Here is a 144,179-nt window from a genome sequence, read left to right on the forward strand (position 1 = left end):
CAGTGGAAACATTTCCTTTCAGATAGTAAATAAAGTCATGTGCAAAATACATGTGGAATGGTTTATGTATTTCTTGGCTCACCACGTACCTGCCAGTAACAGGAAAACTTCCAGTGATCCTTGCCTCTTCCTGCTGATCACTGGCTGATTAGCAGGAGGAGATAGTCTCAGGGGAAGTGTTCACATGGGAAGAGGCAGGCAGCAAAATGGAAGGGTATGTGAAAACAGTTTCTACCAGTGAGTTTATTTCTAGCATGATCCTGAAGGAAGTGGCATTGTACCATGGCTAAAAACTGGTCCAAAGTATGGTGTTTGGGCTGATTTTTAAAGAATCAGCCCTGGCATGACATCATCACTTTCAGGGTAACACTGGAAATTATGTCATCAGTAGAGCCCGTGGGCATATGCTCAAAGTACCTGCATACCCTAACTCCTTCATCCCCAGTTGCTGGGGGGCAGGGGGGCAGGCAAACCTATTTCAAATGTTGCCGCATTTTTCCATGGCAGCAATCTTTTTTTTATTTATTTATTTATTTATTTATTGCAATATATCAAAATCTTTTTTGAAAGTGGTTAACTGATTGGTCGATTTATTTCTCTCTTGTTACCTTGCCTTGCTATATAGCGATAAACTTCAGCACCTTTTAAAAAGTGTAAAAATAGGTGGGAAAATTAAAAGATGGTACCTTCAGAACTGTTACAGATATTACACACAGTGATCTGACATGATTCAGACCTGCACCAGAAGAAATGAGATTTTTAAAAAAGGTTCAACCCATCATTAAAAATGGTACAACGATGCCTGCCATTTAAAATGTCTGAAATGGAAGGGGGGAAATTCAACATCAGAAGTGAAACTGGCTTACAGAAGCAGTCAGTATCCTATGTATCCTACACCAGTGATCTTTGACCTTTGCAGACTCGGGGCCCATGGTTAGCCACCAGATGGAAACACTGGCCCCACCAAGCCCCAAAGCTCATGACAAGAAGTACCGTGACATCACAGTCACATGATAAGAAGAGGCCCAGGTTCAGAGACAACTTCACCACTGGACAAAAGCTCTCCCTTGCTTTCTCTCACCCTCATCTGGCCTGCCCTCTCATTCCCCACCAGTCATCCATTTCTTTCCTTCCAGCCTGTGAAAGATCACCTTCAGGAGAGGAAACTCCACATTACCAGCAGATACCTGGAGCATTGGAGGCCTAAGAATCAGAGGTGGCTGGTGGCTGGGATATTATCAGGGGCAGGGAGAGAAAGAGAAGGCAAAGAGCTTTTGCAGGGAGAGGGGTTTCTGACATTCCCTGGGCTAAAAAAACAATTTTTTCCACCACTGCGTGACCTTGCATCATCATCCTGCTCCTCCTCTCAGGGCGAGTGACAAGCCAAGCAAGAAGGACAGACAGACCCCTTGCTCTCTACTAAGGTTATCAACCTATTCTAACAGTGCCATCCTAAACAGAGTTTCAACTTAGAAGCATGTCACTTTGTTTACAATGGCACTAGAAGCAGTTTTCAGTCTTAAGATGGCACCCTAAAATGTTGATGTATGAATTTTACTTTTGCTATGTGATCACTGATAGATCTCGGATATGGCAGTAGAGGTGTACTATCTGACTTGGCTACTTCATCACAATGTCTGTTGTCGGTTTTCCCACAGGAGAAACCTTTGCATGAAATGTGCCACACAAATTATCTCACCGCACTCATACAGGGAAAAAAATAAGCTTTTTTTTTTTGCATGTAAATAAGTAAGTAGTTTGGTAATGACTGCAATCATAACATTCATGCAAGTTGTCAATCTGACACGGCATTAAGGTCAGGGAATCCCAAGCAATCTGTAGGATGCAAAAAGAGCTTTGATAAGACTGACAAAATTTGTCAGGGTGATTCTTCAGTTAGAATGGAGTTTCACTGACAGAATTGTTACTTCCACATCATGAGTTGTATCCAACCAGCTTCTTCACACAATCTTACCAAGTTCTCTTTATTATTAAAGCTCCTGCTGTTTTTGTCCATGTGTCCCATGATCCCTAGCATAGGTTTTGGGGATGGTCAAAGAAGATCCGCTTCCCTTTTTCACTAGGGTTGCCTACTCCAGCTTGGGATCTTCCTGAAGATTTGGGGTTGGAAACTGGGGAGGACAGGGTTGGGGTAAGGAGAGAGCTCAGTGAGAATATGATTCCTTAAATCTGCCCTCCCAAAGCTGCCATTTCCTCCAGGGAAACTGATCTCTATATTCTGAAGATCCCTGGAGAACTTCAGGTTATACCTGCAGGTTGGTAATATCCCCTGTGGAAATGCTGACTAGATCCAAACCAATATGTTTTGGATCAACATGCAAATGTTGTTACTGATGGATCGTCACAAATACATTTGATAATTGAATTCCATAGTACAATGGCATGGTGTAGGTTTCTTTCCTCCCTTTCTTCTAACCTCAAAATAGATTGTTAGACAGTTTTATCTGGCAGAGATTGGCAAGTAACCACATGTGGTCCCAGAATTAATTTTTTTCTGGTTCTTGAGATTCGCCACCCAATTTTAATTAAGGACATTTCCACATGTCATTAAAGGGACAACCCATTCATCAAATGCTGGTGGCTTTTTTCCTTCACTCCACACATCTCCAATTTCAAAGTGGTAGCAAGATGTTTGGCTTCCATTTTTTCAGTGCCTTTTCAAGGATGAAGGAAAGTGCAGGAAATTGTGTTCTTAGAAAAGGCGCCAAAAAACTGGAAGCCAAACAGCCTGCTACTGTTTTGAAATTGGAGACGTGTGGAGTGAAGGAGAAAAGCTGCCAGTGTTTGGTGAGTGGGCTGTTCCTTTAAGGATGTGTGGAAATGGCCTTAGCTGAGGCAAAGTATGTTTTATGAGTTTCTTTGTGTGGAAGGCTAATAAAATAGCCTTAAACTTTGATCATGAGAAACTGGTCAAGAGCCTCTTAACCCAGAAAGTACATATGCAGATAAAGGTGAGAAGGTGGAAAAAGAGAAGAGCAAATATGTTCTGCAAGCCTTTCTTAGGGGCTGTTCTTACTGTGGGATAAAAGGTAGAGGCATGGAAAGTAGAGCCATTTGTTTTGAGAAAAATAAAGTCTTTATCTGTATCAGTAAATTAGGTAAATCAATAAACAAGTTAAATCATACATACAAGTAGCTAGCTAGTAAATAACAAAGTAATGAGGCTATACAGTAGCAAGGCTGTGCGTCTGCATCTGCATCAGCGTCTCACTCCTGCTTGCTGGTAATCAACCCTTTTATGGTTTCCAAACATGATTGACTCTAAGCCAAGGTTATACTTCCAGGTTAGGTCTCACGAGATCAAAACAAATGTGTTAACCCATTAATGACTGGAATTTGGATTTTACCAACTCCCAACACTTACTAGTCCTTAGAACTGCACACTGAAACTGTGAAGCAAATGGAAGATAGCTTATGGTGTAGTTCCATGCAACCACACTGTCAGAATGATTTTCATATATAGTCAATTCCTTATACATTCTATGTAAGCCACAGAGGACTTTAAGAACTGTATTCTTTTTTTGCTTGAGGACATGCTTCTGGCTGCATGATGTCACTATGGGCCAAGCTACACATGACGAAAGACACTTGCCTGGCAAGTGGATTGAGTGGAGGGCAAGTGAACAGGGAGAAATACACTTGCCATTCAAGTGTCATTTGTCACTTGTAGCTTGGCCCTATGTTAATCTGACCTCTGTCTCCCAAACAGCTGTTTGTAAGCTTGCAATTGCTCTTAAATAAAAGAGTGTTTCTAGCAGACTTAATCCAAACACCATGCCCAAGCCTAATTCCCTCCACAATTGATAGGGCAAATTAAACTATTGAAATTGTGAGAACCAGAGGTATACTCTCCGTCGCTCTACCTCATACTACTTCATAGAATATAAAAACTAGAACACGTTTAAACGGCTGTGAAAATCAATCACAAGTGCATACAATTTTGCAACTAAAAGAGGGATGGGTCTACTATCTTTTAACAAAAGTGGCTATGTCTCCATATGATCTATATTTTGGAGCAAAGGATTGCTAACTTCAGAAATATAGCAGCATCCAAAAGTCCCATGATATAGTGTCCACACTACCTATAACACAGTCACATACTCTTCTCAGAATATGGTATCTTACAATACCTCACTTGCAGAACTCTAGATGGTAAAACATTTAGGCTTGCCGACATAAAGGCAAGCCTATACCAAGGAACAGTCAAATCTGAGCAATAGTCAGGAAGCTGACCAGATGGAAGAATACCAACAAACTGATTAGAGCAAACATGTTGTGCTGTACAAATTGTGCTGTTATAGTCATACCTAAATAAATGGATCTTCATCATGCTCATGGCTTCGTGTTCGGTGATTGAATGGAGGGAGCCCAAGGAAAGATTAAGGAGCTGAAGTCATTGCTCTACAAGTTTATCCCAAAAGGAAACAAAAGAATTCTCTCTTATTAAGCCAAGGCAGCCCTCTTGGATGCCAGAGTACATAATTTTAACTTCATCCAAGCCCGAACTTCAAGAGATGATTGTCCCATTTCGGCTCGGAGGGCCACCCCTGCTACACAATTCAGAATTCCAGAGATGTAATATAGGAATGTAAGGAGAATTTAATCAAATGACTCCCCTATTTTATCAATCTAAATATCCACCCCCATATAAACTTTGTGTGGAACTATGGGCCAAGCTACACATGACGAATGACACTTGAACGGCAAGTGTATTTCTCCTTGTTCACTTGCCCTCCACTCAATCCACTTGCCGTTCAAGTGTCATTCGTCATGTGTAGCTTGGCCCTATATTGAGCCCCAGATGAATAAGAGAAGTAGCAGATAATATTTGTTGCTGCTGTAGCCAATCTTTTAACATGAGCAGCTTGCACTGACCAAGTTAATCTTTGATGAAATCAAACCCCTAGGTATTTAAAATAGGGGACCTCCTCGATATTATTACCATAAATTTGCCATTTATGTTGTGCATGAGATTTTTTTACCAAAGACAATGACCTTGGTTTTTTGATAGTCGACTATCAGGCTTTCTTCTAGACAATAAGAGACAAATGCCTTTATTAGAGAGGACAGTCCTGAAGTTGTTCTCGATAGGAGAACTGCATCATCAGCGAAAAGTAAAATAGGAACTTTCACATTAGCAATAGATGGAGAATAGCAATCCTGAGTGGAAACAGCAGAACTCACATCATCAATACACAAATTAAACAATAAAGGGGTCTGCTGTAAGGAGATTTCATCGGAAAGTTGACCATCTAACCCATATTGGACTTGTGCTGTGGAGTTAGAATACAGAATATCAATCAAGGCAAAAGCCTCTTATCAACAGCTGTTGATTTAAGCTTATGACACAATCTGGCATGGGGTCACTATCAAAAGCCACCTTCAAATCTATAAAGGTAACAGGAAGAATCCCCCTGCCCTTGGTTGTATACGTGTTGATTAAGAACTGCAGTGTCAAAAGATGATCTTCTGTACCAGAACTAAAGGTATTTTGTACTGTAACGTTACCCCCCCCCCAAATTTTGTATATAATATCCCTTGCTATATTATAGCATGCATATTCCCTCTGTGAAGCCCTCACAGCTAGATGATGCTGTAATTATCGTGGATCAAGATAACTCATGACTGAGTCAGTATTTGTGTGTGAGAGAAAGACAGACGGAGAGAAAATGTTCTTCCAGCCCTCAAACTTTTGCCTGGAGAATAAATTTTCCCTGAGAATACAGAAGTTGGCCATCCTTGGTTTCTTTTTTTAATTAGCATTGCTCTGAAAAAGCCAGGAGAACAGTATTTCTATGACGGGTGTATTGATTTTCCACAGCGTCTCAGTCCTTTTTCATGTAGCCATAAAACTGTAGAAGGAAAAGGCAATGGTACATATACAAATACATTAATTATTACCCTGGTAAAAACCACTGTGTGATAAGAATTGGGAAAGGAAGCAAAGTTCAAACCTCACAGAACAAAACTTTATTGAAACTGAAGGCTACCAAGCTTTTACCTACAGTATTTTTAATATTCTTTACGATTGTCTTTAAAATCCAGAATTTGGATACTGTGAAATTTACAGCCCATTTTTCTTTTGTGGTGCTCAGGGCTGAATACAACATCTTCCCATTCTCTATTTTATTTTCACACCAACCCTGTGAGGTTAGCTTGGTTGAATGAGAATAACTGGGACATGGTTGCCCAGCAAGCTTCATAGCCAACTGGAGTCTTGAACCTGCATCTCTCCAAACTCAGTCCATAACCCTAATCACTATGCATTACTTTTGAGCTTCCTTCAGTGGCTTATTACTTCATGGGCCCTAATGGAAGCAGCTGAAAAACTTTCCTGCCTGGTGATGATTCATATCACAGGGGACACATTTCAATGTCCCTTAACCATTTTATTTGCTAGCGAGGTGCCCACTCTGTGATGGGATAGGGTATAAAAATGGAGCCATTGGCTGTGAATTAACTTTTTCTTATGTAGAGGTTCTTGGCTTCAGTGTTTCTCATCTGTACAATCAATAAATTGTTTCATAGTATGCCTTCTAAATGATAAATGTGTAGTTCCTTAACAATATACTACATAGATGTATGTTACTTCTAACATTTAAACTAGGGCTACCAGTCTCAAGGCAGGATGTGCAGTTCTCTTGTAATTACAATTGATCTCCAGATTACAGAGATCAATTCCTCTGGAGGATCAGTTCACCTGCAGCTTTGGAGGATGGACTCTATGGCATCATATCCGTATTGAGCTCCTACTTCAAACTCTTTGCTCTCCAGGTACTTCCCACAAATCTCCAGGAATGTATTGAATCAGAGCTGACAACTATCAAACATGCAAATTTGTGGGCTCTTACCTGATTAATTTTATGCCCTTTCAGAGTCTCTCTACACAAGACATCTTACATGGGGATGCTCAAGTAACATACTTTCTGTGTGGTCTTATATTCAAGTGTGTTCTTTCTAGTGGTGCATGTATATTCATAATGGGAGAACAAGTATAAGAATTTTCACTTGAGCGTCCCCGTGTAAGATGTCTTATGTAGAAAGACTCTCAGTTTTGGCTTTGTACTTTTGGTACCATAGGAATCTGGATAGTAGGAAGTTTCAGGCAGGTAGCCGTGTTAGTCTATATTTGAACTGCAGGATTTGAGTCCCATGGCATCTCAGACACCAACAAACTATCTGATATCTTCAAATATCTGAAGAAGGGAACTTTGACTCTTGGCTTACACTCTGAAAATCTTGTTGTTACTGGATTAAAATCCTGGATAGTAGGAAGTTTATCTTTTTTGATCTGTTCAGCTTCAGTGATTGACCCCATTGGCATCTACCCTTTGATCCCTCTGTTCCCGCTCTTGGGTGGGGAAAAGAATCTTTCTCTTTACCACCCTTAGAGCCTGAGGCTTGGTTTATATTTGAAGGAGAATGAGGTGGCAGAATGCAGTGGTGGTAAAATGGAATTCTAGAATGTAGTGGTGGTAAAATGGAATTCTAATTTGGAATGCTCCTTCCTATGAAAAACTCCATGCAAGTAGAAAACTAGCACAAGCCAAATGTTTCTTCTCTCTCTCCTTGCTTTCTCAGCTCTAAATAATAATGAAATACAGTAGGGTGAATAAGAAAAATAATAGTAATGATTATGTATTTTTAAAATGAAAACTAGTCAAAATTGATTTTGTTTGTGTGCCTATGTATGAGGAGTGCAGGGATGGTGGGGTGTGTGAGAGGTCTATTTTAGCACTACACAAAAACTTGGTGTCTACTTTGGCCTGAAACATGCCTACAAATGGTCTTTGGATCTCAGCCTGTGCTCATATCTATAAAATGGATGATTTGTACAGTCCAGGATTGTCCAATGAGTAATTTTGCAATTTTTAAAAATGCATTTTGAGAAACAACTCTAGTATGCCATCTGCTTGTATACTGTTAATTAACCTTGCCTTGGGTATTTAGTTTGGAGTCTAAAACTAAAAAAGATTTATCGACTTTGAGAGTTTTTATTCCGTGCCTTAAATACAGGTATAACATTGACGATATAGTTGATTCTGCCAGTGATATATTGATTTTAACTGGATTTGTTACTGGCGGCTTTCATAATTTCATTGGTACATCTAAAGTTTAATTCTGCAAAGTCCCTTGCTGGTTCCCTATCAGAAGCAGCTTTTACATTTGCTGTTCTTTTCAGTGTAACTTTTTCTGCTTTCCTTTGTTATAATTGTAAAACACATCATGATTAATATGTGTTAGCAAAGAGGATGATCAAAAGATTCTATAATTGCTGAGATCCAAATAGCCATGCCAAGGAGTAGCTGTGGGTTTTTTAAAATTAAACACCCAGATTGCACTAGGAATATATCTCCCCCTTCTCAAAAAAGAAGCGAGATACCACTCCAACCATAGGTTTAAATTTATTCAGTGCAAACTTACACTGGAGGAGCCAAGACAAGTTTGAGGAGGAAAAAAATCTCTCTCAAAACTTCTTCACTTGCTAAATATCTGATTTTCCTACAATTCATTTGGAGAGACCTAAGTTGCTATTTTTGGAGAATATCAAGATCTTATATTCATTGTAATTTATTTGCAAGTCCCCGTGTAGGCAATAATTTGAAAAACATTCCAATAGTCTCTTCAGGCCAGTCTTCATTCAGGATTTAAGGACTGAATCATCAGCACAGAGCAACAATGGCAATTCCTTTGATGCCAGTCTGGGGGCATGAAACTCTGGAGATGAAGGGCACAACATTCAGCCATTTAGGCTGAAAAGAAGTGGGGCAAGCAAACAACCTTGCTTAACCCCCTCTCAAAGCTGAAGCTTTCTGAAAGTTGCCCCTCTCCATCACAGTGAACCTGAACTGTGGTATTAGTATACAATGTCTGGATTAAACAGGGCCAGTTTGTCCCATAGCTTCGTCCTACTCACTGAGTCAAGAGTGCCCTTGAGGTTCATAAAGGCAACATACCATTTTCCCCCTGGGGAGGCTGTATTCTTTTCTGCTAAATCAGCAAGAATTAAGAATTGATCAGTGGTGGAAAATACTGTCCTAAAGCCAATTTGTTCCCAACCTAAGTTGTTGGTCTCGATTCTTGATAGTAATCGTTGATGTAAAAGGGAAAAGTATAATTTCCCAACCGATGACAGGAGGCTAAATGGGTGATAATAAGCAGGATCAAATCTGTCACCTTTTTAAATCCTAATTTATCTGATGGGGATAATTTCCAGGTAAGCGTGCCATAAGGAATGTAGCCGTAAGCGTGAGAAGCATCATTTATTTGTTTAGAAAATGTCTGTGTTGCTTTTTCAGAAAACATCCTCAAGGTAGCTTCTTGAGGGTGAATACAAGGCCTACATCTACCCACCCTCCTGGAATTTCCCAGGGTGTTTTGGATATCCTCTTCTTGTTGCTTCTTCTGACCCTTTCTATAGCCATTCTCAAACTGCTTTCCTCAAAATGTATTTTACAAATCATTTAAGGACATACAGCCTCAGAAGTGAGCACTGAGCTTCCTTGAAGGCTAACAGATTTATTATATTAATCTTATAACATTCTACATGAGTCCACTTTATAAGATGAAGTACATCCTCAATTAGCAGATACCTCGTTCTGGGTGAATCCCTTTCACTTGAGCATGAAATTTGCTGTCATTAGAGGAAATAATTGTAAGCACAGAGAGACAAAGAAAAACACTAGAATACAGTGGGGCAGAAGTCAATGAAATGTTAGAGGTTTAGGCTGTGACATTTCTCTCCAAAGCCAAAGGTATGCAAGATTATTTATTTAGATTATTTGTTTACTGACTCTAGGATGTGCTGGAAACTACATTTGCCCCCCCCCCCAGTCGGAATGAAGAGGCAGACACAAGTGTTGGGAATTAAAGGGCCGTTTAATTAAATTATAACAACATATCTGTCAGCATGGCCAGGGTCTAACTAACAGTATAGGTTGGGCCCTGCGGTCACTCCAGGACCTCTGCCTCGACCTGTATAGGTAAACCCCCGACAGCCCTGGGTGTGAGCCATCCAGCCCTAGCTGGCCTGGCTAAGTGGTTCACCCCCTTAAAGCTCCCCCACCCAGCCATACAGCTGCAGGGGGGACCAGCTTGTCCAGGGATTCCCCACCAGGGGGTCTGACCTCACAACTGGGCCATACAGCAGCCAGCCACTCCTGACAGACCTCAATCCACATCAATGGGGATATGCCAAGGGAGGGGGTCACCAGCCCACTCATTTTCCCCAACTCCCACCTGCCACTGCTAAGGCCAAGCCTCTGCTTAGGCCGTAGCGCCCCACAGGAGGCATAAAGCCACCCAAACCCTTGCCTTGCCTCCTCCTCCTCAATATGCACAGGACACTTTAGTTGATTATGGACCAGGTGAGGTGTAGGGGCAGGAAGGAGGGAAGGAAACTCTTCCTTCTTCTTGGCTGATTGGCCAAACCACATTTGGGCAGCAGGTAATTCGAGTCAGGCTTGGGAACTTCAGAAACCCTGTTGCACTTGCAATGACTTTATTTGGAAAGCCATGCAATTCTGCGCTTGCCCCCCCCCCCCAAGCTTGTGCTAATTTATTCTAAGGCAAGCTGCAGGAGAGGGCAGCTCCTCTACCACTGTGCCATTTCTCCCAGCACAAATGGTGGAATTCATAATATATATTTGCTCTCCCATTCTCTGTCTTGGTGCTCCCAAACACCAGCTTTGTAAGAGTGCCTTCCTGGAAGTGCAAGAAAGGTATCTGCCTCTCCCCTGCCATTCTAGCTATGACAAAATATTTTCTCCAGTACATTTAAACTTAATCCTTGTGTTGTCTGTTTACACTCACCTCTCCCCCCACCCCTTCCATGAGAACACACCTCAGTCACAATTCAAGGGGTGTTACATCATCAGCTTCTCTCACAGAATGTCCTTCAGGAATGGTTCCCATGGTGATGAGAAGTTGGTTCACACAGCCTCTGTGGACAAAAGCCTCTAGCTGACTGTAACAGCAGTTGTGAGCACTGGCAATTGCTAAGGCCGTGGGGAGAGTGCAATTCACTCATCTTCCTCAGCAAGACCTGCAATGCTGAGCAGAGAGGGCCATTCTATCATGATGGCTCTTGGTTGACCTTTGATCTCAACATGATGGACACCTGTTGAATTTGGGGTGTGATAGGTCTCACCTGGGGAAAACACAGTGCTTTTTGAGCTGTTTTCATAATCCCTTTGTTGTCATTAAGAAGTCTTTTTGTTTTGTCTGTTAATTTTCTGATGAGAGTCAAGGTTAGAAATGTCTGGTTGCCATGGAATTTCTGATAAGGCTGTGAAAGAAAAAAAACTGTATTTTTTGAGGAGATTTGAGCAGGAGAAAGAGAGAGCTGTGGATTGTTGGGAGGGGGGAAGATTAGAGTTCTTACTTTTCTTTTTGTATGAATGTGCTCATAATTTTTGTGAATAAATTTCTTAATCCTCCCTGGGACCCTATATATATATATATATATATATAATATATATATATATATATATTCATTCTTGACTGAATGGTCCCTTTCTTACTGTATGTAGCCAAGATAATTGGGCTTCCTTTGCCCTTCTTTCTGGTGACCTGCACTCCCCCCTCCTCAGAAAGAGGACTATGTTTCTGAAAACAGAAGTTGCAAAGACTTCTTTGTTCCTTCTCTCAGCTGCTGAGAGAAGCCAGGCCTTGCTGAGGGCAAATATAGAGGAGAGAAAAAGTTGTGGCACCATCAGCTCTAAAAACGCCTCAGAGAGTTAAAATGGGTCTCTCTAGCCATCAGCAGCAGCCATAAAGGGGACGTTCTCATCCAATGGCAGAGATTACTAAAAGCACCTAAGGGAGAAGGCTATCTATTATATATATTGGGCTACAGCTATTTCCGTTTTATTTGGTCATGTCTGTACAGAGAAATATTAAGTATCACAAGTTCCTGTTCCTTATGTGTTATCCAAATGGGGTTGCTCCTAATTAGTATTTATGTGATTATTAACAATTTTTTTGCTGTGGATTTCCATATAAGGTTGATAAATCTTGTTTTGTTTGTTTTCCGTAATGGATAATTTAATAGCCAACTCCTGCTGGCGCCAGTAATGAAATACATCATACTGATTAAACCATAGCATGTTGGAAGAAATAAAAGATGATTAAAGTATTAAAGTAAAAAGGGGAAAGTATTATAGGGATAAATCCATTAAGAGCCATCAGTAGATGCAAAATAAATAAAGAATGAAGACCCTGTCAGAGTAGAAAACAAATAGCCAGCATCCATCAGCAAAGATATCAGGTAAATCTCTAACAGATGAGGTAAATAGCAGAAATGTAAACTTCCAACTGCTGTATCCCAGATTTTCTCCCAATCATATTTTAATTAAATCAGAGAATCACAATCATGAACCATCTTCAGGGAATTTTTGGCAGCAACACAGATGATACAGTAGCTATTAACTAGAACTGGTATGTTATGGAAGCCAACTTGGTTGTCTTGTAAATTAAAAAGAAAGCAGTTTGGATGAAGAGAGGTCATCCTGGCTCTCACCATCTGTCACAGCTATCATCACCTGCTCTGAATGTGATATCAATTCCCCCTCCTCACCCCGGTAGAAATTTAATCTTAACTGCAAAGGTTTGGAGTTTATAGAAAGGGAGGAGATCTATTTGGTTCCACATACCAGAGAGAGCTCCAAGACTTGTCAGCTACATGCCCACTACTATAGCCAGAAACTAAATGGTTGGCCTCTTTTTCATTTTTGTTGTTGTTGATGAAGTGGGATTCTCTGGTTCCTTTCCATGCCTTCTAATCATGTCAAGAGCCTGGAGTCATGTGGAAGGAGGCTACTTTCTGGTTCCATTCTACACCAAACTTACTTCCATTTCTAGGAAAGATGACTGACATGGGAGGAAAAAAGCCACAGTATGGATCCTTTTTTTGATCACCCATTTTCTGACATTGTTGTACAGCACTAGAAGGAACTGCACACAGCTTCCAGGTACAATTAACAGCCAGGAATAATAATTAAAAAAATCATGTAAAGTATTAACAGAAACTATGGTTGTTGTGGGTTTTCTGGGCTGTATTGCCGTGGTCTTGGCATTGAGACACTGAGAGATCTCTGTCTTTTGGTGCTACACCTCTGAAGATGCCAGCCACAGCTGCTGGCGAAACGTCAGGAACTACAATGCCAAGACCACGGCAATACAGCCCGGAAAACCCACAACAACCATCGTTCTCTGCCCGTGAAAGCCTTCGACAATACATATTAACAGAAACTCTCTTCTTTATTCAATTTCTTCTGGAAATCCATTTCTTTTACTCTTTTTTTAGGAACTGGGAATCTGTTTCAAACCAATTCCTTTTTGGATTTCTCTTTTCTTAAAGAGAATTTAAAAAGAGGAGGGGCAAAAGGGAAGGGGCTGCAAAATTTCAGAATATTACTCTGCTGACGCTCAGAGGCAGTCAAAGTCTTGCCAAATATTCCTGTCTTCCTGCTAGAGCACAATCTGTGGTATGTAACATCAAACTACTCTACAAGGACTGAATTTATAAAAGGGTGTAACATAAATCTACAACAAGAAATTAAAGAGAAAATCCTCCTTTGAAAGAGAAAAGGAGAACAAGAGGAATCGATGGCTACATCTAAAACAGTGAATTTTGGAAAAATTAAATTCCCCTCCCCATAACAATGCTAATTTTACGTTTTTTATTATTGCAGCTAATATGGGATACAGCTCTTCAGGTCAATAGATCACAGGCCCAATTTGCTTTGGCAACTGAGAACTGTGGCAAAAATTACATTCCTGCCAAATTACCTTTATACACCAGAACTTCTCAAACTCCATAGAGCATTTACTCTGACCTATTTCAATATGCTACCGTCTGCCCTCCTTGAAGGGGATACCCATGTATACCATGCTCCCAGCGTCTCTGCTCCAGTCAATCTGGTATGGCTGAAACAATCAAACTTGTCCTGTTACATTATTCACTAGATGAGGCCATTTGGAAAATTAACATCACCCAAATTAAATCCAAATATACAGGTATACTCAATTACTTTTATACTTCCCTTCTTCTTGTTGACCACTTTATCTACCCTTAAGGGAGCAAGATTCTGCGACTGGCATGTTCAAGGAAGCAGTTGGTCTAGTCAGGAGTCATTTAGTAGAAAAAGAGCTGCAGGAACTCATTAGAATAACTCATTAGCACAACTCATTAGCATATGCCATGCCCCTTGACATCACCGGAAGTGTATCATTAGCAAGATTGATTTGATCGGGCCCGAAATGGCCGAGATTCAGTTGCTGCCAGATGGGGGAATGTTCCCCCACCTGGCAGTGGCCCAATCAGGGCTGTTTTGGCCCCAATCCAGACCAAAATGGGCCCAAAATGGCCCCTGATCCCTGCCATTTTGGCCCCGATCCTGGCAGAAATGGGCCCAAAATGGCAATTTGGGGCACTTTTGGGCCCGGATCCGGGCTGAAACGGCTGGGATTGGGTCAGTGCTGTGCAGGGGAGGGATCCCCCACCCAAAATGGCCAAAAGTCAGGTGGGTGGGGCCACCTGACAGTGACCTTTGGGGCAACTGCCGGAACTGCATTGCTGTGTGTTCCCCCTCCAAATGAGCCCTGGGTCTAGTATTTTAATAATCTTATCATTACCATTATGATTCTTGCATGAACACTTTATTTTATGTATTATTTATATATATTATGTACTTCTGACTTTGGGTAATATTTAGCTGATCGTGGATCGTAATAAACTATGAGAGTGGTGGTTTTTATTATTGACACTCCACAAAAAGAGAGAAATGAACCAGTTCAATCAGTTCAGAAAGATCAATAAGTTCAGAAATATTATGATGACTTATAATATGGCATCTAAGAATGCCTAACATACTTTAGAAATGGACCCCTGGATAAATGCACCTGGTCTTGATAGTCTGAGGGAGGACTTCTGTAATGTGGCAAGAGTTTGAAAAGCTATGTTCTAGTTCTTTCAGTGGGGTTTTGTTAAACCGAAGCATCTGTGTTCTTCTAGGATTCAGAAGCAAATGCTATTTTCTGCCATTTCACTTTATGGTGATTAAGTAAGTGGGGGAGATCTTCAACAACTTCACCTTATATATACAAACTCTTAGTTGACAAGGAATTTAACTAAAACATACCCTCCACTATTGCCAGTGGCTAGCATTGCCTTGGCAATGAGGGGATGGAGCTTCAAAAATCTGTGGCACACAACACTGTAACATCAATTCCAGTGTTGGACCCAGAAGTAACATCATGGTTTTGTCACCTCTTTAGGAATTTATCTGATCTCTTTTTTTTAAAGTTTTTTATTTTTCAATATCTAACATACAAAACTACAATAACAGTAACTACAAAAGACTACAATAGCACAAGGGAAGGAAAAGAAGGGAGAAAAAAGAGAAGGGGAAGGGAGGGTGGGAAAAAAGGGAAGGTAGCCTACAAACACTAAACGCTACACTTCAATGCTTTCCCTTCATACTACCATAATAAGAAAATAGCTTAATAAAGTAGTGACGGAGTGGTTGATCATACAAATTACAAATTACAGTTCAAGTTAAATCTTTTTCCCTCTCCTGGGCCTCGGACGCAGTCAGGAATTTATCTGATCTCTATAGTTTTGATTTCACAACATCATACAATGCCAATTTTTCACTCCATGGTGCAGCAGTGGAAGCATAGACCTCGAAGGCTGGAGATGGCCAACCTGGCAGCACTCCTACCACTAGTATAAATGAATACCTTTAAAAACTGAACATTCTGAGGGGAATCTATTGACTTGTGAAAGATAATTTCAGTGACTGGAAAGTGAGGGGGTCAGTTTAAAGTACTACTGGCATTCCATTATGCTACATGTAGATGTCCCCTAGTCCCTTATACATCCGCTGCTAGAAAGTTGCTGTGGTGCTCAATTTAGGAATCATTTTTAAGATGGAGATTTTTTCCTGACTGTTGTTTCTGTTTCCTGTCATGCAGCATTATGAATATATAAAGCTACTTTATACCAAGTGAGATAAGTAGGGTTTTCTCAGCATCTGCTCTTGAGAACCTTCAAGATGCCACTGGACTCAGGGCCTTCTGCCTTCAAATTATGGGCTATGTTCCTGTGGTTTTATTGTATCAATGCTGCATTCATCGTTTTGTTTATGTAGCTCACTTGGAAAATGAATTAATACTTGCAAACACATGGCTAAGATATTGTGGACATGCAGAAGGTGTAGTTCCCACATCTATATTTGTGAGAATGGATGTGGTTTGGCATGATAGCCTGCATTATGAGAACAAATATAGTTTCATTCTAATGACTAAAATATTATAACATTGTTCATAGGCTCTCACACACACACACTTACTACAGCCTCCATGCCACATGGCTTTCACCCATGCAGGTCCCATTATCACCAGCACAGTCGAAGAGTATCCACCTTTTCCATTTCTACCAGCAGAAAGGCTGGGGGGATCCAGCTGTATGTTTTCTATAGGGCAAGGAAAAGGCTCTATGGAAAATGAGAGGTTAGATTCCGAGAGGCAAACAACTGAACTTTCCATAGGCTCTACAAGCAACATGTTCCATTGCTTCTTAACTTCTACCTTACACATTTTGCTAGAACATCACACAATGGATTCAGTGACCACCAGCCATCAATATCCAAAGAAACAATTCTAACTCGCCATATTTTTTGCTTATCTGCATTAATAATAGAAAAGCTTTTAGCGGGCAGAGTCAAGCATTCAATAGACTCTGTAAGTAGCATACCCTTCTGTACTTGTCTGCCATGGTTCTGGAGATAGAAAACATTATCCTATTGCTTTGCGGGCATATTTTGGCACAATCTAAAGCATGGTACACAAACAGGTATGTGTAATTAATAACATGGGCCATTAAGGTGAAACAAGGCTATGATTACGCCAACAATATAAAATATTACCACTAAGTGTAATCGGAATAGCACATCTCGGGTTTTTTAGCTTTTAGACAGTAATCTATATGCATTTTTAATGAGAAATTGTTCTTTAATATATTCATGTCTCTGTGCGCTACTGATGATGGGCTACTTGCTCTATAAACTGATTGCGGCACTTGCAGAAATTGCACATAAAATTCTGTTTTCATATTCTGAGGTTTAATGATCTGTCAGTTTGAGATTTTCGAAGTTGAATGGCAGTGGAATAGCAATTGGGAATTTATGAATAAATAATTCCATAGTAATGAAGAGATCTGTGTGGGTCAGGCCGCCTTTACTGATGCTGTGCTGTTGCTGAAAAGCTTTTTTATGCTCCAGTGGTACTCAAGACATCTACCTGATAAAAATTCAGAAGGCAGCAATGGCAATGCGTCAAATTAAACATCTTAACTGTGTATCTCATTTAAATGTAATAAGGCAGTATTATATGTGCCTTAAAGTTTCGACGGTTCATTCATATTCCATTTCTTGAAGACGCATCTTGTTTGTGAGTCTGTGTCTACCTAATTTTCAGTAGTCTCTGAGCTATCAGTGAAACCTCAGTTTCTCGGAGCCAAATTATGACTTGCCGTGCTAACAATTGAATAATATATCAAGGCAAGATAAAACACTGTGACTTTTCTGGGGATTGACAACCCTCTGAAATTTGGTTTTCAGGTCAGATTATTGATGAAGGCTTTTTCGCACACCTTAGAAAAAGCATACTTGAGTTTTCCATCAAGAATAGCTCAAGGGTCAGCACTGTTGAACAGCTTGTCAGGTACATGAAGCCCCAACCAGGACCACCAACAACTCAATTTGAAATAGTCATGTCCTACCTAGTTATTATCATCCAGGAGTCTCATCTATTTTTTTCCCCAATGGTGTTGATTTCTGTGTAGTTAAACTTGTACTTGTATTAGGTAAAGAGAAAACAACAGAAATATCAAGAGAAAGTAATATCAGTGTTTTTAAGAATTTGTTTCAAGTGTGGAAGCATCCACTTGGGAATAAAAATACAATGAGAAACACTCCCCCCCATAAAGTTTCCAATCTGATTAAGATTAGTGAGAAGTTGAAAGATTGCACACAATTTTGATTTTTTTGTTTGGCCCTAATTAGAGGTGGGCACGAACTGAAACACGATCCAAAGTTCATCATGAACCAGGCTGGTTTTTTGGTCCGCGAACCAGCGGTTCATCAGTGGGCATTTCTGACAAACTGCAATGAACTGCGACAATTATTAGACCAGTTCGTTAGGTTTGTTTTTTGGTCCATCACTGCAGACAGCCTGGCACCGATCAATCAGTTTCCTAGGCATGGGGCTTTCTGCATGCCTTCTGCTGCCCTGGAAGTGATGTATTCACAAACCAAATGAACTAGTTCATGAACCAGGCAATTTCATGCCAGTTTGTGGTTCATGGTATGCGACGAACCACAAACCACAACAAACTACCATTTTCCCAGTTTGTGCCCATCTCTAGTCCTAATGCAAGGTATTATGTGGTTCTTTTCTTTTTTGCTTTTGACTGATATGACAACTATCTATTTTGAAAATATCTGGATTAAGCTGAAAATGAGAGTCATTCTTCAACTGGAAGGTAAAAAACCTGGGTAAAGACCCTACTTATTTGTTTTTCTCCCAACAAAAAGTTAATAGTACTCAGTTTCATTTTCCATTGACTCTTCACCTTGTACATCAACTAAAATTAATCCAAAATATTGTTAATTAATGTTGATATTTGTAAAATACTTTCCAACACAATGGGAAATGAAGTGGTTTATATCATTTCCCATTCCATTTAAATGCTTATAACAACAACCCTATGAGGTAGGTCAGGCTGAGAGAGAATGGCTGGCAGAAGGTCACACAGCAACCTTCCATGACAGAGTGGGGATTCAAACCTGGGTGGCCCAAACCCTAGTCTGACACTCTACTACATCAATGCCAGCTTTCTGATATAATAATACTTCCTTCAGATCATGGCCTGAAATGTGATTTTTCCCAAACATACTTTTATTGTTTACATTTTTAGCATCCAGGCCAATGAAGAGTTCTGGCAAACTTGACAGATTCATAAAACAAAGATTTTTAGTTTTTCATAATGAAGTTTAAAGTGACAGAAGAAGAGTCTTGTAACAGCTTAAAAACTAACAGATTTATTGTAGCATAAGCTTTCATGGTCTTGTGCCTGACAGATACATGAAGTGAATTCTCAGTCTGCCAGATTTTTATATACAGAGACAGACAAGGGGGGGAAATGGGAATAATGAGCTAAAAGCTCTAGTTTACAATATTTGTGTGCCAACTCTGGAAGTTTACTGATAAGCACAGTGATCCTTCGCAATAGTGTAATGGGTGAAGACACAGATGTTAAGCAATTTAACACATATACAGACTAAGAACATTGTTGGACATGTTAAGATTCTGACTAATATTATCAATAGGAGTGTACAATTCAGGTTCAGTATTCCCTTAAAAATACCAAATTTTATCTGATTTGGTAAAATTCGGTATTACCCAATTTAAATGGGAATACTGAATCAGATTCGGTATTACCAATCTCAAATTTACCGAATTAATTGGTTTAATTCTGGAAGTGTCACTAATCATGTTTGGGCTGTTCCTTTGCTGTTCCTTTGCAAAGGAACACTCTAAAACAAATTACAAGTTCTGAAACTTCAAACAAATATCAACAGCTTTGAAACAGAACAAAGAACAAGATCATACAGGTAGTCATAGCCCAATCTTGCAGAGTTTCAGCTGTAACCACTAGGAAATGCTGTCATCTGAGGATACTCCACACAGATATTTATAGTTTTCAAGCTCCAAACAGATATTAACATCTGTGACACTGAGAGATCTCTGTCTTTTGGTGCTACACCTCTGAAGATGCCAGCCACAGCTGCTGGCGAAACGTCAGGAACTACAATGCCAAGACCACGACAATACAGCCCGGAAAACCCACAACAACCATCGTTCTCTGGCCGTGAAAGCCTTCGACAATACATAGATATTAACATCTTTGAAGCAGAACAAGAACTAAGAATATACAGTTTACAACTCTGATTTTTCAAAGTGGACTGGAAGGATTGGATGCTTGATGAATATTTAGGATTATTTATGAAGGTTTATTAGCTGTATATTTATTGTAGTATTATTGTAGAATATTTATCACATTTGAGCACTTGTACCTTTGTAAGAATTAAAAGTATAAAAATTTACAAAATATATTTAACATATAACCTTCGAGGTTTGTAATTTGTTTTGGAGTGTTCTATACTCAGAGGACCCCTCTTATCTGGCCTTTGCAAAGGAACAGCAACAAAATACTGTTTCTTGGCTTTTTTAACCAGATGGGAGGGGGGAGTGAGGCAGAGGTAGGAGGGAAGGAGGGGAGACTGAATGACCAATTCTTGTAGGAGCTCTTTTCTGGCCAATGGAATTCTCTAGAAGTAGAGTGCCTTTTTTAAACTGCCCTACAAGGAGTTAAATTAGGAAGCTTTCCCCAGTCAGTCTTCATTTTGCTCTGACCTGGAGATTGAGAGACACTATCTGCTTGCTGCTCCATATCAAGGCTGCCAACACCTCGGGGGGCTGGTGATCTGTTTCTATTATGACAGAAATCCATATGAGACAACTGTCTTGGAGACAATGGTGCCACTGGCAATCAGTGCCTGTGGCATTATACTTCTTTGAAACCCCTTCTTTCTGTGGTTGCCAACCCTCCTGAAGACCACCACGAATTACAGCTGATATCCAAATGACAAGTTTTAACATTCTCAAAGAAATGGGGCTTTTGATATTGGCCTACGTGGAATTATACTCCACTTAAGTACCACCTTACAATTCTTACCAACCTGCCTGGAGATCTCCCAGAATTACAAATAACCTCCAAAGGAGAGATTTTAACAATCTCAGTGACAGCAGAGACTTTGGAGAGTAGCCTCTTTGTCACTATATGCCGCAGAGGCCCCTGCACATTAACTACAAATTTCAGGCCAATGTCACTGTGAAATAATGACTGTAAATTTTTTACAATGATTTTAGCTGGATGACTTAAAATAATTATTCAGGACATTAGTCACAAAGATAAAAGTGGACTTTTGCCTAAAACACAGCTGAGTGATAATGTTAGAACAGTATTGGATATCCTGGAGTATTTGGAAAAACATAGCAAGAAGCAAACTGCATTGATCTCTTTAGATGCAGAGAAGGCTTTTGACAATATAAATTGGAATCTAATGTTCAGAGTCATGGAGGATATGGATTGTGGAGAAAATTTTATAAAGTGGGTAAAAATTTATACATCTCAGGCAGCACAAAAAATTGTAAACGGTCAGTTGACCATACCATGCGGAATACAAAGAGGTACAAGACAAGGGTGCCCACTGTCATCACCATTTATACTTGTTCTTGAACAGAAATATAAAACAAGAAGAAGGAATCCAAGGAATAAAGGTTAAAAAAGAGACTTATAAATTAAGAGCCTTTGCTGATGATTTGATATTGACTTTGGAGGATACTAATTAAGGGAATCAAAAGGTTGATGGTCAAATTGAAAGAAGACTAAAATGGTAACCAAAAATATGATGATCCAAGATCGAAATTGGAAAACAAAACAGGTTTTGAAATTGAGAAAAAAGTAAAATACTTAGGTTTCATCTTAACAAATATGAATTGTACTAGCAACAAAGCCTGTTGTGGGAAAAAATATAATGGGCTCTAGAAAGGGGAGGGCAGGCAGGCAGGCATTCTCTCCTTCTCTATTTCTGATCCCAGCTGGATGAAGATGGGGAGGCAGGCATGGCCACCTCCTCTGCACTTTATCCCAGCCGAGTGAGGGGGGTGGGCAATGCCTCTGCGCCTGATCCCAGCCGGGTGAATGGGGGGTGGGCATTGCCTCCTGCTCTGCACCTGATCCTGGCTTGGTGAGGGGGCAGGCCTTACCAGCTGCTCTGCACCTGGTATTGGCAGGTTGAATGGGGGGGCAGACATTGCCTCCTGTTCCAACCTGATCCCTGCTGGGTGAAGGGGAGGGTATTGTCACCTTTTCCTCACCTGATCCTGGGTGATCCAGGCCAGGTGAAGAGGGTGGGCATTGCCACCTGCTCCAGTCCTGATCCCTGCCAGGTGAAGTTGTGGGCAGACATTTTCACCTGCTCCTTGCCTGATCCAGGCCGGGTGAAGGGAGGCAGTCAATGCCACTTCCTCCACTTCTGATCCCAGCTGGGTGAAGGGGGGCAGACATCATCTCATGCTCTATGGCTGATCCTGGCTGGGTGAAGGGGGCGAGCATTGCCACCTACTTTACTCCTCTTACCAGTTGAGTGAAGGCACAGGGTGAGTATACCACCTGCTCCTCACCTGATCCCAAGTATAAGATAAGTGGACAACCACCCAGGGAAATAGAAAATTATTACTATGTATTAAGGCAAAAAGCTCAAAGGTTTATACAATGGGTGCCACCTGCTCTGCTCCTGATCCTACCAGGATGACAGTGTGGTGCATGGATTGCCAACTGCTCTGCTCCTGATTTCGGCTGGGTGAAGGGGGGAGAGGGCATGCCACCTGCTTTGCTCCTGATCCGAGCTGGGTGAAGAGTGGATGGGCATTTCCACCTGCTCTGCTCCTGATCCCAGCTTCATGATGGCAGGCGGTGGGCATTGCCACCTACCCACTGCTGATCCCAGCTAGGTGAAGGCGGAGGGCCGGTATTGCCCCCTGCTCTGTGCCTGATCCCAGCTGGGTAAAGGGTGGGTGGGCATTGCCACCTGCTCTGTGCCTGATTCCAGCTGGGTGAAGGGAGCCAAGCATTACCACCTATTCCCTTCATGATCCCAGCTTGGTGAATGTGGGGGGGGGGCAAGCATTGCCACCTGCTCCCTTCCTGATCCCAGTTGGGTGAAGAGCAGGTGAGCACTGCCATCTCCTGATCCCAGCTGGGTGAAGGTGGGGGCGGGCATGGCCACCTGCTCCATTTCTATTCCCCACTGGAAGAAGGTGAGGGATGGGCATAGCCATCAGCTTTGCTCTTGATCCCAGCTAGGTGAATGTGGGGGTTGGGCATTGCCACCTGCTCTGTTTCTGATTCCAGCTGGATGAAGCCGGAGACAAGCAAAGCCCCCCTCTGCTCCTGATTCCAGCTGGATGAAGGCAGGTGATGGGCATTACCACCTACTTCACTCCTGATCCCAGCTGATTGAAAGCAAAGGTCTGGCATTGTCACCTGTTCCATTCCTGATCCCAGCTGAGTGAAGGTGCAGGCAGACATTTCCACCTGCTTCGCTCCTGATTCCAGATGGCTGAAGGTGGCGGGGCATTGCCACCTGCTCCACCCTTGATCCCAGCTGGGTGAAGGGGGGCAGGCATTGTCCCCTGCTCCATGCCTGATCCCAGCCTGGGCTTCCTTCCATGGTGTGCTCTCTGGAGGTCTGACTGCCTCATCTGAGCTTCCCTCTACAGCAGTGCCTTCTGCAGGCGCACCAGTGTAGGAAGTGATTTGTCTTGAAAATGCTTAACTTTTTATGTAGTAGGATGTTGAATCAAAATAATAGACTTGGAACAAAATTAAAAGAGATTTAGCAAGATGGGAGAAATCCAACTGTCACTCTTGAGAAGAATAGCTATGATTAAAATGAATGTTTTACCCCGAATGTTATTTCTGTTTCTGACAATTCCTGTATTGACAATTGAGGTAACATTGAAACAATAACAGAAATATATATCTAGATTTATATGGCAAGTTAAAAAAAAGGGATTAAATTTAAATTTCTGAAGGATGCTAATGAAAGAGGAGGATTGGGCTTGCCTGATTTGAAATCGTATTTTGCTGCAAGTTGTTTTGTTTGTTGAAAAACAGAAGATTACTGTATTTAAAGGGGCATGCCTTAAGATTTGGATGTCATGGCTATTTGTGGTGTAATAAAGTCTATGTTAATGCAGTATTCAATAACCATTATGTTGGGCATGCTTTGTTGAGGATTTGGAACAAATATGAACCTAGATTTTGTCCAAAAATACATATGTGGCTTTCGCCACAAGAAGCATATTTTAGAAGAGAGATGGTAAGCCCCTTGAGTTGGTTAACTTATTGAGATACGTTAATATTCTCACAGAGTGATGTTAAAATAAAATCAAGAGAGGATTGTTTAACAGGGATATATTTGTTAATGGTTTACTTATATGTATATGGTGGGAAAGTTTAAAGTAGATAAGAGGCAATATGGGCTGTTTCCACACGTCTTACCTGCCTGCGGAACATCACATGAAAGACCTGGAAGACAGTGTCCTCTCACGTGGGAAGATGCTGTCTTCCAGGTCTTTCACACAATGTTCCACAGGCAGGTAAGACATGTGGAAACGGCCATGATTTGGATCAGTTTAAGACCAAATTTGAAACAGAATTTTGTACAGGTGATGAACATGTTATCACTAAAATGTATAAACTCATGTTGAAATTTGAGACAGAGGAAGAACAAGTCAAAGAATGCATAATTAAACAGGCTAAAAATTTTGGTTATGATATATTATTGGAACAATGGAAAAATATGTAGTTAAAAGGATTGAAATTTAAATTAAGTTCCAGTCTGAAGGAGAATTTCAATAAAATGATGTATCGATGGTATATGACTCTTGAGAAATTGGCTAGAATGTATAATATGCTGGAAATGTGTTCAATATGAAGGATCATTTTTTCATATGTTGTAGACTTGTAAGAAAGCAAAAACCTTTTGGACACAAATGTATTTATCAATCTAGAAGATTTTAAAGATTAAAGTTCAATTGAAATCAGATAACTTTTCATTGGGAATGATGGATATTCAGTTGGAAAATGTGTCTGAATGTTGTTCTTATATACGATTGCAGCAGCAAGACTACTATATGCACAAAATTGGAAGAGTTCGACACTACCTACAATGGAGGAATGGGTGACAAAATTTGCAATGGGTGCTGAAATTTACAACGATGGCAAAACTTACTTCACTGACTAGAAAAAGGTCAACAAGTTCATGTGTAGATGAATGGAAACCCTTAATAGATTTTTAAACATAAAATAGATAACAATGTTTTGATAATTTGTGGATTTATGGACTAAGAAATTTGGATGTTAGAAAAAAGAACTTTTTATCTTTATTTAGAGTAAGTGTAAATTTGAAAATATTAGTTGCAGAGAAAATCGGAAGCTTTTTAGTTCTTGCACTTTGGCTTATCTTTTTATGTTGTTTCTCTGTATTATTTTATGTTTTGTTCTGTATGTTGGTTAGTTGTTTGTATTTATTTAAGTTTTTTTGTAGTTTTTTAAGGTTTCATCTTTTTATTATATAAAACTCTTCATAAAGCCCATTTGCAGGGAGGGCAGAAAAGAAGTAAAATGAAATAAAATAATAAAAATTTAAAAAAATAAGATGCAAATCTATTCAATTATGAATCCAACAACATCAAAAGGTGGAGCTGCAGCGGATATGTATTAGAGTAACCATATGTCAAGAGCTAGATTAGCACTGTGATTAATGAGCCTGAATAGGACTGGCGACATCTGAGATCCAAAATCCTCAATGTGCCATGAAGTTTGTAAGATGATTTTACAGTGTGCACTGTTTCTCAACCAGGATTGTTGTGAAGAAAAAACGGAGAATACACCATCCTGAGTTTCTTGGAAGGGCACCTGATAGAATACATAATTGTGCCAAACGTATGGGAATCCAGTTAAGGCTTTCTACCATTGTTTCCAGGGGTCATTTTCTCTATCCTGTTAAATTTTTATCTTGCTTTCTAACCTTTGGGTCTGTGAGCATACCTTCAGTGAGAAGAAATGTTGTTGTTTCTGTAACAGAAACTATAATGCTTTCCTAACAACTCAAATTGCTACATAAAAAAGGTTTTGTATTGTTGATGCTGCCATTAATTTCTTTTTTCACAGTCTGCATAATAAAGGAAGTCTATTCATAACTTGACTCATTCTAGTCTAAGTCTCCCAGTTTTAATTAAATAAAGTATGTTCACTTAATTACTTGCTAAATTTTGTGAGTTTATAAATGTTATTTAAATATCTTTGGTGACTACTACAGCAAACATTTAGAGAAAAGGATAATATTCTCAGATATTTGTGAAAGCTTGGACATTTCATTGTATTTTTCAAGCAATGCTCTGATTTCATTACATGACTGGAACCAACACTACTTTCATTTTAGGTTTAACCTTTATGATTCCATCCACACTAAATAGGAGGGATATTATTTGCAAATGTATTCATCAAGATCCAACCCAATTTTTCTACATAGGAGAGGACTACTGGATGAAAGATCTAAGACCTCTCCTAAATCTTTATTATGTTTAAAATGTATTAGGGGCATGACACAAATAAATTTGCCTATTCACTTGTTAAACAATTTGTGTTTGTGAGTGTTTAAACAAAACTGGGAAGTGTGAGTGAGGGCAGCTAATCCTACCACCATTCCCTATAGTACTACATTCCTCAATGATATTTCAACAACCAGTCAGGATCCAATACAGAAAGTCAGACAGACTAGAAAAAAAATGGTGAAAGGATGAAATGAAAAAAGAAAATATGAAGGAAGGGCAGTGTCCCTTGCCTTTGCACCCCATTTTTGTCACCTACCCACTGCCCAAACCAAAACCTTACCGTACTCACATCTGAGGGTCCTGGGAAAGGAAGAAAAAGCTCACATTGGCTGAGTCCGCACACGTTGGATAATGCACTTTCAATGCACTTTATCAACCGTTTGAGGTGGATTTTTTGTTCCGCACACGAAAAAATCCATTCCAAATGATCTATAAAGAGGATTGGAAGTGCATTATCCAACGTGTGCGGAATCACCCAAAGTGTTTCTTACCTCAAAGGGGAACATTAGTTCCTAGAGAATGGGAAAGCCTTAAATTTGAAAGAAAGGGTCCTTTGGGTGAAAGATACAATCCCTGAGGATTTCATCCCCGCTGGGAGAGAAGGATGAGTTACAACTTAAAGTGTGTTTCCAATTGAAACCTATAGGAAAGTCAGACTGACTCACTAACGTGTGAAAGAATCCATCTTAAGTTTTAAAAATAAAGCCCCAGTTTTTAATTAAATATTTCTAACCTCTCTTTCTCCCCAATGGAGACCCAAAGCAGTATACAACATCATACTCCAGTCCTCAATTTTATCCTCATAACATTAACAACCACCTGTGAGGTCTGTCACCCTATGAAAACTTGGCCAAACAGAAGGAAGTGGGTCTGAGGGCCAAGCTACACATGACGAATGACACTTGAACGGCAAGTGTATTTCTCCCTGTTCACTTGCCCTCCACTCAATCCACTTGCTGTTCAAGTGTCATTTGTCATGTGTAGCTTGCCCCTAAGATTCAATTTCCTCTCTCAGCTTAACTGACTTGATCATTCTAAACTTGTCTTTCCCTTCCTAGGATGTAATTTAAGATTTAAATGTCCCACACTCATATAAACCTATGTTATTCAAGAGCAGATTTATCCTGCCATAGCAATGAGCATGTTCAGCAATCCCCATGGTTTCATAAGATTTTGATGGGCATTACTCACATATTTGCCTCCTTTTTGTTAGGTTGCTGGGTATATGAGTTTTCAAATATGTAGTGTCTTTTATGGCACATTAATGTGCTACGCTATGCCTTTCAGATCTTTGCAGCACTAGGTTTGCAGCTAAATCTAACTTTCATTCTCATCTTTTTCAGGGGTCACCATCTATCCCGTGACTCAAAGGCAACTTGAAGCTGTCATTGACTTACTTTTTTCTGCTTCCCTTTCCTGCCTGATTTTTCCTTAGCAGGACCGGGGAATGGGAGAGCAAGTCATGCTCTTTAGATATATTAGTGTTTTTCATTGCCTTTGCTCTTTGACCCTTCAGCTCTACTCCTAAGAACGTGAGATCTTTCCTTCGATTCCTCTGAGCACAGGCATTTGCCAGATTTTTCTCTTCCAAAAGATGGTATTCCTAGTCCCAAGGCCGATTACTGATATTGAAAACAAGCACCAGGGCTGCCCCTTGGCTCTATGTAAGCATATCTCAGAATTAAACGAGACTGTGACCTCATTTTTTGTGACAAAGCCACTGATTGCAAAACCTAAGCCTACCACAAAGGGCCCATATCCAGAAAGAAGAAGATCCGTTTTTTTGCCATATTCCCTTTTCCCCCACCTACACATGGAGAGACCTGCATGTGGCCAGTGTTGTATGAAGGTGAGGAACTTGCTGAGGCCCTAATGGTCAGAATTCTTCTCAGTCATCTCAGTTCCTTTATATGCATTGGCCAGAACACCAGCAGATAGGGATAGACTTATTTCTGAGCAATCAGAATATAAACCAAATGTTTTTATTCATATCATTATTAATTAAAGGACTAGAGACAGACTGTAAAAGGGAATTAAACCTGAAAATCCAGAGAAGGAAACTGGGATAACCTGGATGGGCCCCCCGACCCACGGCTACAGCTTAGGCATTGCATGCAGAATTTCCTCAGTGCAAACACCGAACCAATTGTGACATTTCATTTTGCCTTTATCTTTCTGAAAATGTCTCTAATCCTCCTAATGCTGCGTGTTATTCTCCTGTTCTCAAGCAGAACTCCATTACTGTCAATGACTATTAGCCTCTTCCTACGTTTCATACCTGCTCTCAATGTTATTATCCATTGTTCCTTTTCCCTTGGAGTATTCAATAACGTATCCTTCGGCCCATGTTATATAAATACAAATTAGAATTCAGAACATAGTTTCCCATTAACATCATAAACATCCCCTCTCCTTTCTGTCTTTTATAGCAGACTCAAGATTGACATTTACTGTGTCATAGGAGGCACTGGGAAGGGTGCTGCTAGCCAAAGACCTGAGGTAAATCCACCTCATTTTATTTCCCTCTTGTTAGCATCTGTCATAATGCCTTCATTTCATTTTTAAAACTTTTTCATTAGTCCCATCCCATTAAAAAAACTTTTCTGTGGCTGGATTCTTCTGGTACTGAAAGATTATGCTGTCTGAGGAATTCCAGGAACACTTAGAGTTCTCTGGCAGATTTGAGATTCCAGTAGGGCAAAACCATTCTGAAGGTCAAATGGAGGGAATGTTGTGGATGGTTCTGTTATGATCTGTATTGACTCAGAAGTTGTACCAGGTCAAAGGAGGCCTGCATCGCTACTCTGAGGCCCTGGAAGATTAATCTGTTTATATTCAGTCTTTCTTCCAATGTGGACACAAAGCAACATACAAGATTGTTATCCCTCCTCCACTTTATACATACAACAATAGAGTTTCCAGACTCATGCCCATGAATCCTGGAAGCTTTGGGTGGTTGGGGGTTGGAGCCTGGGGAAGGGGAGTGTTGCAGATGCTGTGACACAGACAATTTGCTTGCCCAGGTTGAACACCTGATAAACTTGCACAACAACAACCTTGTGAAATAAGTTCAGTTGAGAGAGAATGACTAGCCATAAGGTGAATTGCTGCCCCGTAATAAACCTGTTGTACTCCAGTGAAGACCAGTGTTGCAGAGGCAGGCAATGGCAAACCACCTCTGATAGTTTCTTGTCATGAAAATTCCACTAGGGGTTGCCATAAATCAACTCTGATTTGAGAGCACCACACACACACACACCATGCCCACAATGTGTTAGGGTTACCAACCTAAAGCTGGGACACAATTACAAATTTCCAGACTACAGAGAAAAGTTCCCTGAAGGAAGTTGCAGATTTAGAAGGAGGCCTGCCTCCATGTCACTAAATCCTGGTGGTATACTCTCCTCTTTCCAAACTCTGCCATCCCTAGGTACTGCTCCCAAATCTTTAGGAATTTCCCCAGCTGCAGTTGGCAACCCTACAGTGTGTATAAGTATTCTCCCTAGAGCATTTTCACCAGAGCATGTGTTTCCCCGTGCATATAGTACCCCTGTCTACAGTCATCTTGTGGGGTCTGTGGGGCTCTTTATGCTGGTTCTTCCAAACCTCTCTGTAAAGTCAGTGTAAGAACTACACTGAACGTTCATTTTTCACAATGGTAAATAGGACCAGTTCTTCCTTAGATTAAAAGGTAAAATCAGTTATGAGTAGACATGGGCACGAACAGTATTGCCACCCCATTCAGAAAAGAGACGGACATCAAGTTGGATCTAAGGGCCACTTTATTAACTTTATACAGGCAAACAAGCCAAACAGCGGCAAGGACCTAAAGCGGTACAGGTCAAGCCACGGTGTCCCACCCTGGACCACCGCCTTGACCTGTCTGGGCGAGCCCCGAAGCCCCAGGTGGGACCCATCCAGTGGATGGGGCGGACCCAGCTGGCCAGGCAAATTTGGTCACCCCCCCTTTAAGCTCCTGACACCTCAGCCGTATAGCAGTGAGGGAAAGGACTCGCAGGCTGGGGTTCCCGAAGGCAGCCTGCCTGTGGTCCTGGCAGCCGTCACAGCAGTACCAGCCCTTTAGGCAGGCCCCTCTTTCCACATAGGGAAGCACCAAGGGTGCTCACCATCCCGCACCCTACTCCTACAAACCAGCCAACGTCAGGACCAAGCCTCTGCTTAGGCCCTGGTGCCCCACTGATGGCCTAAGGCCAACTGAAGTCCTTGCCGCAGATCATCAAGAAAAATCTGTCTGAGACAAGTGCACCCCATCACCCCTGTAGAGGTCGGGGAATTCGGCCCTGATCCTGGGGTGAGGCAAATAAACGCCTAACCCCACCCCTAAACCCTTTTGGATAGCCCTATTGGCCTTCATCCTGGCCCGCTCAATGGCCTGGCGATCTTCAGCCTCCTTCCAGACTCGCCAAGGGACCATAGCTGACCAAATGATCAGCACCCCCGGCCAACGCGCCGCAATAAGGCGCATATCAGATAGCGCCTGGGAAGATAATGCCTTACCCTGCATCAATCCCAAATCGTTTCCCCCTAAATGTATAACAAGGATGTGGGGTGGCATGTCACACCCGACTCCAAACAACAATGGCAACAGGCCCGGCCACCGAAGGCCTCGCCGGCCCCACCATTCAACCGTAGCCCGGTCGCTAAGCCCGAGCTGGGACCCAACCGGCGTCCTGCGCGCTTGATGGGCAGCCCAGAAGACAAAACTGTGCCCACAAATCAAGATGCGTTGCCGTCCGACCCGTGACGCAGGACCTAAGAAAAACCACAATTAGTGACATTCAAACATGCTTCAGTGGACGCACATATGAGCGGTATGCCGCAGACCGCCACCTACCAACCTTTTGGATAGCCTGACCTGAATACCCCACGGCAGCGGCCGTTGAAGCTGCTCCAATTCGAAAGGAATGAGTTCCAAAACTCACACCTTGCAGCCCCAGCGTCGCCAGAGCTCGCTTAGTCACTGCCCAGAACTGGTAGCGAGTTAAGGGGAAGCCATCCAGGTGCCGAAAAAGGCACCCCTGCCCACTACCCCTCACTTGCCAATACCTCTTCAATGCACGGACTGGGCACAGCTCCACCTCAGAGCAAGAGCCCAACCGAATGCAAGCCCCTTTACGCATCTGGTCTGTCTTGGACCAGCGTATCGTCAGAGAAACCGTATCCCCCTCAAAAGCTAGGTCACTTGCCATAAGAGCACGGCCAGAGTTATCCTTACAGGATGAAACCACCAGCTCCCCAACCCGGAGGGCCCCCAAAAAGGCAGTCAATGCAGCTGTGTGAAAGAGCCTCGCCTCATAGCCTGATGTACAAACCGTTTTCCATACCGCACTAACGCCCTTAAGTACAGACAGGGAAATGGGTTGATGCGGATCCTTATGGACCGCGCCCTCCCTGGACCAACCCTCGAGCATCTTCCGGACCTGGAAATCACCCGTGGCCTCAGGAAATCCCCGAGCTTTGCTAACAAAGGCCAGGGCAGCCAGTTGCCCCTTAATGGACTTCACTGCCAGCCCCCGAACCTTCTGGTGGACACAGAACTGAAGAATGTGCTCAACCGGAATGGGCCAGGTGTTCCCAATCCCAGCTTCCCGTCTGAACCCCTCCAACTGGCCTACCGCTCTCCAATACGCCCTCCGTGTACTGGGTGCAATGGCTAGCTGGATGGCGCGGCACGCCTCGACCTCCCAAGCAGCCAAAGCTCTGGAGGCATCGCTGCTGGACGAGAATCCGCCTCCGGGGCAAGCTGCCAGAAACGCTCCATCTGTTGGCGAGACAAAGCGTCCGCCACGCCGTTGCACACGCCAGGAACGTGTCTAGCCTTGAACAATATATTGCGCCGCAGGCACAATAATGTAAATGCCCTCACCAATCACATAACCCTAGGGGACTTAGAGGTCAAGGAGTTGTCGACGTGAACCACAGCCAAATTGTCACACCAAAAGTGGACAGTGTGGTTCGCCAGCTCCTCACCCCATAGATGGACTGCTACCAGAATGGGAAAAAACTCTAAAAAGGTCAAGTCCTTAACCACGTCTGATGCCAGCCAATCTGCAGGCCACTGCTCAGCACACCAATGCCTCCGGAAATAAACTTCAAAGCCAGTGGAACCCGAGGCGTCAGACGTAACTTGCAACTCAGCCTCAAGCAACAAGTCATCCCGCCAAAAGGTAATACCATTAAAGTCATTCAAAAATTCCGTCCACACCTCTAAGTCAGCATGCATGCCACCCGTCACTCGCAACCTGTGATGGGGTGCACGCAGGCGAGCCATGGCATCACAGAAGCGACGCAAAAACGGCCTCCCAGGCGCAACAGCTTTGCGCGCAAAATTAAGGTGCCCCACGAGCTGTTGCAGCTCAACCAAGGAAGCCTTGTGCTTACCCTTGAAGTCCCGCAGACGGGCCCTAAGGTCCTCGACTTTATCCAAAGGCAATCGCAAAGATTGAACAGTGTCCAACTCAATACCCAAGAAGGTGAGAACCGTAGAGGGGCCTTCTGTCTTCTCGTGAGCCAATGGAACCCCCAGCTCATCTGCCAGCTCCATCTCAAAACCCAGTGGGTGGACCGGGAGAAGACGAAATGCAGACTTAATATCGCATTTCGCCAGCTCCGCGCCCACCCCACACCTGCGCACTACCTGCACAGCCTGATCAAAAGAGGTGTACCGGACAGAGCATAAATGCTCTGGGATGGCATTGTTAACTGAACCCCCTTTAGGATAGGAAAGGTGATGGATGAGGCGGTACTCGCCTACCACCTTCTTTGGGACCACCCCCAAAGGAGACACCCTAAAATTGGGGGTTGGAGGAATCGCAAACGGCCCCAAAACTCTGCCCTCTGCACACTCTTTTCGGATTTTATGCCTGACTATATCCTCCCTGCCTTGAACTGAACACAAATTCTCGGCCATAAACGGGGCCCTAGAACCCTGAACGGGGATTCTGAAACCATCCCTGAAACCTTCCAACAAATAAACTGCATCCTCCTTAAGAGGATAAGAACATAACAGGCGTTCAAGGACCCTCAGCTTTACCGGGCTGGGGCCCTTTTCCAGGAGGCTGCTGGCCGCTGGAACCACCACCTCCCTGCTTTCTGCCTCCCCACCCTTGTCGGGCTTTACCGCACGCATTATAAGGATGCTGGCCCGCACAAGATGGGCATTCATGCCGGAATCGGCAAGGTTTTCTAGGGCAGGTTCCTTTATACGCATACTCCCAGCAGAGCAGCCGGGGTTGAACCTGCTGCCCCACCCCGCCGTGGGTATTGGCTGATTGGGCGTTGCGAGAAACTACATGGCCACTGTCCGAACGATCCCCTAAGTTAGGCTTAGCAGGGGACATCACCGACAACCACAGCTGTTGGTGAATGCGGTCCCACGGTAGGCTGGGGTTCATAGCTGCCCGCATACGGAACTCCTCATCGTACTGCATCTATGCAGCACCCGAGAAGCCCGTATAACCTTTCAAAATGATGTCGAGGTACTGAAACAGAGACGCAGCCCGACTGGGCTGTGCCCTGGCAATTACCCCGGCGTAAATCAAGAAGCCAGGCAGCCAATTGTTCCAGGTCCTATCGACCCGTCTCCTTTTCAAACGTTCCTTGTCTCTATCATCCATCTCATCCTTATCCTTCTTCTCTAACTCACGGTAGAGAAGGGAAAAGACGTCCACATACTCCCCACGAAGAATTTTATCCCTCGTGGCCTGCGCCAGATGGTCACCTAACGGAAGGGCTGTATCACCAAAAGGCAGAGCATGAAAAGGAACCTGGCCATAGTTCAGTGCCGGATAAGGATAACAGCCCCAAGGGCTGGCCGAAAAGCCTGGCCAACCAAAAGGAGGACCCCCCCAAACCTGAAGGGGAACCGCCTGCTGTTGCTGAGCACCTGGTGGAATGCCCTGATTGAAAGTGGGCTGCACCCCACCCGCAAGAGCGGCCGCAGTATTGGAGGGGGCATCCTGCACACCACTAATCAACCCGCTGGCGGTGCCTTGCGCCCACGGGCCCCAAGGCCACGGGTAAGTGTAGTGTGGTGCATGATCCTTACCAGTTGCCTCCACTGGGTCCACGGCCACTGCAACAGGTGGTAACTCCTCAGGCGAGTCCACCACTTCTGCCACTGGTTCCTGGACATCAGACACCGTCGCTGCGTGGCCACTGCTAGCTCCAGCTGCCGGGGATCCAGTAGCGCCCTCCAAAGCAGATAAACGACGCAAAATATCACGATTAGTTGCGTCCCTAGCTGCACGCCGCACAGGCCGAACTGCACGCACCCCTTGCTGTGCAGAGACCTTGTCCCCTTTGGACTGCTCGAAAGCCTCCAGGCGCCTTAAAATATCCTGCTGGTCTCCCAAGGAGTCATCCTCATCAGAAGATGAAAAAGCTGGGGGAGGGGGCTGCTTAGACGGTGCCCTCCTAGCAGGCTGCTTCCCTTTGGAAGTCCCCTTACCTTTCTTGGGAGCCATACTCAAGGCTTACCCACTCGTATAATACCACAGCACCCAATACCAACTTCCCCCAGGCCTTAAGGCCGGGTCCAGCCCCCAACCCACCAAGCAAGGCTAACCCTGCTTAGCTTCCAAGATCTGATGGGACGGGTAAGTCGCCTATAAGGCAACAGGGAACCAAGATGTCCTTGCTCCGGTTCCACTAACTACTAGGCAGGGCTGCCCTAGCCACGCGTTAATCCAAAGGAAGAGCCCACCCACTAAGGGCAAGCAATGAGAATCCAACCCCTCAGAGTAGCCTAATGTGCCCAGGCCAATGCCTCATATGTATTAACCGCCCTTCCCACTAGGCCGCACTGCCCTTGATATGCAGTAGTAGCCAAAATGGCCGACCCAACAGGGCCGCACACAAAATGGCCGCCGACCACTATGCAATGCGAAAATGGCGGCCGGCACACAGAGGGCTATCCAATAGGTCCGCCCTCCGACGCACCTTTAACGAGAACAACTCCCTTGCAGGGGAGCCGAACTATGGCGTCCTCCCCCAAAGCCCAGGCTGCGCAGCCGAAAAAAGGGAAACCCCCAAGGGCGCGCTGATACCCCTACGCCCCGATAAAGTCACCCCAATCCCACCAGCCTGCCCGCCTCCGTGGCACCCGGCAAGGCAAGGGATGAGGCTGCCCAGCCGTGCCGCGCCTCCGTCGGCCGGCGCACTCCCGGGCCGCCAAACGGCCCACCAAACCTCCCAAGCCGTCCCGGAGCCCCTCAGCCTTGGCTTGCTTCGGCTTGGGTGCACTCGTCCGTGTGCACCCAGCCAATGGAAAGGAAGGCCGCGCAGCCACGCCGCGCCTCCACCGGCCGGCGCACTCCCGGCTGCAGACCGACCTTCGCGCCTCCCGACGCTGCTCCGAGGCCGATCCGCTGCGCCTCGCCTCAAACGCTCTCCTGCACACAGGCACTTTTTTAACTCCTCAAACTAGCTGCCAGCAGACACTGCTGTTTTTGCCAGGACAGGGACCTTTAAACTATCAGCTGGCATGCGGCAGGGGGGAATCCCCCCTGCCTCCTGCCAGCTGATAGTTTAAAGGGATCTTTAAAGGGCCAAGTAAGTAGGTTTGAGGAGAGGGGGGTTAAGTGGGGGGGGGTTGGGGTTGGTGGGTTCTGGCCCCCATGAACAACAAACATGTCCGGGAACAGTTCATGTTCATCGTTCGTTGTTCGTGGATGTCACCGAACGATGAACGGGGTGTTTGGGGTTTTTTTTCCATTCGTGCCCATGTCTAGTTATGAGTTTGGTTCTCTTTAAACAGGTATTAATGGCTGATTATGAGAAGGATATTAACACTTGGAAGGTCAACCATGAAGGAACTAGAAAAAGATCCTTAAGTTTAAGGAAGTGTTGCTGAAGACCAAGATCAAGATTATTCATATGGTATCCTCATTATTAGGAACAGATGTGAACGTTGGGCAATGAAGAAAGCTGACAAGAAGAAAATGTATTCATGGTGGAGGAGAATTTTATGGATACCATGGATCTCAAAAAAGACAGATCATATAAATAAGTGGGTTCAAGCCTGAATTCTCAAAGGAGCTAAAATTATGTGTCTATCAGACTTTGGTCACATCCTGAGAAGACAACACTGGAAAAGACAATAATGCTAGGAAAAGCTGAAGGCAGTAGGAAAAGACTAAGACCCAACATGAGATGGATTGACTCAATAAAGGAAACATGGTCTACAGTTTGCAAGACCTGAGTAAGGCTTTCAATGATAGGACATTTTGGAGGTGGTTAATTCACAGGATCTCTGTAAGTCAGAACCGACCTGACGACGCATAACACACACATGAATTGCACCCAAATATAAATTGGAATTCACATTTGAATTCACAAGCTAGTGAAAGCAATGTATTGCATGTAGATGGCATCCATAAATAGATGCACTTTCCAAAGTACATGCGGTTCCTCATGCAGCAATGACGTGCAGACTGACATTTGTTCACATACACGAGTTAGGTGCATAGATTTCTTCTCTGGATTGGGATGACAGTAAATATTCACACTGTTGCACCGTTCCCTTCCAATAAAAAAATTCTTCTTCAGTTTGTCATGTTAAATAAAATACTTTTCAAATTCAAAGCATAGTTTGAATATTTGGGTAATCACTGCTCTCTGTCACGGCTCCACTTGTTTTTATCTTCAACTGCTCTCCTCAAAGTTGTGAATAGCATTAATTGAGAATGTTGGCATAATTTCATATTATAGTTATTCATGAATACTCTTAATTTTTCATCTCCACAGAATGTAGAAGTAAAAGGATGTGAATAACAATAATTGATATTTGGCATCCATTCACTGAACAATTATTTTCATCATTCAGCCAACTCTACTGATAACTACTCAATGCAGAGGAAACAGAGAACATAAGAAATTTATTTTGCTACTGACAGTACTTTGTGGAAAACTGCATGCAGCAGGAGTGGGATTTCAGAAAGTTCGGGAAAGCAAAGTAAATTCAGAAGGGCTAAACTTACAGCAACCGCTATCCTACCCAGCATAGCATAAAACTGGGTTAAATCCTCTGGATTTGTTCCACTAATTGGTAACACTTTGCTCAGGGTGCAAAGTACCTTCCCCAAATCCTCTCATTTAAGAACCTTTTGTGTCTACAGAAGGCACCTTTTACTGGAGGACACAGCTATCATTAATAGAACAAATCCAGAGGATTTGTAAATCAGAGGGAAAGGAAAAACAGATGGGATTGTGCCCTGGAATGGCATTGGTGAGCCCATTTTGTTGAAATTATGAGTTGGATCTGGAAAACTGGAATAGCTTTTGCAGCTGGGTGAATGTTCCATATTTTGTATGTTGTGGCAATAAAACTGCCACACTGTAGTACAGAGAAACAGGGACCACCAGACAGAATTTTTTTTTGGATATGCAGCCTCATGAGAAAGAAATGCATAGTTAAGTACTCTTCCAATGAACATTCAGTTACACATACAAAGGCATGGGAAAGGAAGAGAAGGAACACATCCCTACATTGCTGAGACAATCCCTGCCTTACCATCGTTCCCTGTAATTGATGTTTCAGTGCCCATTCTTGCAGTACAAAGTGGGTAGACAAGGGAGGTCACTTGGATCCTTAGCTATGGTGCACTGCCTTTTGAAGGCAGTTTTATTACCCATCCTTTTGACATAGCGCAGTAAAATGAGGAAAACATCCCTGCATTGCTATAGGAATAGAGAAAAACATCTCTTTGCCATCCTGTACTATCAGGGTGGCCAATGGAACTATTGTTCCAGCACAGCAAAGAAAGACAACAATAGGAATACACAAATGGTGACAAAACTGCTGAGTTCATCCTCAGTGATGATGCCACATGAGAAAAACTAACCAATTGTATAGCATTACGAAGTTTCTCATTAAGGGATCCCTGACTGATTAGGAGCATGCACTAAGGGTTAAAGGAAATGGTGCTAGATAAATGGTGGTTGTGTACAGTCATGCTTTTGGGGAGAAATTTTAAAATCACACACAAAAAAAACATTTACCTCCAAAATTGTTGCCCGTGATAATTTAGCACAACCTTCTTCTTTAGGGTTGGGTCATGCTTTCTAGAACTTCTTGCTTTGAATTTCAGTCTTCCCTTGGGGTTAAATATATTTAGGGTAGGAGTTTGACACTCTCCTAATTGGGGAAATGCTCCTATGACATGTGGCCAGAGAGCCAGAGACTGGAAAAATCAGTAGGGCACAGCAGAAACATGAACTAGTCCAGGTCAGAGGCCAGAATCCATGAGGCTGAGCAGGAGCGTAGCCAGGATCAGGCAAGGAGTTCAGATCCAAGGACTAGACCAGAAACAGGGAACCAGATCAGAAGCAGAAAGTCAAGTACAGGGAACAGGGTCACAATGACATTATCTCTTCTCTTACTATATAACTGAGGGCCAAGCTACACATGACGAATGATACTTGAACAGCAAGTGTATTTCTCCCTGTTCACTTGCCCTCCACTAAATCCACTTGCCGTTCAAGTGTCATTCGTCATGTGTAGCTTGGCCCTGAGTAAGCGTATTTCAGACAACTCACTTTATACCCTGGTGTACCACCAGAGAGCGCTGACATGGAAGGAAGCCTAGGCAAGGCATCATGTCACTCCAGAAAACATGCCACAGTGGGAAGCCCAGGCCAGTTGGTATTAGCAGCGGAGCAGATGGCAATGCATGCCCACCCCATCTTAACCCAGCTGATATTAGGAACGGAGCAGGTGGCAATGCCCATCACCTAACTTAACCCAGCTAGTATTAGGAGTGGAGCAGGTAGCAATGCCCACGTCTCTTCAGCCAGCTGGGATCAGGAGCAGAGCAGCTGGCAATGTCTGCCCCCTGCCTTAACCCAGCCGGTATTAGGAGCGGAGCAGACGGCAATGCCCATCCTCCACCTTAACCCAGTTGGTATTAGGACTGGAGCAGGTGGCAATTCCCTCCCCTAGCTTAACCCAGTTGGTATTAGTGGTGGAGTAGGTGGCAATGCCAACCCTACACCTTAACCCAGCTGGTTTAAGGAGCAGAGCAGGTGGCAGTGCTCACCCCCCACCTTAACCCAGCTGGTATTATGAGCAGAGTAGGTGGCAATGCCCTCCCCCTGCCTTAATTCAGCTGGTATTAGGAGCGGAACAGATGGCATTGCCCACCCCCCACCTTAACCCACCTGGTATTAGGAGCGGAGCAGATGGCAATACCCATCCTCCACCTTAACCCAGCTGGTATTAGGAGTGGAGCAGGTGGCAATGTCATCCCCTGGCTTAACCCAGTTGGTATTAGTGGTGGAGTAGGTGGCAATGCCAACCCTGCACCTTAACCCAGCTGGTTTAAGGAGCAGAGCAGGTGGCAATGCTCACTCCCCATAAGGTGGAATTTTGCCAATATGTTTTGAAACTGATGACCCCATGTTTAAATTAAGCCATCAAGACCGTACCTGCCAGATAAGGCTTATGTATATATGTGCTGTCTGGTCGCAACAGATTTATCTTGACCCGAGCAAGAGGCTTTCAAGGCAAGTGAGAATCAGAGGTGGTTTGCCATTGCCTTCCTCTGCAGAGTCCTCTATGATGGTCTCCCATGCCAGTACCGACTCTGCTTAGCTTCCAATATCTGATGAGTTTGGGTTATACCATGCCATTCAAATACTCAAATAAGGCTTGCCTGAGAACACAATCCATGACATCTAATGTTGTTCTATATAAAATCCTAGAAATGCTAAGGGATAATCTCTCTTTCTCTCTCAGCCCTTTTAATATATGCAGGAGTAATTAATGATTGCAGGTTCTCTTTTTCAAAGAACTTTGAAATCCCATTATTTTCCTGCATTTGCATTAAAACTTGTTATTTGATGAATCTGCAGTGTTGGAGAAAAATAGATTTAGACTTGTTAGATTCTTTTTTAATCACAGCAGGACAAGTTAGAATATGAGCCAGTTAAGTAGGCCAGATGATGAGATACACACACACACACACACACACACACACACAGGGAGAGACAGACAGACAGAGACAGAGAGATCATCATGTTTAAAGAGAAATGGTTCATCATGATTTTTTTTTTGGTAAATGAAATTTTTTGGCGATATCTTATTTTGACTGAAAATGAACTTTTCCAAACCTTTCTATTTGGGATGCAAATTGTGTAGGTTTCTGTATGTGTTTATATATGAGCAGAACTCATAATGCCTACCTAAGGGAGATACCATTTCATGCCAATTGTCAGTGAGCCATAATATGTCCTTAAAAGCTGTTTATCCTAAAGCAGGCTACATCGGCTGTCCCACAGGAATTCATTATCTGCTTGCTGTGTATACAGGCACAATCTATATAATTATTTAATTGTATCACTACAAAAAGTAATGAATTAAATGGATTCATCAGAAGGTGCCAAAAAAGGATTGAAACTGATAAGATGAATATAGAAATAAAGACAGCATATGTTTCTCCTGCAATGCTTCAAGTGATACTGATTGTGGGATTGGAAAAAAAGACTGAGAGATTTAAAAGGCAAATGTGTCATAATAGGCCAGAATTCCTATTCATTTGTCTAAGTGGACTGATGTTATTTTGTATGGAGCAATTTGATTTTGATTTATCCTCTCCCTTCCCAATGACTTAGGATGGGTACACAGTCCCCAGTCCCTACATTAAACTGATTAAACTGGGGATCTGCTGGAGGACTTTTCTGCCTCTACCTCCAGATTATGAAACTCCGTTATTTGGAGATGAGCCTGGTACTGTCCTTTCAGGACTTCTTAATTTAATTATTTGCCTTTTTTCCTGCAAGGTTTTGATGTTTATTGATGCTCATTCCTCTGTATGGTTACATGATTGTATGTTATTTTGTCTTGATTTTATAATGGAATGGTTTGTGTTTGAAGGAGAAATGTCAAGAATTTAGTTATGGACATTGGGTGAATATACTTTGGCCGTTTCCACAAGTCTTACCTGCCTGCGGAACATCATGTGACAGACCCGGAAGACACCATCTTCTCTCATGAAATTGTGCCAGGAAGATGCTGTTATCTGGGAGTTTTGCGCAATTTCGCACTTTGATACTTCTTTTGTTCAAGACAACCACCACCACCACCACAATAACAACAGCAACAACAAGACTTCTGGTTTGGCTAATGGAGATCTGACGTGGTCCAGAGAGCTGGATCATCAAGAGTGACTGTTTGGGCAGGCCAGGTTCCTAGATCACCTGCTGCCACTCCTCTACAGGTAGAAGAAGAGCTAGAACACTACGAGACCCGGAGAGTGAGAGATCTCAGCAGCAGGGGAGGTCTTGGATAAAGGATTTTCCTCATCGTCTTGAGGTCCCCTCAGAGAAGGGCGAGCTAAAATCTCTGCAGTATTCTTTGAGTCATTTGTTTGGCATAAGGTCGCCAGAAACCAAGCTTCAGAACCAGATTTGGCCAACTTGAAATGAAAGAAACAGCACAAAAGACCCAAATGGAACAAATTGAGGTAAACGATCTTTATCTTGCTTTCGAACTTAAAATGAGAAGAGAAATCTAACTAAAAGTTAAAATTGTGGGTTAAGCTGATAGAACAAGAAAGGAGCAAGGCACTTTGAAGGAAAAAGTGGAATTCGATAGACTATAATGCATAAAAGAAGTGAAATTAATTTTTGTTTATGCATACCTGCGGTTTTGGAAGGGATAACTGGCAGTGAGAAAAGGGGAGGAGGTTGAGAAGCTGCGGAGCAAACGTCGCGAGAAGCTAGAATGCAAGGAGAACAATGAGTGACACTGCCTAGAGAGGCTTAATCTGGAGAGCAAGAAGGAAGTGGAAACAGCAAAGAAGACCTCGGAGGGAAAACAAAGGAAAAAACGCGAGATATAGCAACGAGAGGACAAAAGGAAGTGGATACCCACCATTCCGGAAGGGAAAAGGATGGGGCAAACTACCATAGAGACTCTCCGCCCAATATCTGGTGAGATTAAAGTAGTCTGGATTTTCAAATAAAAGATAAAAAGGATATCTGGGATGGGGAAGAATCAAGTGTAGAAGCATGAAGAAAGTAGAGAAGGAATGGCAGGTTGCCATAGGAACGGCTATAGAATCGCTGGGAAAAAAAGTTACAGAGGGCTGTGAGCAATTGAGCCAATCTATGCAGAAAATGGAACAAAATTTGATTAAAAATATAAAGGATTTACTAAAAGCAGAAGAGGTGGTGAAGAATGAGCTACAAGTAACAAAGCAGATAGCTCAAGAGATGGTACAAAAAACCACCGATTTGACATCGAGCTTAAAAGTTGAAAAACAGGCATTTCAAGATCGTGTGGCAGAAATTGAGTACAAAACTACAGGCATTAAGCTGGGAATTCGTGATATGTTAGGGGAAACAACGCAGAGTGTGCAGGAACAAATGATTGAAGTTCTGGCAGAATTTTTAAAGAAGCAATCAGAAGAGCCAACAATAAACATGGAATACAGAATCAACTCCAGTTATGTACAACAGAAGAATTTACCAAGAGACAATATTGTTCAAGTGAAAGAGGAAACCCGGAAAAGAGGCAGAAGTGCAAGATTCAAGTTACAAACGGGAATTACTTAAAGGACTAAGTTTTCAGCTTTAAGCTACAAGAGCTACCTAGGGGATTGAATTTATGGTTAAAATGTAAAGTTAAAGGAACAAATTGATAATGTAAGATGAATGAACAAATTGGAAAATGCTAAATGTAAAGTTAAATGAATTAATTGATAAGAAAATAAGGAGAACAAAATTTAAGTAAAAAAAAATGTAAAAGTAAAATTTATTTGTAAAAGATGTGGAGAGACAGAAATATAAGAATCAAACTACAGATGGGATTATTTGAAGGAATAAGTTTTTAGTTCTAAGTTAAAAGTGCTATCTAAGGGATTGAAGCTAAAGCAAAACTGCAAAGTTATATGTAATTGGTTAAAGAAACAAATTGTAATAGGATGAAGACTGGATTTAAACTGTTGTATATGGTGGAAATGAATAGTTTGATAAGGAAGTTATGAAAATAAATTTAGGTGAAACTTTTTATAGAATGGGGGAAATTTAAAATTAAATTTAGGTGGAATTAAGGGGGAACTGATAGGATAAGAGTAGTCTATTGATAATTATAGAAATGTAATGATAAAGAATAAGCTAGAATTTTGCCTTTAATTATAGGGACAAATGAAAGTAATATAGAGTTAACGATAAGAAATAAAGGAGTCATAGTGCTGTTGGGAGTCAACATAGAAAAGGGGGGAGGGGGAGGGGGTGGGCTGCATATATCAATATATGGGGAATTATGTTATAAAGTGATTGGTAGAATGTATGTTGTTAACCCATCCAATAAAAATTTCTTTAAAAAAAAAAGGCAACAACAATGACAATAGCAACAACTGTGCTTATATACCACTATTCTAGACAGATTAATGCCCCACTCAGAGCGGTGAACAGAGTCAGTGTTGTTGTTATTGTTGTTATCATCCCCATAATACAGCTAGGGAGCTGGGGCTGAGAGAAGTGGCTTACCCGAGGCTACCTGCTGAGCTCCTGGTTGTAGTGAGATTTGAACCAGCAGAATGCTGATTTGCAGCTCAACCACTTAAAGATGCTGTATCCGCCATGCCCACAGTCATTCAGACCATTAAACTGACCAGCTTGTATTCAGCAAGGAGACACTTGACATTCATTCTCTCTCTGTGCTTCTGCAGTCAGAGTCATCCTGTAAATGACAATGAAGGAAGGCTTTTTACACCTCTGCAGTTAGCTGCATCGATTGAAAAAGTGATTATAAAACCTGATAGCCCTCAGCTAAAAGCCCTACAGAACAATTCTGCTGCACGCTGTTTCTCAAAATCAAGAGCCTTGACAAAATGCTGTGGAAAACAAAGTAGTCACCTTAACTCAAACTCCAATCAGTGAATTGTTTGCCAAGTGGGGCAGTACCACAGCAATGCTTTGAAGATAAATGTACAATATACTACAATTTTATTTTTATTCAGTCCTATATCTGTATTCAGTCCTAGAGGGAGGCAACTTGAACAGGGCCTTCTCAGGGCCAAGCTACACATGACAAATGACACTTGAACGGCAAGTGGATTGAGTGGAGGGCAAGTGAACAGGGAGAAATACACTTGCCGTTCAAGTGTCATTCGTCATGTGTAGCTTGGCCCTCAGTCATGGAGCTTTGGAACGCCTTCCCCAAGGAGATTCCTCTGTTCCCCTCAATTACTGTCTTCCAGCGGCAGGCATATTGTTTTAGCATATCCCCCATAACTGTTATTAGCTCTCCTCCCTGTTCTTCACGTTTTCAGTTTCTGTGTGTGCTTTTTTATTTAATTACTTTTATACTATTTTCAATGTTTTAATTTTTTTTAAAAAACTGCATTTAAAAATGTTCTAATATTCACCACCCTTGAAAGCCTGTTTGGGTAGAAAGGCGGCATACAAATGCTATAAATAAATAAATAAAGATTCATCTTATGTTTCCTCTACTGTTCAATGGTCAGCGAGCATGAAATAACCACCCGACAGAAGCTGCTTTAACTTGTTCTTGTTGATTGCTATCTATCACTGGTGAGATGTTTGCCCATGGAGTGAGTGCCTATGGGAATCAACCCTTTTCTGCATTATTCTCAAAGACCTAGCTCCCAATGACTTAATAAAGAAGTGATAGCAACATGGACAAGATGTAATTTAGATGTGAAATGAGTGCAGACAATCACCAGGGGGAACCGAAACAGGGCCCTTAGGCTCAGTTTCCCTGTTATGGGGATCCCCATGAGGGGTCTGGGAAGTGAGGAATGGCCGGTGCATGCCCAGTCGGGGTCTGTCAGTCTGCCTCACTCCCAGGTGGCAGGGGATGTTTCACATAGGGGTATATACCCACATGGCATCCCACTGGCTGTCATCCCATGCCCCCCGCTACTCAGCAGGGATCTGAGGGGGTATGTGGGTCATCAGCTTGGCAGGCAGGTCAGCCGATGTTTGGATCTGTGCCCTATGCAAGCCTTTTCTCCCTGAGCTGTAATCTCAATAAAGTTGTGGCCTCTTTACCTCCAGCACTGTGTCCGTGTGTTTTTGTCGCCATGCTCCCTCCCCGCTCTCCTCCCCCACTCAGCACTCTCCTGCAAACCATTCCCATCATTCTCCGCTGGTGGTCTCTCTGACCCTATTTTCCAAAGTTTTTGGTTCTACTACTGTTGATTAGATCTTCTTCCAGCTCAGTAATGAAGATGTTAAACTTAAACTGCTGAATTGTCAATCACTATCCTACTAGATATACCTACAGACTGAATCCAGTCCCATTTGTCATTATCAGCACATCAGCCTGTGTCTAGAGTAATCTTACTTAAGGTATTTGATAGGCTAGATTGTAATGAACCATTGTGTAGCCTTATAGAAAGGTAAAGTACACTTTAATTCTGAGAACACAATGTAACTTGTAAGCAAGGAAAGCCAGAAATCTGTACTGATCAATAAATCTGACATTTGTTGAAGGCCGAAATGACTCAGATTCTTTGATTTGAAAAGAAATGCCTAATTTTTTTAAGTGCATGTTTTATTCTGTTGTACATTTAGAACTTCACAATGTATTTGCAATTTTATTTGAGGAGGAAAATCTTCACATGGAACAAATGCCACTAAGGATGTGCGTTATGAAATTCCTGAACTGAAAATATACACAAAAATCAATGTTTGGATAATTACCATGATTTTCCAAAAATGGTAACACAGGTCTGGGATACTTGGGAATTATGAATCTCCAACCTGGAAAAATTAATGCTATTTTTCACGCTCAGGTGCTTATTGGCAGCAGTGCAGTAAGTGTATTGTTTTTCATTGATTCTTATGCCTTTTCCTGGAGACAAATTCTATGTTGAGGGTTATTAGGAAAGGGATTGAAAATAAAACAGCCAACATTTTTTAATACCTCTGTATATATCTATGGTGCAGCCTCATTTGGAATACCATGTGCAGTTCTGGTCACTGTAACTGCAAAAGGACATTGTGGATCTGGAAAAAGTACAGAAGAGAGCAACCAAGATGATAAAGGGCTTGAAGCACCTATCCTATGAGAAAAGGCTGAAGAATCAGGGACTTTTCAGTTTAGAGATGACATGACTAATGGGGGACATGACAGAGGTTTATAAAATCCATGTTTGTCTGTAATTGCAAAATAGTAAAGAATCCAGTAGCACCTTTAAGACTAACCAACTTTACTGTAGGATAAGCTTTCGAGAACCACAGCTCTCTTCATCAGATGCTCTTCATCCATGCATCTGACAAACAGAGCTGTGGTTCTCGAAAGCTTATGCTACAATAAAGTTGGTTAGTCTTAAAGGTGCTACTGGACTCTTTACTATGTATGAAAAAAGAAGTCACAGAGCCAGTTAGTTGTTTCCTGTTTTATTCTTATCTTATTAACATTTCCTGAACTGCTGGTCCTAGGTTGGTCTAAAAATACCCTGAGAGTTTGCAGTTGCTTTTTAATCTGTTGGTTAATTTAAGTAACTGACAGTATCGGGTTGGATAAAAGGTGCCCTTCCACGCAAAGAGGCATCATCTGCTGAGGGATGCTCTCCTTCCGCAAGCAGAAAGAGTCATCTACTCTTGGAAAACTGAACTGAAGCCTCCTTCCATAAGCAGATGATTCTTTCCATGACTGAAAGGCACCTTTGTATCTAACCCATTATCTTTAGTTTACTGATCCCCTTCTTCTCAGATTTCTTACAATCATCTATTTGCTCATTCCCACACATTGACTTGTATCCAACAACTGTTGTCCCGTATCAGAAGTACATTCCACCAGCAGAGAAGGGATGATGCTTTCATTCCCCTTCCCAATGCATAGCCCCGTATCATGTCCCGAAATGTGCCTGGAGGTGTGTTTCCTCAAACCTGGGGGCAGTGATTCCCAAGATCTGGGGATCCAGCAGGACAGGGAAGAATCAGCTCCACTCTACTCACTGGTCTTTTGTCTACTGGTGAAAGTTTTTCCATGAGATTTCCTCAATATATATTATTTCCTGAAGAATACTAGGTCTAAGCAAGTACTAAGACAATTATATTGTCAACTGTTACACTAACCCATCAGAATCTCACATTATATTTTCATGAGAAACAAACAGAGCATGGAGATTCCGACACTATTGATTTAAGAATGTTTCATAATCTTGGCTCTGAACAACTCAGTAGATGCACTGTTAGGTTTCTTTCTTTTTTAAAAAGATTTCCCTTTAAATCTTTAGATTTATATTCATTTGAGCACTTAACTTTTTTGGAAATAAAAGCAGCAAAATACTTCTGCACTCTGTGAAGATAATGGAAATTAGTCAGGGGTTAAAAGATATAATAAAGTCTTGGAAAAGGTGCAAAAATACAGCTTAAAATGGGTATATATAGATGGGTATATATAATCAAAGCAGCATCAAGGCCATCCACATGAAGCAAGAAAATACATCTAAGGTCAAAAATGGCTTGATGCAGCGTGCAACCCAACTTCCTAAGATGCAAGATAATAGAAAGCAGCAGAAAAACACACAGTCAAAAAACACAGTGAAGTCTTTAAAGAAACCCAGGAGGTAAGTAGCTGAGAAGATAACTGCTTATAAGGCAACTCAAGTATTTTTTTCTAAAGTGAAAAAGATAAAATAGTATTTATACTAACAGCTTTCTCAGAAGACAAGAGATGTTTTATTTTTTGTGCCTTATATATTTTTGAAAGGGTACCATTCCAATCTGTTTTATGTATAGTCCCAAGATTATAGCAAGACTTGTACAGTGAAACGTGGGGCCAAGCTACACATGACGAATGACACTTGAACGGCAAGTGGATTGAGTGGAGGGCAAGTGAACAGGGAGAAATACACTTGTTGTTCAAGTGTCATTCGTCATGTGAAGCTTGGCCCGTGGACTCTTTTAATTAAGGGTCAAGTGGGATTCCTTGCATTGGAAGCCTTTAATGAAACCACCTGAGGGGCCAAGCTACACATGACGAATGACACTTGAACGGCAAGTGGATTGAGTGGAGGGCAAGTGAACAGGGAGAAATACACTTGCTGTTCAAGTGTCATTCGTCATGTGTAGCTTGGCCCTGTGAAGAATACCAGCCCTTTTGAAGAGTTTTCTGCTTGAGTAGAGGACGAAGAAACAAAAGAAATGATGTTTTGACTTATAATAACAGCATCACAATCCAGCCCTAGTTCCATGCAGGGCTGGTAGTGAAGTCTGACTAGCTTCAACCTAACATAGAAGGAGATGAAGATTCAAAAGTCCAGTAAACAGACAAGCATCCTACTGAATACAATGGAACATAAAGAAATGTCGTCTGCACACAGATGCACATCCCCATGTGCATTTTACAAGCAACCGCATCTATTTCAGGGGGCTCTTATGACTTGACTACAATAAGCTTCCATATGTTGACTTGCCTTTGAAAGGGCAGACAGTAGAAAATGATATTTTTGGTAAGTCTCTGAGAAGGAGAACCAGCAGAACAAAATTCCAACGTGATTATTCTGAGGACTTACAAAACTAGACTAATCATGTGATTTGGTTTGTATGGCTTGGCTTGGATCTGGGGGGCATGAAGGTGGGCCAGGATTTATTTATTTATTTATTTATTTATTTATTTATTTATTTATTTATTTATTTATTTAATGTGTATGCTGACTCTTCACACCTGGTCAAGGCAACTCACAACTAATAGAAGAAACAAGAATGAAGTAAACAACAGTGCAAACAAAAACAAATCATACCAATAACAGAGCAGAATCAACTTTTTTAAAAAAACAGCCCCGAAATATGAGACAGGGTGTTGCCTAGAAGAGCTACATATACATGTTTATTCTGAGTACATTGGGTCAGGCTCTTAAGTTCTCACAGGCCTAGTTCTGGCTTGTTACCTTGGGAATGGAATAAGCAGCCTTGTTATTTAATTGTACCTGCAAGCTGTTGTTCCAGACTAAGGTGTCCTTGGGTAGAAGGGAGTCTCAGCTCCACACATCCTCCTTTCCTTTTCTCAGGCCTAGCAACACTGATATCAAAGTGTGCCCTGATTGGCAGCTGGCAGTACTTGAAAAGATGGCTCCAGACTAGAGATGGGCACGAACCAAAATACGAACCAAAATTAAGCATGAACCAGGCCGGTTCGTGTTTTGTGAACCAGCGGTTCATCAGACCCCATTTCTGACAAACCACCATGAACTTTAGGCTGGTTCGTTTCATTTGTTTTTTGGTTCATCACTGCAGACAGCCTGGTGCCAATCAATCAGTTTCCTAGGCAACAGGGGATGGACTTCCTGCAGACGTTCTGCTGACCTGGAAGTGACGATTTTCTAACCTGGATGTGACATTTTCACGAACCAAAAGAACCAGTTCACGAACCAGGGGCAGGTTCATGAAAGGACATGGTTCGTGAAATTTGATGAACCACGAACCATGCGGTTCTGGTTATTTTCGGTTCATGCCCATCTCTACTCCTGACTGCATTCAGAGATGCATCACACTCTTTGTAATGAAATGGTTGCCAGGGGTGAAATGAGTGCCAGTTGCTTTTGATCTGTTTTTGGAGAAGGTGGAGGAAATGTTCCCCATGGTGTCTGATGGGCTGGGGGGCCAGGGAGGGGCCTGCAGGAGTCTTGGTGTGGGACGCCCTTCTTCCTGGACTACAACTCCCAGCTGCCCCGGGCCAAGAAAGTGCGGGAAAAATAAGGGCTGGAGCCGGAATGGAGAGACTCAGTGGATCCTGAGGGAAAAAAGTCAGTCTCCTTCTTGGTTGAAGAAGGAGAGGGTCCTGCTGCGGGGTGCAACCCGGGTGCCTGGGCCCTAAATGTGGAAAGCCTGGGAGGCAGCAGAAAGGAAATAAAAGGGAGTCACCTTCTTGGTTGAAGAAGGAGAGGCTCCTGCTGCTGGGTGAAACCCGGTTGCCTAGGCCCTAAATGTGGAGGGCCTGGGAGGCAGCAGAAAGGAAATAAAAGGTGAACCTTCCCTCAGACCACCACCGCCTTAAGGTAGAGTAGGGAACAGTGTGGTAGGGAAAGCAGACAGTGGTTCTCTTCAGTTTGATTTTCTGCCCTATGAGTTCTGAACAGGGTGGTCTACCCCTACGTGTTGTGCCTTTACCTGCTTTGTATATAGTGTTCTGTATATAGTTATTAAATTATACCTTTTTGGAATATAAAGGACCTTGTGGTGCTCTGACTACATAAGCTCCCCCACTTGGCATGCTACAGGAAAGGAGGGAACCCAGGAGAACTGATCAGGCCAGACCTTGGTGGGTTGCCAATTCTCCAGGGCCCACCCAAAGATTGGGGAATTCACTTCCCAGTAGGGAAATTCAGCCAGAGGGGTCTCACTGCCCCTCAGTCAGGTGGTGTACAATTCAGTGAGTGGTGGCAGCGATGAAGAGTGTGAGCCACGCCCACCAGGGATGGTGGGAGGTGGATAGCGGCGCTAGCAGGCCATTGATGGCTCAGTTGCCCGGACTGAGAGCCAGCGCCCGTTCTGCCACACTCTTACTGGGACTTGATTGCACCATTCTATTGTTACCTTTATTCCATCAGCATGTGAGACACTTTGCTCCATTTCAGGTCTGAAATGACCAGAGCTGCCTGACATGGTTTTGGAGTTTGTGAGTATGAGCAGCTCAAGCCTCTTCAGAAAAAAGCAAGTTAGCAAGCCTTATGTCTAGACCGATCATTTTAGCCAGAAATAGAGATTGTTGATTTTATTGCCTTTTGCTTGTTCCTTATAGAGTAGTTCCTGCACCCCTGCATGCACTCGCCTAAGCTAATAAGCATTATATTTAAGCCTTGTGTCTTGAGTTTCTAACCAGCTGCATGCAAGTCTACTCAGAGAAACAAACCTGAAGACTGGGAAGTCTCAAACAAAGAAGGTGGTTCAATCCTCCAGGAGGGCTTCTAAGGGTTCTGAGTGGCTGTGAGCAGCACTTGGAAATGATAGTCGAGGGTTGAATGCCTAGACAGGCATACAAGCACAAAAAACAAATCTTTGTCTAGGAGCCTGTGGAGACTGAAGAAGGCAAGGTATGTCATACTAAACCTCCTCCTGGTCATCCAGGAAACATGCAAAGGCTGCTGAAGTAGGTTTTTATTCACCAACGGACAAGGTTATTCGAGCTCCCGCCAAAAGGAAAGGGCCCATGGTTATTCACCTGTCCCTGGCCCCCTATTCACCCTGAGTCTTATCAGTGGACTCTTGGAATTAGGCACACCAGGCCTTGACAGTCTTATTCTTCCGCATTCTGCCCTGAGACAGGAAACACCCTCTCTGCCTGGGCTTCCCCTCCTCCTTGGTTAAGTGTGTGTTTATATGTTGATATATTTTTACTGTATTTATATTTGTATTTTAAATGTAATTTTAATATTTTAATAATATATTGATGGCTGCCTTCAGGTCTCAATTTTTGGGTAGAAAGGTGACATAAATGTTGTAAATAAACAAATGAGCAAATAAATAATTTTTGTCAATTACTCACTTTTCAACTTGTAAAACTCTCAGAGTGACACTCTGAGACCACTTTAAGCAGTTACATCCTTCTAAGCCTAATGACTTCAATGAACTTAGAAGGGTGTAACTCTGCTTAGGATTGCTGTGTTAGAAATAAAGGAGAATGTGTTTTTTGTATTAGTTAACATTATTAATTTTAACAGCCTCAGGTAAAACAGCAGTCTATGCTACAGTCAAAAAGGTACTCCTGGATCCTCTGAAAGATAATAAACTTCAGGGAGCCATCTGCAGCCTCAGTGGAACACTGTGACAAATTGTACTTGAATACTGTTTTATTTATTTATTTATGCCCTAACTTGGATAGCCCAGGTGAGCCTGCTCTCGACAGATCTCAAAAGCTAAGCAGAGTCAGCCTTGGTTAGTAATTAAATGAGAGACCTTCAACGAAGACCAGAGGCAGGCAATGAAAAACCACTACTGTTAGTGTCTTGCCATAGAAACCCCACCAGGAATCACCATAAATCATCTCTGATTTGAGGGCATGCTCCACCACACTTTATTTATACCCCACCTTTTCTCCTCAATGAGGATCCAAAGCATCTTATATTATTCTCCTCACCTTGACTTTTCCCTCACAACAGGCCTGTGAAGTAGGTTAGGCTGAAAAAGTGTGACTGGCCAGCAAACTTCCGTGGCATAGTCGGGGTTCAAACCTGGGTCTCCCAGATCTTGGTCCAACACTTTGACAACAATACCACACTGGTTCTGAGAAGTTAAAAAACAAAACAAAACAGAACAATGGAAGATTTGGAATGTGTTGGTTCTACTCTGGAAACAAGACCACAGCCTTATCCAGACATTACAGTCTGCAAAAACTGGGAGGCCAGCAGGCACCCATCTATCCTCCCTCACACATGGTCACTATCTTGTCTGAAATGTGAAAAGTGGATTTTTATCTTTAGTATTTATGAACCAAAAATTTTAACAAATCAACGGGTTTTGTAGCATGCACGGAGGTGGAATGTGAGTGCAAAATCAGTGTGTTACCCCTCTCAGGCAGCATGGCAATCACATATATTTTGAGTACATCATGAGTGGCACACACTCTTAATGCACATAGGAGGTTCCCAGTATGCCTGGTCATAATGTCTGAAAAGGACTTAGAGGATTCCAAAATTCTGCATGAAAATATGTATGAAGAAAGTTTTGGAATCACTCCTTTTTAAAATTACTTTTTGATGTTTTTTAAACTTCTAAAACTTTGTAAGTCACCTCGTGCTTGCACTCATGTTCCCCACTTTCCTCAAAATATAAGTAAGACTTTCCATGGACTGTGAGTCTCTCTATATAAGACATTTTACATGGGGATGCTCAAGTGTAGGGAGACACAATGTTAGCTGTGAAGTGAAGTTTAAAAAGACAGAGTCAACGGTGATTGCACTTCGGAGGGTTTGCTAATTTCATCTTCACCTCCCCAAAGGTTCTATCAATTTCACCTCCACTTTGGGGAACTATGGATGAAATTAACAAACCCTCTGAGAAGTGATCTCTGCTAGCTCTGTCTTTTTAAACTACCCTTTGAAGAGAAGTGAAATTGGCAGAGAACACAAGTGGAAGTAAATAGCCACTCCTACCAGGGGTCATTTCCTAGAAAAAGAACTGCAGGAGCTCATTAGCATAGCTCATTGGCATATTTCATTAGCATATGCCACACACCCTGACATCACTGGAAGTGTGACAGAAGGCAACATCCACCCCTCAGGCCCCTTTCCCCCAAAAGCTCTAGCTATTTCATTAAAGCAGAATGAACTCAAAGCAGCTTGCCCTCCTCTGCAGAGCCAGCCCTGCTTGCACCCATGCACACATGCACTCACTCTCTCTCACAAGTCACAAATGAAAATAAAGCAGCAGAATGAATTCAAAGCAGCTTATCCTCCTTTGGAGTCCAGCCCTACCCGGCTTGCATTCACTCACTCACTCACTCACTCACTCACGAGTCACAAATGAAAATAAAGCAGCAGAGCAGAATGAATTCAAAGCAGCTTATGTTCCTTTGGATCCCAGCCCCACTCAGCTTGCACTCATTCACTCATTCTCTCTCTCCCTCTCCCTCTCCCTCTCGAGTCACAAATGAAAATAAAACAGCAGAGCAGAATGAATTCAAAGCAGCTTACATTCCTATGGAGAGCCCTCACAGGCCGCAAGGACAGCCCATGCCCCCCCCCCGGATCCTACCAGGGAAACCAGGAGGTGCTGCTGCTGCTGCAGCTGCCGCTACCTGCTGCTAAAGACAAGGACAGCCAGGAGGAAAAGAAATCACGTGGGCGAAGCCAAAACCCACATGACCTCTTTTCAAAACTACCAGAACGCCATTCCGGCTCATTCCACTGCCAAATGAGCCCTGACTCCTAGAATGCAGCATGTTTGTTACCCTGCATCAGATCTCAAAAGACAACGAGAGACCCATGCTACACCCCCAGGTGCTTCCCATTCAACCACTTCACAGTACTCTCCATTCCTCTCTCACTCACTCTTTTCCCACCATCCTCTTTTCACTTCCCCCTTTCTTCTGACTCTCATACACACACATCGGGCCATCCTTTTTGTGAGTATATGGGGGGGACATGCCCCTGCTCCAAGTTCTGTCATTCAGACATACCGAGAATTCCCCCAACTACCAAGAAACCACCTCCTTATCATTAACTCTCACAAATGAAACATCATCAAACTGTTCTGGGCTAATAAAGGAGTTAGCAACCAAGCTGTTATGGCTTAGGCTAGAAGGAAAGTTGGTTTGACTCCTAAAAAGATTGAGTAGAAAATCAGTTAATTACTCTTTGTATAGTTGCTATAATGTTGTAATCCTATAGTGGTTCTGAGACAGAGAGCTTCGGTGAGATCAGTGGGACCTGCTTCAGAACAAACATATGTAGAATTAGGTCATAACTACCTGTTGTTACTGGTTCAGAGTGAAAACAACTTTCTAAATCTAAACACAAGCTTTAGGATAGTTACGTTCCAATAAACTTAATGTACTGGATAATTCTGATAATGCATAAACAAATTATACCTGGCATCTTGAAGCCCTGGAAGGGGTACTGGGCTCTGAAGTTTGATTCTCCTCCAAGCTTACTTCCCCAAAGGAAACTCCACCCCCTACAGCAGATAGAAGCCTGATTGATTTTATCATCTCTGGAGTGCATCATAAGTTTTCTTTTCAATGAGAAAAATCGTTGCTGGGGGACTGCTGTCTGGAGATGCTGCATTAGCTAGAGGCTACCAAAGCAGATCAAAGAATTCTTGGGGGAAAGAGGGATATTCTCATTACAGGACATAATTCCTCTAATATTTAATTCTTTCCAGCATGGAGTAATCATTGCCAAAACTGTTAGGAAAATGAGAAAACCCAACAAGGCCACTAGTAAGATGTGAAGCAAAGAGAGCCATCTGTCTGGATTTCTGCACGGTGCTGCCTCCACATTCACAAATCTCTGCCAGTTGTTTTTATGTCCAAATTCATCAAACATGTCTCAAAAAGCCCAAATCCACAGCGGAATAATCCTTTACTTGTAATTTCCACCACCCTCTCTCCCCCTCCCCCAATCTTGCTACTTCCTCTAATGATATGGCAGAGAAAAATGCTCTCTTTATCCTGATGCTTTTATCAATAATTAAACCTCTAGTTTGCTGTTAAAGCCTGTTTTTTCTTCTTTGCTAACATTACATGAAATACATGAGAGTGGAACCTAATGTAGCATATAAAAAAATAAAGAGGTTGTGCTGTACGAAGGAACACTAGAGAACAGCTACCAACTTAACTAATTCTTTCCCACATCTTCTCGTGCCTCTGAATTATACAACCTCTGTAGATGAAACTTCTATTGCGCTATCATGGCTACTTATCTCAGAGAGTGCAGTCCTATATGCATTTTGGTTGGATACTACTTGAGCTTCCACTGATGAAAATAGGTGGAAGGGTGTCCTTTGACTGTTGATAAAGACTATCCTGGAGATAATGGGACCTCATGGAATAATAATAATAACAACATTCAATTTATATATCCTATCCTGGGAATCATGGGACCTCATGGAATAATAAGAACAATAACAACATTTGATTTATATACCGCCCTTCAGGACAACTTAACACCCACTCAGTGTGGTTTACAAAGTACATTGTTATTATTCTCACAACAATCACCCTGTGAGGTGGGTGGGGCTGAGAGAGCTCTGGAAGAGCTGCGACTGATCCAAGGTCATCCAGCTGGAGGAGGAGAGGGGAATCAAACCTGGTTCTCCAGATTAGAGTCCTGCTGCTCTTAACAACTACACCAAATTGACAAAGGCCATCTGGAATGATGGGTCTAGTAATGAGGAGATTTCAATGAGTTTAATTTAAAAAACTGGCTGGATCCAACCCTTTGTCTGAATCATTAGAAAGAAAGGAAAGGAAAGGAAAGGAAAGGAAAGGAAAGGAAAGAAAGAAAGAAAGAAAGAAAGAAAGAAAGAAAGAAAGAAAGAAAGAAAGAAAGAAAGAAAGAAAGAAAGAAAGAAAGAAAGAAAGAAAGAATCCTGCAGACCTTCTAATGGCCCAGAAGTTACCTTCTTCTGACCCAGAAGTGATGATTTTCTGACCTGAATGTGACATTTTCACAAACCAAATGAACCAGTTCGCGAACCAAGGACAGGTTTGTGAAAGTTCGTGGTTTGTGAAATTTGATGAACCACGAACCACATGGTTCAGAGTTTTCCCGGTTTGTGCCCATCTCTAAAAGAAAGAAAGAAAAACTTGCAAAGGTAGCAGCTATCCAAATTACACACTGCAGTGAAACGCACAGGGTAAACCTGGACAAGTCACAATCTGTCAGTCTAACCAGTGGTGTCAACGTGGCTGCTGGACACTAATCTGGGTTCTCCAGTTCATAGGTTGCACGGTAGTAGAGAGTGTTGTCAAGCTGTAGCTGATTTATGGTGCCCTCTGCTGGGATTTTCAAGGCAAGAGAGCAAGTTTGCCATTGTCTGCTTCTGAATACTGACACTGGACATCCTTGGTGGCCTCTCATCCAATTACTAATCAAGGCTGACCCTGCTTAGCTTCCAAGATGAGATGGGCTTGCCTGGACTATCCAGGTTAGGGCCATAGGGATTCCCCAAAAGCATGTTGTAGCTCCATGTATGAACAAATACATTGCCATCTAAAATGGGGGTCGTAAAACCATAAAGTCCCATGTTTAAATTACCTTCCTTACCTTGGCCTTATTGTAAAAATAAAATGGGAAAAGGAAACCCATGTATGCTGCCCTGAACTGCCTAAAGGAAGCGCCGGATGGAAATGTACTAGACAGAGAAAAAGATTCATATTTTGTACAGTACTTCCATTTGTCATATATGAACTTATTGCCAATCAGCTTTAATAAGCCAGAAGGAACTATGAAACTGCAAAGCACCCCAACAACACAATAAAACAGAATAATTTCCCTCCAGAAGAACAGCAAAATGAACACTAACTATAATAAGCAAAAGTCAAACCAAAGCACCCCTCACACGAAAACCAAGCCAAACTATACCCCCATACAAAGCACCCCCCAGCTTTTAAAATGCAAACAACCCCCCCCCCATTTTTTCTTCCCCCTCACCCATCCGTCCCAGATGCCAAGCCAACCAATTGCCCCCAAAGACAGAAAAAACCTAGTGAGTTTATAATTATAAAAGCAGGCAGTAGTAGAAGTCTTTCAGGTGCAGAAGTCCTCCAAGTGCAGCAGCAGGTCTCAGCAGTTAGCAGTAGGAATACACTCACTAGGCAGCAGGATCCAGTCGCAGTCCATGTTGAGTCCAAAGCAGCCCAAGTGAAGACCAGAACACAGAGAGAGAGTCCACAGCCAGCAGCAGGCAGGGTTTCATATCTCCCCAGGCAGCCAGAGCACACAAAATGGAGGCTGCTCTGAGGCATGCCTGCCTTAACTCCTTGCAGGGCAGTTTTAAAAACGCACTCTCCTTCTAGAGAATCCCATTGACCAGAGAAGGAGAGCTCCTGCAAGGATTGGCCACTCACTTCCCCCTCCCTTCCTCCTTCCCCCTCCCTTCTGCCTCTGCCTAACTCCCCCTCCCTTCTCCCCTCTCCCCTCGGGTAAAAAAGGATGGGAAACAGTGTTTCTTTGCTTTTCCTTAGTATTTTAAAAGGAATACCAAACCCTAATTGCACATTCTTACAACTGACACTATAGTGGTGTGTTTTTGCATTCAGCAATTAGTTTATTTTACATATAGAAGTTGGGGATGCACAAGACCTTGCATGTGTCTAATTTTCCCCTTCTCCACTATTTCCTCTTTCCCTTCCCTGAAAGCCCCTATAACTTCTCCACTGTTCTTGCTTCCTTCTATCCCTTCCCACCCACCATCCAACCTATCTTTATCTGCCCTCTTGTCTTCAACCTTCCCTCCTTCCCTCCTAGTCAAATTCTACATTGACAAACAATGGCTCAGCGTGGTACCAGCCAATAGGCCAAGAACAGTTAGCGCTGCCAGGTTCCCTGGGGGATGGGGGGGGCGTGCATTGGGAGGACTTACCTAGATTGGGTCCAATTTTTATTAAATCAGCCTTCACTTTCTTGTCATGACAGGAATGATGTAATTCCTAGTTCTACAAGGAAGTGTTCTGGAGTGCACAGGAACACACTGCGGAGCTCCTGGGCCCATTCCCTGTGCCTTTCCACCTGCCAGCCAGGTAAGATGTGGGGTGGGGTGGGGGCTGTGAGCAGAGGATCACTCCCCTAACAGGGGAAAGGGATCCCTAGCCCCAGTTGCTCAGTTAAAAACCTGCAAGGACTTACAGGGGGTGCCTCAGGTGCCCCTGCAGCCCCTTCCTCACACGATTCCCTTTTTCTGGCAACCCCCATATACTCACCTCTTCCTGCTTCCTTCTCACCCACCTGCCAGTCTAACTTTATCTACTTCCCTGTCTCCAGCTTTCCCTCTTCCAGCATCCTTTCCCTGAGAAAATTCTGGCAGAGATCCCCAGTGCCGGTTGCCAGGCTGAACTGGACCCATTGATGCAGTGCCAGTCAGGCTATATCTATTCGATTCCAAATATATACTCTTAAAACACCTTCTCGGTATTTGGGTGTATTTAGATACCTGGACAGATATTCAGGACCGTCAGGATGCTGGTATCTGGGTCCAAAATACTTACAGGTTGGCAATTTTAGGTATCCTAGGCTTGCCCCCTCTCCATTTTACAGGTTGATTTCCTAGGCAACAGGAGGAAGAGGGAGGAAGGCAGTTCTCCAAGGCAATGGGATCCCCCATTTGGATGAGCACTAGAACTGTCTGCCCAATCTCAATAATTACCCTACAGAACATAGCTTTCTGAGCATAAGCAAAGATGATAAAAGCATGCCAGGATGGAGCTTGACTCTATTTCAGGGAGAAATGTTTTGGAGTGCTGTGTGCTCCACACTGAGGTACTTGATGAGGTTCACATGGCGGCCAACATCGCTGTCATTTTGAGAAGTAATTAGTGGCACGGGTAGGCAGGGTTGTCTCCATGGGCTACATGGTGACTGACGTTAACACAAATATTAGGGCACAGATACAAGTGGAGGGCCTGAAGCACATTTCCTGCACGGCTCACCTCCTTCCCTTGGTAGTAAAGGATGCTTTGTGTTCTGAAGAGAATTCCAAATTGGATGGTGTGACTCGTGATTCCCAGCGTCTGCCTTACACTTATCAGCATATCATGAGTTTCTTCTTGTGTACTGGAAAGGCTACTCATCTGCTCTTCCAGAAGCAGGTACTGACAGTATGCCAGAGCACCACATCAAGTTCAAATGTTATAAACTATGCATCTCTATTTGAGTTATTGAAATATTGCAGAAATTGTAAATAAAAGTTCGCTACTTTTTTCTCTTTAAACCCTGGTTGAAAAAGTAAAGCACACAGACAGACTTTTCCGATCATGGCCCAATATATCTGTTCAAAATGGTGGCAGCACATAAGGCAGAGAAATACTCATTTCCAATTGTGAGCAGTCTGCCTAGTTCTCCATTGTTTAATTTGTGCTTATAATTAGCAAAATCATAAGGCCTCTAAACTACTGCACTGCAAGCTGCAGTAGCAAGCTGCCCGGCTGGGTGAGATGTTGCCAGCTCCTGCTGAAATGTGAATGGAATGCTGAGTGATTAGGTATGATTGGTTCTTGCCCTCCCGTTTGTGGACATGCAACAAAGGCATTTGAGGGATTTTCCTAAAAATTAACCCTCAGGCATTCCTGCTTCCCCTTCCCTATTCAGAGTTAATCAGAACTCCAAATGATCAAATCCTATCCAGCAATCAAAGGCCATCAATCATCTCTGATAAGTTTAGACTCTTCCTGGGAAAATTTAATCTAAACTTTAAATTCTTTATCCAACCCCAGAGACAATTAAAACTACAGTTTCATCATCCAGCACTAGGAATAACTAATCTAAGCCTCCCCGGCTCTCATTGTCACACCCTGGAATACCAATCAAGGCTTTGCAACCCCTTTGTCGCAACCCAGGAGACAGCCATTAGAGTTATTGTTTGTTGGGCTAAAGTCACCTTCCAGTCCCAGGGCCTATTTTGCTTTACAATTGCTTGGACTTTACCATACTCTCAGAATTCCACTAAGCCTCCTGGCAATCAGCAATGGTCATCCAAGCCTCCTTCCTCTATTGACCTCTGTACTCCTCTGATATATAACTGTTACCCAAATCCTACCACTATTCCCCATTTTCTTACTACTTGTCCTAGGACTCTTATATGCCTGTGATTTTTATCTATTTGCCTCTTGCTTTCCCCTTTAATAAAAGATTCCTAGTTTTGGAAAACAACCAGCTAGTCAGTTTCTTCAGGAACGGGACCTGGTATACATTGGTGGAGGATCATGCTTGTTACTGCCTCTTTCAGCTTTCTCCTTGTTTGCTAATTCTTCCTACTCACAAGGAGACCCATCTACATAATGCCTAACCCAAATATCTCTGGGTGAAAGGTAGTGAACTGAAAGAACTGGCTGCTTCTCTGGTGATCCCTGGAAAGAGGAGACCCTGTATGGATTTGGATCAGGACATTCAGCCTTGTAATTAGGGACTAGATAGGTGTTGTATTGTGACTGTCCTGAACTGCCTATGAGGTCTATAACCTGAAAAGGGAGGTTTAAAGTGGGTGGCGATGTGGATGGGGGTTGCAATACGATATCAGAATACTTAGCACCTGTCTTTGTCATACATATTATTATAAAAAAACTACACCCATCATTCCAGATGGCTTTTGTCAATTTGGTGTAGTGGTTAAGAGAACGGGACTCTAATCTGGAGAGCTGGGTTTGATTCCCCACTCCTCCATGAAGCCAGCTGGGTGACCTTGGGTGAGTCACAGTTCTCTGGAGCTCTCTCAACCCCACCCACCTCACAGGGTGGGGTAATAATAACATTTTGTAAACCAGTCTATTATGTAAACACCTGCTCAAACACTGAGTCATTACTGACCCATGTGGGGGAGGGGTGTCATCGCATCATGAAGTTTTCTTGGCAGACTTTTGTTACAGGGTGGTTTGTCATTGCCTTCCCCAGTCATCTACACTTTACCTCCAGGAAACTGGGTACTCATTTTACCGATCTTGGAAGGATGGAAGGCTAAGTCAACCTTGAGCCAGCTACCTGAACCTGGCTTCCGTCAGGATCTAACTCAGGTCGTGAGCCGAGCTTGGGCTGCTGTACTGCAGCTTACACTCTGTGCCATGGGGCTCCATACCAGTCTATTAGGATGGCTGAAACCTAGTTCGCTTGTGAATGCATGCAATGATTTATTGTCACTTGTGTTACTGTGTGCAGTCAGAATTTATTTATTCGTTATTTTTATTTTATTTTACTTCAGAAAAGGGCATAGAAAGCTGTGCTTCTTGGAGGGGGTGGGGAGCCTGTGTATTTTTCTTGATTGATTGCAAGCTGTAGCCAGTAGGATTGCTAACATATGTGAGGTTTTCCAGTCCTGAAGGATACGAGGTGGATCTTTGAATCAGATACAAGTTGATGTCACACACTGAAGTGTGGTTAGTTTTCTTCTTGAGTAAACTTTCCGTTCTCTGTTGTGTTCCCTGAATCTTTCTCAAGCAATTTACTGTGTTTATTTAGGGCTTGCTTCCCCCCTCCACCCAGTTCATCAGTACTTTAAATATTATTTGATATGTCGCTTGCTTCTTTCTATTTCTTTCTTCCTCCTGCCAGTTTTAACTCTTTGGAACCCATTTTAAAAAAATTAATTCCTCCCTTAGTTTTATTTCCTTTATTGGTTAGTTATAAAGTGTTTTAGGGTATGGCTTGCAGTACTGTGTGCCCTTATCCTTTACTTCCGCAAAACCCTTTCACTTTTTAACTGTCCTCCCAACTGTTGTGGTTCGAATTACAATTAATTTGGGATTTTCGTGAATAGTAATTCCTTGTTAAATTTTGATTATGGCCTGCCTTGTGTAATTCAGATTGTGTTGTAAAAGTGTTCCAAGTGTAACCCAAGTACAACACTTACATAAGTAAAACAAGTATACCACACACTGTCCATTATGCACATTCCTACTGCTGCTGCCTGCCTCCCCAGATGGCTTGCCTTCCTTGTGCCAGCAAATGTTCTTGCTTCAAAAGCCTGCCTCCTCCTCGTGCTACTGTTCCTCTGAGTTTGTGGGTATAGCACTGTCTGTACCTTTTCTACCAATTCTCCCATAGGCTTTAATGTTAAACATGGGCACATTTCATAGCTTCTATCTGAACTTTGGCAGTGTGGATATCCTAGCAGAGTACTGCAATACCCTTCAGTGTTGTCCAGTGTAGATGGAAAACCATGAAGGTACAGACAGGAGAAGGGGGGAAGGGTTAGGGAAAACAAATGGGGAATAGCAGGATTTGAGTCCAGTGGCACCTTGGAGACCAACAAGATTTCAGGGTGTAAGATTTTGAGAGTCAGTACTCCCTTCTTCAGACTAAATAGGGAATAACAACATCTAGTTGGTCTTTAAGGTGCTGTTGGACCTGGATTTTACTGGAGAATAGCAATAAATTAAATTATAAAAAAAAAACAAGGATAACAAAAGGAACAATAGCTAAACAAAAAACATAGGAAACTTACAGTGCAATCCTAAGAAGAGTTATTCCAGTCTAAGTTCATTTAAATCAATGGGCTTAAACTGGAGTAACTCTGTTTAGGATTGCACTCTCAGTAATACAACAGTCCCTTTTGGAATTAATAACAAAAATTAAAAATACAAAAAAATTCCCAAGCACAAATTTAATAAATTGTGGTTGATTGGTGGCCTTGAGGTAGTTCCTGGATCTTGGAGTGAAGCCAGTCTGATGGTGGAGGAGAGAGCCTTTGAGTGAGATCAAGATAGTATTTTGTGACTTTGAGCCTCCAGCGATAATGCTCAGTAATAAAAGGAGCATCCTAAGCAGGGCTACTCAGACAGAAGTCCTATTTTATTAATTGGGGTTTACTCCCAAGAAAAATGTTCTTAGAATTGCAGCCAAAAGTGTCTATTTTCCATAGCAGCATGGCAAACCATCGAAAATAACAAGAAGATTCTGGCCGAAGGAGAACAAAAAATAGTTTTAACCTTTGCTTTCATGAAAGCTGGCTCCAAAGCAACACTACCAAAAAACCTGGCCAGGCAGACTGATTTTTCTGGTTATCTGGCAACCTTGTGTTGGAACTTAGTTCCCATAATGAGAGATGTGGACATTTTGACCTGCTTCCCACAGAGCTCTAAGGAGTAAGGTACCAAAAACCAAAATCATTAGAGTGACTTGAGGAAATCTCTGCTACTATTGGGTGGATTCCAATGATTAGTCATGAGTTCACAGAACAGTTCTCTCCCCTTTTTACCTTCTCACCTGAAGCCTGTGCAACCTGACAAAGGATGTGGAGATGCTGGTGATCGGGGGACTCTCAAGAACACAATGTGATGCTAGCAAGATGCATCTCGAAGAAAAGGTAAGAAATTAATTCTGTAGGTTTGTTTCCTTCATCGATTGCACCCAATTCACTGGGTTTAAGTGTAGGTGGTGCATTATAATATTTCCACAGTTCATGACTCCAAGCCAAATGTAGCCCACCTGTTAAGTATGGCTAACACCTGGGCTCAAAAACATTTGGGGATTGCAGTCTACAAGAAAATTGGAGAGTTATCTAGCTCCTAGCATGGGTGATGGGCTGAGTTCTATTTCCAGGACCGTAAACTGAGGGCCAAGCTACACATGACGAATGACACTTGAACAGCAAGTGTATTTCTCCCTGTTCACTTGCCCTCCACTTAATTCACTTGCCGTTCAAGTGTCATTCGTCATGTGTAGCTTGGCCCTGAGAGGCCTGGCCTAGAAAATTCTAAATCCAGTCCCTGATATCTCCCATTTTAAAAATAATCGAAAGGAGTCAGGCTGAGAAGTACTGTGAACTGCAGAATTAATTTTGGTAGGCCCCTCCATCAATGAACCTACAGATAGACAGAGATGGAGATAGAGATGGTATTTTGTGGTCTGTAATGAAAGGCAGTAATATGGTAATGAAGCATCTCTTTAAAATCTCTACATCTTTCTCTCATATGAACAAGAGTGTCAGCAGTAGATTTTATCAAACGGGCTGTGGGAAAAGACTATTAATTTTTTTAATGGCAGTTGTATAAGTATTTAAACTGCCTTATGCTGACCTTATCTACAAGACTGTGCTACCGACAACTGTTCATCGGACACAGACATTTTAAAATGCCACCCTGGATAGTGCCAATTAATTTACTTCAGTATAAGGGCAAGCTACTTCCCCTTTGTGTTCCTGAAATGGGGGCAAAATGGTTAATAGCAGCATATTCACACAGCTCTACTTCAAATTCTTGTGATCTACAGAGCAGCCATCTTGAGTTGTGCTAGCGGCCAGATTTCAAGCTGCTGTAATCAAAAGGGTCCAAGGTCAATGACTGGGTTGGGCACCTCCCCAAACACCTGCTGGAAGAACTAATGAGTGTGATTCGGCTGAGTGACTTTCTGTACATTTCAGGCAAGGTTCAATCCAAGAGCCTGACTGTTTTTGCTTCTTAACATTTTTTTTTCATGCTGCTTCATAGAACTGTTTTAAGTAAAACTGAAATGTCACCACTGCGTGGCATTTCTCATTATATGGCACATTGTTCAGTGAATAATATGTGAGTTTGGGGGTCAGCATTCAGTTATGCTTACAAAAAGGACGATAAGTGTTAACTGATTAATTGGAGTGATTAAGGATTTAACTTATTTAATAATACTTGTTTTTCCCAGTGGTTAAATTTAGCTGTGCAGGACACACATGAGTTGAAAGTTCTTCCACCTTGCACCATGTTTGATAAAAAGCAAAGGAAATTAAAGCTGGCTTTCTTTCTTACAATAACATCTGCAGGGATTGAACTGAAATCAGCATCCATTAATGATGTAAATGTGGAGATTCTGTAAGGATCTACATTTTTTTGCTCTGTTAGGGAAGTCCACATTCTTCCTACCTGTTTTAATGTTTCCTAATTTTAGTGATCTTTTTTGCAGCTGATTTGACCTCTCTTTTATGACAGTTCAATGACTAGTTATGAAGTTTTGGAAGGAGGCATTACCTGCTTTTCAGTAAGGTTTATTTGATTCGCTTTTCAGTGACAAAGGATGTGTGATGGGCCATTTTGTTCTGATCGCCTGGGCCATCTCAATTGTTATCTCCAAGAAGACCAGCTCATACTTTTAAAATGTATTTTATCTTTAAGACTCAAAGTGCACAAATATAAGGACAAATAGGCAACATTATTGCCGTTTATTTTCCATTGGAGGAAAGAACACTGGAGTTTTGTAGTATTTGCCTTATGTACAAATGGACAAATCACTAAAGAATCTTCCTGCTTCCTTCTTTATTCTTAGTTCAAGACTAAGCCAATTGTTTCTTCATACAGACAGGCCTTCCCCTTTGCCTCACCCAGGAGAGGTCACCTTATCTAAGCTTTCCTGCATATTTAACATGGAATTATTTCATAACATTTAATATCCTTCGAAGAAACATTAGCTGATTGTTCCAAGTCATCATATAACATAACAAAGGAATGGGCAGCCAGCACCCTCAGATTTAGAAAAGGAGCTTTCCCCTGCTATTTTCTAGTCTCCTATGCTTCTATCACCTTGATAGCAACCTTGATTCATCACCAATCTCCTACAGTACTGATGTACTTTGAATATATTTATTTGTCAAGTGAAAATATTCAGTTTTGCTAGGAAGACGACTGTAGTATTGCCATGAGGACATTTTGAGGCTCAGTATAAAAGTAAAGTTTCTCCTGTAGCTGTGGCAGTGAAGACATTTCTACACCACATATCATTCTGGCTAGATATTCTGGGGTTGAACTTACAGTTATTTTCCACGAATAGCAGCATTTTCCCCTAGTTCTGCTGTTGCAAGGCTCCTTGAAGAAGATGAAGACCTCACCATATGTGGAAATTTCCTTAGGATCCAACCCTTTAATATAATTTGTGTATGCTGACGCAAGACTAAAGTACGATCCATTGTAATTTTAACTGGCTCCTGATAAACTTGGTAGTTTGATACTTCTACATCCTTCCGCCTACACCAGATCCCTATTACCTTCAGGATCAACAGCAGATCACATCCCCTTTAGTCAACTTGATAATGTACTGTAACACATTGTATGTAGATCTAGAGAAGTTAGCCGTGTTAGTCTGTAGTATCAAAATCGAAAAGAGTCCAGTCGCACCTTTAAGACTAACCAACTTTACTGTAGTATAAGCATTCGAGAATCACCGTAACTGACTTCCTTAACAGAAGAAAACTGATCTCCATATCAGAAGCTACTGTTTGCATCTACTCCTCCCTCCTCTCTCCACCTATATATCTGACCAGTTTCTTCTTGCCCTCTATGCATCTGATGAAGAGAACTGTGGTTCTCGAAAGCTTATGCTACATAAGTTATGCAACTTATGTAAAGTTGGTTAGTCTTAAAGGTGTGACTGGACTCTTTTCAACATTGTATGTAGGGCTGCCTTTAAAGGCATCTCAGATGCTTCCGTTGGTATAAAATGCAGCAGCACGTCTTTTGTCATGGACCAACCACCTAGATCACCATTTCAGCGGTGCATTAATTGCACTGATTATCTTTTTCCTCCTGGGACTAATCCAGCTTTTTAGTTATTACCTTTAAAGCCATTCATGACCTTGGGCTCTGTGGTAGTTCCCTTCTATCAAAGTCATTATTTTACTGGCTATACAGGGTTTCAGTGTAGAGGTCTTTCCTATCACCTACTGGCTGATCCTTTAGAACTGGACTCATGGTGGGTGGGTGGGCCTGAGACTTTCTGTATACAAAGTAAAATGCTGTATCACTGAGTCATGTGTGACCCTCCCCCCCCCTCCACCCTGCCACAGTATCATCTTTTTTGCATGGCATTGGATACAGTGGTAAGGAAGTGGCAGTAACATCACAATGTTACCATATGAACTGAGCCTTACTTTAAATTCTCAACAGCGTATGAAGGAAAACAAACAAACAAACAAAATGAAACAAATTCAGTCACATGATAATAGAGTGCTGTGGTGCCTACGCAGTGTCATGTAGATGACAGCTTTTGCAGAAAACTGCCACATTTTATTAGGATAGAAATGCAAATTGCCGTTGTTTTTAATTTGAACAATGTTCTGTTTTAAATGATACACGAAATTGGAAAACTGTTGATATCTAACTGGTGACTGCTGTAGTTTGTAAAAATTAGAATTACAAATTAAGTCAAGCAGGTATACTTGTCCATGAGAAGACGTTAAGTTCAGGAATCTAGCTTTAAAGCATTACCAGTGGATGAACAGATAAGGAAAGAAAGAAGCAGCCAAGAAGACCCAAACAGATGCAACTCAGAGCACCAAGTGGTTGGGTAAGTAACCTTTGTAACGGGCATTGCTGAAAATGAAGCATACAAAAATAATGTTTTAATCTTTAAGTTCAGTGTGTATAAATATAAAATATTCTGCCTTCCATCTTCAGCTCATATTAAATGTCTGGATTCATGTCTTCTTGAGACTTTGGCCCATTGTTCGTCACCCTCTTTATAAAAGGAATTGCCTTCTATTTACATATACTGAGTCATCACAAGAAATTCTACTTATGCAGTAACATATATTGCTAATTAACTGGGGAGAGCAGAATAGGAGCAAAAATAAATGTTTCAGACATAATGAGAAAAGAAGTACATCTATGATTCCCAACCATAATTTTGGGATCAAAACTAGCAATTTCATTGGAATTGCATTTTTGCCCCAGACACTCAAGATTGTCCAAATGTTAACTGAAGATGACTGCAGCAGTTGTGTAGATTCACATGGGAGTAGGCAGTCCTAGTATGGGACTTGCAGAACTTTCTCTTGGAACACAACCACGTGGAAGATTTGAAAGGAATCAGACAAGACTCCACATATGCCAAAGTGCAAGCATGAGCTGATCTAACCCCTACCACACCATAAATGAGATACAAGACACACTAATATTCACTGCAAAGCCAAATTATTTGCTTCTGTATAGGGATCTCTGAATGTTTGGTACAGAGTTCTTTCTTAAAGGAAGCTTTCTCCTGAATATGCCCTGAGTTGGGACAGTGGAGGGGAACAAGTGGACTTGCCTTAAAATGAGTCAAGTCACAGGTCCACTGTTTCATCTGACTGAGAACACTTTTTCGAGGATTTCAGAGGAAGAAAGGTTTTATCCAACACTCTTGAACTGGAGATGTCAGGAACTGGACCGTATGTATGCACAGCTCTGCACTCTGCAACAGAAGCTATGAGTGCATGACCCATGAGCATGTTCAATCAATGCATAGGCATGAGTGCATTGGCCTCACTCTGTGATCACCAGCTCTTGAGTTCAGAGCAAATGAATGGAACCATCTGCATCTGTACTTCTTCCCCAGTTGATGTGTTCTGCTGATGAACTCGTGATCATATGAAAACAGAGGACAGGATGAGTGAACTTGTGCTACTCTCCCTCTGTATGTGTTGACTAAAAGCGTGGAAGGTTTTTTTTGATTAAGAGTCATGTGAGCTTAGCAACATATAAGTTTGGAACTAAAATTCAGGTTCTATGCTTTATATTTCAGCAGGAAAACTAGATTGCCATAGGACTGCTATGAGAACAATTGTGGAGGTTCACTGAGTCAAAAGTGATGAAGAAGTCTACTCTTGTTCACTGAAACTGAGATCACTAGTTTCTGGGGCATTTGTGCCCCCATTTCAAGTATGTTCCTTGACCCAACAGCAACTACTTTAAATGTTCCCCATCATTCATTTCAATAAGGGAAAATATAACAGCCAATAAAACTGATAGCATTTATCTAATAAAAGATGAAGATGGCACATGAAACATATATAAACATATATAGAACCACAATCATTCTGGCCAGACTGCTTATTTCTGGCTGGACCACTGACATCACATGACCACCACTGAGAGGACCTCATCTTTGGTTTGCACTATTTGTATTGTTCTACACACAACTAGGAATCACCAAACTAACAAGGAATGAATTCAAAGTTTCCTTTATTTCAAGCTCTTTTTCAATAAGACTGAATAGCCATTTTCTTTCATGTGTGTTCATGTGTTCTGCACATACCTTATCCCTAGAAAAGCCCTTAACAGTTAACTATTATCTATTTCCAGGTCTGGTGCACACAGGGATAAAAAGTCTGTCTTGAGGTGAGGATGTGTGACTCAGGGCCAAGCTACACATGACGAAAGACACTTGCCTGGCAAGTGGATTGAGTGGAGGGCAAGTGAACAGGGAGAAATGCACTTGCCGTTCAAGTGTCATTCGTCATGTGTAGCTTGGCCCTCAGTCCTGAGTGGTGAACCGATATACCTCCAGAGCTAGCAGCCGTTGTTGTATGCCCATTCTTGTCACGCAACCATCAGAGGTCCCTATGGTCATTTCATGCTGTTCTATATATACTGTAGTATATGTAGTTTCTGGGGGCATTTGTGCCTCTGTTTCATACTAGAAGACATACTGTTCCAGTTATGTTCTACACATAACTAGGTTATCTTCAAACAGTAGATAGATTAAAAGGTTCCTTTATTTTGAGCTCTTTTACAATAAGCCATTTTTCTCTCTCATTCAATAAGATGAACCAGCAAATGAGAATGAACTGTGAAGACGCTTAGAACACAGTGATTACATGGCCATGTGGGTCTTGTCCACCGAAGTTGACGGCTGGAATGAAATATTTTTAGTCTTTGCCTCTAGGCTCCTATTTATTTCCTGCCAGAGGCTAGCACTGCTATCCCTCTGGAATTATCAGTGATATTGCTATGCATTGTAGTCTAGTTACAGTTACTTTGAATCCAGTAGGCATGGTCTAAAGTGGCATGCCTGGGGGCAGACAAAGCCTATGTTAAAAAAATAGCTCTGTTTCTTAACTGCTATGTAGTGACAAGGCATCAGATACGAGGAGATGCTGCTCTGATGGCTGTATGAAGGAGCTATTTTGATTCTGCAAGAGAAAGAGGGAGGAGCATGCAAAAGGAGCAGGTTGGCTGCAGCACCTTGAGGTCACAGGATCTCTCTCTCTCTCTCTCTCTGGAATCTGATGTGGAGTACAGATCTGCTGCCATGTAGAAATGTCTCTTTGACGCTACCTGTAACTCTACCTCTGCTCTTCTTGCCAATTTGCAAATACTGCAAAAAGTATCTGTCCCCAGTGTTCTTCCAACTCCACCAATCTATGTAAAAAAAAAAGGGGGGGGTGGATTCTACCCCTGTCCTACCACTCCACTGGGCAAACATTGAAGCCTTCCTCCAACCTAAGTGGCTTTCCCATTGGAGGAAGAGATATTTAAATTGGAAGAAGGCCCTTAGGCTGGAGAAGGGCTCCTTGGATGATGGTTTGGATCCACCCCACTACCCCTAGAAGTTCCTACCACTCAGCAGAATGAGATGCATGTAAGAATATAATAGCTGGGAGGGGGTCCAAAGAGGTTCAGAGTGAGTAACTTCCATACTTCATGGAATCACAGAGTCATAAAGTTGGAAGGGGTCTTACAGGACATCTAGTCGAACCTCCTGCCCAATGCAGGATCAGCTTAAATCATCCCTGACAAGTATTTGTCCAGCTGCTCCTCGAAGACTGCCAATGTGGGGGAACCCACCACATGTCTAAACAGCCAGTTCCACTGCTGAATTTCTCTTAAGGTGAAAAGGTTTTCTAATATCCAGCCGATACCTTCCCTCCTGTAGTTTAAACCCATTGTTTCAAGTTCTATCATCTGCTGCCAATAGGAATAGCTCCCTAACAAAGGCTAGATGGGGTTCTGGAGGCACAGATGGATCATGCACCCCCTCTACGGGTAAATATTATGAGCTTGCTCAGCTGGGTCAATCCCCATGTGTCATATGCCCATTCCTATTTAGAAGACAAATATAAATTCAGCAATTGGAGGTAGAGGAGGGAAAATAATTTGAGTTTTAATTTGCATAATTTAAAAACCTTTCTCATAAATATTGATCCCCTTTTAATGGAATACAGTGCTACCTTTGAATACCAAGAAGATCAAAGGGAATAATAAATTGTTCTGTTACTTGGCTTTTAATATCTCAGGATTCCAGAAATTCATTTGTGTCATGACTTTTCAGAGTTTTCAATTGCTGATCAACCACTCATTTATTAGTGAACTAATTCCATAAGCCTTGGTCTTATGAGCTAAAGTCTAACTGTTGCATTCCAGGCAGGTTTTTTTTTTTTTGCATTGAGTAAGATTCTGATTAGCTTTTTGTCAGAGAACAAATATTGCAGTTATTTTTTTAAAAATGCTAATTATTAGATACTCTAATTTGCAGTATTTTTGTATTTCTGATTAGTAGTTTAGCCAAATGGTGGGTGTTATGCTGAATAAATCACAAGCTATGATTAGCATGGTTCAAATGATGCTGAGCAATTCCCTGGCAGCGTCTCTGCGTCATACAGACTCACTTCCTCCATCTGAGAAACTGACTTTCAGGCTCTGGCTTACTCAGGGGAAGTCAGACCGTCTGCCACACATTTGTGATAGATGATACATAATGATACTTATGTATGATCTTTTGGAGAAAATTGAAAGCATGTCATATATATTGGAATGGAGCCAACCAACGTTTCTTCTAGTGAAAATGGGTGGAAGATAGGGCTCCCAGTTGAGGGCTGACAAACCCAGGGAGCTTCTGGACATGGGGCTATTGTGTGGCATCAACTGCAACAGAGAAGGCCTTCTCTTGGGTTGCCACCTTTTAATATCAGAAGGCAAGGATACACAAAGCAGAACCCCAGAAGATGGCCTTAGAAATCAAGGTAGGTTTACATAGGAGTAGGCAATTCATCTTTCAGGGATGCTGGTCCCAAGCCATATAGAAGTCTGCTGCTGTGTACACTTGGAAAGATGTGGTTTTATTGGTTTTAAAGTTGTATGTATTTTAAATTACTATACCGATTGTAATCCACCCTGAGCCTGCTGATGCGGGGAGGGCAGAATATAAATTGAATTAAATAAATGAATGAATGAATAAATAGGCATTTAAAGGTTAAAACAGTGGCTTGTATTGGGCTCTGAAAAAATATTGGGACCCTACAGCTGACCCCAGCCAATATATTACTGCACAATTCTATACCAATTGCAATTTCTGAGCACTATTCAAGAGAAGGCTCACACAGAGCATATTGCATTAAACTAATGCAGACATACCCAGGCTGGTGGCCAAAGGGCCAAGCAGCAGTCCCCCAGCATCACCTTCTGGAATCTATCTTCCAGGTAGGACTGGAACCACTGCAAAACAGTACCTCCCAATCCCAACACTGAAAGACAGTCCAGAAAGATACTACAAGTGATGGTACTGAAAGTTGCTGAGAGGTCCAGAAGAATCAGCAGAGTTGCTTTTCCTCTATCTCCTGGTGAAGATCATTCACCAGGGAGACCAAAGCTATTCCCATAATCAGGTCTGAAATCAGATTGGAAAGGATTCAAATAACTTGTTTCATCCATCCAGGAATCTCTAGTTATTCAGCCACCACCCACTCAGTCTACTTGTCCAAGTATGGAACATTTGAGACCAGTTGATAATTATTCAAGTCTTGTGGGTTCAAAAAGTATGCTTTTTAGTTATGGACACACCACCTTTTTCAAGGCTTGGCAACCACCCCCTCTCTCAAGGAAGCATTAACCACTTCTTGGACCCAGTCAACCAGCCAGGCATGGTTCCAGCAGATGTTTGCTAATTATTGAAGATGAAAGCTGCTGTAGCAATCAGCACTCTGCAGGTCCAAATGCCCCTACTGCCATGAGCTCAGTAGGCAGCTTTGGGTAAGCCGACCCTCTCAGCCCCAGCTCCTAGTTGTATTGTAGGGATAATAATAACTCTGTTCACTGCTCTAAGTGTGGCACTAATCTGACAAGAAAGAGTGGAATATAAGTGCAGGTGTTCTTATTATTATTTAAAACAAAGTCCTGAATTAATTAGTTTGTATGAATTATGTTTCCTTTTTCTTCAGCTCTCTCCTGCCCTCCTTTTCATCTGTCGTTGCTGTGCTGAGTCAATAACTAGTACCTTTTTCACAAGCTGTATCATTTCCTTGCACCACTGAGCTATTCTTTCCATCTGTTTTTTCAGCTCTCTTTCTTAACTCCATCTGCCCTTATGGACCACTGCTTCCATTGTTAGCATTATGAACAGGAGCCCGGTGTGTATGTGTGGTTGTCATGAATGACACCTTGTTTACGTGATCTCTTTGTGAAATCACAGCTGCATTTTTTGCTAAAGTTAGCTCCAAGTCTACTGTATTGTTGTATCTTCTACTATAGGGGGACACCTCTCAGCAATGCAATCCATTGCCTACTGGTGCTTCAAATGTCAGCAGGAGAAAAATAGTGGAAAATCTGGTGAGCACATTAGCATCAGTGATTTTTTTAAATGAAAATATTTGCTAAAATTACTTATTTCCAAACATATTTATGGCATAGTACATTGTATTATTTTAAAGGGAAAAAAGAACACTAAATACAAATAATTTATTTTCATTAACAAAATTTCAGACATTGCACAGGAAAATGGTTTAATCACACTAACTGTTATTGCTGCATTGACTGAAAATGAACCACTACACTAAATATCGTTCATTACAGGTGTTAAACTAGAATCGGAAAACCATGGTTTGAAGTTGGTTAATTAACCACAGCCAGGCCGTTTCCACATGCTGTTAAAGAGACGGTCTACTTACTGAAGGCTGGCGTTTTTTCCACAGATTCCAGATGCCTCCGATTTCAAAGCAGAAGCAGGCCGTTTGTCTTGCGTCTGATCGGCGTCCTTGACCCGGCACAGGAAAGAACGGGAAATCCCGGTCTCAGAAAAGACGCTGATTAGACGCAAGACAACCCGCCTGCTTCCTCTTTGAAATCGGAGGCATTTGGAATCTGTGAAAAAAAACGCCAGCCTTCAGTAAGTAGACCGTCTCTTTAACAGCAAGTGGAAATGGCCACAGTCTAAACTATGGATTTTTATGATGCACAGACATATTGATTTGTTTCCCAACATTTTTCTTTTTTGCTACACAGAAAAGGTAATGATTCCAGCATTGGTCAAGGCAAGCCAGCATTTTCAAATTTAACAAACTAACCATAGTTTTGTATTATGTCTGAACCAAGTCAAAGTCATCTTAACATTAGTCAGTCAGCTCCTCTTTTTTTTAAAAAAATAAAATTTTATTAAAACTGTCAAACACAACTATAAACCATTAAACAATAAGCACACGAAATTTAAAAACGTGCATAAAGTCGGAGCAAGTAATAAATAACAATTAAATATACAAACTCACAAGAAGTCTATGTTAATAATGAGTAGTAATTATACTAAGTAATGCTTATTACAGTATAAGGAATTACAGTTGATCTAGTAAAGAGAGGAAATTCTTACAAAGTACACCAGATACTCTATGAAACTAAGAGATATTTTATATATTTGCATATGTATGAAAAATTTTTAGGCCGGGTACGGAGCTGTTATATTCCAGATATTTAAAAAATGGACACAATTTCTCCATAAAATTAGTTGTTCTTGGGAAGTGTTCTACTTGATAGATTTTATCATACAACTTTTCCGATATATAATGGTCCCCAGTTGTCTTTTTTTTTTAATTTCTTTTTTTTTATTGATGCATCACTTATTATTACATTAATGGTCCCCAGTTGTCAATTGAAGGGATAGCCTTAGATTTACAAAGTGTAGTTATTGCACTCTTTGCAGCTACCAGTAAGGTGGTTATTAGGTTTCTCCTTAACGTGGAAATATGGGTCTGCCGATTATCCCATTGATCTAACAGGATAATTTCTGGTGCCAGAGGAATTTCATATCCTGTTATTTTCCAGATTTCCTTTAGCATTTCTTTCCAAAACGTTTCTATATGCTTGCACCTCCACCAGCAGTGGGCAAAATCTCCTTCTTCTCCACAATCTTTCCTGCAATTAGGGGAGGATGAGGAAGAGATTAGGGATATTTTCTTTGGAGTTATATACCATCTGTTAACTATTTTGTAGGTTTGCATCTTAGTGACAATTGACTTTGAGGTATAGGCATTAGAAGACCAATTTTCCCCCCATCTTTATGTAAACTGCTCTATTTGACAATCCTTTTTCCATTGGGCTTGAAATTTCCATGATTTACATTTTTGGATGGACAGCATTATATTGTAAATTTTGGATAACAAATCTTTTTTATGAAGAGAAGGAGAGTCTAATAGGCATTCAATCTCTGTTTTGGGGGAGGTAATTATTTTTGATAAATTGATGTGATCAGCCAAATTCTGTAATTGGAAGTACCTAAACCAGTGGATTTTATGATTCATGATATTCTCTATTTCCGATTTTTCTGCTAATCCTTTATGTGTGGTTATATCCATTAATCTAGTTATTTTTTTCTCAGCTCCAAAATTCTGAAAAGGATTTATCATTACTCTGAGGTAACCAATGTTGGTGCATAAATGTAGAATATTTTGATATCGCTGGAACTAGGTATTTTCTATTCTTGACCCATATTTTCAGTAGGGATGCTAAATAATTGTTTTTTTTTTTATTTTCTTAGGACGGTCTATTGAATGTTTCCAAATTATATCACTTATGGTATATTTTCCCAAGATAGGTTAAAATATTTTAGCTCAAATTGGGGGATTTACTTGATTGAGAAGATGTAGTACATTAGCTAATCTAGCTGCGGTATGATAGTTGTAAAGGTCTGGATATTTAAAACTCCCATTCAGACCTTTCCGGCGCAGTATTTCAAAGGCAATTCTCAGCCTTTTATTTTCCCAGAGAAATTTGTTTAGCATACTTTGCCATTGGTGTAATTGTTTTCTTGGAATATCAATTGGAATGGTAGAGTATTTTGGGGGAAGCAAATGACTTTACTAGATGTAACCTATCATACCATGATAGATGCTGGTTGGTCCTGTTGTTAAAAAGTAGTTTAATTTGTTTCATTAATTCTGTGTGATTCAGTTTAATGAGTGATTTGATGTTGGATGAAATGTTTACTCCTAAATACTGAATTTGCTTCAAGGCTATTTGATATTTGTAATTTTTTGAGATTTGTTTACACATGGTTTTATGCAAATTAATTGGGAGAATATGAGATTTTGTGATATTGACTTTCAGGCCTGCAATGTTTCCAAATTCCGTTACTAGTTGCTGTAGATGGTATAAGGATGAGTGTGGATCTGTAAGATACAGTAACATGTCGTCAGCGAACATGCTAATTTTAAAAGAGGAGGCCCCAATATCGATACCTCTTATAAGATGGTGGTTCCTAATTGCAATAGCCAATGGTTCTATAGCTAGTGCAAACAGGGCTGAGGATACAGGGCATTACTGTCTAGTTCCTCCCTTTATAGGGATAGAGTCTGAGAATAAACTGTTTATCTTGATAGTAGCAGAGGAGTGGGAGTAAGTAGCTTTGACTGCTGTGAGAAAATTATTCCCGAAGCCCAGTTGTTGGAGGATCAACTGCAGATATATTGGTTCCAGCAAATCGAAAGCTTTTTTGATGTCTAAGGAAAGAAAGACTGTTTTTATTTTGTTTGTCTTGCAATGCGAAATTAAGTTTAAGGTCTTAAAAGTGTTTTCAGTTATATCCCGACCAGGAATGAAACCGGATTGGTCTGTGTGCACATATTCAGAAATGAAAGTGTTTATTCGTTTTGTTAAGATTGTTGTGAACATTTTGTAGTCATGATTCAACAAGAAGATAGGTCTGTATGAGGTTGGATTTGTGGCATCCTTTCCTTTTTTGGGGATTACTATAATTGTGGCTCTAGTCCATGACTGGGGGATTTGACCTGTTTCCATTATCATATTACATGTGTCCTTGAGGGGGTTTAGTAACAAAGTAGCATATTTTTAATAGAATTCTGAAGGGAAACCATCTGGGCCAGGGATTTTATTATTTTTCAGATGTTTGATAGCCTCTTGTATTTCCTGGGTAGAAATATTACTGTCTTTTAAAAGTTAGGTGCTCATCTTCTAGTTTTTTAACATTGTCTAGTGTTTGCCAAAAGCTAGAATTTTTTTGTAGATCAGGGTTCCTTGAGGTATACAACTCTTTGTAAAAACCACTAAATATTGTAATGATTTCAGTAGATTTTGCATGCAGTTTTTTGTGTTGATCGCATATGAGATTTATATAATTTGCCAAACGTTTCTTTTTGACCCTATGCGCTAGCATTTTCAACATTTTCGGTGAGTTGAACCAAAATCTTTGTTTGGTGTATAATATATTCTTTTGAATTGTATTAATTTCTAGAGAATCTAGCATTTTACATTGTATTGTTAGTTTATGATAGATTTTTTTACTTCCTGTTTTTTTGTGTTGTTCTTCAAGAGATTTGATAGTTTTAAGTAGTTCTAGCTTTTAAGTGTTTCTTTGTTTGTTAATCTGGGCCGATAGAGCAATAGCATGTCCTCTAATTACAACCTTAATGGTGTCCCATAAAATATGGGCTTTGACATCATCAGTTGAATTATCAGCTATTGTAGTCTCTAATGCTTTTTCAATTTCTTTAGAAGCAGATTGTGTGGTGAGTAATGTTTTTGGTAAGCACCACAATTTCAGATCTTGCTTTGCATTACCAAGATTAATAGTAATATTAATAGGTACATGGTCTGAGATTGAGATTGCTTCAATATCTGAATCAACAACTTCCCCAACAAGTGAATCTGAGATTAAAATGTAGTCTATTCTAGTAGAGACCCTAAAGCGTGCTGAAAAATATGTATAGGGTTTTTTTTTTCATTTTGATGCAAGTGTCTCCATATATCTACTAATTGATTGTTCTCAATTATAGAGTCTAGCCTTGTTACTTTGTTTCTCCTTCCCTGTTTTTTGTTTTTATACCTTTTATTAAATTTAGATTTGTCCAAATTGTAGTTTATTATGTAATTTAGGTCACTCCCAATGATCACCTCTCCCTCCTTAAATTGTGTGAGTTCTTTCATAGTTTCTTCAATGAACTGTAACTGATTACTGTTTGGAGCATAAAGAGAAACTATCATGTATGTGTGATCCTCTATCGTCCCTGTTAGAAAAATGTATCTACCATTAGTCTACCAACACTTTTTTGTATTGAAAGGGTACTTTATTTGATATCAGAATAGAATCTCCTCTGTATTTTGACGTGCCAGTGGCATGGAATTAGGTCTGGATCCAGCTAGCTTTCAATTCATTGTCATGTTGTGGATTAAAATGTGTTTCCTGTAATGCAATGATGTGTGATTTTGTTTTAGCCAATTGGGCAAGAATGCGTTTGCGCTTAATCGGGTTTCCCAGTCCTCTTACATTGTAAGAGGTAAATTTAATTGTAGAACACATATTTATTGTTAATTGAAATGAGAAATGGTTTCCTAGAATATGCCGCCCGTCTAGTAGATAAGTTTATTGTTACTAAAGTTACTTGGGTGAGATATGACAGCTGAGTGTGTTAATTTATTATTATTATTATTTTGTTTATCAATCACAATAGAATGTTCTGTTTATAGGCTATACAACACTAATGTGTCTATAAGATTTGTGCAGATTATCAAATTTTGTCTCTATACAATACCACACTTACTACCTTGGTCTTTTGTACTTATTTAAAGCTATGTATTCTAAATGTCCTTACTTTAGTTCAGTTACTTTATATATACATATATCTTAATCAGTTGCTGTTGTTAACCCTGTGATAAGTTAATGCTGTAATTCAACAAATTTTGTTGAGCAAATTTCTAAATTTTATAGTGTAGAATAACTTCTTGCAGTATTGCCAATAAACAATTTATCACTTAGGCAACCTTAAAAAATAACAGTATAAATTATTAAAAAGACAATGTGAGTCGTTAAATTAAACTTAATGATCAGTTTGTGTCAACTTGAGTATTGAGTCTACAATTTTACTTTATAGAAATAATTATTGGGTATGTAAATACCCCCTTATCCCTTCTCTTATGACTCTAATTCCCCTTCGCTTTCCCCCTCCCCCCTTCTTGAGTACTTAATGTATATATATAAACTGTACTTACAGTAGTCTCATTTGTTCTGAAATATGTTATAATTGTGCTTAAATTTCCCCCCTTCCTTATCCTCCACTGTAACCCAATTGATTTAAATCTAGTAATACAATATCACCCCTTGTATTACTCCCCCTAATTAAAGTATTAATATAATTATTAACACCCCCTCTGTTAATTAATAAAATTGTGTTCTGGTCTGAAAGGATTTAGACTCAGATAATTAATTTTTTAAATTAATACTAATAAATATTTTAAAAATAACTAGTTCACTCTCCTTTCTTACATTATAACCCAGTTAATTATAGTCTTATATTGTTATATCACTTCCTGAGTCTTGATATTGATGAGAGCTCGAAATTCATAGGAATATATAAAGATAGATTTTCTGTGTAAAAATAAAGTTTTATACAGTTAATAATCTTACTCTACCCTTAAATAAGTAATATGTATTCATAATGTTATATGAAACTTACTGTTATACTATTGCATTGGTAATTTGTCCCCCCCACCCTTCCCTCCCTGATTCCCCAATCAGTTTAAACCTGAACAACCCCTTGTACTTTACCCTAAAAGTTAATCTAATCTAATATTAATTATAGATGTAGAAGTAAAAGATTAAAATAAAACCTAGATTTAAATATAACTATTTATAATGACTTTAGCCAGCAGCACCTGTATACTACTGTATTAAAACACACAGTAGTAATTATCACTGGCAATAATGCGGTGCTGCTACCCAGAAACACTAGGAGCACACACAGAAAATCACCCCCCCCCCATTCCCCAAAATAATTTTGTTTGGTTTAGTTGAAAATAAGGCAGTCTGCCACAAAATCTTAAGTAGGGTGCACAGGGATCTTGCTTCCCTTCAAAGACGATGGTGACATCAATTGTGACAGTTTTCTCTTCTGAGATTGCCTCTCAGTCTCCATGTCGGTTTCTACATCTAGGTCTTGTAGCATTTTCCATCCTGACTCTTCATCTGTTGCAATGAGAAGTTTGCCTTTGTGAAGAACTGACAGATTTGTCAAGTTCAGCCTTCTATATTTATTACTTAAATGCTGGAAAGTTGCTGTTACTGCCTTTAATGTTTTTCTTTTTTCAAGGATCTCTCCTGGTAGGTCTGTGTAGATTGAGACTGTTTTGCCCTCGTGCTGAAAAAAGCCTTTTTTCCTTGCCACTTCTAGGATCTTTTTAGTATGGTAATCTGGCAATTCAGCTAATATGTCTCTAGGAGAGTCTTTGACACTTTGTTTCCTCGCTCCAGTTCTGTAAGCTTTAATTACAGTCAGTGTTATGCCATCCTCCAAACCAGTCTGAGTTGCCAGCCACCAGCCATGAAGTTATATAGGCAGTTATGTCAACTTTTTGTGTATATCTTTCCTCCACCCCTCTCAGTTTAATATTTTTTTGTCTTGCATTTAATTCTAGTTTAAGTACTCTGTCTTGTAGTGATTTGTTTATTGTTAGAAGCCTTTTTACTTCATTACAAGCTGTTGTGCTTGTCTCCATCACTTCTTCTGATTTTGTAGCCACTCTTTGAATTTCTAAGCGCATATCTGAGAGTTGATCAAGAAATGGCTTAATCGCAAGTGAGAATTGTTGTTGAATATTAATTTCTAATCTTGACAGTTTCAAATCTAGCTGTGCTGCAGTTACTGGCTGTAATAGAAAAGTGGCAGGCTGCGCGTCTGCCATCTTAACAGTTGAGGCAAACAGGCTCTCTCTGACATCTGTTTTTTGTTTTGAGGGGGAAAAACCTCTTGCTGGCTTTTAAATGTTTTTGTCTGATTTCTCTTTTTATCAGAGTCAGATTTTCCCATAATATTTGCTTATTTTACCAGTTTAAATGACAATGCTGAGGTATTTGGGGGGTTGGGGAGGACGGAGATTCTTCAGTTAGCATTCCTCTTCAAGGGAACCGAAGCCATGCCCCCCACGTCAGTCATCTCCTCTGAAGAACCTGTCTGGGGCAAGTTGTTGAGACTTGTTCATGAAGCTTCATTAGTAACCTTGAACAAATAATTGTTTTTCAGTTTAACCTGCCTAACAGAGTTGTTGTGAAGAAACTAAGCAGGGGAACGGAATTAGGTGTACCCACTGAGTTTCTTGGAGATCAAATAAATAATCCTGTTGGCGCTAATCGATTTCCATGAGGCAAAAGTATGTGTTTAGGCTTAAAGCAGTGGACTTACGGACTTCCCCACCATCTGTGAGAAGCAATGCTGTTACTAATTTCTTTATTTACCTGTGAACTCTGATCTACATTTCCAGAGATGATAGTCCACAGGCTTTTTCTGGAGGGCCTTAACATATTAGTGGAAGAAATTATCATGGAGGTTGTCCTCTGGTTGCAAGAGTTTCATAAGTCAGACCAGTGGTCCATCTAGTCTATCATCATCTCCTCCAATTAGCAGTGATTCTTCATGCTTTTAGGCATAGATCTCTTCTAGGGATGAATATGAAGTACATACAGATCAGTTTTCACAACTGTAAGATTATGCCCAGTCTTTCGAAGTATTGATCAGATTCAATCACACTCCCGAGAACTTTCAATCAGCAGTCCAACCAATTTCCTATTTCAGACTTGATCCAAACACTAAGCAATAGTCCCCCAACTTTGGTTTCTATGAACTGTACTTCTGGTCTCTGAGACAATGTCCAGGCACTTAAATTTATTAACCTGTCTGGATCATTCTTCCCCCTCCTGGGTCCACTGTCTCTGCATATACTACAGAAAAAGGGTCATTCATAACATTCTGCTCCAAAGAGGTTCATGAATTTTGATGGAAGGTCTAAGGATCAAATTCACCAGCAATGTAAAGGAACTAAGTGGAACAGAATGGCTAGAAAGCACTTATCCCAAGTATTTTCCAAGTTCTGCTACATGAGGTCCTTTAATCTGAAAATGCCAGAGATTGCCTCTGTTTAAAGCATTTACCTGCCACTGTGCTATATTCATGATCCATCAGGAAGTTCTAAATTGCCCTCTGATTTTGATTTTGGCAACAGTTGATGATACTTTATAGATGCATGACTTTCATCCCCACGAAGTTGATTTATTCTATCTATCTCTATCTATCTAGTGCTGCTCATACAGCTATTGCCTTAAGCAGAATTAAAATGGGAAGAACCTTAACATCATGTCTCTGACGTTTAATTATTGCCCCTATATATTTTGCCTCAGAAAGAGTAACAGAATCATTTGTATCCAATAATAACCATGTCATCTGTAGGGGTGTGCAGGGCCAGGGTTATTCAGTTTTCCCAATTTGGTTTACTTGAATCAGGGAAAAGATTCGGAATACCCGATTTGGAAAGATTTGGGTTTGCTTTGTAAAGATTCAGCTGTTATTCTCTATGGGGAAAGGCCTGGGGGGGGGGGCATTTTCTTTATAAAGCAAACAAAACTTGGTGGGGACCTTCTCCTAACTCCCAAGTTTCAGAATGCATTGCCACATTTTCCCCTCCTAATACCAGCTGGGTGAAGGCAGGGGGTGGACATTGCCACCTGCTCCACTCCTAATATCAGCTGGGTGGAGGCAAGAGGTGGGCATTGCCACCTGCTCCCATCCTGCTCCCGGTCTGGGCTTCCCACCATAGCATGTTTTCTGGAGGGACATGGTTCCTTGCCTAGGCTTCCCTCCATGTCAGTGCCCTCTGGTGGTGCACCAGGGTATAAATTGATTTGTCTGAAACACGCTTCCTCAATTATATAGTAGAGTAATTTGAACAGTCCCTAACTCTAACTTATTCTTTTCCTACTGAAGCCTATTTATTGGGAAAACTACCCTTGGTTCCCTATCAATTAAGTTCAGAAGGGAAAGATTCAGTAAAGGCCTAGTGTCCGCCCTGAGTCCTTCGGGAGATGGGCGGTATAAAAATTCAATTAAAGTAAAGTAAAGTAGTGGCCTACAGCTAGCCTACCTTCTAAAAACACTATTTAAACTACTCTAGGAAACACAAAGTAGAACCAAACACAACTAAACAGCAGCACTAACACTTAACTCCCCTTGCAACGATTGAAATTAAGCCCCAGCAAACAGTAACTTTAAATTCCCTTCCCCCCACTCAGAAGCAAAAGCACCCCCAATAGAAAACCCAGTGAGTCACTGACTCTCTCACCAGGGCTGCAATCCAGTGATGTTCAAGCAGGCAGGCAGGCACGAATCCCCAGGTGAAGTCCTCTCCTCCTCAGTGGCAGGCTGCAGTTAAACTGGAGACTAGAGCCTCTGCAAGCTGCAGCAGCAGTCAGAGTCTCTCTAGTCTCTCTAGACCAGAAACAGAATGGAAGCAGATTAAAGCAGTTCAAAAAACTACCCTCCCCCAACCACTGAAAAAAATAGAGGCTTTGCCCTGACCCAGTAAAGCCTTGAGCCACAGGCCCACTGGAAAAGTAAAGCTACAGTAAAACACTTTAAACAGAAAACAAATGGGCCAGTTTCAAATTAAATTCCCTTGCCTTGCCTTGCCTTGCCTTGCCTTCATCTCCTCCACCAACAACTGGGGAAAAAGTAAACAAGGCATTGGCCAAACTGAGCAAATCCTTGAGGCATAGACCCACTGGAAAAGTAAAGTACAAGTAAAGAAGAAATTAACAAATGCTCTGAGGAGCGATCTTTGCTAGCTTAGCTGCTTCCTGGCTAACATTGTTTCACTACACTTGAGTGTTCTCACATAAAATGTCTCATGTAGAGCGATTTTCAGGAATCCAAAAAAGTAGAATGTCTCAAGATTCAGTAATAAGGCTCCAGTACAGGGATGTTAGCAGTTTTAGATACAGAGGTGTGGGATAATCTTGCTATATAACTGAGTAAGCGTATTTCAGACAACTCACTTTATACCCTGGTGCACCACCAGAAGGAGCTGCCATGGAAGGAAGCCTACATAAGACACCATGTGCCACCAGAAAACATGCCATGGTGAAAAGCCCAGGAAGGGAGCAGGATAGGAGCAGGTGGCAATGCCCACTTCACGCCTTCACCCAGCTGATATTAGGAGTGGAAGAAGTAAATTTAAGAATTGAGAACTACTCTTATGAAACTGATATGCTTCTTGAAAAAATAAAAGTTTACTTTCGTTTTGTTATATCCTGGAGTATCTGTCATTGCTATATCCCATTCCTATCCTCAGGGCCGTATAGAACCACAAAGGAGCCTGAAGCTTGGGTATGTTACTGAAGGGAAAATTTAAATAAAATATTTTGGAATATAATATTCCTGATGGCAGCAGTCTACCCAGAGGGTGTAAGGGAAAGATTAAAGGCAAAAATCTACCCAAGAGAAAGAAAGGGTAATATGAGAGCACAGGTGACTAGGGTTGTGTGCTTTGGGAATCCGATTTGGAAAAAATGCCCGAATTGGACCCACTTCGGAAAGATTAGGCATTTCCGAATCAGGGCCAGTATGACAGCCCTGATTCGGAAATATCAAAGCGGGTATTTCAAAAGCAATTCGGATTGCTTCAGAAATATTCAGAATTCCCTGAAGTGGCATTTTGCTGCAGGAGTTCTGCAGGAAGCTAAAGCTTCCTGCCCTTTCTTGAAAGAGGGGAGAGGGGGAGAAGGAGTGACTGTCTCCTCCTCACCTCTCCCATCTAGCAAAAAAAGGCAGGAATCTTTGCTTTGCTGGCTGTTTGCCTTGCAATGCAATGCAATGCAATGCAAAGCTAGCAGCTAGAGGTTCCCACCTAATTTTCAGGTTGGAAGGGGGGAGGAGGAGTGCTAGACTAGGAGTACAAGGGGGAGGAGAGAGGGGGATCAGGGAAGGGAGGGGGGAGTTAGGAATGTCCAATCCCACTGCTGCATCCTCCTTCCAGCCAATGGATTCTCTGGAAGGAGATTCAGCAGGGGATTAAAATTAGAGGCTGGCCTATGGGCCAGCTTCCAATGTGTTCCTGCTGGCCTAGAGAGAGACAGTGAGAGAGAGCCTGTTTCTTCTCACTGTCTCTGTATTGGCCTGCCCTGCCTGAAGTGGACTTCTGTGCCTGTGGTTCATCTAACTGACTCAGCGCTAGACTTCAGGAGACTAGTAGGAGAGATTTGTTGTCTGTTTAAAGTGTTTTACGGTGGCTTTACTTTACCAGTGTGCCTGTACCTGAAGGCTTTACTCGGTCAGGCCAAGGCCTTGATTTTTTCCAGTTGTTGGGGGAGGGGATGAAGGGAAGGGAATTTAATTTTACTTTACTTTACATCTAAAAAAGACAATACACTGACTCCCAGAAGCCGTATTTCCAACCGGCAATGTCTTAAGCTTCTCTGGATTGAATGTCAGTCTGTTTCTCTCCCTTCAGTGTATCACTCATCACAGAGACATCTCTTCCACAAAATATGATGGAAAATGCAGATAGAGCTATGTTTGTCATCAGCATACCGATGACATTATAAATGAAGTTTCCACAGTGGCGGCAGCTCCCACCTTCTGGAACAGGTTGCCTGCAGTGGTCAGGAAGGCCCTCACACTTCTGTCTTCTCCACAGAACATGGAAAACAGTAATGTTCAAGAGAGCATTTTTAAAAAGAGATTGGAACGGTAGTAGAATAGAACAGCCCAGGATGGCACCTTTATAATGGAATTAGATTGCTGTCTATTGCAGTGATCACCTCCTATACTGTAGAGATCACCTCCTTTTACTGCATTGCCTTATACCCTGTAATTCACTTCCTATCTTGCTTATACCAGTATATCTTTGCCTTATTTTGTTGTTCACATTGTTCTGTAATTGGGTAGTCCTTGTCCTATTGCATTGTTCTTTAGCTGTTTGATTGCTCGGCTTTATATCCTGTAATCTGTCTTGAGTATTAGTGAGACATTAAAAAGTAAATAAATCAATAAGCTTGGGTGTCCTGGATATCCCTGAACTTATTCCTTTAATTGCCATTCAATCCTTTTGAAGATTCATTATGTTTATTAATTTGGCATATTTGTGTAATTGCTGCTGGTTGTTTTTATTCTATTCCTTTTGATACTGTTTGGATTTTAGGCCACTTTGTGGACCCCACTGAGAACTGAGATATACATATTTTAAAGAAAACAAAATTAAAGTAAAGCATTACTCTGGGGAGACACTGCTACAGTGAAGGAAATCCTGAACTTCTCCCAGCTCTGAGACCAAGTGGCTCAGTTCTCCCCCACCTGGGATCTTGCAAAGGGGTTCCATCCTCCATCACAATGCAGAGGCTCTCTCAAGATGCACACAATGTCACAATGACTGGCATTTTGCTAGTGCAGGGATAAACATCTCAGAGAGGCATTGCAAAAGTGAATAACCAAGTAATAAGATCATTTTATGCACTCACATAACATGCATTTTTGAATAAGCAATTCTGACATGTTTAATAAAACATTTTTTTTGCAGTTGCTTCTCCATCTTTTCAGACTTTTAATATTAAAATGTAGCTTAAGAATCAATGTATTATTAAATCAATTCCCAGCCTACAAAATAGACATATAAGCACTTTATCAGCAGTAGGTCTGATTCTGTTTTTGTTTTCCACCTTTTTAAGTGTAAGTAGAAGGCTGGTAAGAGACCACAAAAGTTTGTGACAATCTGTTAGGTGATTGCAACATTAGGTGGGAGATCTATGTGTGGATCTCTCAATGTCCTTTTAAAGTCAAGAAGCAGGCACAGGGAGTGAAGTCTGAAGATTTGAATCTGAGAATTGCCATGACCATTGTCGATTGATTTTTGACTTAATCAAAGTGTTCTTGGCACAGTGCCCCATTATCCTTGGTACATTCCTCCCTCTCAATGGCAATAATATTTCCTCTTTCCTTGAATTCTACTATATATCATTTATACAAAGACTTCCTATAACATCTGCTTCCTGTCCCGAGCCTTCTTCCCTCTCTTTATATGGAGAAGTTCCCGGAGCCCAGAAATTCCCTTTCCCGCTCAATACTTCTGAGCTCATCTACATTCCCCACCCCTCTTAAGGAATATTTATTATTTTATTTTCTACTAGAAACAAAACCCGCTGTGGGAAAAAATACAATGGGCTCTAGGAATGGGAGGGCAGGCAGGTACGCATTTGCTCCTCCTCCATTACTGATTTGAGCAGGTGAAAGGGGGGTGGGCATTGTCATCTGCTTCACATCTGATCTGCCTGATCTCAGCCATGTGAAGGGGTGGTGAGCTTTGCTATCTGCTTCATGCCTGACATGCTGGGTAAAGGGGGGGGGGTATTGCCTCTTGTTCTGCACCTGACTACAGCTGGGTGAAGGGAGGCAGGCATTGCTGCCTCCTCCAAGCCTGATCCCAACTGAGTGAAGGGGTGGGTGGTCATTGCCACCTGCTCCATGCTGGGTGAAGGGAGTAACAGGCATTGCCTCCTACTCAGTGCCTGATCCTGACAGATGAAGCTAGGTGGTGGGCTTCACTGCCTGCTCTGCTCCTGATCCCAGCTGAGTGAGAGGGTGCAGGCATTGCCACCTTTTCCACTCCTGATCCCAAATGGGTGATGGTGGGTGGTGGGCATTACCACCTGTTCTGCCACTGATACCAACTTGGTTTAGGCAGGGGAGCATATTGTCACCTGCTCTACTCCTAATACCAGATGGCTGAAGGAAAGTGGGCATTGCCATCTGATTGGTTCATGATTCCAGTTGGGTGAAGGGGTGTGTGTATTGTCACCTGCTCTACTCCTGATCCCACATCAATAGGACCACAAGGGTCTCCAGGGAAGAGGCTAAATTTATATCCAAAATTTAATACTAATCAAAAGGCAAAGTGCTAAGTGCTAAATACGTGCAAAGTTGCTGCCTCCTCCAATTATATAAATTGAAATATAAATAAATAAATAAAGTTAATAATTAGAAAATCAATTTACAAAAAAGTCACACATAAGCCACCACTTCGACAAGTACAACACAATCAGTACATATGGAAAATCTTAGTATAAATAATTTTGTTCGCAGGAACTCCAATCTCTCTGGTGAAAAGTACTGAATTTGTAAATTTCTTCTTCAACAAGATGTGTGCAAATGTTCATGCTTCAAATAAATTGGTCATTGATGCAGGTGACCCTCCATGCTTTGCTAGGAAAGCAAATAAGTACAAGGGCTGAAGAGCACAAATGCTGATGGTAGTTTCCAGTGTACAGCCGAACAGGTATATTTCCAGCATGATTACCAATTCCCATTTCATATTATCACTTGTTAACCAGCTATATTTGAATAAAGGAGGTCACAATTCGACATACAAGGTATAATCGCTTCCCACCAGATCTGCTCAGATGGAACAATGTTCATTTTGGATATCAATTTAGCCTCTTCCCTGGAGACCCTTGTGGTCCTATTGATGCGTGTTAACTTCTCCAGGGTAGGTCTCTTTGTTAGCTAGCTACTCCTGATCCCAGCTGGGTTAAGGGGAGGTGGGCATTGCCACCTGCTCCACTCCTAATTCCAACTGGGTTAAGGCTGTGGGTGGGCAGACCACTTGTTCTGCTTCTCATCCCAGCTGGGTGAAGGGGGGGTGGACACTGCCAAGTTCCTAATACCAGCTGAGTTAAAGTCAGGGGTGGCATTGCCACATGTCCTGCTCCTAATAACAGCCGTGTTAAGGTGGGAGGGGAAATTTTACCGACTCCTCTCCTAATACAAGCTGGGTTAAGGTGGGGCGAGGACATTGCCTCCTGCTCCACTTTTAATTCCAGTAGGGAGAAAATCTAATTCCCCATCATTCTGTAGCCCCACGTCAATCAGGCTGACGTGGTCTTTCAAAAGGCCTTTCAATCCCAACCTTAACCCTTAACCCCAAACTTAACCTTAACCCCTTAACCACTTAACTCCAACCTTAACCTTAATCTTATCCTTAACCTTAACACCTTAACCTCCTCATGGCAGCTGGCGAGGAGGGAGGATGTTTATTATCACATCAGGAGGTTAAAGGCCGATGTTTTTGTCCTGCAAGAAACTAACATTAGTACTCCAAGGGAGAGGAGTGCAGCACAGAGTTCTTGGACTTGGGGACCTTCCTGTTGGTCTTTGAAAGTCAAGGAAGGAACGGGAGGTGTCGGGTTTCTCTTCTTATCCAATCCTGATCTTAAAGTCGTGAGGACCATCGATGCTATGCCGGGTCACCTTCTAGTAGTGGACTTTAATCTTAAAAACCCAGCAAAAGCCTTAGAAGGCAAGTTCAGGTTGTGTGCCCTCTATGCTCCTGTTAAAGCAGCTCATAGATGACAACTGTGGCAAACATTGAAGGATCATACTGGTACAAACAGGTCTCTACTCGTGGTGGGAGATTGCAACATTCGGGCAGAGCGAGAAGATAGAATTAATTTTAGAGCCGATGCTAGAATGGGAACATCTGCCCCTGTGTTTAAGCAACTGACAATAGAGGAAAAACGATTAAAAGCCCTTTTGAAAGACCGCCTCAGCCTGATTGATATGGGGCTACAGAACGATGGGGAATTAGATTTTCTCCCTACGCATCACCGAGCAATGTTCCATAGTAACAGCAACCCTAGGGTGTAAGATGACATATTATTACCCTCTATCAACAAGTAGACTGGACAGAATATGGGCCCCAGCGGGTCTTCCCCCTATGGGATGTAAGATCATCTTGACACAGTGGTCAGACCATGCTATACTTCAAATATCACTCGCAGGACAACCCAATAAGAGGACATACAGACTGGCCTGACAACTCAGTGAGGTGGACCTCCGGACCTTTCAGATGGAACCAGAAATGGTTATGACACTCGAATGCCAGAAACATCTGAAGTCTGGAATGGATGTTCTCGTTTGGTGGGAAAGAACGAAAGATGCCATACGATATGCTTCAGTTCGGGCCAGGCGAGTACATGGCAGTTATGAACTGTCACAATATCACAGGGTGATCCAGAACCTACTTACATCCAGATGGAGAATGAACAAAGGCCTTGATGTTGACAATGAACGGCTCCGACGTAATGAAAAAGTTATTAAAAACTACCGCCTTACCCAACATCGATGGCGGCATATGGCACAGGTGGCTAGAGCCTCGGGACCGTTAATTGAGAAGGGAGAATGGCAAAAAGACCGCCTGCCTCACCACTACCAGATTCTGTCTGCATTAAGAGGAGGTTCGTCAGAAGAACTGCTTCAAAAACCGGCCGAGATAGCAGAAGAGGTTTCTAGATTTTATAGAGAATTTTACGCAGTCTCAGAAACCTCTCCTGATGAAGCACACATTAAGTCCTATCTAGAAAGTGCCTTTGGGGAGAAACCATTACTGCCAAATAAGGAAGACCTTTGCGAGCTATCCTGGCCCTTTGAGCAAGAAGAAGTACAGCGAGCCATTCAGGCAGGCAAACAGAACTCTAAGCCGGGACCGGACGGTCACCCGTATGGGTTCTATAAGAACTTTAAAGAACATTTAACCCCGATCATGACAGACTTTTTAATGAGATATTGCAGAAAGCAAGGGCGGGACGGAGTTTTCTACATGGATCGATGAGTCGGCTGTACAAAGGAGGAGATCCCACTCTCATAGGTAACTGGAGACCCATCACAGTTAATAACACTGATTACAGGATACTGGCAAGGGTCCTCAATAATAGGCTGAAAAAGTTGGCTAATGAACTAGTTCATGTAGGACAAACCAGCTCTGTCCCTGGAAGGAGAATGGCACATACTACCTGTGTCTTTAAGATCTTTGACCAGTTGCAGCGAGGAAAGGAAAATCTGTGCTTACTGCAGCTGGACCAGAGTAAAGCTTTTGACCGGGTTGACCGAGGCTATATGTGGGCTGTCTTAAAATACCACGGACTGCCGGAATCCTTGCTCAAGCTCCTACAGGCGCTCTACACGGATGCACATGTTACCCCAAATATTGGAGGCTGTCGAGGGTCGCCATTTTCAGTACCCACGGGGGTTAGACAAAGATATCCCCTCAGCCCTCTTCTGTACATCTTGACGCTGGATCCGCTTCTTAGGGCGTTACAGAGAGATCGGTCTATCAGAGGAATCTTCCCCTCCGGTTGTACTCAGTACCACATTACCAGTCTAGCCCACGCCGATGACTGTTATGTAATCCTTCGGAACAAAGAAGCACTGCCAACTGTGCGACAACATCTACGGTGCTATGAGATAGCTTCTGGAGCAAAGGTGAACAAGGTTAAAAGTCACATTTACGATCTTGATGGGCAGACGGGGAGCATGGAAGTCACTCCGATGGTACCTACGGAGGAAGACCACAAGGACTGTGAGGAGCTGGAAGGACAACAGGACTGTGAGGAGCTGGAAGGATGACAGGAAAAACAACAACAGCATAGCGATGAAGGAGTGACAGGGACAGGAACGGAGATACCAGCGCTGAAGATCTTGGGAGTCACTTTTACTTTGAGAGCAGATGGTTGGAGGGAAAATTGGATCGTATGGCAACGATGGGTCCTGGAAAGAATAGACAATGGAAGACCTGGAGATTATCCACAACACAAAAAGTACAATATTTTGCCATATACTGCATTACAGCTGGGAATTACCTAGCGATGGTTTACCCTCCGCCAGAATATACAATAACAACCATCACTAGAGCTGTCTTTAAGTGGATTTTCGGGACGCTTCACTTACCACTTAGTTCAGAGAGGACACGGAGAAGGAGGGCTCGGGTTACCAGAGATTGGTCTGTGGTTCCTATCCATTTTTTTTGGTATTTAACTGTGGAACTTGGCAGCAGAATGCAACTGGTCTTATCACGTAAGAAATGTACACCAGACAGTTCTTTATGGATTGTTAGGTAGATGCCAGGTGGGTGAAACAATCGTGGAAAGAAGGCTCTCTTCCGATCCATTTGACGGCTCCATTGAAAACAGAACTTCCTGACTTCATGGTTGAGGTAGCCAAGGGGGTACAGAAACATGGCATTGAAGCCTCAGAAGTACAAGGAACCAGACCGGGAACCAAAGGAGCTACTGGGAAGTTGTACTGGACCCTTATGCATCGAAGTAGGTTGATACCCTATGATGAGGAGAGAAGGAAGAAGGAGACACTTTCTTTGTATTTGAGGGATCAGACCTTTCCTATTCCCACCTTTACTGACCGTACCATACCTTATACTTTAAGGGATCTTTGTTGGAGGACTTATCATCAAATATTGTATGTGGGAAGTAAAAAGTTCGGGGCGACAGAAGATCAACAGCGTTGCTCCAGGGTAATTTGTAGGTTTCTGAATCCACATATGAACATTCTTGAGACCATACCCCATGTTGTCAAAGAGTGTGTAGCTGTAAGGAGGGCGTGGGCAGGTGTGGCCAGAGCGTTGCAATGGCCTTTTCTGATTTCACAACACTGGGAAACGATTGTATCAGGATTGGAGCCGACGGAAGGGTATGGGACTCCCAGGGAGCAGGGGAGCGGTCAAGGTGGGAAGGCTGGTATTAAGGTCCCTTGGGCCCTGGTCAGGTTAGTGAATCTCATCTTTGTTAGTACCGTGATGAAAAATAGGAGAGAAGAGGTATATACAAAAAAGGCAGTACCCTTAGTTGAAACTGTTCATACTGTGACTGATTATTTGGTGAAAGTGAAAAAGTGGGAAGAAAAGATGACCAAGGGTACAAAGTGGCTGACCAGGTGAAGGTGGTTCCATGAGATTAACCCCCCAGTTCCTTGAAGTATGACACAATTGCTGCTTATCTTAAATTTGCCCAAATTAATATACATCTGCTGCACAACATTTTTCCTTTTTCCCTTTTTCTTTTCTTTTCCATTTATTTCCTTTATTTCCTTCATTAGTATAATGTTAAAAATTAATACAGTTGCTGACATTTTTTCATCGGCCTAAGATAGATAAACTTTGATAGAAGTTTGATAAAAGTATTGTGTGTTAAACAAATTTTTTTGGTACAAAAACAGCCTGAATGTTGATGGCTTATATTAATGTTAATGTTAATGTTAATGTTAATACGTTAATACTTTATTACGTTAATATGTAATATTACTACCTAATACTTAATGATAATGCTTAATGTATGTTAATATGTTTATATATAAGTAGATAGAAAAGTGAAATTTAAAAATAGCTACGTTATGGAGTATTGGTGTCTGTATTTTTACAGGTAATCTCTATATATTATTGTATTATTGTTTTAATTGTTTTAATAATAATTTTGTATACTGGAAATTTGATAGAAATTTGATGCTTACAGTTGTTTGCAGAACGGTTATTTCAAAATAAAAATCTATTTTCCTTAACCCCTTAACCCCTTAATCCCAACCTTAACCTTAACCCCCTAACCCCATCCTTAACATGGATTGGCTATATGATTAATCTTGAACCATGGATTGGCTATATGATTAATCTTGAACCTAGTCGGAAAATTGTGGTTCTCTGATTGATAAGCCATAATACTTCCATGGTGCCAGTGTTCTTTGGGTCTAACTTTTTTTTTGTCTCTGTCTTGGCAGTTGAAGTGTGAGAGCTAGGATATAGGAGAGATGCCATATCCTGGATTTGGAGAGAAGTGACCATTCCCAACCTGTCTCCTTTAGAGAACAGGAGAATCAAAAATAATGCACAATATTTTTAAAATCGATCACTACCAAGGAGGATGTAGTTCTGTTTAGATGCACACTTCTCCATCTGGTGAGTTTACAGAAATTCTTCCTGTTTCCCTTTCAATCTCAAGGAAGCTAATTGCCTTCTATATATCAATGCATTGGCAGATCCAATAAACTGCAATTCCTTTAGATCAACATGGACATACTTATTAACCTTTGGAGTTAAGCATTTAGACTAGAGATGGGCACAGACCAGAAAAACAAACAAACCATGAAGTTCGTGGTTCATCGCATTTCAAGAATCACGAACCACAAACTTTCACGAACCTGCCCTGGTTTGCAAACTGGTTCATTTGGTTTGTGAAAATATCAGTTCCAGGTTAGCAAATTGTCACTTCTGGGTCAGCAGAAGGTCACTTCCGGGTCAGTAAGATGTGCAGAAACTCCCGTTGCTTAGGAAATTGATTGATTGGTGCCAGGCTGTCTGCAGAGATGAAGCAAAAAATGAACCAAACATGCCAGCCTAAAATTTGTGGCTGTTTGTCAGAAATGGACTCTGACAAACCACTGGTTCGTGAACCATGAACTGGCCTGGTTCATGACAAATATTGGTTTGTATTTCAGTTCGTGCCCATCTCTAATAGAGACCATAGGATTAATAAAAGGAAAAATAGTTAAATGTCCCAACTATAAGCTGAAAGGTGATTGTTGACTATAAAGGGGCTCGTGGACTCACCAGTAGGAAATGGCAGCAGTATCTGGCTCCTGCCCAGTAGCCCCTCATGGTCTACACTACCATTCCTTTGTTGGACACTGTTGGACTTACCTCTCTCCATCCCTGGGGTGCCAGCTGTGGCTAGGAGTTTGCCTGTTACAACTTTATGGAGGTTTTTTGTGACATTGAGCTGTATCCAGTGGGGTGAGGTCTGCTGACTGGGTGGCTTGCCCTTCCTCTTCTTGGGGTCCCCTTAAAGGATATGAGGGAAGCCAAAGGAGACATGCCTGGACTGACCATGTAGGCTTCACACTGTGTTGCAGGGACCACCAGGGCTTCACATGGGCATGAGCACAAGCCCGGCGATCTTTTGGTGAACAGCAGGTGTACTGGGGAGTGTCTGTAGGATAGCAAGGGGACTGTTGATGCTCTCAATCCACTGCCCTATGCCTTCTCAATGCTCCAATGGCTGTAATTAATAAATTTGTGGCCTATTTTATCTAAATTTGGCATTGTGTATGATAATTGCTGAGGACATTAGCCTCATAGTTGCTTATACGGATGCAAGGGGTGTGTATGTAAGGAAGAAGTGAGTGACTACATTGTCTGCAGTTAGTTTTGTGTATATGGGGGGGGGGGATTGAAGCTGTTCCTCTGCATGTTGCTATTATGGCAATGAATTCCTCTGCAGGTAACATAAGCATGATCATGGGGCCTTTGGCCCCCTGGATTTGCAAGTGTTTGGGTTAGGGGGATGCTGTTTGTTCTACCTACCATCTGCTCACTCCTTGTTCCATGTGTCCTCTTGGGGTATCAGTTGCCCATGGACCGTCTCTGAGATGGCTTTTTGCAAAGATGTTAAAGCATTCATGGTCACTATGACATCACATTGCCTATCTTTCAGAACTCTGAACCTATCTTTGTGATTTTGGCCTCATGCAAATCCAAGTGATTGTCAGCCAATCAAAGCCCATGGAACTCCACTGGATGGGAGGGGTGGGCCAGCCTCAGTTAAGAAGGGGGAGTAGAAACTTTTCCTGTCAGACAGGATACTGGAGCTCTGGATAAGAGCATCAGTTTAGACAGGATTTTTATTTGGTTCTTTTTGGTAGGATTTTTGATAGGGTTTGTGAAGAAAGCTGATTTTCATGTGATAAATAAGTACCCTGGATAGCCAAGGTGAGTCTGATCTCATCAGATCTCAGAAGCTAAGCAGGGTCAGCTTTGGTTAGTAATTGGATGGGAGACCTCCAACGAAGACAATGGTTGCAGAGGCAGGTATGGCAAACCAAGGCCATAGGGCCAAGCTACACATGACGAATGACACTTGAACGGCAAGTGGATTGAGTGGAGGGCAAGTGAACAGGGAGAAATACACTTGCTGTTCAATTGTCATTCGTCATGTGTAGCTTGGCCCTTAGTCTCTTGCCATGAAAACTCCACCAGGGGTCACCCTAAGTCAACTCTGACTTGAGGGCTCTTTCCATCACCAAGTAAAAGCTGGGTAAAAGCTAGAAGTGCCAAATATATCTGGACAGTTTCTGAGAATCAGAGACTGTGTGGTGAGAGGGTAAGACTACATGTTTGAGATAACTTGTCTGTGGAAAGAAGAATCAAATCTCTCCTTAGTATTTGTGCATGTTAACTGAGGCTCAGTTTCAATGTATTAACTCCCTGCAGGAAAACTTCAAATTTCTGGGGAGTGAAGTTGAGAGCCAGCAGTGTATTATGTACTGAAATATTCCATCCAAAACTTTACTTTGTTACACACCTTATTTTCTGTAAATAAACCTTTGTCATTCATCACCTGAAAAGATGCTTCTACAAGCTCTTTAGGGAGCACAAAGCTTACACACTACTAACCACTTAATCAAAGCTTGCACTCCCTCCCCTCCCCTTACTGATTGTGGTTGGCTGGAGTTTAAACAAGTTAAAGGATGGACCAGAAAGTGTGGAAGTGGACAGCCGTAAGTCTAGATGGCTGTTACCTCAGAAGCCTCTCTTTAAAAGGCTTAAAGACTTTCTTGTTCCTCTCTCTCCATTATTAGCCACCACACCTCCAACCACCCAAAGTGTGTTGTATGTTTACATGTGGTAAAGCCTTTTCTATAATAGCACCCTGACAGTAGAACCCTTTCTGGAGAGAGGTCATCCTTTCTCCTTTTCTGCTAACTTTTCTCCATAGAATTAATGAAGTACTTCTTTTTTCTGGGAGCCTCTGGGAGATTAAATACTATTGACGCCTGTTTCTTTGGGCCCATTTTGGATGGAAGGGTGGAATTTTAAAAGTTTTCAATAAATAAATGTCCCTGGTCAATGATATATATGTTGCCATTGATTACAGGATGGAGGAAGTAATATGCTTTCTGAAAGATGTCCTCAGAGGCAGTTATATAGCAGGTCCTTCCCCTTTCAGACTGTACATGTGATGGTAATACAACAGCATTTATGTGGAACATTTATTTACCATTCTTTTTTTCCCCTTGTGAAACTGAACATTTTTTTCTACATCTTGAATAAAGCTCTGTGGATCCTCTGGGGCCATTCAAACCTGCCTGATTGCTTAAATCCTCTCTGAAGTCTGTGCTGCATATATCACGGTTATCTGAGATAAGGTCATGAGAGCCAGACCTTGTTTCTGGTGGTGACTTATTTTTGGAATACCCTCTTCTCAGATTTTTTTGGCTGGTGTCAAACTGGTTAAGTTCTGCTTCAGTTCAAGATCTTTTTTATTTACCCAGACTCTTTTTGGAGTTCTGGAGTTTTTGCCTGTCCTTTTAACAGTGTTTTGAACCATTGTGATTTTTAACCTTTTTGATTGTTCCTACTGGCATGGATGAAACATTCCTCCAAGGAGACACTTAGAGGCTTTAAACATTGCTCAATGGAATGATTTAATGGGGTAGAGTCCACCTCAGTAGTCCAATAGTGGTAATTTTATTTGTTTAATTGCTGCTGGTTATTTTAATATATCTATGTTTAAATTTGATGACTTCCTGCTGTCTATTATATACAGCAGTGTCAGAAGCCCTCAATATGATAGTGTGGCCTAGACATAAGAGTCTGGAGCCAACAGCCTTTTCCATTGGTAAAAAAAGTGAGGGGTGTCCTTTGACAAAACAAAAAGGCTATAGTGGGGAATCACGGCCCCTGTATGTACCAAAGCAGCCTGAGACAAGGGCTGTAGTAAGAAATGGAAAGGAGTGAGATTGAGTGAAAAAGCTGGGTAGATCCAAGACAAATTGATAAAAAAGATACTAAAATTCTTATTCTGGTAAGTGAGAAGATTGCTCCAATAAAAACAATCTTTCTGTGCAGGAAGGAGTCTTATTCTGGTGGAAGATGCCTGATCCATCAGAAGAAGGCTTGCTCCGGATTTGGTTTCATTTTCCCGGCCATGTCGGACGCTCCTCTCCGCAGGTCTGGGAGGAAGCGCCTGAGCAGCCTGACCGGGTGGTTGGCCCGCGAGGGTTAACCCCCAGGACTCCCAGTGAGGGGGTCAGGGTCCGGACCACCGCGGGAAGAGCCCCCTGAAGTCGATGCAGGAGGTAAAATGCCCATTTGCTCCTATGGAGGCCGGCAGACTTGCGCAGCACATAGCGTGCTGCCGGGCCATGGAGAACGGCAACAAGCAGATTTAAGGTGAAAACCTGGAAGTAAGCAAATCCCTTCTGTTATTCTAAGCGTATGCGAAGGATTGGTGGGAGTTGAAGCTAAGAAGGTTCGGATATCTTCCCCTTCATTGAGTTTTGGAATTTAGTTGGCAGACTCCCCCCCCCCCTAAGATGGCGACGAAAAAGCAGAGCCCTGCTCTGAGCAAATCTGTTTTGGCTGCTTTGCAGGGGAAAGGAGAGTCTCTTGAAGAGGTGGTTAAGTGTTCGGTCGTTGAAGGTATGAAGCCCTTTGTTGATAAGCTAAATGAAATTGGTCAAAGGGTTGGTTCAGTTGAAAACGAGGTGAAAACCATTAAAAACGTAGCGTCTGGGGTAGAGCAGTCTGCTAGGGAAAATGCAGTACTCATGAAAGCAACAAACAAAGAAGTAAAGCTTTTGGAGAATCAATTGATAGGGTTACAAGTGGATCGTGCTCAGACGGTATTGCGACTTCAGAATGTGAAGGAGGAGGAGAGTGAAAACTTAAAGGATTTGGTGTCGGAACTTTTGGCGTCATTCGCAAAGGCAACTAAAGAAGAGTTAAAAAGCGATATTCTAGAAGTCCGCCGGACATCTTCAAAATATGCAATGAAGCATCAGCTGCCTCGCGAGATTATTATTGACTTTTCATCTAAGAAGACTCGGGACACCATCTTATATAATTCGTACAATGTGGACTTGGACTTTCTGGGTAACAAGGTTAAGATATTGAAGGATGTTCCATTTTTAGCTTGGAAAAGAAGATTCAAATATAAAAGGTTTGCAGCTCTTCTGAGGAAGCGTGAAATAAAATACAAATGGTTATTTCCGGAAGGCAACTGGTTCAGTTATAAAGACCAATGCTACAAGATAATATCGGAAGTACAGCTGAGGGACTTTGTGTTTAATCATCAAGAGTTTCAGCAAGGAGAAGATTTAGGATCTGAAGGGGAGAATGGGGAGGAGGGAGTGAGCGCACTACTGTAGCTGTTCAGAGAGAGCTGCGACCGAGACGCGGGGGGGGGGGGGGGAAGAAGACCTGATCCTGACTGTAGTTTGTACTTTATAAGATCTACCAATCTAATAGCATATTAGAAAGTTTAACTTTAAATAATTGTATTATGAAGGGAATTCAATACTTGTAGATGTAGTGTGTGTTTTTTATATGTTGTTTCTTCCCTTTCTCCCTGTTCCCTTTTTCCCTTCTTTGAAGTTTTTGTGGCTAGTAATTAAAAATAAATAAATAAATAAATAAATAAATATATATATATATATATATATATATATATATATATATATATATATATATATATATAAAAGAAGAAGGCTTGCTCCATTGGGGGAAAGCTTGTCCCATTGTAGTTAGAATCTTCCATGGAAGAGAGAGTAGGATCCCACCCACACTTGATTTAGGTTCCTATTTGGCCCTCAGACCACCAACTGGCCATTTTTTCTTTTGTTGCCAAGTAGGCCCCCTCCCCTGCTTTAAAGCCTGCCATGAACTGTGTTGAAGTTTCCTGCGTTGCTGTTTTACTGCTGCACCAAAGACTGCCCTGCACGTGTGTGTTCTGGTACACGTGTCAGTTTCCTGCCTGCGTGTTAATTACCTTGCTGCTACAATAGACTGTGTAGTTCACTGACTCCATGTTTGGATAACTGCACAAAGGACTCTTTTTCTGGGCAACCCTGCCCTGACCTGTATCTGGATTTCCCAGTGTGTGTTTGGACTGTGTTACGAGTATGCCCCGTGCCTGCATTGCCATCTGCCACGGACCGTGCCTGTTCCCTGCTTTGGACTGTGTTTTAAGTACTGTTCCCCCTGCCTCCATGGAAGCCTGCCTCATATGGGCCCAAGCCGCTGCTGGCAGCCGGGCGCCTGCCGGGGAAAACCTCCAGCGAGCCTGGCTAGGCGCTCCCTGGTCAGTTCCCGCCTGGAGCCTCCCGCGAGCCGGTCGCCGAGCTTGCCCTCGCTACCGGGCAGCCTGCTATCCAGCCCCAGCTATGCCCCGCCGGCATCCATGTTCTCAGGTACCCAGAAGACCCAGGGAAGAAGACTGCTTTGAGAAGCCATTTCGGCGAAGCGGGCACACCACGTCCGCAGCGAGAGTACCTCGCCCCGCTCTGCATATCTTAGGAGCCGCCCCGGAGAAGGAACTAAGTGCCGACCATCCCAAGCACTTAGAGAATGCATCTCAAAGAAACCTCCGCATTCCAGAGCTGATGACATCAGGACAAGCCCTGTCCGCTGGAACATCCTTTCAGCCCACTTGGATTTCCCCCTCCCTCCTTTGTCCCCTCTTCCTGAGGTGTCACTTATCACAATCTGATTACCAAAGTGGCCTATCTAAGCCATTCAGTAGCCCATTAGACCCTTTGTTTTAATCTGTGAGAACCACCAAGTACAGCACCAGCCCCAGGGTACGTTTTGGGGTATTTAAGCTGGTCTCCCAGACCACTCGGTGCTTAGGCTATTCCTATCCAGACCCCCCCCCCCTTGCTGTCCGTGGCTTAGGCCATTCCCATCCAGAACCCCTCGCTGTCTGTCTGTGGTCCCAGTGCTGGCATTGGGCCACCCTCGCTGCTGTGTCTCTGTTTCGCTCCAGGATTGTGAGTATTTCCCTTATCATCGTTGGGAACCTGCTAATGCGAAAGTCTCTATATTTCCTACTCTGTATTTCTTAGGTCTTGTATGTTCTTTGTATGCTTGTGCAAGTTTAGGCTTACGCCACACTGAATACACGTGTTTGGAACCTATTTGTAGTCTGCCTCTTTTTCACTAGAGTGTCTGGGATCGGGACCTCCGTAGACATAGGTTAAGATCCGCGCTAATTTTTAAGTTACAGACTGCTATAGCGAATTCCCCATTATAATAAAGAGCAGTTCTGGTAACACTTTAGACCAGGGGTCACCAGCTTTTTTGGAATTCTGACACAGAATCGTGGGTGAAACAAAAAATGGCTGCTACAGGAGGCAGAGCCAAGCACAAAATGCAAGCATTTGGGGCTGATTTTTACAAAATTTTCATCCACCAGTAGATGAGAAGTGGCCGGGGAGGGGGAGGAGGCTTGGAGCAGGGGATCCTCTGCACCTGCTCCCACTGGGGGAACGGAAACCCTTTGGAGATCTCTATTCTAGACCAAGCCAATCTCCACCCTGATTTATAGTTCGACAATGATTCACCCCATAGAGTAAAGCCAGTCTTGTAATTTTTCCCAAGAAAGAAATAGGAAAAGGTCTAAAGAAATCTGCTCTACTTTGAAAGCATTTGAATAAATGCAGATAAACCTGGCAGCAGGATAAAGGTATTTAGATGTGTATTACAGCTGTTTCACTGTAAGTACAGCAATGCTGTATCATATTTCCAAGGATTACACAGGTGAGTTAAAATTAAATCCCATTCTCCATGAATTGTAATAAAACAACAAGAACCAAAAAATACCACTTGTGCTTCTATAAGCTCTCATCTCCTCTTCTGGCTTTGGCTCCTCTGTTGCCCATTTCACCCAGTGATAAAGGAAGGTCTACTTATTGAATTTCTTCTGGATGGAAGATGTTGAAGATATGACAGTGTCTATAAGGAATAGAGTTGACTACCCAACTTTCATTAGTTTTAAAACGTGGATTTTTTTTAAAAAAAATCCCACTATATTAGGTCAGCTAATGAACATTTTTCACAGATGTAAAAACTATTATTTAGGGGAAAGTCTCACAATTCGATTATTTGGGGCTGGAATAGTCAGGACTGCTTAATTCAGCGCCTTGTGCCAAATTAGCATCTTGCACACCCAACACATCTCACGAGTCACAACATCTAGATAATACTTACAGAACAAATGTATGCAGTTACTAGCGTCTAAGCCCATTGATCTAAATCGGCACATTAGATCACTCTGTTATAGGCACCCAGAACATAGATGTGTCTCAAAACCAAAATTATTTATGGCCAACAATATTGCAGCACAAATAACTTTTTAGACTGGAATCACTCAACCCCGTACACAAAAATAACTAGTCCAAAATCCAACCAGATATCCCCCCCAACCCCTCAAACCATGTTCAGATATCTAAATGTTGTTTGCTGATTCTATCACATGGGCAAGTCAGGTGAAATCTGAAAATGATTTGTTGAAATCTAACTGATTCAGATAAGGAACATAGTGCAATAATGAAGAGTGGTTAGTGCCAAATAGGATCTGGGAGACCTGGATCCAGATCTCAATCTGCCATGAAGCTTATTGGTTGATCCTTGGGTAAGTCTCTCTCTCTCTCGCTCTCAGCTTAACCCTTCTCACAAGGTTTTTGTGAGAATCAAATGAGGAAACAAAAACCATGTACAGTGGCGTGAGCTCTTTGGAAGAAGAGTGGGATAAAAAAATGCTAGCTAGAAGACAACAAATACACCAGGAATGAGGGCTCAAAACCTGGCAGAACCTATGAATCTTATCTTTGAATTAAAATGACATTATTCTGTTTCAGCTCGGAATGAAATGTGGGCTTCCAGTGAATATTTTAATGGCTATTGAAGAACCCTGATTTCAGAAAATAGTGAGCTGCTGCATGCTTTTAAAGAAATGACTCAGTTGTCTGGCATTTTGGTGGCTCAGCTGATGTCTCATCAGTAATGGCAGGGTATCTTTTTTTTTCAGTGATGTCTTTGGTTCCATGCATTATGTTCTGGATGCAGGTACATGTGAAAGCCCAGAAAGGGCTTTTTAAAACAAAAAAGGCAGTTTACCAAAGGTAGGAGCTGTGGCTCAGTGAAAAGCCTCTGCTTTGCATGCAGAAGGTCCCAGGTAATAAGTAATGAGAAAGACTTCTTGAGAATTTGGACCAATACTAGTCCTGGATGTGTTAATAGTCTGCTTCAGTAAAAGACTTTTTATATGTTTATGTTTATAGATCCAGAGGAGTTAGCCGTGTTAGTCTGTAGTAGCAAAATCAAAAAGAGTCCAGTAGCACCTTTAAGACTAACCAATTTTATTTTATTGTAGCATAAGCTTTCGAGAAGAGAACTTGATTCTCGAAAGCTTATGCTACAATAAAATAAAATTGGTTAGTCTTAAAGGTGCTACTGGACTCTTTTTGATATATGTTTATGTGTATGTGTAAAGGATTAATGGTAGTTCATACAGGACAGGGAGTGAGGAAATTTAGTGCCTTCAGCTCTGACCCTTCATTCCACAAGTTCTTCCAGCCTAATTTTTCATCTCTTCTTCCATTAAAGTAACAGTGGATGGAACTGAGAGAAAGCCAAAAGCAAATTCACCTCAGTAAGGCAGTATACATGGAGATACTTCTTTGCATGCCTTAGCTGGATCTCTCTGGTTGAATTGTGTGTCCTCTCTGATGCTTCTCAGATTTCATTAGGAGGCGTGATTTCAAGGAACTAAGAGACAGCTGCCTTGTTGGAGTTTTGATCTGTTCTTTATTTAGTCTTCCCTAAAACTACCTCCTTAAATACAACCTTTATAGAACACTTTGGCACTCACCTTCTGCCTCTATTGCTGTAATGTGTCTTTAATATTATTCAAGCATACACTGTTAATATTCAGGTCAATTGAGATTAAGAAAACCAGTTCACATTAAATGATTGAATGTTCTCACCAGCATATTACCTTGTCTCTTCTGTTCTAACTCCCTTGACTTACATAACAGCCAGTTAATGGGTTGGATCTAGACATTTTTTATGGCTGTCTTGACCAGGGCCGATTCCAGATGGCCCTCCGCATCGCGAAACGTCACGCGTCGTCACGTGTCGTCATGCAGAAAATGCGAAATATCACATTTTCTCACACGAGTTTTGTGCGACATCGCGCAAAACTCGCACGAGAAAATGTGATATTTCGCGTTTTTTGCGTGATGACGCGTGACGACACACGGCGTTTCACAATGGGGAGGGCCGTCTGGAATCGGCCCAGCTCTTCCTCACCACAGTCCCAGTCCACATGACTTATAGGTCCATGTAGGTCACATGATCCCCAGCATCGCCCTCTGGGGTGCTTATTTCACCAGAGGAGCCTGGTAAACCCAATATTTCGTTTTGGTCTTACTATCCACATGAACCTACCTTATTATCAGTCAGACCTTTGGTCTGTCAAGGTCTGCTCTGACTTTCAGTGGCTCCCCATAGTCTTGGGCTGATGTTTTCCACACTACCCGAGACCTGGTATTTTTAACTGGAGATTCCAGGGATTGAACCTGGGACCTTTTGCATGCAAGCAGATGCTCTACCACCAAGTCATTACTTCTCCCCAAATTTGTCCTTTGACCATACAAGGCTCAATGTACAGTTACCCCTTCTGAACTAAGTAAATAAATCAGCAAAAACGTTGATCTGTGTTCCTCTTGTCAACAACAGCCCACCAACAAGGTATGTCCTTGGCAGTAATAGTTCCTAGAGTTTTCTGAGTATATACTGGAGCGAGTGAATAGGATGAGCAGACAGAGAATTTTAGCTGGAAGAAAGCAGGTGGTAGTTCCAAGGGGATTATTATGTTTGGTTTACTTGGTTTCCCTCTTTTCCCTGGATCTGCTGGGTTCTGCTGAATGAGTAGAGATTTTTGTTGGCTGTAGGGATCCCATTCCTCCAGTGGGGTGGGGGATTGACTGCTTTTGGCCTCTGCCCCCTGCCACCACTTACCTGTCCAGTGGGGGAGGGAGGGAATGGACCTCCCAGATGCAATCCCAGGGTAGTGTGATGATACTGATGTCATCTTGCCACCCCAAGAACACTCTCCTGCAGGCTGATTTGGGCCCCGAGCAGGCCAAATTGAGGTCCAAATAAGCCTGCTATGAAGCGTGCATGCACTTCCCCACCTGCATGGCAATGTCATCACACAGCTGCTGGACCAAGCACGCTGCACATGCAAGAGTGAAAAATGAAGAGAGCAAGAAGAAGGTAAGAGCCAGGTCTCCCTCCTTCCTGCTGGGAGGGGGTAACGGAACCTGATAACCCTAGTTGGCTGGCTGGTGTATGTTTTCCTTCCGTCTCTTGGATCTACTGGGTTCTACTGAGTGAGCAGAACTCAGCTGGTTGGCTGGTGTGTGTGTATTCCCTCCTTCCCCCCTTTCTCCTTTGGTTGCTGAGTCTTCTGACTTTGGAGTAAGGTGAGTCACTGAACTTGAGTTGCTGGTGGAGCTTGCAATTGCAGAGCTGTAGAAATTGTCTCACACATGTAGGTGTGAGTGATCAAGGAGTTTTGTCTGGGAGTTTGGCAGGGGAGTTTGAAGGGAGTGCTGGAAAATCTGGTCCACTTCTTATATGGATCCAAGAAACATGACTGGTGAGCGAGCTGAAGTAATGACATGCAAAGTCTATTCCCCCTCCCAATGTCAAGGATATATATACTTGTGAGGAAATATTTGAGTTTGTACATGGAAGGTCAGTTGAGTGTCTCTGGGTAAAAATAAAAGGAGGAAGGAATAATAATGGTATTATGGTGGGTGTCTGCTATGGACCACCAGGGCAGGCAGAGGACTTAGATGATGTACTCCTAGACCAGATTACAAAATTTCCTTTTTTCCCCAATACATTTTATTGAGAATTTTTTAGAGCCAAAAGATAAAACTAGCAAAAAAATGGAAAAAGGAAAAAGATAAAATACACAGCTAAAATAATAATAAAAAAGAAATGTATATATTAAAATATTGCTGCTGAGAAATATAAGGTTATTAGAGTTAGAAGGTCACAATTTGAGACGTGGATGGCATGGATATTTGTGGTATGACAAAGATAAGGTTAATGTGGATTTCAAAAACCATTATATCAGATAAGCTATTTTGAGAATAAGGAATAAAGTTAGATTGTGTCCAAAAACACTTCTGTGGCTCTCTACTCAAGAAGCATTCTATAAATGAGAAGTGTTAAAAGCATAGGATCGTTTCCAAATTTAAACCGCCTCTCCCTCAAGTTCCACCACGGTAACTTTGCACATCTGGACAGGGCCTTCTGCAGATACTTCCCTGCAGTTGGGCAAAACCAACAGCTGCCCGTACACGTGCTTTCTCTGTGGTAACCCTCACCTTATGGAATGGTCTGCTTGAGGAGGTCAGGAAAGCTCCCACTCTCTTGGCGTTCCCCAAACTATACAAAACTGATGTATTGTCGAAGGCTTTCACGGCCGGAGAACGATGGTTGTTGTGGGTTTTCCAGGCTGTATTGCCGTGGTCTTGGCATTGTAGTTCCTGACGTTTCGCCAGCAGCTGTGGCTGGCATCTTCAGAGGCATAGCACCAAAAGACAGAGATCTCTCAGTGTCAAAACTGAATTATTCAGGAGGGCTTTCTTCTCAAGTTATAGGGCTATGTCATAAGAAGCACTTCAGAGAGGGACAGGGACTATACGCTACTCTGTTGGGTACTGTCTACTGATCTAGACATGCACATGTTAGGGATTATCCACATTGTTAAACATACCATATAAATTAGTTATGCTTTGTTTCAGAAAGATTTTAGCTCTGTGCTAGGCTTTATGCTTGTTTCTCAAGTTTTTTGTAGGCTTTGTTATGTTTAGCTTCTCTTGCCAGCCTCAGCTCATATTGAGCTTTAGCCTTTATATCACTCTCTCTAGAAGCACTGGCATGGTGTTCATATTCATCCTTGGTTATACAGCCCTCCTTCCATTTCTTATATGTGTCTTGTTAAATTTTCTGATCTTTGGAAAGCTGTTTATGGAGCCACTCTGTTTTTTTTTAGGTACCTCCCATTTTTCTTTCTCGTTGGAATACTTTGTGACTGTGCCTTCAATATTTCACTTTTAAGAAACTCCTACCCATCTTGAACTCCTTTCTCCCTGAGTTTTTCTAACTATGGGATTCTCCCTAGCATGACTTTGAGCTTATTAAAATTAGATTTTCTAAAATCCAACCTATACATCTATGTCCAGCTTTTCTCCTACCCAAGATCTTAAACTCCAAAATTACATGATCATTATACTACCCAGGGTGTCCACTAATTTCACCTCATCAGCCAGTTCTTCCCTGTTGGTAAGAATCAAGTCCAAAATATGAGACCTCCTTGTTTCTGTCTTTAATTTCTTAAGGGGAGAAATATATATGATTGGCAGGATATGAAAACTCTTGTGCCTGTTGCTCAGAAAAAGAAAAAAAAACACTGATAAATAAATTGATAGATGTTGTTTGATGTGCAACAGCTCAGAGAAGGGCGCAGAAAGGGTGTGAAGAGTTGCAGTGAAATTGGCAAGCTTTGTCTCATCTTCAGATTACTTAGGGAGAAACACCTTCATTATAGAGATGAAACTGATAAGCTTTCTTCTTTTTTTTTAAAAAGATGCCACTTTCATCTTTATTGCACATTATCTAATCTCCATGGCAAAGACTTTAGACAGCAGTATTGAAACTGAGAAAACTTGAGCCTGAATCAAATACTTCGGAACAGTCATGAAACTGACAATCTCTTTCAGATTCTTGTTCATTTCAAACCCCACCCCCCACTTCCCTAAATTCGAACATGTCAGTTTCACCACTGCAGCTTTTGTAGAGAGCAAAAAAAACCCACTACCTGTATAACCCAGCAAGCTAAACATATCCCACTTGTCATGTGGTTTGGCCTGTCATGTGTTTTTGTAGTCCCAGCCTGGAGCCTTATAAAGTCACTTGTAGGCTGGTTCAGAGACTGTGTTTGGCTTGGTGGGTCACATGTTATTCATGTGACTCCAAGTCACTTGCAGCAGAACAGGCTGGAGAGCCTTCAGAAGGCGATGGGTAAACTACTGCCAAAAGTGTTTCATACGTACAAATCCTGTTCCAGGGCAGTGTGATGGATAGATGCTCATGGAGGTTCCTTCCAGTTCTGTGATGCTGAAGTTATAACTCAATTACTAATGGGCTGTAAACCATTTCCGGCTCATTAACAGCTATGGTAATGTACTGAAAAGCCTGCAGGGCTTTCCAACTGGTTTTGAGCATTTGGCTACTGTGCTCTGTTTGTGTTTCTTGTGAAAACCAAGTGGGGTCTGCACTGTGTGTATAACTGGTGGACTGAAGGCTGGTGGGGTGTTTGTTCTCTTACGGTGTGGTTTTCATGCTTTGTCTTTGGGGTTTTGAGCAGAAACTCTCCCATATAAGGCCCTTTGTGAATCTAAAAGTTAGCTGTTCTCTTGACAGCTCTGGTCTTCAAGCAGCCCACAGATAGCTTGGGTGATTACATCATCATCATCATTATTAATATTATTATGTTTCACTCTACTAATGTAGGAGGCATTTTACAGAGCTGCATAAGGGGAGAAGGGGGAGAAAGGCAGGTCTTTAGACCAAGGAGTTCTCAACCTGAAGTTAAAAAGTCAGAGGAGAGCTGATGTGATGTAGTGGTAAAGTTGAACTAGGTTTGGGGAGATCTGCTTTGAAGCTCACCCTTGGACCAGTCACTCCCTCCTAGCGTAACCTACTTCACACAGTTGCTGTGAGAAACAATTGAGAGCTCTGAGCTCCTGGTATCTTCTCCCCATCACACTGTTATTGATACTAAAAGATTAACAGCACAGTCCCAAACAGAGTTATTCTAGACTAAGCCCACTGAAATCAGACTGGTTTCTGTTTAATATTACACTATTTTTTTAATTATTATTATTTGAAATGTTCATAACAGTATGGACATGTTTAACTTTGACTAGTAAAACTATTCAGGGGCTGAACTACCCTCTCACCTCCCCAGGTGGACCCAATCCAAAGCAGGACTGCACACGTTGCAATTTTCCTTTTACAGATGAATGGAGGTTTGCAATATTCATTGCATTTTTTCATCCGTAATATTATATATCTTTTCATTCAACGAATCACCGAGCTAGATGAAGAATCTGGAATAAGATCCAGACTTGAGAGATACCTGATGAACCTCCTTCTAACAGACTTCAAGACATGTCACGTACTGTTTTTAAAAAATGCTCCTAGTTTTTTAGAATTCCTCTCAAACCTCACTGCAATTATCTTACTTGAAAAACAAACCAAAAAAATCATTCTTCTCAATCACCTTGGGTCTTCCTATAATCTACTGGTCACATTTGTACACATTAACACTAGAAGTTGTCTTATACAGAATCAGGCCTTTGGCCCATCAAAGTCAGTATGGTCTACTCAGTATGGTCTACTCAGGCTGATACTGGCTCTTTACGGTCTCAGGTAGAGGTTGTTCCCATTACTTACTACTTGATTCTTTTTTTACTAGATTTGGTAAAGATTGAACCTGGGACCTTCTGAATGATGCTGAGCCACAGCCATTTACATCTTACCCTTCCTTCAGTGAACTCAGGGAAGTTTACATATTGTTCCCTCTCCCATTTTATTCTTCAAAACAGCCCTTTGAGGCAAGTGAGGTCAGTGAACAAAATGGCAGAACAGGCATTCATATAAACGGCTCTCCGCATCATGTCCAACACATTACCTATTATACTATGGTGGTTCTCAGAGGCAGAATAAAGACTTTCCATAGAACTACAACTAGCGTTTCAGCTTCACTGTTGTTACCTGAAGCACAGTCTGAGGATGTCTGACAGCTAGGAATCTAATGTAGCAAAGGGGATTTGTGGTTTCAGGAAGGTAGGTAATAAACTTCAAATAAGGCTGAGAGTCTGAAGGGTCAGTGTATTCAAGGAGAAACTTGGACTAGACAAATGTGTAGAAAGATGATAGACTGACACTCAAACACTTAGTAACCAGAAAGGCCCTGGAGACTTAAGGGAGATGAGGGGTGGGGGGTGGGGATGGATCTCAGGATTTAGTGACAATACTCTATTGTTGGAAATGAGGGTGGAAAGGATGGGGTAATTCCACATATTGATTTACAAAGCCAGACAAATTTTTAAAGACTCTTGTAGCACTTTAATGATGGATGTATTTATTATGACCTTAAGCTTTCATTGTCCAGAGCTCATTTTGTCCCTTGGCACCTGCCATCCAAGTCAGAAGTGCCAAAGATGCACTTGGGTTAAAAGTTCCTATCACAATAGTATTCCATTTCTCACTAATTTCAGACAAGATGCTTTTTTCCCCATTAAGTGTTTATCAGGTCCTAGAACAGGAAAAAAAATGAGACACAGCTAAGGGATTCAAGAGCGCGAGTTAAACACACGGCTCAAGAAAACAAAAACAAAGACGTATGAAAAGGAAAATGTACACTCCAGAGGACTTAAAAAAAAAAAAAGCTGAACACATCACTAGTCATAACAGATGGTCAATACGCCACAAAAGCAGATGCTTTGTCCCTGAGAAAACATTTACTTAAGTTGTTGTTGTCTGCAGTCAAATACAATGGCACCAGATAGTCATCAACTTCCTAAATCCACTGTCACTGGATCAATGATGTCTTTGCCCATGGAGCATAAATTGCTATCACTATTAAGTATCATGGGATGAAACTAGATCAAAACAATGAAGATCAGCAAGGTCCATTGTCCAAACTTATCCTTTTGATCCAGTTAAGTGACATATTCACTTCGTGAACATTTCTCATTAACGAAACCTGTCAAAAGGCAAGCTCGTTTTTCTAAGTCTCTCTAAAAGATGTGAGGAACGTCAAAGTCTAAATGCAGGATGCTTTTGTTTTTACTTTTGGCAAAAAAGGCAGACATCAAAGCATTAAATGTGCAAGGGCTCCTTGGGTTTCCATCAAACATAGCAGTTCAACAAAATGTTTGTAACTGTCTGTTTCTATCTTCTCAATACGCATGCAGAAATTTAAATGTCAGTCCAAGATATCAACTCGATTATGGACGCATACTTCATGTCTGAAACATACAATGCTTCCAGATTTCCCTTGCTCAACCACAGGGCACAAATGTGGGCCTGGATTAAACAACTTGTACAAAGAAGGATCAATACATGCCTCATAGCATATGCCAACTGTTTTTTCTTGTAAAAATGAAAGCTGTAGTGCCCTATGAACAGATGTTCTCTCAGTTGCTGAAATAGATAATCAATCTACAGACACTTTTTGATGTTCTTTTTTTGACATTATCTTTAACTGTGTAGGAACCAGTGTAGCATGGCTCCATCCTACACTGCTGAGTAAAGTTGGGAGTCTATCTATCAGTAATAAAAAACTGGGACTGTTCCCTGTGCAGATGGACCCCGATTGCTCAAGGGACAGCAAATGGAGGCACTCCTTGGTCCACTTAGCCTGCTCTGGAAGTGGATCTTAACATCAGGGATGGCAGAGGGAGGTAAGCTGTGACACCTGAGAATCTGCAGTCACATGGTAGCTGTCCTTGCCTTGGATCATTGCCACAGGCCAAGCCATGGCTCCTTCCCACATCACATTCACTCAAGTCTCTGGAATAGGTTTCACTAGCATGGGAAGGTGCAGTGTTATGAAATATAGTGTCTTCAAGTATTGTTCAGAGGCACAGGAAGGTTCCCCACTTTAGTATCTCACACAATTCTCAATGTGTGAGAATTGTGTCCAGAACAGGTGACAATTGAACATGGACAGGTTGACCCACAAAACCAGAACTGGGAACTCTTACAACAGTCATATTCCTGACTAGGGATGTGTGCTTCAGGTTTTCAATTCGGGTTTTTAACCTGGATCAGGCCCAATCAGGAAAGATTCGGGATTCCCAAATTGGCCCCAGTATTGCTGAGCTGATTTGGGAATCCCAAAGCAAAGCTTTCTGAAGCAATTTGTATTGCTTCGGAAAGCCAACATTTTTCTAGCTATTTGCATTTGCAAACAGCAAGAAAAGTGCTGCTTGCTTTCAAGCTTCCCACTCTTTTTTACCCGATGAGAGGAGGGAGGAGGGGGTTGTAGTGACTCACTACAATCCCCTCCTCCCCCCTCCCATTGGGTGAAAAAAGCAGCAGGGTGGGAAGTTGGAAAGCAACCCTTACATTGCTGCTTGCAAGTGGCAAGAAAAGTGTTGCTTTCAAATGCTCTGCTGCTTTTTTCACCTGATGGGAGGGGGAAGAGGGGGGGTTCGCTTTTTTCATTCCTCCCATCGGGTGAAAAAAGCAGCTGGGCATTTGAAAGCAGCAACTAAGGCGGTGGGACGGGAAGCTTGAAAGAAACACTTTTCTTGCCGTTTGCAAACAGCAAGAAAAGTGCTGCTATGAGATTCAAGAATATTTATGGAGCACACCGAAGCAGTTTAAACACCCAAATTTCAAAGTGGCTTGCTGCTTCAGCATTCTGGTTATCCCAAATTGTTTTCCCGCTTTGGGTAAACCTGAAGTGGGAAACCTGAATTTTTTGGGGGGTGCACACCCCTATTCCCGACTGTTCTGCACACACCGGTCCCAGGTAACACTAGAATGTACGCAATGTAGAAACCTCGTTAAAACCAAACAGGTATGGGTCAGGGCTTTTGTGTTGCTGACCTGAGTGCACTGATGGAAGAAAAGACTAGGGAGATAGAGAATGTGATGGTCTAGTGAATTAACTATTGCATCAATACCGAGAGCTGATGTGTCTTACCTTAGTCCCTCAATGGAGGCATTGAAATAGCTTATGTACTTTCATGTGGGGAAGAATGTGGCTTCTTTAATGGTGAAATCCTAAGCAGGTCTACTCAGAATTAACCCCATTTTATTCAGAGGCTTACTCCTGGGAAAATGTTCTTAGAACTGCAGCCTAAGAGAGTGAGTTTCAGCTCTTAAGAAGAACCCTGGAAGTTATCCATGGGCTTCTAAACCCAGGAGAAATGCCTGAAAACTAATAATTTGAAAATTTTCTTGGTCTTTAAGGTGCCACTCAACTCAAATTCTGCTGTTCAACATAAATGTTAATTCATCCCTTTGTTGTTGTTGTTGTTGTTTTAAATAGCACTCCTTTTTGGCTAGCAGCTCAAAGTGATTCACATCAATAATCAATTTATATCAGTTAAAATCAACAAAAAATAATAAAAATCCAATAAAATCCAATAAAGCAAAATATTTAAAACCATACTAATCCAACCCTAAACTATAAAATCCTATAGAATGTAAGTATTACAGGTGATTACAGTACCCAGCAAATCAACTATGCCTCAAAGTAAAGAAGTATTAAGGCCCACAAGCATGCTTGAATAGTTGTAAGCAGGGCTTTTTTTCTGGGAAAAGAGGTGGTGGAACTCACTGGTGGAACTCAGGACTGCACAATGACATCACTTTGGGTCAGCTGGAACAAGGGGGAGTTTTTTAAAGTTTAAATCACCCTAGGTGAAAATGGTAATTTGACCATTTTCAAGAGGTGCCGTAACTCCGTGCTACTGTGTTCCTGCTGAAAAAAAGCCCTGGTTGTAAGTGCTTTTCCTCCCAACAATCTGTAACTTCTTGTCTCCTAAATGTCTGTGGAGACATCAACAGGGAACTATCAAGAAGTGTTGTGCCTCATAAATACATGGACACTGCTAGTAATAATTAGTGTTGTTTATACTTTTCCATCTCCAATATGGTCATGGGTGATGTGTTTTGTGGAGATCTTGAGGAGGTGGAAAACAGTTGTCTGTCATGGCTGGTGAGTTAGAAGGTGACAGATGGTCAAACAGGCATCTAGACACCTAGAAGCAGGCAAGTAGGCAGTTAAGCAGATGAAGAATTAAAAAGGCAGCTGGACAACTATTTCAGCCTATTTCTAAGCAAAAGGTAGTTTGGTCTGAAGAGGCAACCTACAGTCAGAAATCGCTTTGGGCTAGATAAGAACATAACATCTCTTTGTGTGATTTGGTCCTGGTAGGCTGGAAACTGTAGGATCATAGTCTGGCTACCTGCAATATAGCACATACACAGCTTGAAATGAGGGTATCAGTTTCTGTAGCATCCAAGATACCACAGTGGGACAAGGCATAGGGTGTTTGGGTTTTGCTGCCAGATTCCTTTGACCAAGACCTCTGGCACAACATCCCCCCAATAGCTTTTTGTGGTGGAACTATTCTATTTGTATAGTTCCATCTCTCTGAAGGTGAAATAATTTTCCTTTTGAGGGTAGATGCTCTTAGAACTGGTATATCAGACCTTTGAAATACCTCCCCTCACTGTGTGAAGCTAAGACCTCTGATCTCAATAGTGCGTATTTATTGCTACAGATAAATGACCAAACCCACAGTTGATTGGAAAATAATATTGTTGGATCTGTAGGTGGAAAAAAAATTAACTGGTGGTCTAATCAATTGTGAAATAAAGCCAATGGGGGAGGGGGGTGCTCACTGGTACTGTCATCACGTTGCTGGCAACATGCTGACGTCACTTCCATGCACCCAGAAGTGATGATAGCACCAAGGACTCTGGTGTTTGGGTAACAGTCTATGTTTTAACCATAGAGTTTTACCAAAATACCAGAAACATAAACTGATAGTTCCTCTTGTGCAAGATTCTGTGACATACCTAGTGCTGTCCTACCTATATCTTACAATGACAGTTTGGTGTAGTGGTTAAGAGCGACAGGACTCTAATCTGGAGAACCAGGTTTGATTCCCCACTCCTCTGCTTCAAACCAGCTGGGTGACCTTGGGTCAGTCACAGTTCTCTCAGAGCTCTCTCAGCTCCACCAACCTCACAGGGTGATTGTCATGAGGATAATAACAATACATTTTGTAAAACGCTCTGAGTGGGCGTTAAGTTGTCCTGAAGGGCAGTATATAAATCAGGGGGGGAAATTTCTTGCCCAATGTCTTGCACAAGATGAAAAATGGTTCCAGATTCTTTATATTTAAGTTAGCTCAAGGGGCCAGTTTGAGGGGGTTTGGGGGGGAGATCACATTTCTATTTGCACAAACAAATACAGGGGCTGATGAACAGGATGAGTATAAACAATGTCATCAAAGCGATGGCAATTGCATGAATGGGTATACTATTCCGAATCTTAATCTAGTATGCCCAGTAATGAAATTTGCCAGAGCATTCAAGACATTGTTATTAGTAATATACAGTGACTCATTCCTTTACTAGGAACATGGCATATTTCTGATATGTGGAGGCAGGCATAAAGCTGTACATTGCACACGATCCTATCAGATGCATGGAAATTTTCAAGGGTTAACAGGAGCTTCTGAAAGCATAGGCTTGCAAACTGCTGGAGAATCAACTGTCAATCAAGAATCCCAAGGTGCAATGATAATAAAAGTGGTCCCATCCTTCAGACAGTTTCACTAAAAAAATCAGGCAAGCCCTTTGCTGCCCCAGTGTCAATAATTACTGAACTTTGTCGATGAATTCCAATGAAAAAGAAGGGGTGCAAATGTCTGTTGTCAGTTTTTAGGCACACTGGGAATAGAGTCGATATAGGCTGTGAACTTTCACAAAAGCCACTGGTAAAGACAAGCTTGTAGAAATGCAGTCAAACAAAAGTCTACATGCTCTGCAAATCCCTTGGTAACAAAGAGTTCAACAGGATGCCAGTCCTTCCCCTCAGTTTCTAGGTAATGAGCCAAAAATACAAGGACTGATAAACAGGATAAGTATATGTATTGTCGAAGGCTTTCATGGCTGGAGAACGATGGTTGTTGTGGATTTTCTGGGCTGTATAGCCGTGGTCTTGGCATTGTAGTTCCTGACATTTCGCCAGCAGCTGAGACTGGCATCTTCAGAGGTGTAGCACCAGAAGACAGAGATCTCTCAGTGTCACAGTGTGGAAAAGATGTTGGCAGGTAATTTATATCTACTCAGGAAGGTGGGTTTGGGCTGAGTCATCCTGTAAGAGTTTCCCAGGGTGTGGAATGCTAATGGAGGGAGGCTTCACCGTATCCTGAGGAGGTTCTTTTGCATATGGATTGGTGCTTGATATGCTAATCTTCTCTGCAGGGCTATTGTAGGGTATAGAGTATTTTGTTAGCCTGGTGTTTTTCAGGACTGGAAACCATGCTCTAATCATTCTTAAAATCTTTTCTTTCCTGTTGAAATTGTGCTTATGTTTATGAATTTCAATAAGGATAAGCATAAATGATGCTTCAATAAGGATAAGCATAAACAGGATAAGCATAAACGATGCCATCAAACCCATGGAAATTGCACAAATGGGTATACTAGTTATGGAGGATCCCCTAAAGGGAATTGAAACCTTAATGTCAAAATTGAAAGAATTTGGTACGGTGGCTGGCTTCAAAGTAATGAAACCTTTCAGACTTGCAGAACTTCCTAACGTCTCTTCAAAGCAAATTGCAACAACTACATCAGAGTTAAACAGAGGACATTTGGGTCTTTTCCACATGTCATAAGAACTGCCAAATTGTACCATTTTGGGTAGCTGTTTTATTAAGTAGGCTGTGCCAAAGTTCTGCAATGCTTGGTTTGTAATCTATGAAAACCCCAAATGACCCCCTTACACACTGCCACCCACCATAAACCTCCCTCCACAGGTTTGAGGGATACACAGGCAGTTAATTTAAGGGTAGTCGCAACATGCCACTTGTCTAACCTCCAATTTTCAGGCAGAGAGCCCTGATCCAAATCCTCACAGGGTCGCCTCTCTCCTTTCTCAGAGCCTCCACCAGGCAGGCAACCAGTTGCCTATATTTACTTCAACTCACTCAGCTACTATTGGGTAAAGGAAACTCAAGAGTTTTAACTTCCCATATGCATGCTGCCACCATATACTTAAATTTTGCCCATAGGTCATGACCAAAATGTTTCAGCACCATGTATGTGTTTTATTTCCCCTCAGCCAACAACTTCAGGCCAACCAGGGTTATACAGAAACAAGAATAGACTTTGTTTACAAGAGCCTATTAGGAGTGAAAAATTGGAAACACATAGACCTATTGTGCTTAACTAGGGAATTGTCAATATGATCAACAGCCAGTTATCGTTTCTGCCACTTTCTGTCAGCAACTCCAATCTCCTTCGCCCTCAATAACTACCTTCCAATGGACACCAACAGCCACTGGCCCAGCATTCCACCCACTCTCATTGGCTGTTTCTGAGGAGAGGTGGAGCTGGGAGCAGTCCTGTCTGTCATACAGCAGTTCTGAAGAAATCCGATATATTACTAAAGTACTGGCTACTTTTTTCTTTTTGTAAAAAAGAAAAACCAAGCTAGTTTTGAAACTGTTGTGGGTCTTTTTTTTTTATGTTGACCTGTGATGATGTCATGTATATGAGATTAGGGCAAGTTTCATGGATACAGGTTGGAATTAGAAGTGACTCCTAAATATTACCCTACCTCGGATTAAGAACAAAAAAGTAATCAATGGTCCTCCTAGTCCCACATCTTGTTTCAGCAGATGCCTTCAGGATGCCTTCAAGCAGGGCAAAGCAGCTAAATTCTTCCCTGATATTGGTCCTCCCCAGCACTTGTATGCAGAGGTATACTGTTTCTGAACTGGCAAGCATTTAGTTGGCATGTTTAATAGGCAATGATGGGCCTCTCTTCCATGAATTTATGCAATCCCCTTTTAAATAGGCTTCCTGACCTGGATAGCCTAGGGTAGCCTGTCAGATCTTGGAGGCTAAGCAGCTTTGGTCCTGGTTAATACTTTTTTTTAAAAAAAAGATTTTTTATTGGATTAGAAATCTCTATAATATCTATTACAATCAATTTCCTTTAAATATTCCAGTTCTAACCCCCTCCCTTTCCCCCCTTTTGTTGACTTCCAACAGTTTTCCAATCCCTTATCCATTTTTCCCCCCTACTCATTTCAAACTTATTTTATTCTATTAAAAACAGGGTTAACATACCTGTAACTTATGTTCATCGAGTTCTTCTGTGCTGACACACATGGGGACTGCGCAGGCGCAGGCCAGCCGCCGGAGAATTTTCTAGAGCTTCCATGGCTCCGAAGGGGCCGTTTGTCGCGCGCCTCAGCGACCGTTTTCCCGCCCAAACGGTCACGTGATCCTCCAGCGACCAACGGCCCCTTCCCTCAGTTCTCCCTTGCCGCCGCTTGACCAACACACTTCAGCCATAACACCTAAAAAACACCAATTTCCGTTACAGCCATCACAATATCGTGCATTGGAGTTCACAGCGGGGTAGGAGGGAGGGTTGTGTGTCAGCACAGAAGAACTCGATGAACATAAGTTACAGGTATGTTAACCCTGTTTTCATCTTCGTTCTTCTGTGCCTCCACACATGGGAGTGTACCAAGCTTCACACAATAAGGAAGGTGGGGGTGAAGTCCAACACAATTTTATTAAGCAAACAAGATCAACAATAAATAGATATGCATATATACATCTATGTAAAAATACTGTGTAAGGACACATAAATACTCAATATTTACATATATACACACCCCCAGGTACATATATACACACTTTCAATCAAGGGTACCCAACAGGTACGCCCAGAAAGTCATTCCAAAACTCCCTCAGGAAAAAAGGGAGTGTAAGACAGCCTTGGCCACAGATACATCCTGCTCCGCATTGACATCAACGGCGTAATGCCTGACAAAGGTGTCTGCAGAGGACCATGTGGCTGCTTTACAAATGTTAACCAGGGGCACCCCCCTGAGGAGTGCCGAAGAGGATGCTTGGGACCGCGTGGAGTGGGCTCTGACATGAAGCGGGCAAGCCACCCCTGCCAGGGAATAGGCCTTGCTAATGGCCGTCACAATCCACCTAGACAGGGTCTGTGAGGAAGCCCTGTTACCCTTGTCCTTGGCCCCAAAACATACAAACAGGTGAGGACAGGAGCGGAATCCCTTCGTCCTATCCAGGTAATAGGCTAGGGCCCTCTTCAAGTCTAGGGAATGGAGGGCCTTTTCCCCCTTAGAGGAAGGTTGAGGAAAGAATGCAGGCAGTGAGATCTCCTGCGAGAGGTGGAAGGCGGACACCACCTTGGGCAGGAACCCGAGGCAGGGACGCAGGACCACCTTGTTGGGATGAAACACAAGAAAGGGAGGGTCAGACCGCAGTGCAGACAGCTCACTGACCCTTCTGGCCGATGTGACGGCCACCAAGAATGCTACCTTGTAGGATAGCATATCCAAGGGGCATGTAGCCTTAGGTTCAAATGGAGGCAACATGAGACGTGAGAGCACCAAGGACAGCGACCACTGAGGCACTGGCGCCGACACAGGTGGGTAAAGATTGTACATGCCCTTAAGGAACTGGCGGGATTGTGGGTGAGAAAACACCGTAGCACCCTCTACTCGGGCGTGAGCAGCTGATATCGCTGCCAAGTGTACCATGAGGGAGGACACCTTCAAGCCCAGGCCACGCAAGTGGCACAAATACTCGAACACAACCCCCAAGGGACTGCTTTCGGGCACCACTCCTCTGGCAAGTGCCCAGAGCTCAAACCTGCGCCACTTGGCCGCATAAGCGCGCCTAGTGGATGGCCGACGAGCATTCAGGAGGACCCTCTGTACCTCGTCAGTAAAGCCTATCGGTGAGGAACGATCCGCCAAGCCGTTAGGTGCAGCTTCCTGGGATCGTGGTGGACTAGGCTCCCGTTTAAGAGAAGGTCTTGCCGAGGGGGCAGACTCACATATGTCCGTTGGGACATCCGCAGGAGCTTCGGGAACCAAACCTGCCGTGGCCAGAAGGGGGCCACTAGGATGCAGTCCGTCCCGTCCTCCTCTATCTTGCACAGGACCCTGGGAATCAAGGGGAACGGAGGAAACATGTAGTGCAAGCCCTGCGTCCACGTAAACTGGAAGGCATCCCCAATAGAGAGGGGGTCACTCCCTGCCCTGGAACAGAACGTGTGGGCCTTGGTGGTCGCCGCAGTGGCGAACATGTCTATCACTGGATGACCCCACATCTGGAAGATCGGCCCAACGCACTCTCCGTTCAGTTCCCATTCGTGGTCTAGTAAAGGGGCCCTGCTGAGGGCATCTGCCCGGGCATTGTCTGACCCAGCCACGTGTATAGCACGGAGCGACACGCTGTTCTTGATAGCCCACTGCCAAGTGAGTGTGGCTTCCCGGCACAGGGCCATGGACACTGTGCCCCCCTGCTGATTCACGTAGAACATGGCAGTCGTGTTGTCCGTCTGCACCAAGACCTGACGATTTCTCAGCAGTGCTGTAAGAGACACAAGTGCGAAACGAATGGCCCTTAGTTCAAGCACATTGATATGGAGGGTCTTTTCCCTGTCAGACCAGACATCTTGCACAGACACATCACCACAGTAAGCCCCCCATCCCAACAGAGAGGCATCAGTGGTAACCGTGATGTCATGGTGTTGATACCCAAAAGGGGTCCCTCTAAACAAGTTGTCATCAGACAGCCACCAGTCCAAGGAGGAGAGGATGACCCTCGGGATAGAGAATTTGAGGGACGGAGGGTGCAGCAGAGCATCGTACCTCCGCACAAACCAGTTCTGGAGAGGGCGCATACGCAGCCTAGCGAAAGGCACCACAGAGGTGGCCGCTGCCATATGCCCTAGTAAGCACTGGATAGTGCGCACAGACTGGAACCGGTTCCTTTTAAACATGGACACTAGACCCCTTAGGGACCGAGCCCTCTCCAAGGGGAGCAGGGCCTTACCCTCCACAGAGTCTAACAGTGCACCAATGTAGGACACCTTGCAGTTGGGCACCAGCTTGGATTTCTCCAAGTTCACCAGGAGCCCCAGGCGTTGGCAAGTGCTAAGTACCAAGGCAATGTCCTGTACCAGCCTAGACTCTGATTCAGCCACGATGAGCCAGTCATCGAGGTACGGAAAGATGGTACAGCCTTCTTCCCGTAGGAAGGAAACCACTGGGGCCACACATTTAGTGAACACTCGTGGGGCAGTGGACAGGCCAAAGGGGAGCACCTTATACCGGAAAACCCTTTGCCGGTAAACAAAGCTCAGGTACTTCCTGTGCTCCTTCCGTATGCCCACGTGAAAGTATGCGTCTTTTAAGTCAAGAACCGCAAACCAATCTCCCTGTTTCAGCAAGGCGATCACAGCCGCCAACGTAACCATCTTGAATTTGGTCACCTTGAGGAAGGCATTAAGGCCCCTCAGATCTAAAATGGGACGTAAGCCCCCATCCTTCTTAGGGACCAGGAAGAACCTAGAGAAGAAACCCTTTACAGAGTCCTCATAGGGCAATTCTTCCACAGCACCCTTGGCCAAGAGCGACACGATCTCCGCATCCAGCTCGGCCATAGTGTTATTGACAGCTGTCAAGGGCGAACTGCATCTAGGCAGCTCAACAAACTCCAGCCCGTATCCCAGTTCAACAATAGTTAAGACCCATGAGTCAGATGTTATTGACTCCCACTCAGAGAGGAGTGGACTCAGTCTGTCCGAAAAGTTCGGGGATATGGCTGGCGCGACCCGTCAGTACTGCCTCCCGGCACCCTGCTGATCTTTCTGCTGGGCCGGTTGCTGTGCCGGACGAGGCTTGAAGGGCCGACGCCTCCTCTGCTGTTGTGCGGGAGGGTAAGGCCGCTGCTGGTAGGCAGGATACTGCTGGTAGCCCGGCCGCTGTTGTTGGTATCTGCCCTGGTAATGGTAAGGGCCAGACCGGGGAGCGTACCGTGACCTGGAGGAGGGCTTGTCCGCTGGAGCCAGACCCAAAGACCGCGCCGTCTGCCTGTCCTCCTTTTTCTTCTTCAGGGTCTCGTCGGTGGACTTGGAGAACAGCGAGTCCCCTTCAAAGGGCATGCTCTCCACCCTGGAACGCACCTCTTGGGACAGGGCCGTCGACCGCAACCAAGAGTGGCGCCTGAGGACCACCGCCGACGCCATCCCTCTAGCAGCAGTGTCAGCAGCGTGGCTCCCAGCGTTCATTTGCTGTTTAGACAGCCGGACAGCCTCTGTTTGCAGCAGGGACACCACAGCCTTCTGCTCAGGAGGGAGGTCTCGGGTATAGGATGCCAACTTCTCCCAGAGGTACAGTTGGTACCCTGCCATGATGGTCTGGTAGTTGGCAATCCTCAGACCCAGCGAAGCTACAATGTACTGGCGCCTGCCCATGGCATCAAGCTTCTTGCCCTCTTTATCGGCAGGCACCGAGGAGTGACCCGATCGTCGGGGGTTGAACTCCTCTGTGACCAAGGAGGAAGGTGGAGGGTGCTTCACCAACGCCGGCCAGGTGCCCTGCTTGATCTTGTAAAGCTGCTCAATGCACTTGGATGTTGGAGGTTGATCACAGGGCACCTGCCACACCTTCTCCACAATCTCCTCAATACCCTCGAGCATGGGGAAGCCAACGTACGCCGGATTATCCCCATAGATACGCTTGAGGAGCTTGTCCTTGGTCTGGGGTACTGCCGAAGAGATATCCATCTCGAGAGCCTTGGCCATCCTTGCCATCTGGTCGGCGTAGATGCGGAGGTCCTCGAATGGCAAGTCCGCAGATGGCACTAGCTCCTCAGCTGGCGATGGTTCGGACCAGGACTCCGACTGGTAGCCGCCAAAGCTCTCCACATCCTCCTCATCGGAACCGAGCTGGGATTCCGGAACCTGGAGCGGAGGGGGAGCCCATGCCGACCTCGATGTCGAAGGCCTCGGTTCCGACACGGAGAAGCCCGCAGGTGCCCCCTCCCATTGGCAACGGTATGGCGAGGGGAGGTAGGAAGCCTGTCGATGCCGGGACGCAGTGGACCAGATTGATCGGACACTGTCCCCAGAACCATGCCGCTCACGACCGACCGGAGGTGGAGACGGATGGACAGGCGACGGACGGCTCCGACGAGGAGACGGGCTCGGTTCCAGCCTCGGCGACTGAAGGGCAAGCAATGGTCAGCTCCGACGGTGCGGGCTCGGCTCCGGCCCCGACGAGAATTCTGCGGGCACCGTCTCAAAGGCCATCGGATCCGGCACCGGCACGGAGATGCCTTCTGGCTCAGGGGAGCCCAGGTGAGGGGAAGGCATGTGAGGAAGCACGATGACCTCCTCCTGAGGAGCGGGACGCGGCGACCGATGATGCTTGGTCTTCTTCTTCTTCTTCGCTGGTTCCGAAGAAGACCTCGGAACCGACGCGCTCCTCGCCTTCGAAGGGGACCTCGGCTTCGACCTCTTTGCCTTGATCGGGATCGAACCGGTCGTCGGTTCCGACCGGGGACTCGGTACCAGGATCCTCGGTTCCGAAGCTGGTCTCGGATCCGACCTGGTAGATGACGCGCTACGGGGCGGCCGCACCGGTCCCTGCGCTGGAGAGGCCGCTCTCGACGCCGAGGTACTCGGGGGACGCGGTTTCGACCCCGACCTCGCGGAGGCCACTGAGCCAGCTCTTGAATGCCGTTCGGCAGAGGGGCTAGGGCCGGCCTTGGGGGAGGGCAACGGAGCACCTCCGGACATGACCTTCTGCCACAGAGAGGAGTTCAGTCGGGCCTTGCGCTCCTGCCGGGCCTTGCTGGTGAAGCCCTGGCAAATCTTACAGGTCGACACATTATGGGTCTCCCCCAAACAAAACAGGCACAGTTCATGGCCATCGGTCTTGGCCATTTTCATGTGGCATTGGAGGCAATGCTTAAAGAGAGCCTTTGAGGCCATCTTCAGGGGCATGCGAAAGGAAGGTCAAAAACAGTCTGAGTCAAATTACCGAGTCCACAACAAAGTCCAAAACGAGATCCGAAGAATAGTCGAGGTCACGAAGTCCGAAGTCAAAAGCCAAGCAATCAGTCAGAATAAAGCACGAAGCACAAAAAAGCACAGAGCAACGAAGCTCACGTTCTCTCCAAGCGGCGGCAAGAAGAGATCTGAGGGAAGGGGCCGTTGGTCGCTGGAGGATCACGTGACCGTTTGGGCGGGGAAAACGGTCGCTGAGGCGCACGACAAACGGCCCCTTCGGAGCAATGGAAGCTCTAGAAAATTCTCCGGCGGCTGGCCTGCGCCTGCGCAGTCCCCATGTGTGGAGGCACAGAAGAAAGAAGATGAACATATACTTTCACTCTCTTCTAGGGATGTGCGTTTCGGCATTCAGAATGCCGAAAGAATGCCGAAACAAAAGTGTTTCGGCTTCTTTCGGGGAATGCCGAAACGTTTCGGGGAATGCCGAAACGTTTCGGGTAGCCGAAAGAAAAAAGCCGAAACATTTCGGGATTCTTTCGGCTTTCTTTCGGTTTTTTTCTATGGGAAAATGCCTCCGTCTTCCAGGACGCCTGGAGGAGGCATTTTCCCACCGAATAAGCCCAAAATTGGTGGGGACCTTCCTCTAACCCTTCTCTGACAACCACCCAAGTTTCAGACAGATTGGACTTTGGGGGGCCATGTTATGGCCCCCCAAATCAGGTCACCCCATCCTCCCATAAGAAAGCGAAGGAGCAGCATATTGTTAGCATGCTGCTGCTAATCTTTCTTCATTATTTCCTATGGGGAAAAAATGAAGAGGCAGGCTTCCTTTGCCAGGGGTGGCATTTTGCATGCAAAATGCCCCCTTACCCTCAGGGGCCCTTCTCCCACCCCTCCTCCCACCCCCCACCAAGGCTCAGCCTGCTCCCACTTGGGGGGGCCATTTCATGGCCTCCCCAAGTAGGTGCTCTAATCTCTACCACTGACAGCTGGGGGAGGCTTGTGTTGCCAGGGGTGGCATTTTGCATGCAAAATGCCCCCCAACCCTCTGGGGCCCTTCTCCCACCCCTCCTCCCACGCCCCACCAAGGCTCAGCCTGCTCCCACTTGGGGGGGCCATTTCATGGCCTCCCCAAGTAGGTGCTCTGCTCTCATCTCTACCACTGACAGCTGGGGGAGGCTTGTCTTGCCAGGGGTGGCATTTTGCATGCAAAATGCCCCCCAGCCCTCTGGGGCCCTTCTCTGATATTCTCTGATATTAAGTGAGTTAATATCAGAGTTAATATCACAAAAACACAATTCCTGGCAAAAACACTTTATTTCTTGAACAGCTTTAGGTTACACAGTAGGAGGGCACAACAGGGCATGATAGCAATGTACTACAAAAAATAATACAACCCACTTCACTGTTTTTGACAGCAATTGTGTTTGTGTGATTCTCTGATGTGAAGTGAGTTGTGTTATTTTTGTGTAGTACACTGCTTTCCTGCTCTGTGGTGCCTTCCTACTGTGTAACCTAAAGCAGTTACAGAAATAAAGTGCTTTTGACAGCAATTTTTTGGGGTGATTCTTTAATGTGAAGTGAGTTGTGTTATTTTTGTGTAAGATACTGCTTCCATGCCCTTTGGTGTCCCCCCCCCCTGCTGTGTAGCCTAAAGCTGTTCAAGAAATAAAGTGTTTTTGACAGGAATTGTGCTTTTGTGATTCTCTGATGTTAAGTGAGTTGTGTTATTTTTGTGTAAGATAGTGCTGCCATGCCCTTTGGTGTTCCCCCCTGCTGTGTAACCTAAAGCTGTTCAAGAAATAAAGTGTTTTTGACAGGAATCGTGCTTTGTGATTCTCTGATGTTAAGTGAGTTGTGTTATTTTTCTGTGTGGGGGACTGCTGGTGTAATGTGTCGTAATGCTTTGCCTACTTGTACTTTGGAAGGGAGAAAAAAAATTTAAAACTTTATTTTGTGTTGTTCTTGTTTTATTCTTTGTTGTGCAGTTGGTTCCCATCATAGGGAACAATGGGGCTGGCTGGCCAGCCATCTCTGTAGGTGGTGGGGGAATTTGAGGGAGGGTGTCTGTGGTTCAGGTGCTCTTTCACAGGGACCAGCTGGCACTCAGAAGTGTGCCCACCATTGTGGCACCCCTGGGCTGTGCAGAATTGCCCAGGGAAAGAGAGTTTAGAAGTTCCCAGCATAGGGAACAAAGGGAGAGGGCTGGCCTTTGCCAGCCTGTTCCTGGGGTTATGGGTGTGGGGCAGGTGGGGGTGGATTTGGGTCTGTGAGGGGCTAATGTGGGGATTTGGGTCTGTGTGTGGCAGCTGGGGGGGAATTGGGTTTGTGTGGGGCTGTAAGGGGTGGACTTTAGGGGCTGAGAGGACCTACTTGGGGAGGCCATGAAATGCCCCCCCCAAGTGGGAGCAGTCTGAGCCTTGGTGGGGGGTGGGAGGAAGGGTGGGAGAAGGGCCCCAGAGGGCTGGGGGGCATTTTGCATGCAAAATGCCACCCCTGGCAAGACAAGCCTCCCCCAGCTGTCAGTGGTAGAGATGAGAGCAGAGCACCTACTTGGGGAGGCCATGAAATGGCCCCCCAAGTGGGAGCAGGCTGAGCCTTGGTGGGGCGTGGGAGGAGGGGTGGGAGAAGGGCCCCAGAGGGTTGGGGGGCATTTTGCATGCAAAATGCCACCCCTGGCAACACAAGCTTCCCCCAGCTGTCAGTGGTAGAGATTAGAGCACCTACTTGGGGAGGCCATGAAATGGCCCCCCCAAGTGGGAGCAGGCTGAGCCTTGGTGGGGGGTGGGAGGAGGGGTGGGAGAAGGGCCCCTGAGGGTAAGGGGGCATTTTGCATGCAAAATGCCACCCCTGGCAAAGGAAGCCTGCCTCTTCATTTTTTCCCCATAGGAAATAATGAAGAAAGATTAGCAGCAGCATGCTAACAATATGCTGCTCGATGTATTGTCGAAGGCTTTCACGGCCGGAGAACGATGGTTGTTGGGGGTTTTCCGGGCTGTATTGCCGTGGTCTTGGCATTGTAGTTCCTGACGTTTCGCCAGCAGCTGTGGCTGGCATCTTCAGATGCCAGCAGTGGCTGAACATAGCCTAACTCAAACAGGGCACAGTATCTTATTCCAGGACACCAAAATACTGGACAACACTTCCAACTACTTTGTCAGACTGCACAGGGAAGCCATTGAAATTCACAAGCATAAGCAAAACTTCAACAGGAAAGAAGAAACCTTAAGAATGAACAGAGCATGGGCTCCAGTTCTGAAAAACACCAGGCCAACAAAACACTCCACACCCGACAATAGCCCTGCAGAGAAGATTAGCACATCAAGCACCAATCCATATGCAAAAGAACCTCCTCAGGTTACAGTGAAGCCTCCCGCCATTAGCATTCCACACCCTGGGAAACTCTTACAGAATGACTCAGCTCAACCCCACCCCTCCTGAGTAGATACAAATGACCTACATCTTTTCCACACTGTGACACTGAGAGATCTCTGTCTTTTGGTGCTACACCTCTGAAGATGCCAGCCACAGCTGCTGGCGAAACGTCAGGAACTACAATGCCAAGACCACGGCAATACAGCCCGGAAAACCCCCAACAACCATCAATATGCTGCTCCTTCGCTTTCTTATGGGAGGATGGGGTGACCTGCTTTGGGGGGCCATAACATGGCCCCCCAAAGTCCAATCTGTCTGAAACTTGGGTGGTTGTTAGAGAAGGGTTAGAGGAAGGTCCCCACCAATTTTGGGCTTATTCGGTGGGAAAATGCCTCCTCCAGGCGTCCTGGAAGACGGAGGCATTTTCCCATAGAAAAAAGCCGAAAGAATGCCGAAATAATGCCGAAAGAATCCCGAAAGCCGAAAGCCGAAAGAGATTCTTGTTTCGGCTTTCGGCTTTAACGATAGAGAATCTTCTTTCGGCTTTCTACTTTCGGCTATAGCCGAAAATTTTTGGCTTGCACACCCCTACTCTCTTCTAAGCTTCTATTATAACTCAGTGCTATCTCTATTCCCTTTCCCACTTAACTTATCGACTAAATGTTACATTCCTGGCATATATTCTTTAATAATAACAGTCATTTGTCTACTTTTGTATCCATATTCTATCTTATTTCATTCTTGTCTCATCAATATGGGGCAAACAATTTGTCCCTTATTCTGCATAACTTTAAGTACTTCTATAAGCATTGTATACATTCACTATAAGTCAATCAATTTAACTCATACTCTATATGTTGCTCTTTACTTCCTTCTATCTTATATTCATTCTATCTTAGTTATATAATTTCTCCATTATACAATTATCTGCCAGAAATAAAATTAGTTAATTTCTATCCTTATAATTCTTATAGTAACACCTCTATTACTTAGTACTATGTATAGTAAATTAAAATATTTGCTTAGAATTTCTCATTTAACTCTCCTCCCCTCGGTAAAGTCACTTCCCTCTTCTTTTGTTGTATTTCAGTAATTTTCAAACTGTCACAGTTCTCCTCCCACCTCCCATTTTTTCACCAAATATTGCTTCAACTTTTCCCAATCCATGTTGAACTGTCCTGGATCAAGGTCTCTCAGTTTCCTTGTCATTTTGTCCATTTCCGCCATGTACAGCAATTTGTGGTCCTGGTTAATACTTGAATGCAAGATCACTAAAAGTCTCTCTGCACAAGACATCTGGCAGGTGTTCCTCAAGTGTCAGGTGACACAATGTTTCCTGGGAACTGTAGTTTTAAAAGAGTCGCTTGGGATCACTGTGGAGAGGAAGGTTGAAAATTCAAGCAAAATTAGGTTAGAAGCATTTTTCTAGTGTAGTTTATAAGTGCAAGCATTTTGTCTCCCTCCTCTCCTCCCTCACTCTGGGTGGAATCTGCTACGTCTTAAATAAGTCTCCCCCCCCCTCCAACTCTGGGTGGAATTGCAAGGTTCTTCTCCTCCAGCAATCTTTGATTTTTTTTTATTTTAAGACCTGGCAGATTCCACCCAGAGTGAGGTGATCAAGTATCTTATATTGTTTTTGAAAATATGAATAGGGGCTCCATGGGAATCTGGCTGGGAGCCAGTACTAGCTGGCTGTTTCTTGGCTATGCCTAGAACTTGATTTTTAGTCTTCTGCTTGCTCAATGCAATCTCTGTCTGAATCCTACTGACACTTTCTCCATCCTTTGCCTGTTTGTTTATCATTCCCCCAGATCCTGGCAAGAAAGAACAAAATACAAAGAGTAAGCAACTGCTTTTCATCACCAAAATGTACATAACTTTCAATAGTTTCTGTAAACAATACCATGTGATACTATGAAGCCAATAAGGAGCAACATTGGGAACATGCTGATATATCAGGTTTTCATGCTGATCTATCAGGTTTTCAAGCTGCTGACAAATATGCATGTGGGCCAAGCTAAAAAATGATGGAACACATTTTGAGGTCATCTTGTTTCAGTGCTAGGTCACACAGTCACAGTGGCCTGTATTTCACCACACTGTTTAGAATAGCTGGATGCATTACACCAATCTAAAGAGAACTGGTTCTTCCTTCAATAGATAAGCTACTTAAATTGAAGGAATCTCTTTAAACTAGAGGAACATCCCTCAGCCTAAGGTAGGATTTCATCAAAATTGATTAGCATTTCAAAAGGTGAGCAGTAGAGATGTGTGACTGGGATTTGGGGTTTGATAAAAAATACTGATTTTTTTCATAATTCGGTAAAATTCGGTATTACCAAACTCAATCCAATATTGCCGAAGTGATGAGCAATACTGAAGTGAAGTTCACCGAATTGATTCAATGAACTTCGGGAGCCATGGCAAGAGAGTTTCTTGCTGTTGGCTTCCTGCCTATTTCCAATAGGAGATGCAATTTGGGGACTTCTGGGTCCCGGGGGGGGCATTTTTGAACAAAATTTTTCCAAATTTTCTGGATACCTACTCCTAACTGTCCTCTAACAATCCACCAAGTTTCATGAAGATTGTACTTTTGAGGGTCAGTTTATGCCCCCCTGAGAAGGTGCCTCTAGCCACCTTCAATCTCCATTATTCCCTTTGGCAAAACTATCCAGAGGGATGGGGGTGGCATTTTGCGCAAAAAAAAAAATCTTCAAAATTTCCAGGGGATATAATCCTGATTATCCTCTAAAGATCCCCCAGGTTTCATGAAGATTGGACCCTTGGGGGCATTTTATCCCCCCCAAAGAAGGTACCCCCAGCTACCTCAAATCTCCATTATTCCCTATAAGGAAAACTAGGGGAGCTATCTAGAGGCTGGAGTGGCATTTTGCAAGCAAATTCCACCTGATTTACAGGGAGACTACTCCTGTCCTCTAAAGACTCCCAAGATTCAGAAAGATTGGACCATGGGGGCCACTCCATTTATCTCTGTTGTAGGGAAAAATGACTCCCACAGCAGAAACACATGGATCATGGCTGCCATGGCCAGAGGCACACTCCCTATTAGAATCTTCACATCAGACAGCCCAACAGGGGGCAACATCTTTGAGAGACCATTTTATCCCCCCCGCCCCGAAGTCCAGTCTTCATGAAACATGTGGGTTCGTTAGAGGATAGTTAGCAGTAGGTCCCCAGCAAATTTGGTCCAAAACTGCCCCCTAAACCCCCAGAAAGCCCCGAATCATGCTTTCCTTTGGAAACAATGGCCAAATTTTACTGAATTTGCTCTGTATTGCTGAGTGGCACTGGAGAGTGAATTTAGCATTTGGGTGATGCCGAATTTTTTTTTCTAGTTCAGTATACCAAACCAGAATCAGCCATTTTTTTTTTCAGTGCAAACCTCTAGTGGGCATTGTCTGTTTGAAAACAGTGAACAAAAATTCAAAAACATGAGATTAATTTTAGTGTAGTCCTGTGTTCCTTCTAGGACAGTAAGCATACAAAACTGAAACTAGACAGTGCTGAGAACTGCAGAATCACAAGTGTGGGATTTTACTGGAAGGATTTTCATAACTTGCTTGGTAGGCAAGCAACTTTGGTTCTATGTATTGTACAATTTCTGTACTAAATGATAAACCTTAATGTTACACATTAAAATTTAAAATCTAATAACAAGATTTAATGATGTTAGTTATTAATCTACACCAAATTATTAAACAACGCATTTAAAAAAGCTTCCTATCCATGAAAAGGAATGCACAATGAGATTATATTTTCTACAGGAAGGAAATAACCAGTGATTACTATTGTAAAAGGAGAGTGAAGAAGGAGGAGAAAAGACATAAAGCAAGATTAAAACAAAAGATGCAGAGAATTGGTAAAGAATATAATGAGGGAAAGGGGATGCGGAAAGGAGGAAAGCCAACAATAACATTGGCGCCAAGAATACTTAAAAAGCAAATCTGGCAATTCAGTGCAAATGACTGCAATACACAGAGAGCTGTAAGAAGCCATAAATTGCTCACCCTCCTACTTCCTTTCTGCCTCTCATTTTATTTTTACAATAAACCTGCGAGGGAGAGGAGATTGAGGGATGGACCTTTCATGTCATGGGTGTATATGGGCAAGAACCGTTCTTTGGCGCAGGGCTGTGTGCCTCTGGAGCAGAATGCTTGCTTTTCATGATGAAGGTTCCAGGGTCAGGGTCTGGAATCTGCAGTGAAGGGATATCAGGAAAAGTACAGGAAAAGACTGTTCTCTTCTTCTGAAGAGCCGCTGCTCGGTAGAGCAGACAACACCGATGTAGAAAAGAGTAAGAGTCCAGTAACACCTATAAAACTAACAACATTTGTGGTAGGGTCACAGCTCACTTCTTCAGATCTTGATCTAATACTGAATATGTAATGCATTTCTTTCCCCACCCCCTTCTCTGTATAAATTTGTTGAGTGTATCCTTCAGGCTTGAGAGATACTTAGGTAAAAAATGCTTCATATACTGTCTGAAATCTGGGGAAACCTTTAACTGACTACACTTTGGAAATTCTACCATCTTGGTCCCTTCCCTAGAGAACCTCACACAAACTACCCTGTGGCTATATTGAGAGCTTGATGTGTATCGGTGAAATGTGGCAAAAGAATGATTCCTTCCCTATCCCGCCTGATCTTTCTAAGGCATGAAAACGGCCAATCCCACGTTCGCCACTCATTTGGCATTATAATTGGGAATATATGAATAGCCATCATTGCCATGAGAATCCTTGGAAGCTTTCCTCTTTTTTTACATACTGCTTATTATTTATTATTCCTTTGGTTTTATTATCCATTATTCATTATGTTTCTTTCCTTGGTGTTGCTGTAGACATTTTATAAACTGAATTCATTCCAACATACGGCTTTTGACGGATGGTATCCCAGAGTTTGGATTTGCATTTTTTATTCCTCACATAATCATCCCTCATGCACACACATATACACATACACACACTAAAAATAGACAATGCTTAATGAGTGAAAACAACACACCATTTTATCATATCTGCTGAAATGTATTCATTATTGGTCTGAATTTTTCATGATGCTACCTTCAAAAGGAATTGGAAAGAACATATTTTGAGTTATTTGAAAACTAAAATGTGAATTGATCCATGGATTGGAAATGGTCCACATACAGGATCCAACTGCACTGTGAAACCACATCACAAAAAACGTATTTCTCCAATAGGGGAGGATCACTAGTTGGTTGAATCCAACACATGCCTAATGATTCCTTGCATTCAGTAAAATTTTATATCAATTTCCAATCTTTCCCAATTCTATATAAAGTTCCTCTTTGGGACTTGTCCCTGGTATATATACTGTAAAGTGAAATGTACAGTTGGTGGTTTACAGGTATACCAACTGGTGTATAACAGCTCTATATGTACTCAGGGGATTTGCCAGGTACGCAGAAAATATGATTTAAAAAAAACCCAAAGGAGAGGCATAAAATATGGCAAAAAAAAATCCTACTGAGGACTGAAAATGCTCCAAGAGGGACAGAATATTGAAAGCAGCTAAGCCAGGTAAAGGAAAGATGTGTGTTTGTTGGGGGTGGGGATCAGCTTGTTCAAGACTCTGAGAGCTCAGAGAACTATAACATTAAAAATATTTGATTTATATACTACCCTTCAGGACAACTTAACACCAACTCAGAGAGGTTTAAAAAATGTGTTATTATTATCCTCATGACAATCACTCTGTAAGGTGGGTGGGGCTGAGAGAGCTCTGAGAGAGCTGTGACTGACCCAAGGTCACCCAGCCATCTTCAAGCAGAGGAGTGAGGAATCAAACCCAATTCTCCAGATTAGAGCCCTGTCGATATTAACCACTGCTTCAAACTGGCTAGGGATAGGATTTCTATATTGCCCCCCACCACACACATGTGATATTTCATGGGCCCCCAGCTTAGTAACTTATTATTAAAAACCCAGTTTACTTTTAACTAGGGATGCTTGAACACTCAGAGGTTTGGCTTACATTCTGTTAGCCAGTTGTGAGCAGGGAACCATTCTTCTTTTTTAAACAAGGTATTCACCTGTTTGCAAGCAGTTCGAGCCTGTTCATCAGGTTTTATTTTCATGTATTCTAACAGTGCATTACAGTGTGATGCAGTTGGCAATACTTCATGTTCTCTTACACAAATCAATGGGATTCCTAGTTTCCCCTGCATATACAGACCTGCCATCAGTGTTCGCTGTTCAGTGGTCAATTGTATAAATAGTGAGCAAGTAGTTCAGTCTGTGATTATAAATGAAAACTATATATTTTTTTAAAAAAGTTTTAATTCTGTCTGAATTATCATTAAGGTTATTTTGCACAAGCACATTTTCACACAGTAAACCCCTACATCATGTAATTGCCAGACTGAATCAAGCACTCTATCACAATCACATTTGTCCGTATCCCTCAAACAGGGATCAAACTTGAGATTTTTTTTTTAATGGTTAAAAAACATTTTTGGACTAAGGTTGTTGTGGGTTTTCCGGGCTGTATTGCCGTGGTCTTGGCATTGTAGTTCCTGACGTTTCGCCAGCAGCTGTGGCTGGCATCTTCAGAGGTGTAGCACCAAAAGACAGAGATATCTCAGTGTCACTGTCACTGTCACTGTCACTGTGACACTGAGAGATCTCTGTCTTTTGGTGCTACACCTCTGAAGATGCCAGCCACAGCTGCTGGCGAAACTACAATGCCAAGACCACGGCAATACAGCCCGGAAAACCCACAACAACCATCGTTCTCCGGCCGTGAAAGCCTTCGACAATACATTTTTGGACTAAAATGCCCAGTAAAGTAAAAGAGCAGATCAACAATGCCAGGCTGGTAATCAGAACCAACCAGCTACAACAGAGAACCAAAAAGGGCAACAAAGAACTACTGGTTGTCACCTATGGCTCACTATTTAAACCACTTCAACACACCATCAATGATCTACAGGCTCTTTTGGATAAGGATGTCTTTTGTAGCTCTTGAGCGGCAAGCCTTTCCTTGCTTACAGACAGCCTCCCAACTTAAAACAGCTTTTCACCAATAACCATGAACCACTCAACAGAGACACAAACCCAGGAACCAAAGTCTGCAATAGGCATCGATGCCAACTTTGTTTCCACATACACTTGGTCAATACTATTACAAGACCTAATAGCATACTCTACACCATCCTAGGTCCATTCACTTGCATATCACCTGGTTTGATATATGTTATCAAGTACCAACAATTCCCTTCTACTATACATTGGATTACCATATCAGTTTCTGCATGAGAGAATCAATGAATATGGTGAACATATCAATGTTTGAAATATTTGGGTCTGTGCTCCGTACAAGCTCAGAGGTTACAAAGAGCCTTTTTACAGGCTAACAGGTACTTCATGGAAGAGACAGGTATAAATCTGTTACTTCCCAATCACAGAGCCATCTATCACCATAGATATGTAGATGACCCTACGTTTTGCTGAGTGGCAATAGTTCTTTATGATATGGAGAACTATGAATACACTTTTGGAAAGGAAATAGATTTATTTATCTAATTTATTTAAGTAATCTATAGAAGTTTACAAAAAAGAAATCATATATACAGAAGAGTGTACAGAGATTAGAATACCACTATTCAAAAAGGAAAGATGTTTAATAAGAAATTGCAAAATGCACATCAGACTGAGCAAAGATAAAAAGAAAAGGTGATCACACACACCACAATCCTCTAAACCAGTGATACTCACTCAAGGGCTCAGGAGCCATATGCAGGTCTTTGACAAACCACCTTTGGCTCCTCTGAAAACTGTTCCCCAGTGTAGCATGTACCCATTTTCTAGGAGAGCGGATAAAGTCATTGCTCAGTAGGCTTGTAGTTTGTAGATCGTTCACCTTGCAAAATAGCTGCTGCTGGAAGGACTGATATTTGGGTAAGCTGCAAGCCTCCCTCAACTGCAGCCCCTGTGCTAGGGATGGAAGTAAAGGGTATATCCTCTCCAATGACTCCCCACCCTTCTTTTCAGCCTGTTTACTCTCATCCCAGTATAAAAGTTACTGCCAAGGAAAGAGCAAGTTGGCCACAGAAAGTAAAACTACCTTAGTAGCCATGAAAACAGCAAAAGGGTCACAATAGAGGTGGGTGTGGTTTTTAGTCTCCATAGTGAGCTTGCTTGTTCTTGGGGCATCATGGTAATCTCTCTCTCCTTGACCGGCAATGCCTCATGCTGGGGAAAGAGTGGGCAAACAGAGAGGGAAGCCCTAACTGCAGATACGCAAGTTAAATAAAAAAGTTATCGCTATATATTTAATATTATTAGTTATAATTTATTGTATGTGAGTGTCTGGTGCGGTAGCGCTCAGGGCACACAGTAGTTACATGACTCTTTTGGTAATAGTAACTGTGGTTGTGGCACTCCACGGGCTGCAAAGTGAGTGCCACTACTCTAAATTCGAACTCTGTACATACCATAACTGAAGTTAAATTTGGATAAGCTATCTGTTCTTACAGTTGCAAGCATTTAATAATCATTCATTATCTGGGTTTTCAGTGTTTGAGCTTTCTTCAGCAACATGTGCTCAAGACGGAGTGCAGCAGAGCACAGAGACTGTCTAGAATGACTTGCAATAAAATGGCCTTTTGAGTAAGAGCTTCTTCCTCATGTCCGGGGGTTAAATAATCTCCCCTTTGCCCACCACCGGGTTGGGGGGGAGGTCATCATAACTTTTCCAGTTCCCCAAAGGAAAATCGATTCTGTACCTTTAGTTCTCCTAAACTCTCTGGCTTGGATGTGACTCTAGCCTAAAGGGGACCATGGCTGTCTTTGTTATCTCCTGGCTAGGTTGTAGTGGCACCTGCAGAAGATACTTGTAAATCTGAGGAGTTAGTTGTGTGCCACCATTTCTTCTTCTTTTGCTTAACCTTCCTTGAGAGCTAGGCCTGATAGTACTACCTTAGAGATGTATTTCTCTCTTAATAGCTTGCAATTGCACTTGGGAGTGGGCTTGTTTCCACATTAAACCATACACCTGGTACAGGGTTTCAGGGTAGATAGTAGATCCAGAGGAGTTAGCTGAGTTAGTCTGTAGTAGCAAAATAGTAAAGAGTTCAGTTGCACCTTCAAGACTAACCAACATTACTGTAGCATAAGCTTTCGAGAACCACAATTCTCTTCATCATTTGGATAGGGTAGATAGTAACACATCAGAGTGGATATTAGTAACAATCCCAGTACTGGATGCTTGCCACACATTGCCACACTGGATGCTTGCCACACATTGCTTATCAGTTGGCCCTGGATACATCATTCCTTTCCCAGGCCAGTTATAGGAAAACATGTGCACAGGTGAAGCCATATAGCTTAAAACCTGTATAAGTCTCATGGGCCTGCCATGGCAGGGAATCTTGGCCAAGAGCTGCACATTTTGCCAGAGGGAGGCTTATCTACTGTCAGGGATTCCAAGTAGCTGAAAAGATGTGAGCATGCATTATTCTCCTGCAGCGACTCTTCTGTATGTATGATTTCTTTTTTGTAAACTTCTATAGATTACTTAAATAAATTAGATTACTTAAATAAATCTATTTCCTTTCCAAAAGTGTATTCATGGTTCTCCATATCAGAAAGAACCATTGCCCTTGGGGACATTCAATTTCATCTGATTATGGCAGTTAAATACTCTGTGTTTGCCTGACAAGTTCATAGGATTCCTACTTTTACCATAAAAAGAAAAACCACTGGGATTTTCTTGCCTTAGGCAACAAATAGTTTCAGTCTATCTGAGAAAAAATGTTTTGGTCCATCTCAGACAAACAGCTAGACAGAGCATCCCAAGATGGAAAATCTTCAAATTGCTTAATCTGAACTATATCTAAGTTAAGTGCAATACTACAAACAAGATTAATGGGTTTGTACATAGCTACGGATTGCACAAAACATATCAAATTTAAATGTCTGTCATCACTTGAAAAGAATGGATGAATTGTATAATATCAGTAGTAATGATTGGAGAATGGTGGAGTAGAAAATATTTTAATTATGTAAAGGGTTGCCTCTAGCTTTCAAAATCTGCGAAGGGTTATGAAAGAAAATATGAGTCTGAAAGCATTTGCATGTCCTTCATTTTAGTATTTGATTTTATGCCATCTTGAAATTTATTTTATTTCTTTTTCCATTCTTGTTCAGTAGAGCTAGCATACAAACTTTATACGTTAGTGCAAAACATATTAATCATAACCAATCAAATGGTCCTCTGTTTTTTGAGTGTGTGGCTTTTAAATATAAAGTGAGTTGCACAATATTTGATGTAATTTCTGCTTCGCACACTACATTTGAAAGAATGAAGTAATTGTATTGAAAAAATACAATTATGAGAGCCAGAAAAAAAACCCAAAATTGACCGTTTAATTTTATGTGACTATGAAAAGTAATCAGGACTCCCCCACAAGGAAATGGTTAGCTTTTAATTGCTAGGAAAGAGAAGACTCAGTAAATAGAACTCTGTTGCCCAAAAAATTGTACATGGATGATAGCCAACAGAGCTACTTGATTATTAAGGCAGAACTGAAATAGGTTATTATACTGGACTCCAACTGAAACCCGAACGGAGATGGATGTTCCTCAGAATTTATAACAATGGACTGGATGAGGTCACAATTGTTTGTATGTGTAGCATTATGTACACCAAGAAGTCTATGGACACAAGGGCTCTTTATTTGGGCCATTTTCACATGCCTAAAACCTCCAGGAAGTTGCGCAAAACTAATTGCACGACAGCGTCTTCATAGTGCAATTTCTCATTTAATGGCACAATTTCTGATGTCATCACACCATTAAACGGGAAATCATGCTATGAAGACTCCGTCATGTCGCAAGTTTTGCACAATTTTCCAGAGGCGTTTTACAGCCTTGTGAAAATGGCCTTGATTGGAATTTATGTAGCAGTATTGTGTCTTTCACACTATAATTGAACTTTTTTTAATGGCACAAATCATTGTACAATCACTTTGGATTGGACCCAATTATCCCTTCTACTAAGTAAAACTGATTTATAACCTTCCAGTGAGTCTTCCATCAAAAGGTATCAAGTCTTCTGGCAACAGAGAAAGATTTAAGCTCTTTTCAGATATTATGGTGCGTACAGAAAAGTGTGCTACTGATGAGCATCTTGATATACGTGACTGCCATGTTGTGTGAAACATTAAATGGAGCAGTATTTTCCTGCCATGGTACTTGAATTCTCAACAGTATGAATTCAGCATGAATACACGTGTTGCCATTTTCACAGAAACTAGGAATATACGTACTGAGAAGATTAGTATACAAGTCAGGAGTGCCAGAAATGTCTTTAAAAGACTTAAATGGAAAGGAATTAGATTTGTTCTGTTTGTGCATATACTGGGTAAAGTTCTGTCCAGTAGTTTTTGCACTGAATTTATTTTTTCTTCCCTTACCATTTTTCATTTTTTTTTTCATTTAGGAAGCAGTTTTTTCATTCCTTGACTGATAAAGCAAAGAGAAGTGTTGTGTCCAGGGCTTTTTAAACATACTTTTCCTGATCTGTCAAGACAAACTTGCAATGTGGTTTTTCTCAAGTTTGTCCAACTTTCAATTGTCCACTTTGGGGCACAGATTAGTCTTCAAGGGTATTCATTCCCAATCTCTTTAAAATTGAACGGATTGTCCTCTCTCTTCTACATCTGAACTCTACATGATTGGCGAATGGGGGGGGGAGAAAGTGGATTGCAAATACATCCCCATATTATCAGGTTAAAGAAAAATAGAGAGTCTATATTCTGACTCACTGTATCAACTGCTCTGGTATAGATATACATATTAAAACACATTTATTGAGCATTAAACCCCTGAATCAGCACTTGAATATTTTTGTACAGGAATGTGGATTACATTCAGTTGTGGGTGTAGAAAAGAAGACAGTTGTAGTTTATTTTCATACCAAAATGTAGAACTTTGGCTGAATGGGAGAATACAGTGATAAGCAGGGAAATATTCTGATCTTTAAAAAAAAAATTGCATGCTTATAATTTGATTTTTCCATTCTATTTTATAGCCCATCCACAGAAAGTTGTGCACTTATATTTGCTCAGGTTATTATTACTTTAGCAGAGAATGTGCATAAAAGTCAGAAATGTGCATGAAGGCATGGAAGAAATACACATATTCAGAGTATGCACAGGGGATTTTGCACACAGCCCAGACCACAGGAATCCAAACATCCACGGGATGCTGGAAAACATGCTCAAGTTGACAGTGTCAATCAAGGAGAGTGCACAGGGAGTATAGTTTCCCCTTGAGAAATGAGCATGTTGGATGATCAATGCACAAAGGCTATATGGAGAGTATATATGAAACATTCCATTCACATTTTGTAGCATCACTTGGTGATTATTTAATAGCCCTGTATCCTACCACTGTACTCAGCCAGATGTGAAGCCTTTCTCTAGTGTAAAAGACCCTCTTCTAGCTTAAATGGCTGTTCTGCCAGAGGACGAACAACTGAAGTCAGAGGAAGGCTTCAGGCTTTGCTTCAGTGTGTAATAGGATACAGTCTCTTAAGGATGCAACTTTAGAATTCCTTTACCAATGTTATCAACATGAGTAGACATGGGCATGAGCCATGAAAAAACCGAACCATGTGGTTTGTGGCATTTTCACAAACCAGGAGCCACGAACTCCCACAAACGGGGGCAAGTTCATGAATCAGTTTGTGGTTTGTGGTTAGACACGGGCATGAACAGCAATATGAAGGGGAAACAACCATGGACAGCCTGTTCATCTGTTCATGAATGGGCTGTTCGTGAGTCCCCATTCCAAACAAACAGGTGGTTGTTGCAAGCCTTGTTCATTGCATTCGGCCGCTGTTCAGGAAGCCAGACACTCAAGCGCCTTCAATCGATTCCCCTGGCAATGGCAAGGACTGAACTCTGTCTGAACTCCTTCTGGCTTTCCTTCTGGCTTTAACCCTTCAGCTTCCAGAAGACATTCCAGTTTTTGCCACTCAGAAGAGAAATAGACATCAAAGGGGGGGCATGGATCATACATGTCCTGGGATGCAATCTCTCTGAAACTTAGGGAGTTTTCAGAGGACAGTGAGGACTATGTCCTCTGCAAATTTGGTGGGTATTGGATATTAGAATGGTCAGTTTTGTAACCCCTCAAAGTAGCTACCAACAGGCAGTACAGTTTTTGCCACAGTTAAGAGAAAATGACAGCAAAGGGGGCGCCGCTGGATCTCCTGGTGCGAGAGGGATGGAGAGAATCTATCCATCCTGCTGGCATCAGGAAGGAGCAGACCCATGGTGCTGGCTCTGCCTGCTGTCAGAGGGACAAGGAGATCCTCTTCGTCTCTCTGACAGTGGGCAGAAGCAGCCCCGTGGCAACACCACCTCTGCCCACTGACAGAGGGACCAGGGGAGTCTCTCCTCCTTCCTCTGACAGTGGGCAGAAGTGGCCCCGCAGTGGTGCTGGCTCTGCCTGCTGTCAGACAGATCAGGGGAGTCTCTCCTCGTCCCTCTGACAGTGTGCAGACGTGGCCCCGTGGCAGCAGCAGCTCTGCCTGCTGTCAGACGGATGAGGAGATTCTCCTCATCCCTCTGACAGTGGGCAGAAGCGGCCCCTTGGTGGCGCCAGCTCTGCCCACTGTCAGAGGGACCAGGGGAGTCTCTCTTCATTCCTCTGACAGTGGGCAGAAGCAGCCCCGCAGCAGCATCGGCTCTGCTTGCTGTCAGAGGGACAAGGCGAGCCTCCTCACCCCCTATGACAGTGGGCCGAAGCAGTCCATGGCACCGGCTCTGCCTGCTGTCAGAGGGATGGAGGGAATCTCTCTGTCCCTCTCGTACCCAGCAGCAGCATCCCGGCAGCGCTGGGGTGGGGCGGGGGTGGGGGCTGGAGTTGTGGGGTGTTTAAAGGACCCTGCCCCTTGCATGTGGCAGTATCAGCTGGCAGGTAGCAAGGGGGAATCCTCCCCGCCACCTGCCAGCTGATAGTTTAAAGGGATCTTTAAAGGGCCAAGAAAACGAACACCATACATGTTCATTAAGGGGACATGTTCTGTTCTGTTCGTTGTTCGTTGTTCATTGTTCGTAGATGGCAATGAACAATGAACAGGGTGTTCTGAATTTTTTCCCATTCATGCCCATGTCAATTCATGGTTTGTGGGTTTTAAATGCCTCTTTCCATCCGCTTAGCAGTGGCAGGAAAGGGGGTATTTAAACCCCTCAATCAGCTGCTTGTCGGGAAGACCCCCAACAAACAGCTGATCATTTAAACAGTGGGCCTGTTTAAACAGCCGCTCCCTGCAGTGGGGAAATGGCCATTTAAACTGTGGAGCTTGGCTGGCCCGTGGGGCTTTGCAGCGGCAGGGAAAGGGGCATTGCTTTTTAAAACGAACCAAACGAAGCAGTAGAGCAGTTCATGGAAGTTCATGGAAAGGAGCTTCCACAAACCACTGGTTTGCGAACCGGAAACCGGGCCGGTTCATGGGGGTATTTTTGGTCCGTATTCCAGTTCGTGCCCATCTATAAACATGAGTACATTTTACATAACGCAACATGCATAGTTGTGTTTATACATATTAACTAAAACTCTCTCTCTCTCTCTCTCTCTCTCTCTCTCTCTCTCACACTCACACACACTCACACACACGCACACACACCTTCCATAAAACTGGTTCTACTTTGGCTTCTAAAGAGATGCAATAAAGAAGAACCTAAGAAGGCTGCTGTTCTTGAAAGTTTACTGTTCTCAAATGTTGATGCGTACTACTGAGCTGTGCTTTGAGTGTTCGGATTTCATTCTGTTGTATATATTTATTAGAGCTGGGTAAGCCCTGCCCAGGTCACCCCAGAATTAAGCATGAACAGAATGACTTCATTCTGAGCACACAGCAAAGTCTTTAAGAGGTGCCATGGAATTGTATGTGTCTCCACCACAGAATTTCCTCTCCTTGTACTCCCCTCTCCCACTCCAACTGATTTTCTTCTGCTGTTGGGGAGTTATGTGGATGCTGGATGGATAGTTAAATAACTAACTGACTTGTCTGCCCAGCAACTGCTGACATGGGTAATACCACATAGTACACCAGCAGCAGGGACAAGAAAACTTTGGGGTTTCAAGGTGGTTTCAGTGTCTCCCTCTGCCCAGCAAACACAGTATTCTTTGGCAGTCTCCTATTCAAGTACCAGCTGGGGCTGACCCTGCTTAGTTTCTGAGATCTAATGAAACCTGGAAACAGCATGCTGCCTTCTCACCCCCCTACCCCCGAGCTCAGCAGTAATGGAGAGGTGCAGATACTGTCAGGGACAGTTTGCAGCTGTTCAGTGTAGTAGGCTAGTTTTGGCAAGTAAATTGTAGCCCAACTTTAAAGCTTTCACCCCAATGTATATTTGTTGCTGAGGAAGCTAGGGAGCATGAAGAGTTTGAAAGTGGTACTCTGGTCCATTGGTTTGCTGTAAGAGAGACATGGGCCGGGCTCCGGTTTTCCCACTAGAGAACGAGAATGCTTGTCTTTGACCCCTTCCCCTACCACCCCTCAACAGGGCAGCAGTGGAAAAATGGGGAGGGGTCTGTGACATGCTGAAGCATGATGTCATTTCAGGTGCAAAACCAGGAGTGACATCATCACATTGGGGCAATGCACTAGGATTCATCCAAATCTCTGTCATTTGCAGTTTTGCAGCAGAAGTGGTATTATGATGCTAGATTACTTGTCTCCACTCCCAAATTCTCCCACAGGGGTGGAAGCTGGGATGGCAATCCCAACCAGAAGTGGGAGAGTTGTTAAGGGATTTTAGGCACAGAGTCTTCACCTTGGGGTCATGGGGGACTTTTTCCTCTTGATGAAAATAAGAAGAAACAAAGTAGAAGGCAGGTGTTTCTCTGACTGGCTTCTTGCCTTCCACTCTCCCCCCCCCCATTTCTCCTGTTTTTTCCCAGTCACTCCCAATCATTTACTGGGAGATGGTGGATTAATTATCAGCATAATTTACTGGTGTTTTTACATTGCCAGTATTAATAATTATTAGGTGCTACACGTAGAGCAAGCAACATACCTGAGAGACACTGGAGCCAATGATGTCAGTGCTCTAAATCAGCTAGTAAGAGCTGGGTACTGGAACAGTTAAGATCTGATAGGAGAATGTTGTTAGTCAGAAATTAGGTATTGAGGGTTGAGAGAGAAGTGTTCATCTAACAGGAGTGTGTGGAGTCATCTTGATTAAGTTTCCTTTGGGGGGAAGTGAAAGTACAGAGGTGTTACAGCAGACCATCAGGTCTAGTTCACTATTTAGCTGCTTGCATCAGTGGGCTACATTGTATGTTATCAATGTGTCTGAGTGCTTCCCTCCACTTGTTGTTTAAGTGTTAATATTTACCTCTGTTTATATGCTTTTCTAAATTAATGTCCTCATTGACTTTAAAAAGCAAACCATCTAATGCCTGTCGGTTTTGCCTGTTATTTATCCACTTGCTATACTCATCAAATCAGTCTTTTCAATCTTCTGTTACAAACCCAAACTTCTAGTGCAGTGGGGTAGTTTGGAAATTGTATTCTATCAGAGAGAAAAATCCTGTACGGTGGTGTCAAGCCTCCAAGAAATCTGTCACACCAGGGGGTTTCCTGGTTGGACATAAGTCTGCAGGAGATCACAAGTTAATTTGCTCATAAAGTTTCCCGCATTGATCTTTGCGCCTTTTGATCTGGTTCACCTCACTTGGGTTCAGTGATTTCAAAGCCTCCCAAAAAAAGCTAAGCAGAAGAGGGTGGGGGCTGGCTAACAGCCCCCCTCTCAAGAAAGTTCAGGTGCAGAATTCATGTTTATCCAAAAATGAGGACAGATTCAGTAGAAAGGATTTGGATGCTTATGCCCCCTCCCCCCCCCAAAAAACAGGGTATAAAAAAGTCATCTCAGTAGCCTCTCTCTGTTATCTCATACATATGGCAACACTACTATGTTGTGTGACTTGTCTGAAAGGTGTAAAAAGTGGCTGACAATTTCTGATAATTGCAACCCAATTGCCTGTTGGGAGACAATAAAATTATAGCTGAGAATATGTTTCTCACTGAAACCAATGCAAAAGAATCTGGACAAAAAACTTTCATGTACATAATGATTGAATCTGATCAAAATCTTTGGAAATCTATAGTGGTTCCTTTCTGTAAATATTACTGGTTAAGTATGGTGATCTGGGTCAGTGTTACCATGTCATGCTCTATTAAACTACAGATACAGTCAAAGAT

The sequence above is a fragment of the Eublepharis macularius genome, chromosome 3 (assembly GCF_028583425.1).
Source record: "Eublepharis macularius isolate TG4126 chromosome 3, MPM_Emac_v1.0, whole genome shotgun sequence".
NCBI classification, from domain to species: Eukaryota; Metazoa; Chordata; class Lepidosauria; order Squamata; family Eublepharidae; genus Eublepharis; species Eublepharis macularius.